At 46.6% G+C, this 144,179-nt stretch overlaps 1 protein-coding gene and 1 pseudogene across 3 annotated transcripts; both read right to left on the bottom strand.

Annotated features, from left to right (window-relative positions):
• Positions 1-40,733: 40,733 nt before the first annotated feature.
• Positions 40,734-138,637, bottom strand: LOC142582753 (uncharacterized). 3 transcript variants are annotated; one of them, XM_075692780.1, is made up of 11 exons: positions 64,690-64,812; positions 64,517-64,591; positions 60,541-60,642; positions 58,677-58,704; positions 57,199-57,323; positions 52,279-52,361; positions 49,093-49,138; positions 45,566-46,598; positions 44,454-44,511; positions 41,899-43,858; positions 40,734-40,963 (listed from the first exon to the last, which is right to left on the bottom strand). In XM_075692780.1, exons 2-10 carry the CDS (start codon positions 64,531-64,533, stop codon positions 43,503-43,505), a joined length of 1,848 nt encoding a protein of 615 aa, XP_075548895.1. In that variant the 5' UTR covers positions 64,534-64,591; positions 64,690-64,812; the 3' UTR covers positions 40,734-40,963; positions 41,899-43,502. The 3 variants fall into 3 exon arrangements, with proteins under 3 accessions (XP_075548895.1, XP_075548889.1, XP_075548901.1); XM_075692774.1 differs by lacking the exons at positions 60,541-60,642; positions 64,517-64,591; positions 64,690-64,812 and adding exons at positions 118,535-118,686; positions 138,206-138,637; XM_075692786.1 differs by lacking the exon at positions 60,541-60,642 and having other exon boundaries at positions 64,690-64,811.
• On the bottom strand, positions 48,487-48,666 carry LOC142568354 (U2 spliceosomal RNA; annotated as a pseudogene).
• Positions 138,638-144,179: the final 5,542 nt, after the last annotated feature.

Below are 144,179 nucleotides of genomic sequence, written 5' to 3'. Positions count from 1 at the left end.
CAGCGTGCGCACCAACTCTTGACGGGTCCCACAATAGGTCCTCACACCGCCCTTTACCTGGCAGCCTAAGCGAAGGCTGAAAACGAGGGAAACAACGTCGACGACCTGAGAGTAGCAGGTTGCTTTCTTGCCACATATTCCAAACTAGTCTCTTTGGAGGCGGAGTTACTGCGAGTTATTGCGAGCATGGGCGTGGTATAGCCACGATGTCGAGGAGTGTGATTTGCGGCTGGACAGTCTTCAGATTCCCTAGTCGACTCGCCTAGGGAAGACGATGCGATTATAAGCGGAGAATTCTCGAGAGTGAGGACAGAGGGTCCTGATGTGGACTTCAACGTTGAACTTGCTCCGGCATGAAGTGGGCTTCCGTACTGAAACCGTGAACGAAGCCAATAAACCCTTTTCCTTAATTTTCTGCAACCTGACGTAGTATTCGATGGGCTTGGTTGATTTCATTGCCCTAGAGCCACCCTAAGCCACCGCAGCAACTTCATCGGCATGCACGTTGCCCATTATGTCTCAGTGGCTTGGAAGCCACTGAAAAGGGAGGTTGAGTCCTTGCTCGGGGAGCCGATGAAGGAGCTTTCGAGTTTCCAGCAATAGTTGCTCATCCACGGTTTACGTTGTAAGATGCATTGCAAACAATGTAGGGCTCCCTTAGAATCACTGAAGAGGCTCCGTTTTTAAGGAGGTGGTAGTGGTGGTGGTGGCGGTGATGTTACAGGCAGGGTTAGCATGACAGACCTGGTTGGCGATTGCTCAGTCTGAGCATCTCTTTCTTTGCCAAATATCTCATCATGGGCCGTATAAAGTAAAGCTGGGCGCTATAAGGTAAAGCTACTCCAAACTTGTCTATTCCAATTCTGCACTCAGCCCTATACGACTGGTCAAAAAAAATTTTGAGCCAACCCCCCCCCCCCCCCCTGCACCTGTCGGTCACACGACGTCCCGGAAACTGCGAAAAGGCCCCATCTTATGTGATATTTATTTATTTATTTGTTTATTTATTTATTTGTAAGACCCTCAAGGTACATATTAGTACATTGCAGAGGGGAGGGGCGAGAATGCAATGCAACAGTAATATCTGTGTGTATATATATATATATATATATATATATATATATATATATATATTTATATATATCGGATTTGTTCTAAGAAATCATAGTACGGGAAACAAAATGAGGCAATAAAGAAGTAGTAATTTTAGTAACAACCGGGAAAAATCACATAATAATTATGAGCAAATAAATACAGAATGACTACACTTTCCCAAACAGGCAATGGCCGCGAATAAGTATATAACTGTACCGTTTGCTACCATACGTTATTTCATGTTAATTAGTGCGTTCTTAAAACGAATGGCTTCACTGATGTTTACTTATTACGCAGCTAGATTATTCCAGTCAACCGAAGTCCTAGGAAGGAATGATTGTGAGCACGCCACGATGTTATGACGGGGTACGTTAACTTTATGTGCGTGATCACGACGAGCTGAATGATCAGGCGCTGGGTGGATCCAAAGGGAGCGAAGACATGCGCTGTGGCAGTAAATTTTATGAAAAGGGAAATGCGTGATTCCTTTCTGCGAAGAGATAATAATGGCATTTGAGGGGTACTCTTCATTTATGTGAAACTAGAAGTGCCATGGTAGTTAGCTAGGATGAAACAAACAGAGCGATTTTGCACTGATTTGATTTCGTCAGGTAATGTGACCTGATGAGGATCCTAGATGGATGAGGTATAGTCCAATTGGTCCCGGATGTAAGTTGTGTACAACAGCCGTTTTAATGAAACAGGCACCGGCGAAAAATTTCTCTTCAAGTATCCTAACGAGCGGCTAGCTTTAGATATTAGGTATCGTACATGCTGCTTCCAAGAAATATCCTTGCTTATATTGCCGCAGGGAGCTCTCCACATGCCAGATACGAGCACTCTCGTGAGGTACCCTTCCAAGCGCCTCATCGCTAAAGTACCCAGGTATTATTCATAGCATCGCCATTAGAAGAGCGCCAGCAACGCCTCGTGCATGGCGATACAGCGCGTGTCGCTCGTGCAGGCGCACACGGCAGCACCCGAGTTTCCCGTCCAATGAGAAGTCACGGCGTGGCTCCTGGCCTTTGGGGACGCGTGAAAGTGTGTTCGGTGTAGAGACGTGGTTGACTGTTGAATAGGCTCCTGTTAAATCTTCTTGTAAATTCTGTGAATGCTTTAGTATTGAGTTTCCGGGCACAAGTTCACCCAAAATAAACCAGTTTGTTTAGTGTGCTTCATTGAAGAGTGCTAAAATATGGACGCCAAGATAACGGTGCAAGGAATTGAAGGGGCCGGTCATTCAGCGCGTAGATATGGCAAGTGGCGTTAGAACGAGAAATGAACATAGATTTACATTTAGTAATGCTGAGCTCCATGCGCAAAGTGAGGCACCAATCATGTATTTTATTTATATCAGATTGAAGTGTTGTTATATCTGAAGCATTAGTTATGTTACGATATAGAGCGCAGTCGTCAGCGAATAAACAAATTTGTGAGGAAATTTTATGCGGAAAATCTTTTACATTTATCAAAAATAAAAGAGGACCATGCAAGCACAGATCCCTGTGAAATACCGGATTCAACTGGGGCCATGTTAGATGTAGAATCATTATTAACAACAAATTGAAAACGAAATGAAAGGAACGATTGTATCTAGCTACCCCGGGTCAATTTTTAGTGTGCTTAATTTGTGTCGGAGCAATACATGGTTAACTTTGTCAAAAGCTTTCGAAAAATCAAAAATTATGCAATCAGTCAATAAACCGCTATCAATATATACATGCAAGTTATTAGTGAAACATACTGAGTTTCACAAGAAAAGAATTTGCGAAAGTCATCTTGACTATTAGAGACGAAATTGTTTTCTTAAAGAAAGTTAATAAGGTAGAAAATATAAGGTGCTCCATTATTACTGACGCATGTACGCATTATTACTGACGCAGCGCATGTACTGACGTGATGTACATGGGCCTGTAGTTAAAGGGATCGTGAGTTCAGCCACATTTGTGGATCGGAATAAGTTTTGCTATTTTCCAGTCATGACGCAAGGATGAAGACAGGTACGACTGTGAAAAAATGCTCTCTAAGATGATAGAGGAGTACTCACAAGTATTCTTGAGAAATTTTGTCGCGATATCATCTGCTCCGCAACAAGACATAAGTTTGAAATTGTCTATTACTTCTTTTATGCAGTAGAGTTAAAAATTGTGGGATCCATAGAGAAAAAATTACTACAGCCCTGTAAATTCGTGATCATGTCTTGTAGGTGTGAAAACATTTATAAACGCATTATTTAGAATCGTAGCAGCGGTTATGCGTGATTACACCGAAAGAAAAAAAAATAATAATTCCTGATTCAACGCATTTTCCGCCATTATAAAGAAAAAGGCGTCGTTTCACCAATAGCCATTGGTCGAACGTTTTCGGTCTGCGCCCACTTAGCCTGTCTGTAACGCAACGTCCGAAAACCGCGAAAACTCACCGCGTGAAAGTGAAGTGTACGCGTTAAAGCCGCATTAATATGCCGAACAAAACTGAAATATCTTCTGAATAGCCGCAGGCTGCCCCGTTCCGAAAGGAATAGAAGAAGGTTGTGCGTCGATTGCTGTGGTACTGACTACTCGGAGCTGCCAGGGAGCACGGATATTTTTTGGCGTATAATTAAAAAAAAAAAGTCTGCGTGGCAGTATAACGTTATCTAGACCTTTCGGCACGTGTATACGACATCACTCTGCCAACTCTTATTTGCTGAGGATCCGTTTCAGCGGCATTTTTAGACTTCCGTTGCACGCCGCCCCGATTTTCGACCAGCAGCTAAGCGAAGTAAGGGGAAGTGGACCAATACCAGGCGCCGGCTTTAGCCGGCACCATGTTCCTCGTCCGGTTATCTACTTTCACTATGTTGGCTCGGCACTATCGAACGCAACGCTCCACTTCAGCGGGCTCCTCGCCTCTCTTCAGCAAATTAGATAAGAAAAATTGCTTAATGTAGACATTGCTATTCGCTTTGAAAGCAGAAGGCAGTGACATCCTACAAACAAGAAGCGCGTTTGATTGGGCTTTTCAAACAAGGCTGCGAGTTACCGCCCGGTGCTTGAGTCGGCGGTTACGTAAATTTTACGTCAAGAGATTGTAATAAAAACAGGTTGGAATAGCTTTAGGTTATAGGGGCGCTATTCTAATCTAATCAACTGGCATCAAATTTACGTTACTACCGACGCAACCATCGGGCGGTGACCCACGGCGTTGTTTGAACCGACGAATGAAACGATCTCCTCGTTTATAGCAAGTCACTTTTGTTTGCTTTCAAAACGAATAGCATTGTCTATTTTGGCAGGTTTCTCTTATTTAATTGGATGACAAGAGGCTAGAAGCACGCAGAAGGGGAGAGGGTGTCAGTAGGGCCGAGCTGGTGCAGTGAAAATAGATAACCGGATGAGGAGGGTGGTGCCGTCGTCTACGATTGGCCCGCTTCTCCTTGCTTAGCTTACGGTGGCTCGTCGAAAAGCGCGTCGGCGTGCAGCGGGACGTTAAAAATGTCGCTAAAATGGATCCTCAGCGAAGAACAGTTGGCCGAGCGATGTCTTATACGTGTCAAAGAGCTCGACATTGCTATACTGACACGTTAAAGTGTTTATTGAACGTAAATAAATTTATTCTCCCTAGCAGCTACGAGCAGCCAGTGTCCAAGTGATCGGTAAGCTGGCATGTTCTATTCCTTCCAGAACGTGGCAGTCTCCAGCTATCCCCCCCCCCCTAAAAAAAAATCTGTTTTGTTCGGCATATTAATGTATATTTAATGCGTGCAAGTCCATTTGGCGTGCTGAGTTCTCGCAGTTTTGTGACGTCGCGCGACAGACAGGTAAAGTGGATGCAACCCGAAAACTTTTTACCAATAGCGGTTGGCTGTTGGCGAAAGAGGTGTGTAATCGAAAATAATTATTTTTATTTTGTTCGGTCTAATCATGCGTGATCAGTATGTACACGTCATTTCAGATAGAGAGTTTGGGCGGTTTTCGTGACGTCTCGTGACAGACAGGTGAAGTGGAAGGGGGGGGGGGGCAACTTTCCAAATTTTTTACCAATCGTGGAGGGCTGATTGCACAAATGGAATAAAAACAGTTTGAAATATCCTGACGTTATAGCGCCCTATGTGTCCACCAGTCCTCTTCTCTCACGGAGATGTGTTTACTCACCAATCAAATCCCAAGAAGTGAGCAACGAAGACCAGCAAGCTCTATGGCACAAGAACTCAACAGCACTGTCGGACGGCCAGTACGGAAAATAGGTTTTCTTCGGTCTATATTTACCGAGGCACTGGTACCTACAAAAGTGACTTGTTAAATTTTGAAACAACCTCAATGGCAAGATGAAATAAAATATTAGCGGCAATGGAAGACTGATAATCGTGACACAATCGTCTCACTTCAAAGAAGAACTCAGAGCGAATGTACGCAACTTTCTTTCTGAGAACTTTTATCTGAAAAGGTGCACCTGGCGCCCTTTATAAGCGCCAACGTTTTTTAGCAGTTATGCAATTAAAAATATGCGATGGGACGAAGAAAATAGCTAACCTATAGAAAAAGAAAAATCTTCAAATGTATGAGGCAGAGTTGAGTACTTAGATGGCAACTCCACCGCTTTCTTTTACCATGTCGAGTAAATGAATTTATAGATGCCAAAACAGCGACAGCGTGCCTTCATGCCAAAAGGCACGCTGTCGCAACAACAAAAAGTTAAGAAAATGATTCTTCTTTTTATTGCATAGATGCTCCTGTCGCACGCAGGGTGGGTTTATTGGCTTAAAAACTAGAACCATAATAATAAATATTCAAAAATAAAGAATAACAATTGAAAATCAACTGGGTCGCTTACAGAGCTGGAGCCTACTTTTCGCGAAGGCTAACAGCGTCGGCAAAATTTTCCTTCAAGAGCATACAGCAGTTCGCATTCGCGAGCTCGAAAGCGTTCATCAATACCAAATATTAAAAAAAAGTTGATAAAATCAATGAAGCCATTCAATATTACGCGCCATTCCATAAAGAGGACTGTGTGCACCTAGGAGTGGACATTACGTACATGTTCAAGTTTTATGTCGTGTATTATTGTTTGATTACGTAGAACACAAGTGTGCTCATTGCCATTACTTGGCAGGCTTTACGGTCACCGTTGTCTGCTCGCGAAATAGGTGCTGGCGTCAGCAAGCACACGGTGGCACAGTAAAAAATTATACAAATCGCGGCAGTGGTTCGGGAGCCTGTGTGAGATTCTTTCAATTCATTTTCAGCGAGACTAAATAACTCTCAGCCGTAGCGTATGAAACAGATTATCGGAAAGTCAAAGAGTAGACGCTGTGATAAAGTTTCTTGAGATCCATCAACGTCGAAAAATCATCGGGGTTGATCATCAAGGGCCCCTCAGCCCGCTTAGCCATTTAAAAAAGACGAGTGCAGCGTATACATCATGCGCAAACTATCGTGTCTGCCAAGTATTACAGCACTGCGTGCCGCCCAAAACAGCTGAAATGTCTAGCCAAACGCCACACGCCCTCCTTCTTGAAGAAGCTTCGCCAAGAGCCAGACAATCGAGATAACACGTAAGACGCCGTGACGTAAATGCATTCCTAGCAACGTCACTCACCATGACTTATTGCTTCGGTAATGCGGAACGCGGAACGCCGCCACTGGAAATGCGCCGTGCATCAATAAAAGAAGTGAAGAAAAAAATGAGGCGGCGCTCGTCATCTAAGCTGGACGCGGTCCGTAAACTCGCGGACGGCTTTCTGCGGCTATGAAGGGGAAAGCTGCGGTGGGCGGAGCTTCCGCACATGTGTTACCGCGCCGAGTGGTCCGCCAGCGCTTGGCAGCACTTTTGGTGGCTCGGAACAGAAGCTGAATCGGCGCAGCATCCACGTGCGACGATTTCGCGTTTGACCAGACGCGGAAGGGAAAAGCTGCAAAACAAGTAAACCTCTACACTCAGTCGTGTGTTCTGTATTATTTAACTGTTGCTAATACGGTGTTTTGTCTTCCCCAGCCTGAACCAACGTGGATTCAAACCCGGGACTCTTTTCAGAAGCGCCCTCACTTGTGCGTGCATTGCCTCCGCAGCTTTCCCGTCATAGCCGCAGAAAGTTTCCGCGAGCATAGGCTGCGGTATGGCAGAAGGAGGGTGAAGTTACATCGCTTGCGGATGCTACTCGAGGCAGAGCGAGAGAGTATCTCTTTTGGCAGTCATGGTCGCCTCCTGGCGGTATGGTAACATACCATTCAATTTCCTACACCTCCTCCAATAATAAACTGATTGAAAAAGTTACTTCAGTAAAACGATGCCCAGACGGAGTGTTACAATTGCCGTGTTACACAAAAATTTCCGACGGCGCGTGGTAAAGCGCCCTTTAAGAATTATTATTGGTAATACCTTAGCACTAGGAGAGCCTCAGTGGAAAAAAAAGTGCATGTGTGTGAAGTGTAGGAAGCCGGTCACGTGGTAGAGGTAGAGAGTAGTTGGGAGAGTTTAGAACAGTGTGTATTATTTATGTATTAATACGCAAGGCGTCCTAATTATCATCGTGCACCAAAATGCCCTGTAGCTGGATAGAACCAAAACAACCCGACTTTCTCCAAGTGACGGCAAACAACATTACTTTGGTTCTGTCCAGCTACGCGGCACTTGCGTGTATTAAAATCTTGGTGCATGATAGTTGGGATGCCATGTATAGTGCAAATGATGCTGGTCTTCTCCGGGACCTCAGAACTGGGCGACGTAACGCTCAGGCATTTCTCTCGCATTTACCGTTCAATCACCGCAGAATTTTATTATTATATTCGGTTTGAAAACATATGTACACCTGAGAGGAAAGGTAACGAACAGGCTGGCAACTGCCACTGGAAGGGGCACAACGCCGGTTCACTCTTCAGAAAGGAGGAGATAAAAACATAGACGTGGAAAATGTTAAGCAGACAAGAAAGAAATAACAAGATGACAGATCTCAGAGATTAAAGCAGAACAATGACAAAAATACTATTGCGGCTTAAACTCATCTAAGTGGAATTATCGTTTTGCGAAGGATTATACGGAGTGGTCATTTTTAAGTTTTACGGAATGTTTAAATATCACCTGTGACAGATAGAATAATTCTTGTCGCTGAGCGGGATTATTCGAAGAGGCGGACATTACTAGAACAAAAAAAAATTGAACGCATATTCAACTGATTAACAAAATTCACTGCTTAACTTCTTAATTAAATACTTTACGGCACATATTGCAATTTATGAATTGTAGCCTGTGAGTTTTCAAGACGAATACACTTGAAATTAATTTCCAGGATGATGCTAATTGCTAGATCTTATTTTCCAAAAATTTATGACAAAATACATGGGCGTTCCAGATACTTTTGTGCTTCAAGATATAAAAGAGCGTATTGTTAGAAACATAAGGGGATCCAGAGTGCATTTTTACGGCGACTTTGATGGCGCATATCTCTAAACTTGTCTTTCTGTAAACTCATTCTTAGTGGATAAGCCTGACGTATCCGATCCGTAAATCGCCTGATACATCCACTTCGGGGCTACAATTCGTAAATTGCAATATTCACCGTAATGTAACAATTAGAAAGTTAAATAATGAAGTTGCGTTAATTAACTGAATATGTGTCTTTATCTTTAGAGCAAATTATGTCCGCCTGTAAGAGCAATATAGCTCAAGGACTAGAATTGTGTTATCTGCAACAGGCGACCTTTAAAAATTCCGAAAACTTAAGAATTACCGCTACAATGTCAAATATTTCTTTCTTTTTTTCTTTCCTGATCTCTATGGGTGTTTGTGTACGTGCGTGTGCGCGAGTGCGTTTTGTTGTGGGGACACTTATTTTTGCTTTTGTAAGTTACTCTTCAAGTGCACTTACCAGGCATGGAAGCGTACTCTGCTGCTCTGTAATCAGATTCCCTCAGCACCTCTGTATTGCCGCAAATTTGCCATCTGTACATTCATGCGACTAGGCAGACTATTCAACCTTCAATTCTTTCAGTACACGCCAGTATAAAAAGAAAGTATCATTCTGGTCGGTTCGCTCATAGCCTATCTTACCAGTTTACCAGGAATCAATGGACAGCAACAACATTAAGCAATTCAAAAGGGCCTGTATCGTCTACAGCAAGATCTGAAAGGTAATGTCATTTGTTGCACCAGTATTGTGCGTAAAGTTGAAGAAAGATAGTAAACCAAAACGCGACAAGCCGAACATTCAGTTTAAAAAAAAAATGGCTTTCGCCATCGAGTTCATCGTTCCGGATGAAAAGGACACAAACCTCCAGAGTGCAGTTATTGGTATTTGGCACCTGAAACTCAACCGAACCGCATCGCACAACACTTGTTAAGTTCATGCTGAACGACTAAAGCTTTTCGCACGTGAGATACGGGGATGTTTCAGAACGCACTTACCAGTCAGGCACTTCGCACAATAAGTGATGGTGCTGCTCGCATAAGTGCACTTTCCCAGGGCGAACCCTGTCGTGTTGTGTGCACACAATATCATATTTTTGTCAGCACTCCTGAACGGACAGCTAATGCGCGCCGCAAATCGAAGAGAGTCGCGGTTTGGAGGAGCATAGCCTGCGGTCTTCGGGCTCCCAGAGTGTAGCGGTGCTACCGATGCTCGCGTAAGATTGGAGGAATTTTGTAATGTTAAGCTCTGCTGCTCTTATTTAACTTTTTTTCATTTGAGAGGTCAATACAAATACTCAAAGATACACCAGCTACACATCGCGCCAACGTTGTGTGGCTTTTTCTGTGCACCAAACCCCACTTAGGGTTGTGAGCGTTGAAGGCGAAAAAAAAATACAACTAGAGGTAAGAGCGCGTAGAAAACGAATACGAGATCAGAGTCTGCCCAAAATGCTGCCTTTTAGAGCCATCCCTTCCTACTTCTATCACATTGCCCGTCTATTCACAGAGGCAGGACCACTCATTTTTAGCCACGAACTTGAGGCGGAATAATGTGATCATTAGGATGATCCGTGCTTTGTCTGGGGCCAGAACATCGCTCTGCCTATGTTGTTACAATTATCTGCCGGTCATAAAGGGTGGGTGATAAGAACAGAATAGAATCAAGTTAAAACAATTCCTAAATTGTACTGGCCTAGCTTCGCTTCGATACTGGTCGTTAAAACGATGCTGCGCACACAAAGCAGCACAATAGGTCCAGAAACACAGGTATCTTTTGTTCTACTTATCTGCTTCGCTAATAGCAGCTATTCACTCTCAATGAGCATACAATTCTCGCCAACTACTCACCACTAAATGTGAAAAGCTAAAAGAAAACAATCAAGGATACTTGGACAAACGTAAGCGGGCTTTGCCACAGAGCAGGTTCGTACTGCAAAGAAAGATTATTTAAAGGGAAACTGACATTTTCGCTTTTTCTTTCTTTCTTCTTTTTTTCTTTCTTTCTTTTTCATAAAGTTGAACGGGAATCGAGTGCTCTTTTGTGAAGGCTATCAACCTAGCTTTGGTTGGAGTCCAACTGAAACGTGGTAGACAGAAGCTAAATATTCTTTGAGACCTTAAAAGCGACGAGGCGGAATGCACTCCCACATCTGGGTCCGTTACTGGCCATCGTGTGGTGTTGATGAGGCAAATGCAGCTGTCCGAACCTTATCAGAGCGTCGTCAATGACCACATTTTAACGTTCGTACAGCCGTTATAATGACCCTCGTGTCTTAATTAAGAGACGAGGACAGGCACTTGCAATCACTTCAGGAAGGCGACTTTGTCCGCGGCCCTGTAGCCAGATCACAGAAGGGCTTTAGCGGCCTAGCTGCCTTCAAAAGCGCGTTGTAAAAAAAAAACGTACGGCTAAAAAAAGAAAATAAAATACTGTTAAAAGCTAGTACTATTCAGTAAATCACAGCGACTATGACACTACTCACAGTGCAGGACAGCGATGTGCACACCAGATTCCAAGGCCACTTCGGTGACGTACTGGCCTTTGAAACGCGTCAAAGGCCTAAATAATGTCGACGCTCAGTATTATGCTTATAAGGGCCTCTTAGGTTACCTTCCCAAAATTTACACTGAATATCTTTATCAGTTATGCTATAAGCTGACCCAGAAAATGGAGTTTTGAATAACGGAGAAGAACGTGATTTTTGTGCGTCGATGCTGATTTCAAGTTCGCGTTGTTTTCTTGCATACTATACGTATGTTTCGTATGGCAACAACAAAAATATTATTTAATGATAACGCCACATTTGTGTCTCACGTTCGTCTCATGTACGCAAATCTGTGGCTTTCAGTCCCCTAGCTGATTGGCCTAGAATTGTGATGGACGGGACGATGAAATACGACTAAACGTCATACGACGACTCGTCGTTGGAATTTCCGGCACGCTCATTTTTGTTCTACCTGCCTCTGAACCGATGCAAACTTTTGTAGAAAAGTAAAAAGAATCACTACCTGCAAGAAAAGCAGTCAGTACCGTATGTATGAAAGATGATTATATATGAATTTGTAATCGGAGATGAACGTCCTCCACCTTCCTGCGAAGTTTCATTTCGTGAAGAGAATATCTCATTGTTACATTATTTCTATATCGAGAGGCTATGTACGTTTTTTGACAACACCTGAACGCACGTAGTCCGTTATTTTTTGACGACACTGGAAGCAACGTTACATATTTGTAACAGTATTTGTGTATGCATATTGCGTTTACAGATATAGGGGCGAATTCAGAAAGCAGTTCGTTCGTCACTATTCTTTGCCCTTGGACGTGTGCTTTCTCTAATGATATGTCCGACACGATGATTGACTGACATCTGCTCTTACGACCAGTTCTAGCGTATTAACTTTTTGCGACTACGGGCCAGGATGAGTCAGGTTGTTACTTGATTTTGCACTTGTCCTTTATACACATAAATGCGGAACAAGTCTATCTTTATGGGTATGTGCTTAGTATAGCTTTAACATGTAGCTCCGGGCCAACTGAAATATTTGAGGAAGAGACATTGTCACGTTGTAATGACTGAAAAACGCAGTATCAAAAACTGTGTACTGCGAAACGAACTCTTTACCTGGCGAACTTGTGCTCAGCAACACAAGTAACTCTCGAGCTCAACGATAGCGGCCAGCAAAGTCGGCGATCGTCGAAAATCTGACCTGCGGTTCAAGTGCGTCGGAATACTTTGTATAGCGCAAAACGACAGGCATAAGAAAAACGACCCCCCCCCCCCCCCCAGGACAAGACGCTACTCTCAACTGACATCATTTTATTGCGTCCCTCCTTTATAGACCGCTCAAACCAGAGGAACATGCGCAGTGAGCACCATGCGGTGGAGCCACCAACATCCGATCCCAAGAGCGCACTCATGCGACAGAATCCAAAAAACCAAATTCAGCGCTGTATAAGGTTAAGGAAGGCACACTAATGCACTGTGACCCCAATGACTGAGTGAAAAATGCTTCCGATAACTCTCGGGCGGTGGTGTCACGGCTCTTTTTCAATATTGTGGTATCACGAAACATGGGTTTGCACTTGCATGTTTTACAATGCTGAGTCAAATGGGAACCTGTGCCTGTTGGCATGGATCGCTCATGTTCTCTAAGGCGCTCGTTGACACAGTGGCCTGACTGCCCTACATACACTTTGCCACATGACAAGGGAATCTTATAAACCACACCGACGCTGCAATCTACAAACTTCACGTGGTTCTTTTCACAATCAGGTTTTTTACTTGTTTTAGAAATACCGCTGCACAACATTGACAGTTTCTGAGGAGCGGAAAAAACTACCGGAATTTTGTATCTAGTGGCGACATTCTTTAGATTGTGAGCCACTCTGTGGCAATACGGCACAACTTCAGGCCTCTTCTTTTGTGTGATGCAGTTACTTTTGTGCCGCTTCCCTTTCAGTTTCTGAAGCAATACCTCCGAGACTGACGTCACCGCCACACTTGGGTAACCAGCAGCCTGCAGCCTATTTAACTGTGCAAAGAAACTCATGTTCGCAGAGTGATGACAAGATTTCATTAAGGAAGATTCTAAACACATCAAAGCAATGGCGCGTTTCACAGTCTTTGAGTGCGCAGACGCGTAAGGTAAATGTTCCTTACGTGCACGTGGCGAGTACATCCAACAGGCGTGGCCTGTTTGTAAGGATAGCTGCAAATCTAAAAATTGGAGTTTACCGTCCCTAGATAGCTCATGTGTGAAAGTTAAACCTTTGCCATTATCATTGAATAGAGTTAAAATATCAGCTACTGTCACGGAGCGTTCGTTGTTAGTCTGTTTTATAACAACAAGAAAATCGTCAACATATCTAAAAATTTGAACCAAGTCATTGTTTAAGGCACTCTTAAGAGCGCGGTCCACAAACGATAAAAATATATTACAAAGAGCAGGCGCCACACATGAACCAATACACACACCAATTTTCTGGATAAAAAGGTTATTTTCGAACCGGATAAAAGTTGCACTTAAATAAAATTCAAGAAGGGACATGAAACTTTCCGAAGACAACCCGGTCGCATTGCGAAAATCTACTTCGCCCCTTTCTTCGATGCACGTCATCACACTGCGAAATAGCTCATCATGCGGTATTGAATAGTAAAGATCTTCGACGTCAACAGAAAAAATGTCGGCTACTGAATGGTTGTCTTCCAGAAAGGAGACAGCATCGAAAGAATCCTTTGGCTTTTTTGTTGAAGACAGCAGACGGAGCTATCACAAAACCGCCCTCTTTGTCACTCAGTAACAGCCGAAGTTCATTGTCTCTAAAGAAAGATACTGTCCTTTTGATCACAGCTGTCGAAGGTGGCGCGCTCCCGGTGACGGTCCTACGAAGGCAGTCCACCCCATCGAGGAGGCACCGCTCCTGGTCCTCTAGTTCTGCTTTCCTTGCGATGCGCCTGTTCAAAGCCAGTAGCTCATGTGCAGGAATTCTTGGTTCCGTGCTATACTTCAGCCCATTCTTTAACAATGCAGCAACTTCGTCAGGAAGCCTGACGTCACCGAGTACCTGGAAACCAGCGGTGACAGGTTGTGTTTTTGCCTTTCTGCGCGGGAGTCTGGACCGGAGGAGTAGCAGCAGCTGTGTCCACCAGAATTATGTAGTCTGAGTTGATAGACGTCTATAGAAACGAAACTTCTTCTCGGCCACAATAGGCGCATCGCGCGAGTAGCACACAGCTCTCAACCAGTCGTACAGAAGTCATACAGAATCCATGAATACAAAGTATTCATGGATTCGCACCAACTAGCCCGCCAACGCATTGTGCCAAGTGCGTCGGCTTTTATACATGACTCGACGGAGCTTCCAGCTTAATGGCTGGTTCCCGCGTGCCTTCCAGAAACTACTACACAATACGTGTCACTACTACACTACACACTACTACACAAACAACGGATAGAACCACCGATAACATTCGAGAAACTTCCCATACATGCAGGCGCGTCCTGCGCCGAACGATAACGTTTAACATTTTTTAGCCGGTATAAAGCGGTCACCGGAGAAATATAAACAAGTTCACGTGTTAATAGCTTCATTATGGAATCACCGAACTCATTTCAATAAAATTTATTACCTACAATGAAAAATTTAAGTTGATAGTGAACGATGGTCACAAATTTTCGATATAGGCGGCTCTAGAGCGTATTAGTTTTCTCAAACATAGGATGTCTTCAAAAGAGATTTAGTTATTTGTTTATTAAATAGCCGAAAGGCCTACCAAAAATCAATATATGCAATGTAATATGTCAACGTGTTGCATATGCCGTCCTACGAGTGTGTTGAAATTGTTTTATGGTTTCAATTTTTACATAATCATGTTGTTGGATTTACATGCCTTAACTGACGGGAGGTCCTCAAACAGCGCTAATAGATTTGTGAAATAAATAAATAACATTAAATATAAAATAAAAGCAACATAGTGTTTACAACTCAATAACTCCACAACCTTAACGTAACATATTTGTATTTGCATAAACTATAAGAAATAGAAGGTAAAAAGTGGACTAATTCGTCTTTAAAACACAGCAGTATTTCGTGAGCGCAACTTCTGAAGAAATTCTAGACCTATACAATAAATACATGCATTGTAACACATGTTACAATTGCTCAATTCAAAGCTACTTTAAGTAGAAATGTTTATTTTTGTGATCAAAATTTCCAAAACTAGCCGTTGAAATTGTTTCAATGCTGCGATTTCTCAGGTCCTACAGAATTATTTTTTTTTACATTTTCGATAAGATAGGGTTACCATGGCTAAGTTAACTTGGACCAAGATTTTTTTTAAATCCCAAGAGCTATAGAGAAATCGTACCGACTGCATAGTAGCGACAGTCGTATGTACTTACAGCCAGTATTTATTTAATCACGAAGTATGAATTCGTTAATTGCTATTAATTAGTACACTTTTTAATTATTGCTTGAATCGCGAACATATTCATTACAATGTTGTAGGGCACCTTAAATAACCTCCGAATCAAGTATTGATTTCGTGCAGAAGTGGTCCTGGTTGTTTTTTCCAAGAAAAAACGAAAGCCCGTGAAATACGAAATAGATGCCCACTCGCACGCCACTGCTCAAGCGCCCACAAGCACCCATTCAAAGATATACAGCTGCATTCTCTCATCGCCGCATCGTACAAGGCTCCGCTACGCTTATCAATGCGCCAGCGGCGTGTTCTCTTGATGCCACGACCATCACATAGTGTGAAGCCCTGTATCGAGCTGCTACCGCTGGTAAAGCCATGTATCCGTGGCTATTCGCTTGGGAGCGCATGAGTAGCGGCGCACAAGCGCGTATCTTTTTCGTATTTTAATATTTTGCGCGCTTTTGTTTTTTCTCGGAAAAACAAACGAGGCAAAGCTGAGCACTAAACAAGTGCTTGATTCGGAGGTTATTTGAGGTGCCCTACAACTTTGTAGTTGATATGTTTGCGAGTTAAGCAATAATTAAAACGTTCACTAATTAAAAGTAATTAATTTAGAAATATTTCATGATGACAAAAATACTGGGCGAAAGTACATACGACTACGACTACTATGCAGTCGGTACGATTTCTCTAGAGCTCTTGGGTATCTTTAAAACCTTGGTCCAAATTAACTGGGACACCCTGTATATATATAAATATATGTATAATATCTGTTGAAAGATACGCTGCCTATATATATATATATATATATAACGCCATCAAAGCAGCCATTGACAACACTTTTCGAAAGCATTTCCTGAATGTCGTAGAAGCAATAGGAACCTATGAGCAGTAGAAGGACGACGACGAAGGGTCTTTTGATACCGCACTGTTCTTTCTAGCTCCAGTTTATTTCTGTGAAAATCGAAGTTCATCCGCTGGTCCTTGCTCCCTGCTCGGTCGTGACGGAAGTGGACGACCCCGCACGTCTGCTAGCGACGGCGGTGTCAGCGGCGGCCGCCTCCAGGAAGCGCATCGGTTTGCAGAGCGACAGTGAGGACGCCCATGTCTACTCTCTCAGCAGTGAGGACACTTCCGATGACGACTTCCAGCCTGTGCAGAGCCGCAGAGCGAAGAGAAGGAACACCAGGACGTCCTCATCGTCAAGCACGCAAGCAGTGAGACAGACGCAGAGTCCGGACGCCAATACCATCATATTTGTGCCCCTGTTTCCCACCGTCAACATGAAGCTACTTAACAGGCCAATCTGTGTCGATGTCACTGGAAGCCCTGGTGCCAAATGAAATATCGGACATTCGAGTGAACACCCGAAAAAATCTACTGGAGGTTGATGTCCAGCATGCGGCTGCTTTGACCACTCTACGCAGCGTAACGGACTTCGATGGCATTCAGGTGCGCTCTTACAAGCCTCTGGGATCTGACGTAGTCACCGGCGATATCTACGACGTAGACTTCACCATCCTTAATAACGATTTGCCGATTCTTATCAAGCCAGCCAATGATGAGGTCATTGTTGATGTTAAGCGGATAGGCAGTTCACGCTGCGTGAAAATAGCATTCAAGGGCAAACATATACCCTCGCATGTTAAAGTGGGACACTTCAGACATGCAGTGCGGCCTTTCATTGCAAAACCTCTCCATTGTCGCAATTGCATGAAACTGGGACATGTGAGCAGCGTGTGCGAAAATCAGGCAGCATGCCCCCGCTGCGGCGAGCCGCACGCTGCAGATAAATGTGGCGCTACTATAATGAAGTGCTCAAACTGCGGAGGATCACATGAAGCTTCATCGAAGAAATGCCCTCATATTAAGAAGGAAATGGCCATCTTGAAAGAGATGGCGAGAGATCATTCATCTTATCGCGAAGCCGCCGATAAAATCAGGAAGCGACGTTCACATCGCCGGCGCTCCTCAAGGAAGGCTGTTGTCTCTGCGACGCGCATGCCACTTCCTACAACACCACCTCCTCCTCTGCCGCCGAAGCCAGACACTGTGGAAAAGACCGCGAAGAACAAGGCCACTGAGAAGACCGCATCTGCAGAATCTTGGCCGGCTCTACCGAAACGACAGCATTCACCAACAGAATCACAGCAAACTTTCGCTGGACAACCCCCGAAGTCTACTGTCAGCGATTTGTGCGACCAAGACAGGCCGGTGGCTGATATGCTGCAATCGCTAATTAATACAATGCGCATTATACTGAACAAGCTGCAAACACCAGCAGCTCGAAGTGCTCTGCAAATACTGGATGCACTAAATCCAGTGCTTACTAGCATCGTTTAAGCATCATGGCTCGACCAATAGTCCCCTTCCGCACTGAAGTTAAACGTGCGTCGATCTTTCAGTGGAATACCAGGGGTCTAAGGACCCGTATAGCAGACTTTCGCCATTTCATTTTTACAAATCGCTTCCCCATACTGGTCATTTGCGAACCAAATACATCAACTCCACTCAGACTGTCCGGTTACGAATCTTTCGTCTCGTCCACATGCGGTGTGAGTACGAAAGTAATCATCTACATCCGCACGGACATAACATATGTCGCTAACGCGGTAGAACCTCATGACGAGTACCAATATGTCTGCCTAAGTGTCCAAAAGAAGAATGTGTCATTTACACTAATTGGAGCCTACATATCCCCAGCGGGTCACTTTGACGGCGAACGACATAAGAAAATATTACTAATGAACAATGGCCCCTGGGTTATCACAGGTAACTTCAACGCGCATCACCAGCTATGGGGAAACACTGACTCCAAAGGCAGGAGTCTTGCCTCCTTTGCTGCCGACCATGATTTGTGCTGTGTGAATGACGGCAGCCCTACATTTCTGCGAGGCACGACCTATAGTAGCTGCTTGGACTTAACTTTGGTGTCACGGCGCTTCGCCTCGAGCGTCCAATGGTTTACGGACATAGAAACACATGGAAACGACCATATTCCAACATACATAAAGATTAGAGGAGTTGAGAAACGCTCCTCTACTGTCTTGCGTACAGTTGCTTGGTCAAAGTTTAAGAAGGTTATGGATGACACGGGGGGGGGGGGGGGCGGGGGGGAACCCGCCGTGGTTGCTCAGTGGCTATGGTGTTGGGCTGCTGAGCACGGGGTCGCGGGATCGAATCCCGGCCACGGCGGCCGCATCTCAATGGGGGCGAAATGCGAAAACACCCGTGTGCTTAGATTTAGGTGCACGTTAAAGAACCCCAGGTGGTCAAAATTTCCGGAGTCCTCCACTACGGCGTGCCTCATAATCAGAAAGTGGTTTTGGCACGTAAAACCCCAAATATTATTATTATTACGGGGGGGGGGGGGGGGGGGGGGGGGGGGGGGGGGGGGGGGGGGGGGGGGGGGGGGGGGGGGGGGGGGGGGGGGGGGGGGGGGGAGTGTGGGCCCGACCAGTGGCACCTGTGACGCCAGTGAGCACGCCACTGCGCACTAGGTTCTAGCCTATCCACACTGCGAAACAGCTGCCTTGCAGGGCTAGGGAGCTCAGTCGTTACTAGAGGGACCTCAGCCCACCGCAAAGCCATCTACGCCAACTTGCTGCTTTAACGTTGGAGGAATAAAACAATAGATTTAATTTAGGCACGCTACTCGAAGCCCAATGGGAATTGCCATTGTTATATTTGTTTTTATTTTTGGGTTTTTTTTTTCAAATAAATGCTTCAATTCTTCTCTCTTCCACTGATCTTTTCGTACAGATACCAGCCGCGGTGGCTTAGCGGCCATGGTGCTGGGCTGCTAAGCACGAAGTCGCGGGATCAAATCCCGGCCGCGGCGGCCGGGGTTTCGATGGGGGCGAAAACGTCCGCGTCCCGGCCGTGCATTGGGGGCACGTTAAACATCCCCTGGTGGTCAAACTTAACTGGAGTCCCCTACTACAGCGTCCCTCGTGATCAGATCCTGGTTTTGGCACGTAAAACCCCCCTTATTAAATTTTCGTACTAGTCTTGTGCATTTACATTCCGCCCGTATAGGATTCAGCTTTAACCATACACCGATGAACCCTGCATGTGATTGTTAGATACGACCCTTTGACACGCATGCGCCAGGCTTCGGAAAGCGGAAATGCTACCTTCATATCTTCTTTATGCTACAATGTCTAGCCGCACTGCGTCGAAATATAATAATAATAATAATATTTGGGGTTTTACGTGCCAAAACCACTTTCTGATTATGAGGCACGCCGTAGTGGAGGACTCCGGAAATTTTGACCACCTGGGGTTCTTTAACGTGCACCTAAATCTAAGCACACGGGTGTTTTCGCATTTCGCCCCCATTGAAATGCGGCCGCCGTGGCCGGGATTCGATCCTGCGACCTCGTGCTCAGCAGCCCAACACCATAGCCACTGAGCAACCACGGCGGGTGCGTCGAAATATTTGCGTAAGCTTGGAAACGCTAGTCATTTGTAATTTCACTTTGCCCGTCGTACATTGACATCTCATATCGCGCCCGTCAGCAGGACTGACAATGATTGCGAATAAGTGCAACAATTTCCGGACTATTATAGATTATGGCTTACACCCAGACCTTTGATCTAAATAAAAGTGTGACCTCGACCTCCTACGACCTCAAATTTATCAACGATAAGACGAAAATCACACATCCGAAACCGATTAATTTTTTTTTCTCTGCAGCACAGACACAACGATTGAATACTCGAGTAGTTGAGTGTGCTCGAGCCCCAGTAATGTGGACATGTCTTGGTATTCCCACGTGGACTTGCGGCGTTACCTTTTTGTTATTGGGTTTCATGCATTTTGGTTTTCTGAATTCCTACAGAAGAAAATAATGAGCTATATTCAGAGTCATGAATCAAGAAGAAATAAATTTTAATCTTGATGTCATTCCGTATTTCGGACATCATTACAATGTTAGGATGATGATGATGAGGAGGTGCAACGATCACCATTTGGAACTGGGTGGTGGCATGCGCCACCCCCACTACAGCATACTACGGAAGTTCTTATAAAACTTCAATGTCAATATATGTTCCATTTTACATTTTGTTCTGTCTATAATAGGCACATGATTACACCATTCTGTGGTCTTGTACCACTCTACTGCGCTAAGCAGTTATGACCTATGTATTGGCGTATCATTTGTACCATCACGATCCCTTGAACATGACACTCGAAGCACCCGGAAAGCAAAATAAAGTAAAAAAATTCGCGAACTTAGGCGAGTTCGAAGTGAGAATTTACGGCTCTGAATTGGGTGCTACGCGAGTAATCTAGAACTGTTCTTGTTACTTCGTGGTATTTATAACGCATATATATATATATGCTCTTGAAGCCTGCTCGTACACCTTGCTACAGCAAAGGAAACGTAACAATTCTGTTCAACTTCCTGTTCCGTTTTAATGCTGTACGCGGTCGGCTGTGTAGCAGTTGTAACCCAACTACTCGAGAAATCTATAGCATTGAAACTCCTTACGTTTTTTCGGGTATGAGAAACCTTCTTGAGCTCTTGAATAGCCGCTAAAGATTCAGTGAAGATGTCTAATTGCTTGATTGTAGTCGGTTTAGATGTGGCATCTTGCACAGCGTCCGTGGATGGCTTGAAGTTCCATTACTAGAGCGCTGGCTTCCGCAGATAAATAACGCGGGTGACCACCGATGAAATTACGCGTAGTAATGAGGAATGATATCCTCCCCGCCGTCTGGTAGGATAGCAGCATCCGTATAGACTTTGCAGGTGCGCATGATGCATCGATGATATTGTGTTCGTCAATAATACCTGTTGTATCACTGCATCGTAACTTCGTTGAATTATTAGTTGTGATGCTGGTGAATTCCCAGGGAGGCATTGGATAGGGCTAATTGTCAATCCGAGAGCCGCGTTGAAAATGAGTATGTAACGCAGCGACAGCCGGAAGAAGTTGCTTTTTGATTTCACGTGCTTTTTCACGTTGCAGAATAAGCTCTGCAATTGTGTTGAGCTGGGTCATTATCATCATCATCATCATCATCGTCATCAACAACAACAACATCATAAGCCTGGTTACGCCCACTGCAGAGCAAAGGCCTCTCCCATACTTCTCCAACTACCCCAGTCATGTACTAATTGTGGCCATGTCGTCCCTGCAAACTTCTTAATCTCATCCACCCGCTTAACTTTCTGCCGCCCCCTGCTACGCTTCCCTTCCCTTGGAATCCAGTCCGTAACCCTTAAGGACCATCGGTTATCTTCCCTCCTTATTACATGTCCTGCCCATGCCCCCCCCCCCCATTTCTTTTTCTTGATTTCAACTAAGATGCCATTAACTCGCGTTTGTTCCCTCACCCAATCTGCTCTTTTCTTATCCCTTAACGTTACACCCATAATTCTTCTTTCCATAGCTCGTTGCGTCGTCCTCAATTTAAGCACAAGCCTTTTCGTAAGCCTCCAGGTTTCTGCACCGTAGGTCGGGGCGGTGGGTTGCGCCCCCGACCTCTTGCTATCATACTGCCTAATGTCCTACCAAGGTTAAACAATAAAAAAAGAAAAAGAAAACTGTGAACTCCCACAACCAAATTTTCTGATTCCCTATTGCGAACTGTGCTTTTGTACGTCTCCATTTTCTGTCGTTTCCCTACTTTTCTTCCACCAATCCTCCAATCCCCTCTTACTAATCCCTATTGCGGACATGTTTACTTTTCCAACTGCTCTCGCTGTACCCAATGGCTTCAAGGAGGCCAGTGGTGCCTAAATCGACCGCTGGGCAGATGCCTTCACATTCTAATAAAACATGCTCCATAGTTTCCCTAACTTTACCGCAGCAAGCACATGCTTCGTCTTCCTTCTTATATCTCGTTTTATAGGTGCGTGTTCTAAGGCACCCCGATCTCGCTTCGAAAAGTAATGAGCTTCCCTTTGAGCTATCATAAATTGTTTCTTTCCTGATTTCGTTTTTTTCCTCTTAAGTAGTTACTCATGGCAGGTTTCTTCTCCATTGCCGCCAGCCATAAGAATACTTCAGCCTCTCTGATTTTCCGCTTGACGTTATTTGTTGCTGTGTTGCCCACCATACAGGCCGCATACTTGCTGGTAAGCTTCCTAGTTATTTTCCTCCTCTGTGAATCAATGTTTTTCCTGTACAGATACCTCAACGCTCTCCCAGCCCATTTACTTTCTTCCATATTCCTCAGTCGTTCTTCATATTCAATTTTACTGCGAGTTTCCCTCCCTCAAAAACTAGTCCAGCTCATATCACCCTGCACAGTTTTATTTGTAGTCTTCCCGTGAGCGCCCAATGCGAAGCGACTCACTGACATTTGGTTCCCATCGAGTCCTGATTGTACCCTTGATTTAAAGCAAACAACCGCATTTCCAAAAGTCAGTCCTGCAACCATTACACTTTTCCACATACTTCGGAGCACCTCGTACCTATTGTATCCCCATAGCGCCCTGCATGTGCTTCATGATGGCTGCATTTGTCTTCCCCTTCACTGTTAGTTTTTCCTGTGTTTCCATATATCTATTGTCTTCGTTTATCCATATACCAAGGTATTTATATTCTGTTACCCGAGGTATTTCCTGGCTCTGTGAGCGGCCAAATTGGGGGCGCCAGCTGGTGGTGCAGAGCTCAACCACCTAAACACAGAACCAATTACTATACTCTTCTTAGCTGGGGTGTAAATTTTCGACAGCCGCCTAATTGTGAACACAATTACGCCACTGCCGAAAATTTGCACCAGCAACGAAGCAGAATAAAGTAGGTTACTGCAATTTTAGCCATGTGTTTGTCTGGTTGAGCTCTACAACACCAGGCGGCTGCACCGCTCCGGCCGGTCACATTTACGGCCCCGACCATCCGGCTATCCGCCCAAACCACCCCCGTTTGCCGGAATAGCGGACGCGCTAAATGTCTCTATTGAACCACCAATCGCAGCTAAGCGTTATTCTTTTTCAGAAAGCTTGCTCAACATCGCGGAGCACATTAAATTTTTTTTTTTAATTTTCACTCTCAGACGTGTCGCAGGCACTTATGAAATGGTGCGCTTTACATTATCGCAAAACTATAGTATAGAACAAAATGAATCGTTTTTGTTATGCTTTAAAGAAATGTGCGAGAAACTGTAAGGTGAACTCCTCTCCCTCTACCTGGCACTGAAAAGTGAAATGACGTTCACTTATAAACAACGGAATATTAAACAAGGCGATACATAAACCCCTATATAAGTCTACATGACAGTTGCCTCTGCAGCGGTGGTACATGCTGCTGGGTTTCGTATTCAATCTGCGCATTGTTTATTATGTCAAATTATTACTTTTGGCCATCACCAGGATTATTCAGAGTCGAAGGATGTGTGCACTAAATAGATGAGGGGGCGTTCCAGCTGAGCTGGAAAAAGAACAGGGAAAAAAAGCCGTAGTATCACGTGGGAACACTGCACGGTTGGCATCGCAAAGAGGCGAGAGGCCCGTCGCAGCTAAAAAATACAGTAGAACGTTCTTGCTTGAATTAAGTAGTAACATGCGTAACCTTTCCGAATTTACTTCATTTATTACTGTTGACAGGTGCTCGTATGGCGTAGGAGGAAAGCAAAAGGGCGACGCCCGTCTCTGCGGCATACACACATTTCCCATAAGCGCTTGCGCGGACGTTGGTGGCGCTCGCATGCCAGCATAAGGTCCCTTATTTCTGAGTCCTCCCTGTCTGCATCTCTTATAGCTCGCAGTGCAAAACTAGGGCATATTACCCCGAAGACTGCTAATTTAGGATCCCCCATAAAATACAAGCGTAGGAAACTAAAAAGCGGCACAGGCGGCTTTTCGGATATGGATGCCGGAAAGCTGCGTCTTTAAATATCTTAATCTCACATCTTTGTATGTGTAGAGCACCCGATACTTCTCGTTCTACTACTCGAAGCATAGTATTTAAAAAAAATTGAGAAGGAATTATGCCGCTGCCACTGTGTAATTAACTCCACCGCGAGCAGCTTTCCTTCCCATTTCACGACAACCATTTATCACACCGAGTTCCACTGACTCGGCGGCGGTTCTGCAGTATTGAAGTCACTACAATAACAAGACCAATCAAAGGTGATGTTCAAAGTGTCGAGTGCTCTTTAAACCCTGTTAGCGTACGTCATTCTTTCCTATGACGTATAGTTGAGAAGCGGTTGTATGCTGAAAGGCTCAGTGATCGTCACCATCGAGCCTCCCCCCCCCCCCCCCCCCCCCCTCACACCTGCAAAATGCAACAGTCAGCTTCATCAGCTGGACATATTAGTGAGCCAAGGTCTTCGCTTTGTAGCCAGGGGACCGTAGCTTCAAGAGACGTCGCGCCTTGAAACCGAAACTTATGTCAAGCCTCCTTTTGAAGCGACATGTCTCTCTGACCTGAGCTAAGTGCCAAGCCTCAATGCAACTCAGCAGAATAGTTAAGTCTGTAACGAAACACGTCGCATATGGGTCACAAATTAGAAGCTGCGGCACTGATTCCCTCTGTCGAAACTAATGTTAAGGCTCCTGGGATCTGCTACAGTTGCCCGAACTGAGACCACGCAGGATAGGCTACCGATGTACACATTACAGAAGACTGAGGTTAAAGGTAATCGGCATGTCGAAAGTCAAAGGCCAGAAATTGATTCTTTGTGCTGTTCTCTTTCGTTGGCCGTAGCATGGTTATGATGTGATAAGCGGGATTAACTTGGTAGTAGACTTGGCCCGGCAATTGCTCCGCATGACCGCATCTTTCCATTAAAACGGGATATTAGCATTTCATGAATATAGGTCATCATACGTTCATCCATCCGGTTTTTCGCAGAAATGTGCGTAGAATGCGCGACACCTCCTTTATCACTTTCCGCGATCGTTCCGGCAGAATTATAGCCGTTCTACACGTTCGTGAGAAAAACCCCTCCTTCTCACGCTGTCGAGAAGTGCCTTCCTTTCAGAACAGAAACACTTGCAGTACCAGATCAACTGCTTTACATCGCTCACTTCGTTCCACTCAGTGCAACATGGAGAAGCAGCCCGGCCGGCCGTAAATGCGCATGCTGGAGTGTAGCCTGATGCTGTTTTTACTCTGTATAGTAGGGACGTTTCCGTGCGGTTGAGTTCCTTTACAACACTGGGCTTATGCGGCGGTTTCCGAACTTTGAAAAAATGGCGACGAATTGTATATTTAGGAAGTTGATGATATACGGGAGCTCTCACAGTTTGTTGCCCTGAAAAGCATTCATTGTCAAGAGATTCTGCTCTTTCATTACCGGCGACACCAGCATGAGAAGATATGCTTTGAATCGTTATTTTAATCCTCTTTTTGCGATTTTTTAAAATGAAGTCAGCTACTGATGGCAGGACTTGTTTGGAGGCATACCACCAGATAGTTGCAGATTTACTGACTTCGTATCTGTGAGTTTGAAAGTGTTCTGTCCAGGTCAGCTCTTCAGTTTGGGAAGAGAAGGAGCAATCTCTTCAATAGCCGAAGAGAACAGGCAGTCCAAACGGCCCCATCATGCAGCGCCGAGTGACGTGATCTAACATGAAGCGGTACAGCTGTTAGAATCCACGCCGACCGATCCGTATCTGTAGGCATGGAGTGGTTGGCGTAGCTTAAGTGCAAGTGTTTCAGCCCCAAGGAACTGGCCTCAGCAAGAGTGAAAGCCGCCGTCCTCCCGCAAAGCAGGTACGCCTGTTGCATCGACATGCTGCATGACTTCTCTCACTTGAATAATGGTTAGGCCTTGCTGCTCAGTACAATTTCAGACTGCCTTGTTGCTTGCCCAAGCCGACCGGCATCTGCGATATGCGGACTTCACAGACGTTCTGGCTGCAAGTGGAGTGCGACTTGTGCGACTCCACAAGCACGCTGCGTCTCGACAACCACAGTGTGAGTCTCGAAAAAAGGCACAAGAACGACAAAGGGACTTTTTGACACAAAGGCATCAGTTCATTATGTCTTTCCGAGACTTGAAGAATGCGCTTTACAAATGAGCAAAAGGCAAATATGGTGCGTGCCTTAGGAGCGGCGGTCGGCAATAGGAGAAAGTCCTCAAAGTTATACCAGTCTTGGTGCTGTGGAGGAAGACCAACTGCATCCACTATATTGAAAACTTACCAGACGCTAAGGCAGACGGGGACGTTCAAGAAGATAATGCATAACACTTGGGCTATAAGTGGAGACGTGGAGACATACACTCTGGCGTTCGTGGATGCGGACCCTCACGTTAGCTTGAAATAGTATCTGGATAGCGCAGCAAAGCACGGGCACAAGAAGAAACGAAGACGAGGACATGCGCCAACTATCAACAAAGAAATTTATTTCCGGGATCGGTCGTACTTCTACGACCTAAAAAGCGCGTACACAGCGATATCAACCTTGAAGATACGTACATGACGGCTTGAAAACTATCTAAAACCGGTACGTCAAGAAAACGCCCAGAAAACCCAACTGATACATTGCAAATGCAGTCAGCTTTCATGATATGCGCGAATAATCTCTCACGCGGACAATGATCGTGACGGTTTGCTGATGCATTGGTCAGTGGACGAGAGGATTCGCTTAGTTTCTATTATTAATCTTACACACTCACGCTTATCCCTCCATGGCTATGATAGCAATGCCTTTAAAGGGAGGGCGACAAGTATACGGTTTGCAATAAACAGCGAGAAACCCGTCACCTGATACACTTTGATACTTATTTCTGTGCTCTCTTAAGCGCTCATTGATGCATCTTCTGGTTTGGTCTATGTAGGATTTACCGCATGACAGTGGAATGCCATAGACGATGCACCCGACGGACTGATCTTTGTTATTCTTATCACACACCAGCTTTCTTTTTCCTCATTGGGTTAGTGGTTTTACGCAAGGTACTTAGCTGATTTGGAGCTGAAAAATCCGCACGTTACTTCGACTTCCCATCTTTTCCAGACTATGCGATACCTGGTGTATGTACGGTATCACGGCGGTTTTCACCTGGTCACGGCCGCTAGCTCTCGCATTCTCACGGGGGCAGTTTTTTTATTGTTCCTGTTTGAGCAGTCTTTCCGCCACCAATATGAAGACATTGTTGGGATAACCAGCCTCCTTAAGACGCTCAGACTGCTGCTGCAAACTAGTTTTTATTATGTGTGGGCATGATTTGTTATGGGCGCCTTTGACATTAGTCTTTTTCCGTGGCAAACGGATCTGAGGGATGCATGGTTCCAGCATGACGGTGCACACCCCATCTACAGCAGCAGTCAAGCTCGGGACTAGCTAACTTGTGTGTTTATGTTTACTAGATCTAGCCCTAGGTGTGTTAGCCAGCGCCACTCAGAACCATGGTGGGCGGATGTGGAGCATCCTTCTTAGGCCGATGGCGTCACGTAACACGTGATCTTAGAAGAGCAGGCACGTGGCTAATAAACCCTCGCATGTTACCTAATAACATAAAGGCTGCCAGATTGGAGACCCTCACAATGATCGAATAAACGAGAGAAGGGGAACCGAACTAGAGGTCTCTATTTTGTTGATCATGATCACATAATGCCAACAGACAATGAAACAAGGAAAGCATCAGGGAAATTAAGTTTAATTTTCATAAGTGCTGGCTAACAGTCCTAAGTTCATAAGAGTGGCTCGTTGGGCTACTTGGTACATGGTTATACTAGGGGAATGCCTGCAACCTTGAGAAAGGGAAAAATCGAGAAACAGACATAGACGAAGTGACAGGAAGATGGTTGGTATAACTGGAGTTTATTCATGAAAACGACGTCCCCCATGTCCGTACTAAACATGCGCAAGGCCCGACATATAATATACACCGTAATCAATTTATCTATACGCTACATTCTTATTTACAGCGCGCACACGGACAAAGAAGTAAGGCGTGCTGTAAGTAATAATGCAGATGTACCGACTCGCCCAGCTAGCTACCGTACTACAGTTCATTATCTATACACGGCGACCCTGATCAAGAAATTTAAGCTCTTTGTTAGTTAGGAACACTGATTGCGCGTTTACACACTTCTCGGGGCCAAGTTTGTAGATGCGATAGGCTTCAATCAACTGTCTTTCCTACTGAGTCTTAGCCTTCCCCATGACTGTTACGTTGCCGAGAGAGAGAGTGAAACATTTATTGTCTTAAACGATTTACGTGCTATGGTCGGAGCCCCTTTAGTCCAAGGCGCCGCTGGCCTCGACCGCCCGCTTGGCCTGTCTTATGAAGGACTGTTGTCCTGCCAGGTCTGAGCTGGTTAGCTGTGCCTCCCATTGCTTCATTGTCTGGTGTGTTTTATCAAACGGGTGTGATTCACAATCCCATGTAATGTGTTGTAGTGTTGGTATGCCACCGCACCACGGTGTTACGTTTCGCCTACGACGCGCGGTTTAGCCGGCGCGACTGCAACAAAGCGGCAGACATTTTGGCCCGTTCGGCGTCGCCGCTACGCTCCCCGCCAAGCGCGTCCAGGCATGTTCCGATGTCACGTGTCTTCATGTGCGTGTGTGAGTGTATGTGCCATTGTGCCCGACCGGAGGCGCTACGAGAGTAGGAGTTACCTTCTCCTCCCAGTCTTTGTGCCCGACCGGCGGCGCTACGACAGTATGCGTCACCTTATCTCATTGTACAATCACGTGCTCGTCTATTGAGGGGTTCCTTCTTGCCCTCAACTGCGAGAGTATAAAAGCAGCTGCCCCCGGACGCCAAAGAGGGCTCCGATTTCTTCTGTTGAGTAACGTGCTCTCCCGTCTCTCTACTTCGGTCAACCTGACCGCCAACTCTTTGCGATGTTAAAATAAACAAGTTGTTTTGTTGTTACCAGTCGACTCATGCTTTGCCGGGACCTTCGGATGCTTCCAGTTGTACCCCAGGCCGCCAGGCAACGCTACCCTTGGGGCTTGCGACCCAGGTGCAACCACGGGCGTCAGCGCCGAGTTCCCAACAGGTCGTACCATCGGTGCGACCACAACAACCGTTGCCATCGGTGGGATTCAAACAACTGTCTGCCAGCGGTGGGATCGCGACAACGGAGGCCAGCAGCGAAGAGATGCAGTTGACTGTATGCTGAGCAGCTCAACAACGATCCGGGAGCAGTGCAACGAGCCCTGTGTGATGACTGGTTGCCTGCAGCGGAACGACTGCGCTGAATTCCTGCCTGCGAGGTTTGGTGAGTGCGGGACTTTCTTCTTCTGAGCTTTGCCAGGCTTTTGTTAGTGTCAGAAACAGAGCTGGTAATTGTGGTTGTCGTTGCTGCCGGGTTAGTTTGCGGCAAGACAATAGTAAGCAGTAGAGAAAGCAGCATTCAGAGCAGCCATGGATTTGAAGTCGTTGCGCAAACCGAAATTGTTGGAGCTTGCAAGAGAGTTGGGTCTGGATGTCTCGGACAAACTCAGAAAACCAGAACTGCTAAAGGCTATTCTTGAGTTAGAGGCTGAGGATGACGAGCTGTCGGAATGCCTTGAGACTATTGAGGAGAGGTCAAAAAGACAGGAGCGCGAACTTAAAGAGCAAAAAGAGAAACAGGAGCGCGAACTTAAAGAGCAGAAAGAAAAAGATGAGCGCGAACACGCTTTGGAAATGAAGCGTCTCGAGGTAGAGATGGAACGCGCTCGTAATGGAAGTCAGGCACACGGTGCAGGAGAACGCGTATTGTTCAAAATGACTGACCTGATGCGGCCGTTTAAGCTTGGAGAGGACATTGGTTTGTTCCTGGTTAACTTTGAGCGAACGTGCGAGAAGCAGGGGTTCTCTCGGGAAACGTGGCCACAGCGCTTGCTCACTTTGTTACCCCGCGAGGCGGCCGACGTAGTCGCTCGCTTGGATAGAGAGGAGGCAGAGGATTTCGACAAAGTAAAATCGAGTCTGCTAAAAAAAGTACCGGCTGTCAGCGGAGGCGTTCCGTCGGAAGTTTCGGGAAAATGAGAAAGGCAAGAGTGAGTCATATACGGAGTTTGCGTACAAGCTAATGTCAAACATGCAGGAGTGGCTCAAAGAAGAGAAAGCGTTTGGTGACCACGATAAAGTTCTGCAGTGTTTCGGGCTGGAACAGTTTTATAGTCGGTTACCTGAGAACGTGAGGTACTGGGTCTTGGATAGGCCAGACGTTTGTACGGTGGCTAAAGCCGCTGAGCTAGCCGAGGAGTTTGTGACGCGTCGGGCTCGCGGAGCTAAGGACGGTCAAAAGGGTGAATTTGGCTCGAAGTTTGAGAGGCCGAGGTTCACGCCCATGAGATTAAAGGGGGACACGCGTAGTGAGGATGCGAGTGAAAGCAGTCCGACCAAACGTAAAGAGACGGCGGCAGCCAAACGCAGAAAGCGGTTCGAGATGAGGCGAGCGCGCGTGTGTTATACGTGCCAGAAGCCGGGTCACTTTTCGGCGCAGTGTCCGGAAACAACACCAAAAGTTGTGTTTTTTTCATTATGCAGCACTGACGAGAACATGAAGCTTCTCGAGCCTTACATGCGAGACCTCCTCGTGAACGGGAAAGAGTGCCGAGTGCTTCGCGATTCCGCAGCTACGATGGATGTAGTTCACCCGTCTTACGTAGAACCCCATATGTTCACGGGCGAGTGCGCATGGATCAAGCAAGCCGTGGAAGCTCATAGCGTGTGTCTGCCGGTAGCAAAAGTGCTTATTGAAGGACCTTTCGGAGCGCTTGAGACGGAGGCGGCAGTGTCATCTATGCTGCCCCCCCAGTACCCGTACCTATTTTCAAACAGGTCCGATCACCTCCTGCGCGAGAAGGGGCTTTTGTTTGGTGAGGCTAGCGTTCAGGCCTTAACCAGGTCGAAGGTTCGGGAGCTCGCTGCAAAGGCGGTAGTTGCGGGGCCGACGTTATCGAACAATGAAAAAGGGTCAGAGGTGCAGCAAGCTGACGAACTGAATAAAATTGAGCCTGTAGCGTTGAAGGCGCCAGATACTGGAGAGGAAAGGCCCGATAAGGGAAAGTTAGAAGAGCTATCTGCAGATTTGCTCATCGCGCCTACGTCAGACGGACTTGATAGGTTGCTAAAAGTCAGCCGGTCGGCTTTGATAGCCGAGCAAAAGAAGGATGGTAGCCTAGAAAACATACGCTGCAATGTCAAGGAAGGTATCGCCAGGAAAAATGCGCGTTTTGTGGAAAGAGGTGGAGTCCTGTACCGGAAGTATCTAGACCGCAGAGGAGTGGAGTTCGATCAGCTGATCGTTCCTCAATGCTATCGTCAGGATCTGTTGCGCTTGTCGCACGGGGGTTCGTGGTCCGGACACCTAGGAGTTAAGAAAACTAAGGACCGTCTCTTGCAAGAGTACTATTGGCCAGGGTGTTTTCGGGACGCAGACCATTTCGTAAGGTCATGTGACACCTGTCAGCGGGTGGGCAAACCAGGGGACAAATCGAGGGCGCCGTTGAGATTGGTACCTATCATTACGGAGCCTTTTAGACGGCTCGTTATTGATACAGTGGGACCTCTGCCGGTAACAGCCACGGGGTACAGACACATTTTGACTGTGATCTGCCCAGCGACAAAGTTCCCTGAAGCAGTGCCGCTTAAAGAACTCAGCTCAGTTGAGATAGTCAATGCACTACTGTCCATATTTGCGCGAGTTGGTTTTCCTGCGGAAATCCAATCAGATCAGGGCACAGTGTTTACTAGCGCTTTGACGACAACTTTTCTCGAAAGGTGTGGGGTAAAGCTGTTACACAGCTCAGTGTACCACCCACAGTCGAATTCCGTTGAGAAGCTCCACTCCGTCATGAAGCGCGTGTTGAGAGCATTGTGTTTTGAACATCAAACTGACTGGGAGCTGTGTCTGCCTGGGGTGATGTTTGCTTTAAGGACCGCGCCGCATGCGGCTACGGGGTTTTCGCCAGCTGAACTGGTGTACGGTCGCTCGCTCCGATCTCCGCTTCGCATGCTTCGAGAATCGTGGGAAGGCAGGGGCGACGACCCAGTCGTGGTGGAGTACGTGCTTAAGCTCCTCGAACGCTTAAGAAGGGCACAGGAGTTGTCAGGTGAAGCAATGGCAAAGGCCCAGCAGAGGGCCAAGGTTTATTATGATCGGACAGCCAGGGCCCGTCGTTTTGAGGTGGGCGATGAGGTCATGATATTGCGCACATCGCTAAACAACAAACTAGACGTGCAGTGAGAGGGCCCAGCACGAATTGTTCAGAAACTGTCGGACGTTAGCTACGTGGTAAGTCTGCCAGGAAAGCGGAAAGCACAGCAAGTTTACCACTGTAATCTGCTCAAACCTTATAGACAAAGGGAAGCAGTGGTGTGCATGATGGTAAACGTTCCTGAAGAGCTTCCGGTCAAGCTTCCGGGACTAGGCTCAGTGACGAACAGGGAAGACACCGGTCAAGTCATTAGTGACCTTATCAGTAAAGCACCGCTGTCGCCTGAGCAGAAAACCGAACTACACCAGCTATTACAAGAGTTTCAAGGTCTGTTCTCTGAGCGGCCTGGTAGGACTTCTGTACTTACTCATGATATAGAACTTACCTCCCCAGAGCCAGTACGATCCAAGGCGTATCGGGTGTCACCCCGCCAGAGCGATATTATGGAGGCTGAGGTAAAGAAAATGCTACAGCTCGGTGTTATTGAGGCAGGTGAGAGTGATTATACCTCCCCTTTGATTTTAGTTGAGGTACCGGGCAAGGAACCTCGTCCTTGCGTCGACTACCGCAGGCTTAATTCCATCACTAAGGATCAAATTTATCCGATCTCTAACATCGAGGAGCGCCTTGAGAAAGTTAGTAGCGCTCAGTTTATTTCCACCCTAGATCTTGTCAGGGGTTATTGGCAGGTTCCACTTACAGAAGAGGCTAGTAGGTATGCGGCGTTCATTTCACCAATGGGAACATTCCGTCCTAAAGTGTTGAGTTTTGGTTTGAAGAACGCGCCATACTGTTTTTCAAGCCTCATGGATAAAGTGTTGCGGGGACAGCAAGAATTCGCTTTACCGTATCTAGACGACGTAGCGATATTCTCCGCATCCTGGTCTGAGCATATGGCACACTTGCGGGCAGTGCTAACCCGCCTGCGCGAAGCGGGCTTGACAGTAAAGGCTCCTAAGTGCCAGTTAGCACAGGCCGAGGTTGTCTACCTCGGTCACGTGATTGGTCAGGGTCGTCGCCGCCCCTCTGAAATAAAGGTGGCCGCTGTGCGAGACTTCCCGCAACCGCGCACGAAGACCGATATTCGGTCGTTCTTAGGTGTCGCCGGCTACTATCAGAGGTACATCCCCAGGTACTCTGATATCGCGGCTCCCCTGACGGATGCTCTACGAAAGACAGAGCCTCAAACAGTCGTCTGGGACGAGACAAAGGAAAGAGCTTTTAGCGCCCTAAAGAGTGCCCTAACAAGCCAGCCTGTGCTACGATCGCCAGACTATACAAAAGGGTTCGTTGTTCAGTGCGATGCTAGTGAGCGAGGCATGGGCGTTGTACTGTGCCAACGGGAAAATGGAGAAGTAGAACACCCCGTCCTGTATGCTAGTCGTAAGCTGACCAGTCGTGAGCAGGCGTATAGCGCCACCGAGAAAGAGTGTGCATGTCTCGTGTGGGCCGTTCAGAAATTGTCATGCTATCTAGCCGGCTCGAGGTTTATCATTGAGACGGATCACTGCCCTCTCCAATGGCTGCAGACCATCTCTCCCAAAAATGGCCGCCTCCTGCGCTGGAGCCTCGCTTTGCAACAATATTCCTTTGAGGTGCGTTACAAAAAGGGGAGTCTCAAGGGTAACGCCGATGGCTTAAGTCGAAGCCCCTAACGTAGGAATCAGCCTCAAAATTGTTTGTTACTGATGTTTTTCTTCCTGAGGCAGGATTTTTTTTAACATATTGTTTTTGTTTAGTGTTTCAAAGTGATGATATGCTTTCTAGTGCAATTTTCCAATTTGTGGACGCGTTCTGAGTGATGCTAGACTACTGTAAGGAACTAGGCAGTGGTATAAAAGGGGAAAGAGCCTGGCAGGGCTTAGTGAGGGTTGTGCCGTGCTTGCTGACTGAGCGGTTGAGTTTCAGCGTAGTTCTAACGCTTGCCGGGAACGAGAACAAGAATGTGAACTCTCCCGAAGTCACTTTGCAGTGTCCTGTGCGAACCTGAACGAGAGAACGAGGCCTTCTCTGTGCGCTGCGCTCAAGAAACGTCGAGGGACGCCCGACTTCGGTTATGAGCATCATCGAGCGACATCCCTCCGGACAGCGGATGCAGTCCCCTGTCCATCGGGATCTCCTTCCCCCGGCGGGGCGGTCTGTTACGTTTCGCCTACGACGCGCGGTTTAGCCGGCGCGACTGCAACAAAGCGGCAGACATTTTGGCCCGTTCGGCGTCGCCGCTACGCTCCCCGCCAAGCGCGTCCAGGCATGTTCCGATGCCACGTGTCTTCATGTGCGTGTGTGAGTGTATGTGCCATTGCGCCCGACCGGAGGCGCTACGAGAGTAGGAGTTACCTTCTCCTCCCAGTCTTTGTGCCCGACCGGCGGCGCTACGACAGTATGCGTCACCTTATCTCATTGTACAATCACGTGCTCGTCTATTGAGGGGTTCCTTCTTGCCCTCAACTGCGAGAGTATAAAAGCAGCTGCCCCCGGACGCCAAAGAGGGCTCCGATTTCTTCTGTTGAGTAACGTGCTCTCCCGTCTCTCTACTTCGGTCAACCTGACCGCCAACTCTTTGCGATGTTAAAATAAACAAGTTGTTTTGTTGTTACCAGTCGACTCATGCTTTGCCGGGACCTTCGGATGCTTCCAGTTGTACCCCAGGCCGCCAGGCCAACGCTACCCTTGGGGCTTGCGACCCAGGTGCAACCACGGGCGTCAGCGCCGAGTTCCCAACAGGTCGTACCATCGGTGCGACCACAACAACCGTTGCCATCGGTGGGATTCAAACAACGGGCAGTCGGGCCTGTAGCGAGTGGGGAGCATGGCATTTTGTAATTTAAGGTGGGGGAATACCCCGGTCTGAATCGTGCGCCAGCTGGTGGCTTCCTCTCCACTGAGTTGTGGCTAAGGGGGAGGGTATTTTTTTCTGGTTGCACGCTGATGAGCGAGAATCTCCCGGGCATTCGTTGGGTTGGGGTTATTACAACGGCTACCTGGGACCGTCCCAGTCGAGTCGGCCCGGTTAATAATACCTCGGGCTAAGTGAATCGGCCAGTTCGTTCCCCTCAAGGAGGTACGCAGTGGCAATCGTCGACACGAAAGCACAGCAACAATTGAGGGCATCCGTCAGAGCAGGTACTCCGGCGTCTGCCGAAACTTTCGCTGTGGCAATGGCCCTCGCTCACGCGGAACGCACGCTAAAGAGCGTCACCACAATAACAGACTCACAAGAAGCCTGTCGCCTACTTCTCAGGGCCACGTGACCAAAGCATGTGACTCAATAATACCGACAAAATTCGCCCATCATCACCGGATTATATGGTGCGTTGTCAAAGAAGGCAGTGCAACCGCACTCTTCACAATGTCGCAGATTACCACCCGTGCCTGTGGGCACCAAACTATCGTGCTCACGCATCCGATCATTCACACAGCGACTGGTTTGCCCTATGTAAACTTTTTTACGCATTTAAAGGGTACTATACACTACACATGGGGTCGCACGTGCAAAACTTGTTAACATGCTTGGTATTGCACGCGTTCCGTCACGAATTGTGCTGCGAGACCCTCTTGCAAAGTTTTGCAAGCTTACAAGGAGCAGAAAAAATCAAATTGACGTCATTTATTGCCTCAACCGTTTTCAATCTGTCTCAAATACCACGCACATACGGCATAACCATCAGGTTCGTTTTTCTTTTGTCGTCCCTGCTGTTTTTCATTTTCGAACATTTGTGCGCAGATTCAGTCATTGCGGTGATCAAAGCATTAGGATAGCCTGCCGCTAACAGTCTCCTCTCCTGCTGGGTGGCACTGTCTTGCACTTGATGCGTACAACTTGTTTCCACCGCATTGGACAAGCACAAGTTGGCTGTACCCCGCTTGACCAGTTTCGAGTGGACGGATCGGTATAGTAGCGGTGTCATTTTAGTTCTAGGACTATAAACCAAGCAAATGTGACCATGAGTATGAAAAGTTAGAGTCAGATCTAAAAACCTGATGTAATTTTCATGTGGTGCTTCGTGGGTGAAACGAAGATGTCGAGAGCAATCTTGAAACACTGATAAGACACTGTGAATGATGTCAGCGAGACAATCGCTTCGTCCGTTATTTAAAAGAACAAGGAAATCATCTACACAGCTAAAAACATGGGCAACACGGTAATCATTAATGGCGTCACAGAGATACTTGTCAAACTTCACTAAGAAAATACCGTACAGCACCGGCGCAACACTGGACCCGATACATACACTAGTCTTCTGTAAAAATACTTTGCCCTCGAATTTAACAAAAGTTGCCGACAGGTAAAAAGATAAGAATTCCACAAAATTCGCAGGTGAGAGGCCGCAACTACCTTAAAAAGAAGTCTCCCCTTAATATTCAATAGCTCCCCGCACTGCTACAAAAAGTTATTCATGTGGGATAGAATAGTACAAAGCTTCAATATCCACGGAAAAGTCCGTGTTCGCTGTCAGCGTTCCCGATTTCAAGGCGTCGATCACTACGTTCGAACTGCCAATGCCTAACGGGTCCTCAGTAGCAAGAGCATTCAAATAACGTTGCAAGAACCTTCCAACAGGCTTCTGCCGCGAACCTTCTTCTGTCACACTTGGCCCTAAGGAAGAGCTTGAATTTCTTTATCAATGTCGCCGTGTATAGATAAAGTGATTATCGTGTATATGATATGTTGTGCCTTGCGCATTTTCAGTAGGGATTTCAGGGACGTCGTTATCACGAATAAACTTCAGTTCTTAGACCAGCCACCTTCCTGTCACTTTGTCCATGTCTGCCTCTCGATTTTTTCCCTTTTTCAAGTTTGCTGGCATTCTCCTAGTATAACACTCCTAGAGCTAGATCTAGTAAAAACAAATACCCAAGTTAGCGGGCGAATTGACAGCCGTCACCGTAGCACAATTGCTAGTGCAACGCACGCGTAATGCGGAGGTTGTGGGTTCGGCGTCAACCGGTGACAAGTTATCTTTTCGTCCACTTTCATTTCTCCCCCCTTCATCATTTTCTACATTCCAATTTCAGCCCCACTTAATTTCTCCGAGGCTTAATTTCCCTGATCATGTTACTGTTTCATGCAGGTTTGGTGTCATCTGTTTTCAGGTCATGCTTACTTTCCACAAGAAGTCGTCAAGAAAGAAAACTTAATTTGTCCCCATCAGGGATTCGAGCTTACCGCTTATAAGGGTAACGGGTGTTGCGTTATAATTTGCGAACAACCAGAATGCTTTTGTTTTAGGTTCACCCAAACTTTATATACGGTAAAGTTCAACTTCACGCGGAATATATTATACTTATTCTTTATCCCATCGCTTCATGCAAGGAAATGAGGGAACTATCAGACTGTCATGTTCACGCTGCCTTGTCGTAGTCTTTTTTTCTCTCTCTCTCTCTCTCTCTCTCTCTTGTTTTTGTGCATGTGTTCCTTAAGGGCCATGATTTTATGAAAGCCTTTATTTCCAATACCTGGCCACGTTCTGCATGGTGCGCCTTTCATCTCTTTCGTGTTGATATGTAGCGCGAACCATATCGAAACCTTCTCACTAGACTACTAAACCGCAGAAAATGCATCGTTGTAGTACTGTAGTTGTTTTCCGCTGCTGCGCACAAGAATCTTGCAAGAAAACTCACTAATCTTAACTTTGTTTTTACCCTTTCGTTACTGAGTACTCTGCAAGAACGATCCAAATATACCGATTGTTTATTCGTTCAAACAAACTGACTCGTAATGAGAGAGCCAGAAGTATACCACTCAAAATATTTATTTAGAGAAAGTCCTTGAAAATATCTTTAAATGAAACATTGCTTAACCGGAGCACTAATATTATCTTCCCTGCGAAGCTTCAAAATGCTAAGGTTAGTTGAAGACGACGTAATCTTTTCGATACTATCATTTTGACGAACGTTAATATAACTTGCCTTCGTCCATTCTAAATGTTGGCCTGTCTGCGGAACACCTGAAAGCAAGGAATAGGGCACCGAGCCATGCCGCAGTCTCAGCACAAGGCCTAGTTTCCTTTCAAGGGATTCCCTTCCGATCCCCTGAGAATTTTTTTGAGCTCAAGAAAGCACCTCCTTGTTGGTTTTTGGAGTTTAGCAGTAGAACATATATGGGAAAGTGGCGATCGGCAAGCCGTGGAATGAGTAGCTGAAAGTCTGCATCCATTCTGTGAGATTGAGAGTTCTTGTCATTCAGAGCCTCTACAAGACAACGACCTCATTTTGGTAAGCTGCAGTAAACAAAACATGCTGCTCTATCATATCACCTGGCGCACATAAAAAAAAAACATTTTTTAATGCATGTAGTTAAGGCAAGCTATCATATGTGCAGTGAAGCCAAGCTCGTGTTTGCAGCTTTTATGTTGGACGGGACCAGCTGGTCCTCAATATGAGCGGCGCAAATATCGATGACGGGTCTCGCGCGTCCTCCGTAGAAAAAGGATTAAAGCGATGTCTTGTCTACAATAACGGACTACCCGTTTCTCATGGCTTTCTCGCCAAATAAAGCAGCTTATATTGCACTTAATGATGAGCAACCAATGTTCCCAGTGCTATTGCCACCGAGCGGGTATCTGTTCTGGGTAAGAAAACTTTAAACCACGACCTAAAACCGACCCAAAGCTTGTGAATGCAGGGTGTTTCACGTAACCTAAAGTTTAAAATTAGACTGGTGCACATTAAACGAATGGGACCAACGGTATATTATTCGTAGTCGTCCAGAGTATTCAGACTAGTTTTTGAAGTGCGATTAGTTTTCTAATTAGGTTAATGGTGCAAATTTTGAAAACAAGGTTGGCCATAACATATCTACGATGACCCTCCAAGCATGCGAATAGCCGAAACGTTTCATGCATGGTATGTGCGTGTGCTGCATCGGGGCTCCTCTCTGGCGCTTAATTCCCTCTGGACACGCCGCGCCTTCTGTCGGCGCCACCGTGAGTGCGTCCATGCTTAGTGGCACACACAAAGCGACTACTAAGCGCCACCTTCTGAGTGGCACATACCCACGTGAACGGTCCGCATTTTAGACTGCATTACCTTCAGGATAGGCACGCTTTTTTGGTGCGGTACCATGGATAGCTAGATAGCCGGAAAGAAAACTATAGTCTGTCATTGTCAAGAATTTTATTCGCGTTACTATTTCTTTTAAGGCACAAGTTGTGTCAGAGAAGTTGTAGAGCGTTCTCAGAAATGCGCAGTTTGTTTCCATGACGTTATGTTTTACGTAGTTCTTTTCTCAAGGCTCTGAAGAAAGCCCGCAAATTATGAAAAAAAAGTGCCATAACTGCGCTCTTGCGTTATCGGATGGCAACGCTCCTCGCCGTACTGTCAAAGAACAAATCAGGGCAAATCAGGACTCGGCGCTCTTGCAGTATAATGTCAAATACACTCGCAATTTTCTTGATGGTTAAAAACCAAACCCACATCTTAGGCCGTTATAGTCACACTAAAGATCAAATGCCCGGAACCGTCGGAACTTGGAACTGCGTAGCGAATTATGATGTTCACTGTTCACCGCCGAATTGCCGGACCGAGTACTTTCATGTGGCAGTCATCCCGAAGCTAGCCGCCAGCTGACTTGTATGGTCAGCAACATATATGAACACTGTTGTTCCACTTCTGTTGCTGCTCCTTCTAGGTGCCACGTGCGCGCGAGCTCTTGCTCTTGCCTTCTGCGGTAACGGTACAGCGTTAACGAGTCTTCCACGGCGTTACAGAGCTTCTTTCCGTTTCACATTAGGGCTTGCCAATTTACTACAGTTAACCCTGAACGCTGGATGGAGGTTCTTTATTCCCCTGTGGTTCTATTCTAATCTCTGTCGTCGTCGTTGTCGACGTTGTTGTTGTTGTAAAAGCTAGCTCAAACCACGCGTGATATTGATTTTTTCTTGCTCATTTTCACTTGGCCGATAAGCTGCTTCGTATTTCGCAAATTTTCTAGGGTATTACAAGAATTAACTTTAATAAGGCACGGACAAATAAAAAGGAAGTACGATGCGCACATGGACGGCGCAGTGCATGTACCAGGTTCCCTCCTATATGTCCGCACCTGGTCCGCAGTAATGTTTACAACAGCGTGGATGGCCTGTTCTCACAAAGTGTCGTCCTTGTAGGCTCCCATGGAAACCCAAGGAAATCGTTCTCTTTCTCCATCGTGAGAAGAGTCACTGTTCTCCTCGGTCCCGCACGAACAACAGGGGAGCTCTTCAAGCTCTCCTACGCGCGCGGCGTTAGCCACACAAGAAGCACACAAGACAATGGTCTCGCCAACAAGGGGTATCCTTTTCTTTATCGTTTATTCAAACATCAACATAAAAAAACAGCACCCAAACAGAAAGTCAGGCGTATAACAAATGTTTAAAAAATGCGTGCTCGCCTAAAGCATTGATGTTCTGAGCGCGTTTTTGCAAGAGCATTGCCTAATAACGTTCGTTCTCTTTTTCCTGACAGAGGTAGCAGGTCACGCATCACGTGCGCATTCGGCGTCCCGACTGTGGAAGAGAGAAAGAGAGAAAAAGAAGAAGAGAGGATAGTGAGAAAGCGGGGGAAGAAGGCAGGAAGAGAGAAGTTGAGAACTAAAATTCCAAAGAGGCTTCTGGAGCTCTTGCGAGATTGTGGCACAAACTGTACGTGCGCAGAGAGCACACCTAGCGAGGTTTCACTTCTTTCTTTTTTTTTCTATGTTCACTGACTAGAAATACCATCCACCGGTTAGTTGAGAAACACACCGAACATATCTAATCACAGCATCAAAAAAAAAGTTATATCAAGTATTAATGAAAGTGGCTCACACATAAGCAGACAAGAAACGAAAGAACTCGCAACAGCATGTATACTTTTACACCCGACAAAAAGGGTATCATAAAAGCGTGAGACATGGATATAAATATCAACGTACTATGTTAGTGAAAATATGTTACCAGAAGATACGCTCAAATCACTCCGCTGTCCGTCAACTCCGTGCGCGGGTCAGGTGTTACTGCTTGTTCCATTGGGGCGCTGTGATCGCTCGCGCTTTCTTACGCTAAATTTCGCGAGGGGAACTTTCACTCGAAGCATTACTTCACATTTTAACAAAAAACTAGAATAGGCACATGAGCACTGGTTTCTTCGTTTGAAAGGATACTTTACCGAATTAAATGTTTACAAAAACAAAGCTGTGGCTCGTAACAAAACCAGTATTCAGTTTTGCAAAGCTATTCTTAGGCCCCTTAAGTAACAGTGACTTGAAAAAAAAAAAATAAAAAACTGAAAAAGAAGCATTACAAATTTTGTACTTCCTCGTACATTAAGTATGGTTTCTTAGACGTTAACGTGTAACAAAGTGAGTTTAAGGATATTAGCTAAATTTTGTGAAACACGGACCACTCACGATAAATCTTTATTTTTTTTTCGTTAATTTCAGAGGGGCACGAATGATATTTACCTTTAACAAGGACAGCACACCGCTTGGTAAAGGCGTGATCTGTGGCCCCGCCGGTCCTGAGTCAGTGTTAGTGTGTTTGGTTTAGTAAAAGTGAGGCAGATTATGTGCAGAGTAAAACCAGCTGCGTTGCTGTATATTTACAGTCACATTCCCCTCTGGTCTGTTAATCCTGGGCAGAAGACGGAGGGCAGAATATGTTAGGTCACCAAGCCACCTTTAAAAAAATGTTATTGGCGCCAGCGGGCGAAATGTAGAAAAATTTCGCCCTTTCATATCGTATCACAGTTTTTCTTTTAAATGTGTGTGCGCGTGTAGTTTGTAAAAGCTTTTTTTTTTCTCGCAATTTGATTTAAAAAAAACATTTATGCCACGAATAACAATGCGTAAGCGATGCTTTGTAAATTGGCTTCGTTTAAGAAGAAAAATAAATAGTACACCAGGCAATGGTGGAGAGCGCATGTACAATCCGCGGAGGGGCGGGCTTATGTAACACAGACAAACTTAAATTAAGCAGTGAAAAACTCCAACGTCTCGCGAACGTCTCTCTAAAAAGAATTGCAACCATTTCCGCGGTGCACTTACACACTAAGTCTGTTCTTAAGGTCACCCGGTAACGAATTTGTCTTTTTCGTTTCTCGGGCTGACAAAATATTGCGAACTCTTCGCAGGCTGTTCAGCTATAGTGTGTGTGTATGTGTGCAGCGCAAGAAGGGCGACGTCCCTGGTGCAAGTTCCAGCCGCACGTGGTCGAGTCTTCTGTTCATGGCCGCGTCACGTGGCGGGTGAGTATTTGCTTTAGGTTGCGCTTGTCTGAACGTCGCGCTAGACATTTACTTTTCTTGTTGCCGGACGTTTGTTGTCTCCTTGCCCGTCACGCTGTCTTTGATAAAAAAATAAAACAACAATAACCATGATCAGAACATGCACCAGGAACATCACGTATCTAACCACTCCCCATATATTTCTAGTCCATCACGCTGGGGTGGTATACTGCCTCCACAGACCACGGCCTCTTAGTATACGGTGAAGCTTAGCACTCGTTTACATTTAACTAAATCCCTGACGCTGAGTTTATAGCGTAGGGCCACGCGAGTGAAGTCGCTCAGAACGAGGGCGGCTTCGTTCGGCGGCGGAGTTGTAGCAAGCACGAGGTACTATCTGTTCTGCGAGTCGCTGACAGATATTTACGAAGGCTAAACACATAAGTGTCGCTCAAAGCGTTCCGATTCAGGTGTGGCCGCACCCAAATGTGGTTGAGTCACAATAGCGTTATCTTGCTGCTTGGGAACAAGCGAGAGCTTAAAGTTTATGCTAGTACGTCAATCGGGAGGCAGAGACCCTGTGCGCTTCGCGGTCTCGCAACAGCAGCGGCCTGGCTTCACGGGTTCCCATCCTAAGAACGGGTCCGGTAGCCCAGCGAAGGCGCCAAAGGGCCGTGGTCTGAGGGGGCGTGCGTGCGCGCGGTGCGAAGGGAAAACGAGGGCAACGGGGGACGGTGTGCGCACGCAGTGTTAGAGCGCGGAGGTGTGGTGGTAGCGTTCCCGCACATCTCCTATGGCGGGGGACGTAAGGGAACCCTACGCGGCTCCGAAGGGAGGGACGGTCTACAGGTACTGGGAGGAGTTTGGCGGCGGCCTGTAGGTGGGCGGCACGCCGCAGCTGGCGTTCTGGTGGATGTACTCGTCGGGCCGGTGCAGGCCGCTGCGGCTCACGGGCCGCGGCACGAACTTGGGCGACGACTCGGCCTGCGGCGGCGGCCAGGCGATGTCGCGCGTGCGGCGGCCCAGTGACGGGGAGCGCGCGAACGGCGGCGTCCGCGTCCCGGACGTGGGCGACTGTGGCGGGTGCCACGCGTTCACGGCCGAGCGGCTCGGAGGCCGAGACGGGAAGCCGCCTTCATCTCCGTTGGCCATGCCGGATTTGGGCGGTGGCCACACGAACTGCTTGGCGCCCTGCGAACCTGCGCACAAGGAGATGATGACGCCGTGGTGTCCGCTGATGCAGCTTCACGTCCGCTTACCGTACGCGAACTACTAGGAGCAAGCAAGAGCCACGCGCTCAAATGTTATCATTGCCATGTAGAGTACAGAAGTTTACTCGCGCTGCGTCTTACGCCAGCTCGCACCACTAGCAATTTTTTTCAAGTATCTCAATATTACAAGACAACCGCGAGATTTTAATGAAATCGCTACAATTGTTCCTTGCATTGCTACCAGTTTAACTTTTCTTTTTGAACTAATCCTTTCTTATCTTCAAGTTTTGAATTCTATGGAAAGCGGCAGGCGTGTCAACTCCGAGCAATAATTTTCTCCACACAGTCGGCTGAATTATTGTGTCTCCAAGGTGCTACAGCGGAATCCGTGCGATAGAAAATAAACCTATCACAGTTTTCTCTTCTTTCTTTCCTATTTTTTTTTGTATGTGTCTATTTCATTGCGCGAACGCAACAGTGTCGGCAGGCTTATCGCTAATACATCTAGTAAAGTACCAATCGTATTACTGTATGCGCGCTGCAAATCGGGCTCATATTGAAGGTTCATGAAGTGTTCACTAACTTTGTCGTGCCAGTTGCGGGGAAAATCCCGTCTTAGGTGTCCATCGCACGCTCGATTCCTGGAAAGAAGAAAAAAAGAGGCATTGGTTATAAATCCGCCAGATTTTTAACATCGTGTTTTTTTAGTAAAACTAAAACAAAAGAAGCACATTTAGCCACGTTACAGTAGTGACGGTTACTCGTTGTATCATGTGAACGTCAATATGTTCGAGTTATAACAACATGAAATGGTAAAGAGACCCTGTAAGAGCAATGTGTGAAATAGAACGGTTTCAGCAGGCGATGTTCTGCAGGAAGGCACGAAAAGAAATTCACAGTACTTGCAAAAATATTTTATTACAGCTGCCTACTTCACTTGCCAGAGTGGCTATTAAACGCAAACACAAGGTAATATTTCTTACAGACGTAAGCGTGACCAAACATAACGCAGCATATTCATGTATAGAGATTAAACCCTGATCAATGTTGCTTCGCATTATAAGTACTATAAGGTGCTCAGATTACTGAAACCAGATTATTTTTCTTTGGTGTCCGGCTGACTATAACTGGCCAAAGTGTTCCCTTGAGTTTAATTATGTGTAGGACCATAAACGCTCGATCCCTTTATCTTGGTAAAATTACACCAACGGCAGTTTCCGGTGTAGGACATAGCGTACACATGAAATTAAGCACTTGAACGTTCACAGCAACGTGCATGTAACGAGCCTGTGCAGTATCACTGGTGTCACGTGCAGACTGCGTGTACAGAAAGACTGAAGGAAATTCCGATCCCCTTGTCCTAGTACTTCTCTGTGCTTTCGGGTTCAAATTGCTGCTCTTTCCCTTACCTGCATCTAGTATGGATGACAGCGCTCTAAAGAAAGACCAGCGCTTAGCGATATTTCGGAGTACCGTCCCACGTTTTAGTCGAATGTAGAAGTCCTGGTACATAGAAGTTGTAGTTAGGTTGTTTGTTTAACTAAATAGGTAACTAAACGAAAACGAAGGGAAGGAAAATTGCTGCTGACTGCAGTAACTGTCTGGCGGAGTCTGCTGAACCCTGAACCACGGTCAGCAGCGGTGAGGGGAGGGGTGGGGTGGAGTACTCGCGTCGGCAGCCGTCCTAGTACCCACCTTTGGTGGCCACACGTTATCGCGCGCCCGGCGCGAAACGGTGGGCGATCCTAACGGCGTGCCGGGCATCCTGGACTGCTGTTCCTCCCAGATCCTATTCTCCCAGCGCTGCGCTTGAGAGCCCACCTGCTCCTGGTGCTGCGGCGAACTGGCGACGGCTGTACTCGGTTGGAAGCGCCTCTGGGCTTCTTGTTGGGCTCGCTGCACGTTCAGTGGCTCCCGCTGGGCGTTCTGGAAGCGCACCTGCTGTTGCTGTTGTTGTTGCTGCTGCTGCAGCTGGGCCCTTCTCTGTTGCTCTTCGAACTGCCGGCGGCGGGCGGCCTCTTGCTGCTGCTGTTGCTGCTGCTCCAGGTTCCTCCGCCTCAGCTCGTCGTCCCTACTCTTCTGCTCCTCAAGGTATCGCTGGTACTGCTGCTGGTGCTGCTGGTACTGCTCGTACTCCTGCTGCTCCTGGCGCCGCTGGCGCTCCTGCTCCTCCTGCTCGAGTCGCCTCTGGCGCTGCACCTCCTCTTGGCGCCGCCTGCTCTCTTCCTCCTGAAGCACGCGTCGGCGGCGCTCCTCTGCTTCGCGGAGTCTCCTCTGCTCGGCGTCGAACTCGACGCGCCGGAAGTCCTGCGGTGGTTGACGGAAGCGGCCTTCTTCGTACTGAGCCTGCTGCAGACGCTCTTCCTCGTACTGGCGCTGCCTTAGCTCGGCTTCCCGAATCTTCTGCTGACGCTCGTCGACTTCCTCGTAGCTGCTCTGCCGCGCGTGCTGAGCCGGATAGCTCGCTGGTTGCTGCTGGTAGCTTGGCTGTTGGTAAGCCGGCTCTTGATAAGCTGGCTGTTGGTAGGTAGGCTGCTGGTAGCTATGCAGCGGCGGGGGAGGCGGTATGTAGGTGTGGTGCGGCTGAACAGGAGGCGTTCCGGGAGTTCCCGGGTTGGAGAAGGTCACGTGGTACCCGGACGAAGAGTACGGCCTCTCTGGCTGCGGCGGTCCACCGCTATAAGATGGAGGCCGCGGTTTTGGTGGAGGTGTTGGAGGCGCAGTAACCCTGCAAACAACAACAGGGGAGTTTGCTACTGTCACAATGGGTGGGCAGCCTTCAACATCACGGGAAGTCAGAGCCCTCGTAAAGAAATGGAAAGGTTTCCTCTGTAAGTGCATGCACACCCGCGATGTCAGCAAAATCATACTGTTTGTTTATGTGTGTGTGCGTTCTCTCTTCGTCTGTACGTTCTGGAAGCGAACGCTTTTTGGTGTCATTAAAAACAGAGATTAAATATTTGTGCAGCTCTCACGCACTGTGGATATCGATGTTATGCGATGCATCTTGAAGGTTCCTGGCTATTCAGCATTGTTTGGGGTTCCGCAAACCATTACCAGATGAGTGCTTGTGTAAATTGAGTAGTGCGTCTGGGTCACGGGAGTACGCGCGTGTGACGACAGCAGACCGACGACAACCATGGCGAACACAATCGTATGGCAGCAAAGGCATGATTTCTGCGCTGGCCATTGGACGCAAGCTTACGACATGAGGATTGTTGGGTTCAACATGAGTAGTAGATAACCGAGAGAAACACGGATTGTGACGTCATCAGCAACTAGGTGTTATACAAGTGCCTATGGCTATGTCACGTGGCGTATGTTTAAATGACGATGGCATGCTGGCGAAAAAGAATGTGAAAACACGATTAACTTGGGCGGTCATGAAGTTGGTACGACGTCGCATATAGTTCTTACCTAGCGTAAACTGCTACGAGGAGAGTGCTTGCGAAAGTGGACCGGTCCCGGAGATTGTGCAGTCTAACACGGCACCGCAAAGCACGAGCTGTCGCAATAAAGACGCGAAAGAATAACAAAAGATCGTGGCATAGTGGTTAGAGCACCAGGCTGCTGTCCTCAGCGGCTGAGGTTCAGTTCGACCATGGGTCACACATTGTTTTCTTTTCAATAACCCTTTAACAGGTAAGATAAGAAACACCTAACCAGTATGTTTTTATTGCTCTATTTCTTCTCGATATCATTCAAATACACACCATATTAAATATTAAACGGCTTCTTTGAAAACTAAGTGAGATACAGCGGGTCGAAAATATTGCTGACCAGCTGATTAGAGGCAAATGTATGGTCCGGAACTTGTGCTTGGTACTTGGTTTCGCAAGGTAAATGTGTGTGCTTGAGATGCACCTCAATGGAGAAAAAAATACTAACTTTCTTAAACAAAGGCAAAATTTCGCATTAGCGATAATATGACCGCCAAGTCCGCTAACACGATACCGACGAGGTCTCCGAGTTTTGTCACCAAAACACCTACTGCTGCTCACGGTCGGCATTTCTGCGACTACCACTGTTGAGCAGGTACACAAATTAAGGTAAATTGAAAGGCACAGACTAATATTTCGTATTGTATAGTGTTTCCAGATATTTTTGTAAGGTCAACAATATTGTTGAGCTGCCAGTTAAAGGGCTAAAGCGACGCGAGACAGGAACCTACCCACCACCCTACCTACCGTAAAGTGCCAAAAATCAGGCAGAGAATGCTTCGCATTAAAATTACTGATGGGAATTAGTCACCTCAAGAATCTTCTTGTAGCATTCGCTTGGAACCACAAATTCCTAAAGTCATTGCTTCATAATCGCCACAACGTATGCCTTCAGCAGCCTTGGGCTGTTTTCAGAGTGAAAAAAAAAAATTTGCTCGATAATGGCTCGGAGATAAAACATCGTTTTATTTTTAGTGTAGTTGCGAATGATTCGCGGGTTTCATTGGAGAATCCGTGTGTCGTCAGCGTGATTTCCTTGTATTTTCTACTGTTTTCTAAACGTTTTATCGTAGTGTAATGAAGAGTGAAAAAAAAAGGAATTTACGGGGCAAACTTCTTCTACAGCGAAGCTGTTTATGGCTAGGGTTCCGTGCATTTTTCTTCGGCGTGTGCAAAAAACCGTGGGCCGATCCCGGAGACAGTGAAATAGCCGGCCAACCCGCGGCGCAGGTGAAGCAGGCTTCAAGCACTCCGCCAACGTGCAAAAATAAGATTAATATCTTGGGTCCAAACAGAACCCGTATCAGATATTAAGTTGATAAGAACAGGTAGTACACTTTGACCCCCGTCGGCCATGTCTACGTTCGTACCGCCCTTTGTCTCTTTGTCGGCGTTCCAAGCGCTTGCGTATCTACCGCTCCTTCCTTCCGCTCTCCTTCCGCTCTCCCGTGGTGGCCGTTCCGTCGAAACGTCCCGCGTGTCTAGTTTCCTCTGAATCCTCGCAGCGGTGGTCCCATCGTCCACACGAATGTGTATAAAAACCACGGTAAATGAGTTCTTACCTTTGTTCAATATTCTCTGTCATCTCTGTGTCGTGTGTTAAATAGATTCGCTGGTCAGCCACCTTCACAGAGTGGAATGCTTCATTATATTTTTTTATTTTACATTGAGATGAAGATGATTAGAGGAGTCGTTGTCTCCGTGTGTTTGCAACGTCTACTCCTTTTCGTTTGGTTGAAATAGTAATTAAAAATGAATACATTAATTTTTGCAGTAACTTACCTCTGGACAGCAGTCGTCCCGTTCGCGGTTCGATATGGGTTTCCACCTGAAAGATACGGCAAACGCTGGCGTCACGGGAAAATCACGAAAACGACCTAATAGTCTGAATTCTCATGCTCACAAACTCTTTGGTATGGAAGTAGGCGTTCTACTTTAGTCATCCATAGTGTCCCCGAACAGCCAAAATGAGACAGGAACGGATCTTAAAGGGCCCCTCACCAGGTCTGGCCATCTTGAGCTGACGAGCGCAGCGCGTATACAATGCGCGCTAACAATCGTGTCTGCCATGTATTACACCTCTACGCTCCGCAGAAAGAGGTTAAATTTCAAAACAAACGTCGTTTGCCCTTCTCCTCACGGGCGCCGCACCCGCAGCTGGAGAGTCGAAGTCTATGGCGCAAGTGCGTCTACGTACATGGCAGTGTTGTGACGTCGCTCATAGTGACACGTGATTTCGAGAATTATTCAAGGCAACATAAGGTATTTGCTTAATCTGTTGCTTCAATATACGAATTAAAGTTTAGAGAAATAATAGAAAAGACAAACCGAATGTCTGCGTGCTTTTGTTTTACATCGTACCGTAGCAAGAGATACGCACTTCCGTTTCGTCTGCTTGTTCCCACGTCGTGCAGCCATGCGCGCAGAGAACGAAACTGTCTCATTTTCTGCCGTGTTCTAGCGCCGCGATAATGCTCTTTCATGCTCTCACGCCTGCCTCAGTGCTCGTGATTGCGGCGCTGACTTATACTGCTAATCAGGTGTTCTCGTACATAGTGCAATATCGTCCGCTGCACGAAACGAGACAAACGCAACAGCTCGCGCGCGAGACCTTCACTGGAAGTGCGCCACTCCGCAAAAACGTGAGAGAGAGAAAAAAAAAAAGGTGGAGCCCGTGGAGTATTCGTCACGCAATCCTCCGGCTCCAGTGTGGGAAAACACAAGGAAGGAATTTCGCTTGCGGAGGCTAGACGGGGGCAAGTGAAAAGAGCGTCTATGGGTTTGTGGCACTTCAAATAGTTCTATCTCTGCTATTAACTAATTGAAAAATTCTTGTGGCAGAACACTCCTTAGAGGCCACGTAACAACTTCCAGCGTATAACGAGAATTTGCTGTGTGGCCTGGTGAGGGGCCACTTAAGTATAAATTACACAGACAGTCCAATATAAGCTCGCCATTAAATGAGCATCCGTCAGCCGTATACCAGGCTCGGCAGGACTGGTCCTTAACGGCTAATTATTATCTTCCCTCGGAATTAAAATAAGAAAGTAGCTATATTTAAATATGCTTCCAAGCTGACAGGAAAGACTTGGAAAATGCACGCACAGACGCCACCGCTCTCAGAGCCTGTATTGGACGCAATACCGTCCCCGAATTACCAAGCGTGAACGTAGCGCAATAGCGTAGCAGTACCGGTTCGAGAACCGCTGCAGCAACCATGTGGCACTGCGTGACGAAGATGGCCGGCCTCTTTACCAAAACAGCGCCCGTTAGAGCGCTATTAGCAGCAGCGAGCGGTCAATTTAAATCGCAGCGCGGCAAGTAAACGGACGGTGAAGGTAAACGAACGATCGCAAGAAAGGAAAGCGGTGCCCGAGGCGCGCTATCGAAAACACTCGGTCTGGAACCCCCAGCGTTGGCGGCGGAGTGGCGGGCTTGCATTCCGGGGCTGGTTTTAGCGCAGTGCGTCGCCGCGTCTCGCCGGGCGTTTCTCCTTGGGCTCGGCCCAAGAGCCGGTTTATTTTGGCGCAGAGACATTCCGTCGCAGGGACGGCGGCTGCTTCGCGGCGCAACGGTGCAAGCGGCGGGAGATGTTGCTCTGGGCTTTCTCATTTCGCAGTTTTCGCTCCTGCGCAGCGCGGTGGCCAGGCGTCCTGCGCTTTGCTTTCCAGTCCTGCAATTCGTTACCAGGTCGCGCTATCCGCAGCCTCAGTTCCTCCGCGTCTTCTCCTCCTTCCTTTTTGACCAGCCAGGTGGCCAAAGGAAACAACTACCAAGAGCGTATCACAACTGCCGTAAGACGGATGAACGTTTCCGGTCTGCTGCGCAAATCCCCGAAACGCATGAAATAAGTCACTGTTAAGTAAATGACCACATCGGCAGCGGCAAAGTTTGCTTGCGCAACGTGACGGGGCCTCGAGGTTTATGAGCACTGCATAGCACCTACTTCATAATCTAACACTCGTAACGGTAACGAACTTCGAGAGCGACCTAACAACAAACCCGCCGTGGTTGCTAAGCTGCTACGGTGTTGGGCTGCTAAGCACAAGGTCGCGGAATCGAATAGCGGCTACGGCAGCCGCATTTCGATGGTGGCGAAATGCGAAAACACCTGTGTACCTAGATTTAGACGCACGTTAAAGAACCCCAGGCAGTCCAATTTCCGGGGTCCCCCACTACGGCGTGCCTCAAAATGAAATCGTGGTTTTGGCGCGCAAAAAGCTCAGAATTTAATTTTAATTTTAACGTAATAACAAATGGTTGCAATTCTATGTCGCAATTAACAGCACTGCTGGCTGTTTCGGAGGGAATACCTTCGATTATTCGGTCTTTCATTAGAGTAGAAGACAGCAATTTAAATGTCTACACATTAACACTGATTAAATCATTGAAGTTCATTGAAACCGTTCTTAAAATGTATATGCTTGTTTACAGAAATTGCCATGTCCCGCTCCAACTACTGGCTTGTGTTGTCAATAACAGCAAGCTCACTAGCTTCATAACATTTTCTTTTATTTTTAATCACACCATATGTAACATATCTACAAAATAAATTCTCACCAGGGTGTGAATAATAAAGGAAACCGATCGAGGTGATCGATATTTAGTGACAACCACCTATTTTTGGCTTCGTTGTCTGTTGGCTTCCTATAGTTGCTACCAACAATGTGTGACGCCGGCGTCACTTCCGCCTATGGAGTGTTGAGCGAGGCTGAAGACGACCAGCGTCGAGCAATCCGCCTGGCCGTTGAGGCCGTGAAGACTCACCGTCCTCAACGCGCGGGGACTGCTTCGTCCTCCCCCCCTACCTACGTGTAGGTTAAGAGGCGGGCACCCTAGCTCGGTGGAACAATAAAGTTTTCAATCAATCAATCAATGTTGCGAGTAAACTGTGGCTTGTACTTTGGTGCCTTGTTGTCGTCGTTTCTCTCAACACAAGCGGCACATACCCACTACGGAAGGGCTTACCAATTTCGTCTTCGCTCAGAGCCTGTAGGACAGCGGAGCGAACGAGGTTCTGGGGCAGCCCCACGGGTTGGATGTCGTTGACCCTGCGGGCAACGTCGTAGGATTGCGCGTAAGCTTCCAGCATGACAGCAGTCGTTATGGAATGAATATTCGCGGGACAGCAACAGTGAAGCCCTAGCTCAACATTCTCGTAAAGAACTGCGTTTGTTTGCAACCCCAATTTCAGATTATGTACCTTTCATCGTCCCATCATGCTTCCCTTTTTCCACCCTTATCACGAAGCCCGCTCCAGTTACAACCAGCACTCGGGCCTTTTCACAAGTCATACTTGCATCCATTGCGCATGCGTGATACTTGTGCGAATGACGAATAACACTTGCGTGACAGCAGTACTACTAAGCATGTGCAAAGTACTGAGGATAACCGTCAACAGCTTCAGCGCGAAAAATTCTATGGAGACAACGAATGGTGCGACGAAAGCTCGTCTGGTCAGATGTGAAGATACAAAAATTATTGCGGTCACTGACGAAGTCAATGTGCAAAAGAAAAGATGTTTCAGAGGAGCCCTTGCGGTTTCCTTGGTCACACGGTGGAAAATCGTGAACCAGGTCTCCGAAATGTCTCCGAAACATCTTTTGATTTACACTTTGACCACGTAACCAAAGAAATTCTTTGCTCCTTTGCACTTTGTGAGCGTTTACAGGCGGCGCATTAGCCAACACCGTTTTGCAGTTTAGAGGTTGCATGTTGGAAGGTCACGCCTTGGCTCCCTTCAGTAGTATCATTGCATGACAACTACAGTCTCAGTGCCGAATCGCCCTTAATTGAAAACACGATTAATATGTGAATTTTAAAAATAAACCTCCTACGAAAGCTGTTCTTTGGGTAACGTACGCTGAGATCTGCCATGCTTAAATAATACATTTCGATGACACACTGGTAATATGAATAGGTTGAGGTTATTATAAAATTTGCCTTGAAAGCTGACGATGTAAGGTCGCGTTTTGCGTCTGCAGATTCGTATATCGAGCGAAATAGCTTATTTTTTTCTTTTCTACCCATGGAGCAAAACAATTTCTTGAACTTCATTTTGCGATAAGTGTCACCATTTTATATATAATTTTGCTACGTTTTTGTTTATTACATCATATATTGTTTAAAAATTATAACGAAGAGTAGCAAGAACTTACGGTATCTCCCGTTGTAGTATTTTCTGCCTTTGATAACTATGTATGCCCTACAGGACAAAGTTCAGGAAACGAATGTCCTTCCCTAATACGTTATTTCTTTTGGTAGGTGCCTATACTAATCATAGACCGTGTCGTACGCGCCAAGAATAGTTTTCGATACTTGATTACCGTTTCCAGACAACGGGTCTATATATGAATGGAAATTTTCCAACTTCTTTCAGGTTTCATATTCACAAAGGTAAAGCGTTGCGAACAATTTTTTTTTTCTGCTTTTCGAACCCTATCCACGTTTTGTGCACAAACGCTCTTTCAACGTTCGCTCGAATAATTTAGCGGTAGTCAGCGAACACTTAAATCAAGTTCAATCTTCTCTGTCTTGTTCGAAATCATTGTGATTTTTGTCGTTCAGTTTTAATAACGACAAATGAAGTAGTCAGAGACATTCGCAAACCATAGACTGTCCAGCGTGTATATATAATCTCTATTGGCAGACAGACGTGGCGGCATGAATGAAAATTTTATAATTGGCGAAGTGATATGTTCGAGTCGTCGCAGAAGCGTCTCACGGAGTGACACGAAATGCGCTCCGGCTTGCGCGCGCAGGAAGCACAATAACACTCGACGTTAACACCGCAATGGTTGTTTGGATCATTTATCACAAGAATATTCCGATAAAGCTGAAGCAGCTCAGCGAATTCAGGAATGCTGTAAAGCGACAAATATGGACAACATGTACTCTCTCGTAACTCTGAGAATAAACACTGGTTGCATAGCTCTTCCTATGTTACCCGAAAAAAATGTAGACCATGTTGCATATATTAACGACTATAGCAATTCTAATGAAGCCCATTTTCCGTGAGTTGTTACAGTCAATGTGGAGCATAAAGCAGGTCGTTTGTTATATGTTCGTGCATTTTACATGCTACGGTGTTTTCCACTGATAAACTAAAACATAGATACCGTCGGCATTATAGATCATACAATTGAAATGACAAATAAACCAGAAGTTCATCCAAATGCGCCTTTCTGTGTGGTGGTATTATCTTAATAGCAGAAGAAGAAAAAAAGCATATTTTTCTCGATCTCATTTCTCTTCGCTCATGAAAGCTAAACGCCAGTCGCAAAGTAAACACGTTATGTTGACGCATCGGTTAGTGGCGCATCCGCGCCCAAGTATTTCGAAGTAGAGAGCGTACGCTGCCTCGTCACACTTTGCTTTTAGTCCCTCCCCCCTTTCCCCTGTGTAGGGTAGCAAACCGCAATTTCTCTTCTGATAAACCTCCTTGCCTCTCTCCTTTCTTTCGTCTTTCTCTATCACTATGCGGTTTCAGGGCCCGTATTCCCAAAAATCATCTTTTGCAAGAGTCGTCTGTAATTGGCTATCGCTGTGGCGAGACGTTTCGTTATCACGCCGATCGCTATCTTGATTGATGGGCTCCGGAATGTTGGCCAGTAATGGCGTACTCTTACGTAAGAGAAATTTGTGAGCACGGGTACAGGTTTGCGATTCCCTTCTCTTGCGATATATACTTTCTTTTTCACTCGCTGTGCAACCAAATCCATCTCCGGTTTCTCTTGGTTGCAGCCACTTCTAAACTGAGCAGGCCGAGACAGCGATGACTCTTTCTGTGCTAGGAAGCGGTCGCGCCTTTTAGCAACGCCATGAGTATAGCGCGCATTTTTCACGCTTGCGTGCGCTGCCATTCTTGACGTCTGGCAAAACGTCAAAATCTCCGCGTCGAGGACATGCCTACCTCGACGTGACACTCCGCGCTATATACAGAGGCTTTTTTCTTTCTTTTGGCTTTCCGATATTCGTGTTTTTGTGCTCGTTTCTGATGCCGCAAGCCGTAGACTAACGCACGCGAAGATGTTCTACATCTGCTCGTCGCTTCGCTCTCACATATTCTTCTTAAATACATTTTTTTCTGCTTATCGAGCGCTCTGCGTCCGTCAATTTCTTTCCCCACCTTCTTTTAGAGCTCATAACTAGCGGCTGGAAAATGATGACGATCATTTGGGATTTTAATGGCGCAGCATCCGTGCAGGCTATCATGCGCCAAGCACAGAGCACCTGTAAAAAAATATTGCACCCTCGCTTGTCACCTGCTTGTCTCGTTGGACTAGTCTTCTTGGTGACTAACTTGTCGTCTTCACGCCAGCTGTTATAGTATGCATATCGTCGTTCTACTTCCTCGTCCGGCTTTAGTTTACAGTTGGTTCGTTAACACCAGTTAAAGGGATGCTACAAAAAACACAAGATCAGTCTAGACTGACAAAGTAGTCGTTGAAAACCATATTCTCAATAATTTTGCAGTAAGTAGTCGATTATTAAAGGAGAAAAATGAAGCCAGTGTGACGTCCCAGATGTCGAAATATTTCTTTTTTGTATTTGGGTCGTTGTGGTGCAGTAAAAGTTATCGAAATTTCCTGTGTTCAGTATTTGGCTCTCGTTAGAATACAATCTAGTTTACCTTTAGCGATTAAAAGAAACAAACTAGGCCTAATCAGACGCCCTCAAAACCTGTGACGTCACGGCGAGCTGATGCGCAAACTTTAAGGCGACGTCGCCACCCGTCTTTCGTTGCTGAGACTTGCCTGGCTTATCAAGCCTCCTGTCGGTCAGAGTGGTTATTTTTGGCATTGTAGAAGGGCAACTTACCAATACAGCTAGGAATGCATATGAGGCTCTCTTTCTAGTTACGTATCAGTGATACGTTTCGTTAAGAGCAGCATTGTCGAAGTGTTATTACCAGAGCAATAATATAGGGTGTCCCAGTTAACGTTAGCTAGGCTGTTGAAAGAAGAAAAAAAATATTTAATAAACACGGGCCAAGATACGATTTTAAGACTTTTTTGGGGATCGTCAGGCCTAGCTTCGACTACCAATCACCGTCTTATAATCGTATTTTGCACCCTGCGTTTTTAATCGTTTATTTTAATTTCAACAGCTTGGGTAAGGTTAGGTGGGACATGCGGTACATGCGAGCGGTGAGCACCTTATCGCAATAGTAATACTGCAACGCTTACTGGAAGCAGTACGATAAATGATGGCGTTCACATTATCTTGCCGCGTACGTCTTGGTCACAAAGTTTGCTCCCTTTTAGCTCTAAACAGCAATCAATTATTGCATTCTACCAGCTGCTGTGTCTATAATAAGCACTTGAAGGTATAAGTGCACTTGACTTATGGCGTTCCAGTAGCAATATGTGTATGCAAGTTATTATCAACTGCGTACTGGCGTAGGTAGGACGTGGTAGAGTGAGGGTATGGTGGAGGTCAGAACACTCCCCCACGCGTCCATGGTCCTTCCCAGGTGTATATTTGTACTATCTTATCCTCAGAATATTCTTTCAGGAACTTGTTCAGGCTTTTATGTTCTTTGAACTCTTCATATTGAAATCATAGTTTCTTCCCGACTGCTGCGCACTCGCTTGACTGTGTAGTGGTCACTCCACAGCCTGAGAGGAGACATGATATCCAAAACACGCGAACCGGCTCTGCTGCACAGCAGGATGTCGCATAGGAGATGACGTCTCGCTAACTCCGGCAGAACTCGTGGTGACACTTTCCCTGTGGTATTTCGCATCTCTAATAATAGTGCCAATTTCAGAGTTTCTAATTGTTCGAGAACCTATAGTTTCGCAAATGTCTGTGAGTTATTCAGAGCGTTATGCGCTCGTCTGCAAATATGAGAGTTATACAACTCATGACCGTGGTAGTGCTCACCCGTCCTCGGCGGTGATGGCCTGGGCGTGATATGCCAAAGTCTCGGCGACCTTTTCCTGCGAGTAGAGCTGCAGGGGCGAGTTGTACTGGTTGTGTACAACTGCCTTCACTGTCGCGGGCTCGCCCTGCACACAGACAGCAGGCACAACTCATCAGTAACGTATAATGCAGAATAACGTTCACAAATCACGAGACATGCTTAAAATGAAAAGGAGACGGCGTTACACAAAATTGCATATTTATCTGCAAATATGTTACATTCACAAGGTCCCACTGCTGTTTCGCAACTAAAGTGCACGGTGATTAATTCGAAAGAAATCATGCGGCTTAACGTCCCAAAGCAACTCCTGACCATGAGAGACACCATGGAAGGGGGGGGGGGGGGGGGTGCTTGGATTAATTTTGACCACCTGGGTTTATATCACCTGCACCTTAATCACCTGTAAGCGAGCGTTCTTGCATTCCGTACAGCAGTACAGCAATCTTTAGAAAGATGTGCCATTATGCTAGCGAGGGAGCGAAAGCCTGTTTTGTTTTTATGTCCCTGGAGAATTGAACATTTGTGCTTTATAAGCTATAGCCTGCTGCCACCACATCTGAAACTGCGAGTGGCGCTGCCTCATGTAAGCAGTGCGAAGTATAGTGTGTCCTGGTTTACGGCATCACTTGGCATATTAAGAAATCGCGCAATACTGTGCGGCGAAATGATCCGAAATTCTTGATAATTAGCCCGCTGCGCTCTACAGTGCAGCGTAGAATCTCGGAGTCATTAGTTCGTCGCGCCTTAACAGATGGCGTCTCTTGGTTTGCCAGTTATGGTGGCACTTAGTGCGGTCACGATTCTTTCTTCCATAAACTATGCACGGTATTCGACAGGTCATCTAATGAGTATGCACAATGAACTAATGAAATAAGAATTTAAAAGAGCTGTCGCGCCTCCTTTCTGAAAGTAGAGAAGACTGATTATTGACTGGAATGCTTCATTATTGCCTCTTGTCGATCTAATTTGCTGAAGTGGCAGAGGTTAAAGCGTGGCTGACACAACAGCGCTTCTGCTTCCATAAAGTTAACCAGATTATCGAACAGCAGAACCCCATTCTCCGATCACTACATTCACTGCTTCCGTCGACGTACAGACTCTCTCAAGTCGGAGGTGAGAGTGCTCATTGACCCTACTCCACCTCTTTCCTTTATTCGTTTGCACCAATTTGACATTGAGCGTCCGCAGCATGCAAGCCCCAAATTCGACCGCAGCCATAGCGAATATTCCCGTGGTACACAGTATGTCTCTAATCTTGCGACCTAGTTTCACAGCCCCTAATACTTTATTATCCCCTAAACCTCTTACTCCTAAGCAGCCCTTATATCCTAACAGCACAACGTCAAAGATAATCCTGTTAAGTGGGTTTAGTTCTAGTAAGCACGCATTTTCTTCGAGAAGCCTGCTTAACGGGGACAAAGAACAAATGTTGGCTTACCTTTCTCGGCTTCTGGAGAAAGTCTTCTCTGTAAAGAAAAAGAAATGAAATGTACGTGTAAATTGATATCCCTCCATATGCACATATCATAGTGGCTTGCTGCCGCCTCGCAGGTTTCGTATTTACATTTGCTCGAGCGACATTTTCACGGCGCTGTTTTTCCCAAGTAATGGCATGGCATCGATAAATGTAGTCTGGTATGTTCAGAAAGTGCATTTCGCGCATGCATCGTTCATAATGCAGAATGCATGCTCTTACAAGTAGTCTCTTTTTTTCTGTCCTTCATGCTGGGGCGCTATAAGGTAAAACTATTCCAAACTTTTCTATTCCAATTCTGCTGTCAGCCATCCACGATTGGTCAAAAGCGTTTTTGGACCACCCCCACTTCACCTGTCTGTCACGTGACGTCACAAAAACCGCGATGCCTCCCCATCTGATATGATGTGTACAACTCATTATGCTTGATTTGACCGAATAAAGAAAAACAGTTATTTCTTATTCGACGCCTTTTAGCCATTAGCCCCCGGCTATTGGTCAAAAATTTTCGGGCTGCATCCACTTCACCTGCCTGTCACGCGACGTCACAAAACCGCGAAACCTCTCCGCGTCAAAGTGACGTGTACGCGTTAAAGATGCATTAATATGCCGAACAAAACTGAATTTTCTTCTGAATAGCCGCAGGCTGCCCCGTTCCGAAAGGAATAAAAGATGGCTGCTACCGATCACTCACGCAGTTGCTACTAGCACCTGCCGGATAGCATGGGTTTATTTGCGTATAATAAAACATTTTGCGTGGCCGTGTAACGTTTTCGAGCATTTTCGGTACGTTTACGACCTCGTTCTGCGAATTCCATTTTGCTGAGGATCCGTTGAGCGTCATTTTTAAGCCTCCGTTGCATGGCGCCGCGAATTTCGACCAGCCACAGCAAGCTGAGTAAGGGAAAGCGGACCAATCGCAGACGCCGGCACCACCCTCTTCATCCGGTTATACATTTTCAGTACAGTGGCCCTGCCTCATCGAATCCCTCTCCACTTGAGCGTTCTCCTCGCCTCTTGTCAGCGAATTAGATACGACAAGCCGCTCAGTGTAGGCAATATTATTCGTTTTTCAAGCAAACAAAAGTGACCTCCTGTGAAAGAATAGAGCGTTTGATTGGTGTGTTCAGACAACCATGCGGGTCACCGCCCGGTGCTTGCGTCGGTGGTCACGCCAATTTAACGTCAGGAGATTGGAATAAAAACATATTGGAATAGTTTTACGTTATAGGGCCCCTGGTATAAATTTCCAATGCAAGTTACAGGTACTACAAGAGTCAGTCTTGGGCAGTAACTACGGGAATAGATGCCAAAGAGCTTTAAACTGTCCCTGTCTGAAAGAACCTTCACCTGTCAGCACAGGGAAGGCGCACAGACTCATTATCTAGTGAAGCTAGGGGCCTTCACTGGAGCCCTATTGAACTAGCCTATACAGAGCAAAACAGCATCGTGTTGCATCATGAGTTAAGGCGATCCGGTTAGTTTCGTCGGCGATCGGGGGATGTGTCGTGCTACTCTTGGTAAATTCTTCATTGGTGGCCCGAGGAATACCCACTGTTCTGTCCTGCCTATGAGATTCGTTAAATTAACCGAATGGTCATCACGCTGTAGTCCGCGATATTGCAGGCAACGCTCGATTTTGATATCCAATCTATCAAATGCGACAGGGACGCTTGCTTTGTGGCTTTCTTACTCTCTCTCTCTCTCTGTCCTTCCCTCTCTGAACTTTTCTTTCCTTTTTTTTCAATTTTGACACTACGCCCAGGACATGCCTGAAAGGAAGGTGGGACTACACATTTTTAAGGCGTGCGAGAAAAGCGACTCTTACGATAAACCAGCGTTCTTGCAGCGCAAATCGGATATTTCGACGAGGAAATCCAGCAACAGAAATAGTAGAACGGTTCCGTACACACTGAGTTCCAGAACGCACCTGCAACTTATTCTGTGTTAGTCACCCGCATGGACAGGTATTTTTGAGGACAAGATTGTTGATGCCGGATACACAAAAGGTAATGAATAACAAGCCGTGGTTACATTCACCTGAAGTGCGAAAGAACGCCTGCGTGCACGTATCTTGTAAATAACCACAGCCGCCTATAAAGTTTGCTCTCTTTAAGGCAGCAAGAACAACGTCATTTATTTTAGGAATGCATTAGCGATTTGTACAGTGCTGCCGCATGCGCACCACACTATACGATGAAGAAAGCAAAAACATCTTTACCCGTCTAAGTTGTACCAGCGTTAAGAGAGACTATTTCCGATCTCGTGATCTCGTGCTTCCAGCTTCAATGAAGAAGCCATTTCATTGGAGAACAGCGAACACGCATTCCTGAATTTGCACTCTCTCCCATTCGCGTGCCCTTGATACCGAAAAAATAAGGCGCAGGTTGTCAGGTACGCACTTTTGACAAGGGATACCTTTGCAATTTAGCTGTTCTCAGCCATTTCTTTGCTCTTTAGTGAAATTCGCGCTGGTCCTCAGCGCATGTGCCGTTTTGTCTGGTATCGTCTTACTAGTTGGCCCTGACAGCTTCACGACTAATGACAATTTAGCTTCCCTCAGGAAGTTCATCGTTTCGTCGTGGCTACTTTCCAGGCCCGCGATGTGCCCCGCATGGCCGTGAGGCTTTTTTCAGTCGCACGCTGCTGTGCGAGGCAGGGATGCCTGTCTAAACCTTCGGCGTGTCCTAAACTTAAAGGCTGCATGTGCCAAAAATCAAGAGATATGTGAGCAGCCCGCAACGTGTGGCTTTTAAAGTGAAACAGCTCAAAATAAGTGCCTCCGCTACTAAGCTTCATACCTTGGAGCACAACTACTTTCTGTATCGCGGTGGTTCCTGCCGTTTGCCCAAATTTTTTTCAAGTATCTTTTTGTTCCTTCTTCGAAGATTGCAGCAGCAGAACTTGTGGAACACAGACACAGAAAGGACCGAATAGACGTAGACGCAACTGCTATGCAGCTTGTTCTATGCAGTGTCCTTCGCTCTATCCCTTCATCAAATGTGTATAAAAAGGATGCATTTCTGTAATTGTTATCTTAGTGCCGCCAAAGCGACGTAGATGTAGTTTAGCAAGTTTTATCGTGAAAGCGCTGGTCAGGAGCCCATTTAGCTGAAGATTCCCGGGTTGCATATAAATATATTTTTTTCTTTTGCACAACGGTGTGTCAATTTGCGCACGCAAGATAAGGCCGGCCATCTTACTTCACTTCTAACCCATATCCAGCAAAGGCGGCGAAGGTGCAGTTAAAGCTGCTAGACGGCTCATTGACTAATCCGGTTCGTACGTCATTTACTGCGTTCTCAACTGTTGTTCTGCATTGTATATATATATATACATATATATATATATATATATATATATATATATATATATATATATATGCAACTATAGGGGATCAGGTGGAGAGTTTGTAAGCACGCGTATCCTGCTATTCATGATTCGCGGAACGAGTCCTTGACATTCAGACCTCTTAAATGACACTGGTATTGGTTGCTTTGTTGGTACCATGGTATGGTTTTTATACCAGCTCATCTATATGCATTGCACAATGACGATGGATAGAAAGATGATGCGTCTCCTCCAGAGAGGCACGAAAGCATCGCACGCGCTAATTCTTTTAAAGAAACGGGCTCCATTATAGCTTGTTTTTTTTATCTCCTTTGTTTCTCATTCTTCTTCTTGAATGTGACTACAAGCGCTGCAGATCTTGGAAGTATCGGACTGACAGCAAAGATGGCAAAATCCCCGCGTATGGAGTGTTAACATTCAGTGGACATCATAGCGTACGGCTGTGAATGTCAGGCCCAAGTAGAGTGGAAATTAAACGGTACACGGCAATACCTCATCGAGAAAACGAGAGATCTAGATAAAACTACGAGGCACGGCATGCACTTGCGCAAGAGTAAGATTAATGCGCCAAGGCACGAGGACAGCTGAAAGCCTGCTGAACTCGGCGACGTCAAACAATTGAGCCTACTTCCATCTCGGCACCGTAATTATGCACAGGACATGCCCGAAGGGGGCGGCCCTCTGATGGAGGCGTTGCCGGCACGCGTATGCGAGGCCAGCTGATATTGTCAGCTACGAACCTTCTCTCTCTGCTGAACTTGTTTTTAGAGCTGGTCAGCCAAGAACACATGAAAAGGGGCACAGGACACACGAAGCGTGTGTGCTGGCCCATTCTTTTTTTTTTTAAGTGTACGTGTCTGCAAGCCCTAAAACGAGCCCACCATAAATAAACAATTCACCCAGATTACCACCCTGACTTCTTTCTTTGTTTCCCACCCTTCCTCACACCTGTTTTCTGTCCGCGTTGGGCTCCGCACGTACGAGCAAAAAATGAGGTTATTGGGCGTGTCTTTCTCCCCAACATTTCCTTTCATCAAACTTTTGGCGCGACGTGCTGAGGAATGTAAAAGGTTACTTCAGACTAGATCAAAACCAGACTGTGCATAAATGCCTCCATGATCAAGGTATGACTGCGATGACCAAGCATAACTTTATTTTATTTTAATTTTTATTCTTTGCCTCTGACTCTAATTTGAAACCTTGCGCCCAAGTCCGTCGCTCTCTCTGCTCTGTCTTCTTATTTGATAAAACACCTAGGAAACTGTGAGGCAAGAGGCATACGTTAGTGGTCCTGGCCTCCGTCTTGCGTTGCACGCTCACAGCAAAATGTGCCACAATTTCAGAGGGACAGGAGTAGGTTTACGAGAACCACAATAGTAGCTGTGCACTGGCTGTCCTTCGGCCATATTGAAGTGTTCGTAAATTAGTGGCGTGAGAACGGTTTGTTTCAGCACACCGGTTCCAGCCGACAAGAACGCATGTGAAGAAGTAAGGCATCCGTCTGTGCTTCGCAGGAAGACGATCCTCGGCATGATGTTTTTCTAGCCAAGTTGTGGCGAAGTTGAAGAGTGAAATGTTTTAGAGCAATTTGGAGCAAAAACATGCAAAACACAATACACACTGCGAGCAGAAAAAGCAAGTAACTTTAAATAACCTCAGCTAGTAACTTCACTTACAGTCTTGTGCGTTTTACTTCATTTTAAGTGCAGCAGATTGTAAAGTTAGGAGAAGCGTGGCTATGACTGGTAACAAAGCCAGTAATAGCCAGGCTTTTCGACATACGCAATCTATACGCCGCACATCATGGCGCACGCTGCAATATTGCCGTTTAAATACTACCTCATATGCTCAGTTTCACAGTTCTCTTGGAGAAGAACAGCTGCAAAATTTCTTGTTGTTCTTAGTTGAAGTACTGGCTTGGTAGGAATGAATGAATACGGATGCCCGAATGAGTTGCGAATAACTAATAAAGCAACAACAAAGAAGCAATATGCCTGAAACGGACACCGATACTCATATGTGCAAGTGCTGAGCCCGTGCACGAAATGTCCATTTCCAGGGCGTTTCTTTTTGCTCAGTACACGTAAACAAAAGAAGGAATAAAGGTAACCTCGATGTCGCAACTTCCCCGTCTTTGCGCGAGAGGCCAACGCCTGACGCCCGGGCCGTCCGCACAGTGTTCTACAAGTGTAGAACGAGAGTGCCAGCGGCCACTCCTACACGGTGACGTGGCGGTCGTTCTCGTTTCGTCGGTGCCAGAGCACGTCTAGTCGAGCACAACGCGACGCCTGCGAGGTTCCTCCTCTCCACGGGTGCTCAAATCCGCCCTCGGCTTTAAGGCCAGAGGTTCCAGCCGGTGAAGTGATATTCCGAGACGAGAACGAGAGCGTCCTTCGCTCCGGCGAAAACGCAAACGCGCTGCCACTCGGCATGACAAGAAAGGTCCCACTTACGGCGGAAGCTCGAACATCCTGTTGAGCGCTTCAGAGCCGAGAAAACCGATATGTCAATGGTGAGGTGGCGACAACCTAAAAAGCGCACGAGACAAGAGACCAGTTAAGCCGTGGCAGCGACCAGTGAGGCAGTGTACCGACGAGAGGAAAGCGACAAGAGCAGTGATGGTCACCTGATGAGTCAGGAGCTGCGGCACGGACGGGGAACCGCGTGTCAACCCTGTTAGTGGAGCTGCCTTCCAAGAGCGCTCGCTGCTTTCTTCCTGCCTGGTGGCCTTCTTCGTGTCTGAGACCCGAGCTCCAGCGCGACTCTAGCACGGCGATGAGGGTGAAGGAAGCCTCACCACTCTTTCCCTCCCTTCTCTTTTTTTTTCAGCAAAATCTGCCCTAGCCAAAGGTGGAGGAACGCGAAATAAAAAAAAAAGGAGAAGAAGAGGGCACCGCGGGAAGGCGAAGAAGACCGCACGTTCTTGGAGCAGCGTGCGAGGAGAGGGAATGAGGCCTTCACAACAGCGTCCTAAAATATATTTTCCCAGCCCCACCAGGGTTGCCCGGGGCAAATTCATCTCTCGCTGCTCTTCCGTCGGGAGCCGTGCACGAACCAAGGCCCGCGAGCGGGGAAGACGGAAAAAGAGCCGCCCGTGTGCACCGGGGGCCGCCAGCCCTCGACAGCCGGCGCGTGATTGCGTCCAACTGGTGTCGCTGATGCACCGGCGTGGCTTGCGCGTACTACTGGAAATCGGAGGCGCTGAGTTTGGCGCACCTCAGGGAAACACGTCTACAGTGCTACATGGCAGCAAAGAAGGCAGCAGCAAAGGCGGCTCTGACTTGCCCAAGAATGACTCATAAGATTGAGTGTAATCTTGAGCAAGCGTCCCTGAGTCGGATTCAGCGGAAGCAGTTTGTCAGCCTGGCTGCTCGCCCGTTTTCGGAGATGTGCATCACCCTTCCAAGCAGCTAATACAACATTGCCCACAAGGCGTAGCGGAGCCCCGAATTGTTTTTTTGGCATGAATTGGACAGGTAGAACATAGAGCAAACAATTTTCATAGTTTGGATATCATTCGTGACGTTAATGCGATTGGCAATCTCTCCTATGATGGTTGTGTTGTTGGTGATGATATATTTTACATGTTATGATGGTTATTATTGTGATTACTGGATCTCCATGTCATATCTCCGTGCCATTCGTGAATCACAAAACATTTTCGGCACATCAGCAGACACACGAATGGTAATCTTGCTGCCAACCACAATGCCGAATGACACTACAGCACCATATGTTTTGTTGCAATTTTGTTGTACGGCAGTTATACCATCACGATCACTAAGCATCCGATACAAGATTTCTCACTTGACAACATCGACCTGTTCGGAGCTTGTTGCCCTCCGAGGTGCCGTTGATTATATTAACAACCAACCGGCTAATCGGTGAGCAATATTCTGTGATTCAAAGGCGGCCTTACAATGTCTTCTGTCATCTCTTCGTCGCGGGTCCTGTGAACAACTCGTATCGGAGATACGAGTAATGCACCATCACATGATTGCGAAAGGGCACGACGTCGTGTTTCAGTGGCTGCCTGGCCATTGCGGTATCTCCGGCAACGACCTCGCTGACGAAGCTGCTAAGAAAGCACACGATGGAGCAACCCTTGTTTCTATACCTTTATCGCGTACTGACGCAGCCCAACACTTAGGCAAGCTAGCGCACCGTATGACATTGGAGAAGTGGCACACACCTGATTTCACTCAACATCGATTGTATTCCCTCGATCCATCTATGCAACTGCGGCTGTTACCAGGGCTTCCGCGTAATGAGGAAACAATGCTGTGCCGCTTACGCTTGGGCGTCGCCTTCACGAATGCATATACGTTTTTAATTGGAATGGCTGATAGCGCCGAGTGCAATGCCTGCGGTGTCGAAGAAACTATAGACCATCTACTGTGCTACTGCCCATCATTTAAAAATGAAAGACAAGATCTCTGCACAGCTCTCAACCAGTTAGATAGAAAACCGTTCACCTTGAACAAGATCTTGGGACCATGGCCTCGAATATCGCAGCTACAAAAGGCCACCAAAGCGCTGCTGCGATATTTGAAAGATACAGGATTGAGTCAGCGTCTGTGATCCGGACTGAGTGACTGAACGATATCCCCGGTGGACTTTCTCTTCTTTCTTTAATCTTTCCGTCCCCGTTTCCCTTTCCCCAGTGTAGGGTAGCCAACCGGGCTCAGTCCTGGTTAACCTCCCTACCTTTCATTTATCATTTGCTCTCTCTCTCTCTCTTGTTGTACGGCACGGTATATTTCGTTGTTTGGCCACGCTCGACACGGCCGCTTGATGGAGGTGTCTGTTATGGATGAGGCGCTACCGCTTTAATATATTTAAGGCTACATACCCACTCGATGGCACCATCGCATAATCATTCCGGGGGATTAGCCAAGAATGGGCACATACAAATATCACATACACAGTGCCGAACTTGTCTACTAGGCGATACAACCGTCATCACATACCTAGTGGCCCAAGCTAGTAGACAACTTGGGTCACTGCGTGTGTGAAAGAGGTTAGATACATGCAGCAAAATGGGTGAAGTACTTAAGTAATGCTAAGCGCATTAAGAACCCACAGAATTCACCAATTTCTCTGTCTCTGAACTCATTTCCTGCGACAGCAGTTATTGACCCAACTGCTCCAAACGCCCCCAACTTTGCGCAAAACACGTTCAATCCTGTTCATAGTGCCCCAACAAATTAAATAAATTATGGGGTTTTACGTATCAAGCTCACGATCTGATTATATAGCACCCCATAGTGGGAGGCTCCGCAAACTTGGACCACCTGGGGCTCTTTAACGTGCACCTAAATCGAAGTACATGGGTGTTTTCGCATTTTGCCCCAATCTAAATGCGGCCGCCGTGGCCGACATTCGATCCAGTGACCTCGTGCTTAGCAGCCCAACACCACAGCCACGAAGCAACCACGGTGGGTTTCCTCAACTACTACGTTCAACAAGGAGGAGGATGACAAAATGACAACGGCGACGACAACGACGATGATGACGACGGCAGCAACATGACGACACTTCGTTGATTGACATCCAAGACAGCGAAGAGCCGTCTTTGCAGAAGGTACGGTGAGAATTTCTGCTGCGCTAAAAGCAGCGCTACGAACGCCTGCTGCATCGCGCAATAGATATACGCGTATGCTGCGCTAGCACTTCGAGACCGTCACCGAAGATTAATGCCTGGAAGTATCTCAAAAACACACTCAGTGTGCGTAGTGCATAACCGCACCGACTACCAAGCGTAAAGGTTAAGTGGTATTGCAGCAATTAGCGCGGCCGGCATCCAACTGCGCGTTCCTCCAGGGGCATTACTTGGGTCCCCGGCAGCGGTTGTGGGCAAAGTTCTGCTTTACTTTGCCATATAATGATGGCGGAAATGAGTATGACGAGCTGGTGAGGTGAGGAAATGGCCTGACGACGATAGCACGATAACGACGACGAGAAGACGACGTAACGGCAAGGACGGACGGGTGCAGCAAACCCAGTTTTGAGCTCTTAATCGCTTTTGAGCTCTTAATCGTTAAAGTGTCCAACACCACGAACAATCGTAAATTTTGGTTTTACGCTAGAGGTTGTAAAAAGCCGTGCAGGAAGCGTTTAATCGCAAGAATTTTTTTAGAAAGGTTCGGCATGGTAGCCTGGATAGAAGCAAAGCAAGGTCGTAAAGCAGTAGTGCGAGGAGACCAGCTACCCTCCCAGCGCGTTGGCCAGTTGCTTCCCACCCGCAAGTGACATTTCTTTGCTGCTCTTCTACGTACAGATCCCACAAAGGCCAGACACAAAGGAAAAAAACGGCTCGCGCACACGGCACTGCGTGTACGTGCGCTATTCTCACTTTTGTGTTTCGTCTTTGTACGCTCTTGTGCACGTAGATTGTGCATCACCGACTCGCCCAAGCCACCACCCTATCTATAGCAAGCTTCCTCTCTTGCCTTCTCTCATATTGGAACCGAGGGCCCACCCCTTTCTCTTTTGCAAAGACGTCCTTTTCATTTTTTTTTTATTTTTACTCCGTTCTTTTCTTGCCGCACGGCGCATTCCCAGAGGCGTTTAGCTGTTCCCACTGCTGCTGGCTATTGGTGCTCTGCGGGTGGCATGCGTTTTACGCGTGATCACCATGCTTGGGACGTTATCTCGCTCGGGGCCGGCATAGCTTCTTCGGGAAGAGCGTGCAGGGTATCGTGCGAAATTTCAGCTGTTTTCGCGGTGTAAATCGGTGTAATTTCATGCAGAAACGATCATCACCACGCGATCTACTCACTGCGAATGACTGATTGCTACGCCAAAACCCCAAAATAGGCGGCCAATATCTTGCTTGTCCATAAAAAAGCGCAAATGGTGTGCTTCGGATTGTGGTGGCGACGTGTGCAGTTGAGGGGCCGAGTTCACGACGCTTTTCGTTCGTAAGCACATTTCTTGTGCTCTTTGTAAAGCACTCTTCGTAAATGCATTTCCTAGGTGCTCTTCGCCTTCTCTAAGAAAACGACCAGCATTAGGCTTGTCTGGAATTTGCTCTTACGGACTATTCTAGCCTAAGTGCGTTTTTGTGAAGATGCGCCCTGACGTTTGCTGCAGTCGTTGGGCAAAAAAAGATTAGAAAAGCTGCCTTAACCTCCTAATCGCTTATTTTCTCATCATTCCCCACCTTCCTAATATATTTTGTGCTGACAATGGCCGGCTGTCAAGTGCGTTATGGATATATACGCTATAGGAAACCAGAGCGCCAATTCGCTTCCTGCGGTCAACGGGCCTGATATGGTGATGGTGACGTGTGCCACTTCAGAATTTTGAGCGCCTATTTCGGTTTCACAACTCATTTTTCTCCCTTCCCATCTTTTTCAATTCATTTTTTCTTTTTTTTTTTCCCGTGCAGGCTAGCAAACAGGACTTTTTTCTCATTAACCTCCCTGACTTTCCTGTGTTTCTCTGTCTCCCTCACTCGCCCCCTTCCGAGAACCATTTCGTCTACATTTGACTCCGAACAAAATTAGCACTTAAATGTAAGAAGCAAATATCAGCACCCTTGATCGATGTATTTTGTCTTTGCCTGTAGCAGTGAGTAGCAAGAAGACAACTTTCTGAGTCGGTGCGATTATAGAACTCGCATGAAAGAAAATGCGCCATCTTTCATTGGCGCATTCATCCCAGCATTTTTATTGGGTAGTCGTGAGTGTCAAACGCGTGAAAGAGTACCACGTACTAAATGCAGCCAAAAGCCATTGTTGCGGTCCGTCAGCAAGACTTGCTGCATGGTAGTGGGAGAGCTTTAGTGGCATATGTTGCCCGAAAACTGCATGGCCAGTTTCGCAGGCTGCTGCGAAGGCCTGTCGATTAGTTATACTGCATAGCAGTGGTTCTTCCCGCCCATTATGACTTAGCCGGCAGCGTCAAAGCTGATCGTGCTCCTGGAAGTGCCCAGAGTGTCCGAGCTCATCTTGACCGCTGTTATAACGACCGACGAATGGCTCTTGTGTACGCTGTTGAATAGCGCTCGCAGCACAGCCTGTAATGTGATGCTGAGGGATAACACAAGTCCTTGCGCCGCCTTGATTTTAGCTGAAACTTCTCCTCGATACGTGAACTCGATGGATCCGAGCTTTTATATATGCCTACGTCCCACTTAATTACACTCTGTCTGCACAAATAATTTCCTGCTTAATCTTTGCTCGCAATTTACGTATTTATGCTACACGCGCAGTGTTATAAGGCGCATATGAACCACGTAATCTGAACGCGCATACGAAAGACCAACTCAGAAACTACTCTGAACGTATATATCATGACATGTGCTTTGAGATGAGATGTGAGGCGCTCTTGAACCACGGTAGTTCGTTGCATCTTCGTCAGGAGCTGCAAGGTCGCTCCTAGGCTTGTGTACGCGAAACTTCTCTTACGCCAGGAGTTTTTTTTTCACTGAACTGCTTCAGAGCGCTTGCCAGCCATAATACCGATCGGATTGACAACGAGACGATCGTCGCGGTGATAGCCAATCGCAGGTGGCACTTGCGTGAGAACTTTTGTGAGTACGGGCCATGATATTTTTTTTGGAAAACAAAGGCCCTCAACCAAGCATGTTAAACTGCCTCGGAACGGTGTGTGCGCGTGTATGTGCTAGGGCGCATTCTATTTACTTTTTTTCTCGTTTTTCATCACTCATCTGGAATAGCATGACAAGCTTGTTGATAAATTAACATCGCAAATTATATTAAACGTAATCTGCATGACCCCACATTCATGTTCACTATATAAACAGCTCAAAGCACATTTTCTAGGAAGAACACATTCTAGTACCGGTTTCACAAAGCTCATTTGTAAACGCTGCTTCGCGTTGGTCGACACGTCCTCTATGACCTTTTTCGTCATCGCGACTGGTCAAGCCGGTCCTTGCAGATGGTAATTGTGTACGAATATCTTTTGAATGTCTTTGTGAGTGTGCATTTCAGCCGCTCTGAAAGAACTGATACCTATGCTTTCAAGGCCGCCTTAAATGTCTAGCACTTGATATAGAACCCACCAGAAATAATACTTCGAAGCTATTTCGACAAATGTAAGAAACTGACCACACAGAATTCTTACGTGCATATGCGTTACAACAAATAGACATACTTTAGTCTACACACATCCAAACGGATATTTAATGCACTTCTATATACGAAGAATGAAGAAAGGAACTATAGCAGTCTGAACACTAGCTTAAGTCCAATAGGTATAAACGTTTACTCTGGACGAATGTTTGTTGATCGTGCAGAAATATTTGTACAAGGCAGGGCTATCACGAGAGGGTCACCGGTAAAAATGGAACATTTCTCGAAAGCTTTTCTTCCATGCTAAATGCCAACGACTGCACGGTAGTATACCTATATACACGACAGATGTTAGAGCCCACAATGTAAAAAAATATGCCGAACGTGAGAACCATCCTTGCACACTTTCAGCATAAGTTACCGGCTTCGCACCGGCAACCAACATCAGCGTCGTGATCTAACAGTTGCCACAGAAGTTAACAAGACAAAGCACTGGAAGCAGTATTCGACACAAAGCCATATGATGGAGTTTATTTGCTTGTGTTTACCAAGGTCTCTGAGTGTAAAAAACTCTGTATCATTATATGAGCGCAGTGCAAATGACTCAAGCGCCGCCATTCGTGTCCCGTTTAACCGTACGAGCCCTTTGGCGTGGAAACTTGAGCGGCATAGCCTATGCACTCTGGGCCTCTGGGCACCAATTCAGTTGACAACTGCGGTTTTCCGCGATAGTAATGAGGTTGCTGTTACGTGGTTTTCTTACTGAAAGAGGAAGACAGAAAAGCGATAAAGCCCGGTTGGAAAGAACTCCCTGCCACTCTGCGCAGCAGCATAGCGAATGCGGCGTTTCTTTCTTTGCAGTGCAAAGAAAAAAAAACGAAGTGTTGTTTTCTTTCCAGCATGTACCCGGGTCACGGTGGCCGCGATTTTATTTACTTTTTTTTTTTGACGTAGAAGTGGAGCAACGCCAACGAGCCGAGATTTCATCCCCACGTTGAAACCAGTCGAATAAGACATCTTTCAAAGCCAGCTTGTTTGTTTCTTTCTTTGCGAGGCAGTAAAGCTGCCGCATACACTTATTTAAAATAGTTGGCATTCCGGACGAAAGCATCGGCGTGCTGCTGCAAACAAAAGAAAGAAGGAAATAACAAAACCCGATATCTGCTCGATAGCAGATGGAGAAAGGATGGAGCGGAAAGGAGTACGGCAGGTGTATTCACTTCCGCTATACGAAGCGGCGATGGTGCCTGAGTCACCGCTTATGAAACCCGATGCTCAGCAGGCATCCTTCCGGCGCGTCCAAAATAGCCGCAGCGACCGGAACGCTCCCCTCGGGGGTGAGCTGCTGCCTATAAGCCGTCTGTCTGTGCGGCCCGGAACGTTCTCTTCGAGAGACCGGGCAAAAGCGGCTGACAGTTTCGTGAAAGATGAATTGTGTACCGTCTCGTTCGGCGGGGGTTACCCGCAGTGCTTGCGCAACCAAGAGCGGCCTCGCTGCTGCAAGCTTGACGCTGCCTCGTCGTAGTTCTTTCTATCCTCTGTTGTTTTGCATAAAGCTAGCATCTTGGCGAACGCATGCCGAAAACTCGCTGCAGAATTTCGTTGTACAAAGTTTCTTCTCACAGTAATTTTGACAGGGGCTTTCTTTTTTTTTCTAATATTCCAGTAGTTTTTTTTTATATTTACAATGGGTCCTGCATTGCGGACTAGCCAAAAGAAGGAGCACCAAGTAGGATACATTTTACACAGCTGTTCTCTGAAGTATCTGTCGATTCATACCAGTAAACTGCCTTGGTAAAAGTACACAGCAGAAAGGGTTTGTCATAAGGCGCTCGAGGCCTCATATTTAATTCGTGCTAAAGAATTTGCGACCACTAAGCTACTCCTAATATATACTCGATCGGGAACGTCCACTTTCCATAGAAGCTTTCGCAACCACATACATGACTTTATCACTGTGGTTGCCTCAGTGCTCAAGTTAGTTTCGTTCCTGAACGAATATTGCCACATTCCTGCTGAAACTGTGTGGCGTGAAACTCAACCAAGGGAAACGTCATCCGTCAGGAGTGGTCTCATCCATGCTCCCCAGGTCAACTCTGCTGATAGAGATGAGCGGTTGCACGCGTTGTTCACCTATATTGCTTCAGTGTTAACACTGGTAGTGCTGGCAACAAGAGAAGCAAACGAAATGAAACAGTAATGGCGAGCAGCCAATTGAAACTCTTGGCGCTGGCACTAAATCCGTCATTGAGAAAGGGAAGTTCTGTGTGACAAAATAAGCGGAATAATATATATATATATATATATATATATATATCCTGATGCATCGAGGCGAGGACGACAACATGGTGGCAGTCTTAAGCGAGGAAAACAATGGTTGGAATGGAGAACAAAAAGGCAAGGACGTCAGCAAGACGTACATCCTGACTACTCTCCAAAGAAGACGAGAGGTACGAGAACACCAAGGTAGAAGGGGATAGTATGGTCAAAGTATCGGTTGCAGTTACGCGTGTGCGGCTAATGACATAAAAAATGTGTACATTATGTATGGTCATTCCTGGTAACAAAAGCAAAGCTACGCTGACATCGCCAGTTGTCAGACAAAGCGCATTATCACAGCGAAGCTGTATATGCCTAGCCGATTCGTCCGTCCGTCCGTCTGTCGCCTGTACGCCGAAAACTCCTCCGGCGCAACCCCATGCGCATGCGCGAAAGCAAAAGAGAGAGAAAGAGAGGCGCGCGATTGGCTGCGCCAGTAGTGACATCGTTGCTCTGAGTCGCAGCCGAGCACGCGCGCAATTTCTCTCCGGCTTCGAAATGGGTAGGCCACGCATCATACGTACTACTGAGGAGCAGGCAGCTTTAGATCAGCAAGGTCGCGAGCAGAACCGGGATCTAGCTCGTCTACGCCGTGCCGATATTATACAGCCCGGGCACAAGAACAGGCTCGTGCAGCCGAGCGCAGGCAGCAACTGCGTACCGAGGATCCGGCATCCTACCAAGCCGTCGTTTAATGAACCGCTGGGGTTAACCCAGTGGTAAACATCCGGGCCGCACGTTTCAGCTTCGCGGGTTAACCATCTGTACGGAGTGCTTGGGCAGTGATTTCTTTAGTTTTTTTTTTTCATTACAGGCACAGTAGTATTCAATGGGACGTTAATACTCTGCACCTCCATCGATGCGATGCAGTTTTGGGAAAAGCTTGTGTCGTGCTAAAAGTGAAGATGTCTTATCTCACAAGATAGACCAAATCGGCGTTCACAGACTTCTGCAGCCCCACGCGACTTACGAATCCTATTTTGTACAGCAAATAAAGAGCATTGAATCCCACTGCGGTGCATGCACCGATGACCGAGTGAACAAACAATTTCCGGCAATACCAGTGGTAGGGAGGGAACCTGCGCAGCCACATGAACATGCTCGATAGGCGACCTTTATACATGGACATGGGGCCAAACTCACGAAGCTTTTCGTTCGCAGGTGATGTTTGCCATTGACCAACCGCCTTCGCTTGTGTTCGACTTCACGATTGGCTAGCATCTGCTCTTACGAACAGCTTTAGCGTAAGAACGCTATCGCTATAGAGACCAAGGTTCTTGGTCAATGGACGCGCTGGGACAAACAGACACGCTGTCACGGCATTTTGTCACTTTACTTTAATAGACAGTAACCTCACGCAGTCTCATTGAAAGACGATCGATGGTAATTGCGTCCATAATCTGAATTCGTTCACGCTCATGAATGCGAACTTGCACCAATCTTTTCTGCTTTATTTAGGGGAATGTATACTACCAACATGTTACGTGTAGTATCTGTAATGATGCGCTTAAGTATTCGCTGCATGCAAGTCGTGTTGCGACTGTACAGTTAATGAGTGTTCCCGTAATGAGCGCTGCGAGTGCTGTGTAAACGTTTGCGGCTCGCCGATATATCGTGCTCTGACAAAGCGTATATTATAACAGGTTATGCCTGAGCTATATGCGATGTTATATCTCTCCTCTAGTGTCTATCTTTGCTTCTACTTTTTGTTTTCTTTTTTTACATTGCTTAGTCACCGAAGCTGATTTTTTGGACAGCCGGCCCTTCGGTGACCTATGTTCCAAGGACATCATAACTTAGTAAACAACATTGACTCAATATTTTCATCATATATGAAGAGTGAAAAGACACGGTGCAATTTTATATGACTAGCCGGCTTACTGAGGCATCGCGGCATCATCAAGAGCTAACAATAACACGTGTGACATTAAAACCGAATGGCGGCATCAGTTTGAGGAGGTGAGGCAGACGAAGCCTCCCGATGTTCCAACAATCGCGGTCGAACTGTTTCAATTCTCGATTTAAGAATGAACGTAACAACAACCCTGGTTCGCTAGATTTTGAGATTACAGTGGCTCATCAGACCTCAAATAATTTCATGACTTTTGTCGTCAAGATTCCCCAATATTCGTGCAATTGCGACTTCCAATAGGCCAGCCATCATTTGAACCCTGCTGCAACGACGCGCATTCGTCTTGCTGTGAGGGGTGCTTTTTACTTCCTCACTTATTTGGCCAACCAGCGAGACAGCTACACCAGTGATTGCTACGATATAGTATTCCTTGTGTACTATGTGCATGATTTCCCTTGTGTAAGGTATGTTAGCTATAATGTCGGGAGTGTGAAATACACTACAGTCAGGGTCCCGCTCTCGTCCAATCTTGCGAAGGTATCGGTGAGTGTACGCCACACCGAGCCGTAATCGGTGGAGGAGTGTTTCCTGACGTTTCCACAACCGAAGTGGAAGCCGGAATCGCAAACCAGCGTCAAGTCTATGCAGGCGCTCTTCTCAGTGTTCGGGGGTTGTCCCATTGTCGCCCCACACAGGTTTTGATTCAGTTATGGTGTAAGGCGTTGATGTCCATACCGGGAAAAAATAAGTATTATAACTTTCCGTCATATAATGACTGCCATCAATGTAATGGCGCTGATAGTTGTGCAATTCACTAACAGTCGTCATGTGTGATGGCTGTATCAGGTGCATCGTGTTAGCAAAGGTGCACTTATATGCAGTTGTAATGATAACAGCAGTAATGTGAAAAGTTATATTCGTGCACAGCCAATATAGATGAGCGTTTCTCTCTACACTGCTTTAATAACGCTCAACGTATAATCTTTCTATAGATGAGCGTACCGCTCAGCTATAGAAAAATTATACGTTGAGCGTTATTAAAGCAGTGTAAGCGCAATCGAATGCGCCTTATTCGATTATTCGATATAGATATAGGGCGTTTGCATGTGTTTCTTTTTTTCAGCTGCACCAATTGCCTAAGGTAGATAGCACAATTCTAACCCTTGATATAAATTACTCACTGAGGCCGTCATTGCTTCTACGAGAAATCAAAATGATTAACTGAATTATTGACACGCTTACGCTGATTAACTTTTAATTAATTACTTTGCGGCACATATTTCGATCTACGAATTATGGCCGGTGAGTTCGCAAGACGTATCCACTTAGAACGAATTCTCTGGATGGCACCAGTTTCAAAATACATATTTTCAACGTGTTCGACGAAATGCGTTGGCGTTCCAATTACTTTTTTTTAAAGAAAACCTTCTCTAATGCACCGAACCACAAAAGTTACTGGAACACTAAGGCATTTCGTCGGACACGTTGAAAATGAATACCTTCAAACTGGTGCAGTCCAGAGAATTCGTTCCAAGTGGATACGCCACGCGAACTCCCTAGCTACAATTCGTAGATTAAAACAAGTGCCGTAAAATAATTAATTGAATAATTAATTAGCATAATTGTGTTATTTATTCAATTAATCATTTTTATTTTGCGTAGAACCAATGGCCGCCTCATCGAGTAATTTAGATCAAGGGTTATAGTTGCCACAGGCAATGTTTAAAATTTTGGTGCAGCGAAGAAAAAACACCTTGTATATCATCAGCATAAGTTTGCATGTACTAAGACGCTTTCTTAGTTATCTTTTTTTTAGTTTCATAATATTAATCGTAACACTACTGTCCTTTCGCTGCCATAAGTTTCGATGGCAAGAACAGAGTCAGCTCCGACAGAATGCCTAAGAAACAGGGGCCGAATTCACAAAGTACTTCGTTCATAAGTGCTCAATGCCACTCAATGCCATTGGCATTGAGCACTTTGCTAATAATATGTCCAGCATTGGGACTGGCTGGAATCTTACGCTAGAATGCGGGCCCAGAGGCTGAATTTACAAAACTTTTCGTTCGTAAGTGTTCCTTGCTATTGGCCAGGCCCCTTCGTTAATGATGCGTTTAGCATCTGGACTAGCTAGATTTTTTTTGTGACGAACAATTAGTATCGTAAGAGCTGTTTGTGAATACGAGCCCAGGCCAAGATCAACACGCAAGACATGAGTTGTGCTCCCTCAAGCTCCAGTGCGGAAGGCTCCGCGTCATGAGAGCACGGCATGCCCCAAGCATCCCAAAACGACTTAAGTGCACCCGAGTCAGGTAGATAGCGGCGGCATCTTCCCCGACCTGCAAATAGAGCATTTTTGGAGAGGCGCCCCCAAGTGGAAGGACGGACGCAGGCATTTAGTTCAACCTTGCCTTGCGAAGGTTTCTGGCATTTTGTTTTGTTGTTGTTGCTGTTGTTGTTGTTCTTTGGACGGAGGCATTTGTGTTTCCAGTTCCGATTTTTCGTTTGATCCTTGTCGTCCCTAGTGCCGACAAAAAGGCATCCGAAAGCAACGTGAGGTAGACAAAACGACGTCCAGCCACCGCAGCGGCAGAATTCAGGAAGTTTTTCGTTCGTAAGAGCTGTTTGTCGTTGGCCGGCTGCATTTGTTAATAATATGCCCAGCATACCATCGCCTGGAATCAGTTATAAAATATAGTTCTAGCGTAAGAACTTTTTTATGAATAAGGACCCTTAGAGAGAGAGTCACTCTTTCATGAATCCTGGAGAGGTTTACCTGGCGAAACGCCTAGCATGCTAGTCCAGAAGAGTATGATAAAAATGAAATGATATGCAACAGTGCACGTCACAGATACACAACGTACAAAAAATACCGCCACAATGCGCCACAAGCTAAAATATGCACAAGCTAAAATATATCGTTGAGATCAGTCTCTGTGAGCAAGCTTAAAAATTTGGAGGACGCTTAAGCTTCGCCTTCAAGAATGGAACGCGATATCCTTCAAAGATCCCTGACTGCTACTCACGCTTCCCGGCAACTGGAGCGTATGTAACCGTAATGTCTAGCGGCAAACGCTGGCTGCTAGTGCTAAGCATGAAGGCGGGCTTTGTGGTAGAAACACGGCTTCTTGCATGGGCCGCGATGTGACGGAGGCGAGCGCCAGCTGGAGGTATTGCAAGGAACCGGGTGACCCGCTCCTTGGCCTCGAAGACACCCGCATGCCGGCGCGCGCAAATGGCGGATGGCGCGGCGGGTCTGTGAACGGTAGAAACGCTAGAAAAGGGGTACTTTCAGTTTTCGCGTAACAGAATTATGTTTTCTCGTATAGTCGAATTAATCCGAGAGCTATTATGTCTGCAGGTTGTGTGTAAGTCGCAGTTTGCGATTGTCCCCAAATTGTAGCTTGAGAAATTCAATTAGCACAGTAAATTCCTTGCGTCACATGGACGGCCCGGGTATGGGTGGTTCGAAAATATGTTTGCCGAATGACGTCCGACGCTGGACGCCGGATTTTCTGCGACGCGGGCTCCTTAGCGCTGCCGCGTTAAAATCGCTTTCATAGCCCGACGCGCAAAGGCAGCGTTAGTCCGTGGGCCACGGATGTGTCTTAGCTCACGGGATGACAGTCTTTGACGAATGATCAGTGCGGACATTAAGGCTGTTCTTTCCAGTGCAAATAGCCTGCAAGCGCAGATTAATGGGTTATGTCTTCCCGTGCGCCTTGCACGCAAGGCACAGTAGCGATCTTTATACTTTGATTTTATAAATAGGACGTATTTAGTATTTGTGACATTTAGCCTAATGCAGTGCAGGCATGCCCGATAGCACCTGTCATGCCACATGGCATGCGAAACTAGCACAAGGGGTCGTAAAGTCACTTCACTATTACAAGTACATGGTTCACTCGTAAAGCATGAAATTGCTCATTACGCACCTATTCTTCATGGCTTGTCGAAAACATTTAAGGGTCGGCTTCAACGTTTACTGGCAAGAGGACTCGGATTGTGTGTCTGCGTGCCCCAAGCAACCTCGAGTCCTCTAGTCATCGCCGAAACTCGTTGTCCGGCCTTTTCAGTTACGCGTACGGTTGAAACTTGTCCACACGCTTACTACATTTTAAAACAACCTGAGAAGCATCCACTAAACCAAAGCCTCAAAGAAAGGGAGAAAAGCAAAATTTACAAGGTTGTTCAGGAACACGAAACATTATTACGTAGCTTTGAATTATACAAAACGGATATTACTTATCCTCCTTGGATGCTAACAACACCCAAATTGAACTATCAGTTGAGATAATAGTAGTTAAGAGAAACATGTTCATGATAGCCGCGCAGCAACTAGCACTATACCAGATTCACACCTTATATATCCTCAGTATATACCCGTGTATACAGACCGATCGTGCCATAATAATTCCTCTGCATTCGTCATAACTCCTTTGGGTATTACCGCAAACATTAAATTATCCCGCGCGACATATCTCCTATCGTGACTCAACTCTGCTATAATATAGGCGTAGCGCTTCATAGCATCAGTACAAAATGCGCTAAAATGGGTAATTTTAGTGATTCTCAAGCCGCACTCGCATCACTAAAAGGCATAGACAAAAATGTGTTTAATGCATATTTACGTACGAAAGGCTAAAGAGCTCATAAAAGCAAATGCGAAGAATCACGTTATAGCGTTTCAGTAGCTACCAGGTAACTGCAATATTCCTGGAAACACTGCATCGGATGCAGCAGCGAATCAGGCGCACAATAATGAAGAAAGATCAAATCTTCCTCTTTCGCGTAGTGAAGTTCGCTTGCTCTTGAGACAGTTATGCGGTCGTCTAAGCGAAAATACCTGGTTTGATCAACAGTCTTAGAGTTCTGAGTTGTTCTTTATAGACCAATACATCAAACTGTCAATTCCGCCCAAACTGAGAAATAACAGAAAATTTGAGAATTACTGCACCGCCTGCGACTTGGTACAGCATATGCGTGGCACTTTTGTGCGGGATGAAACGTTCCCCTATAGTCCGCAGTGCTCGCGTGACCACCCAGACGAAGATGTGCACTCCCTCCTTCTCGAGTGCCAAAGGCATGAAAATGTAAGACGAAATTTGAGGGCAGATTTAATGTGTTAGATCGACAATCATTTAACATAAAGATATATACTTGACCCATGGGCAACAGCGGAGCTTCAGAGAAAAAGCGGTTGCCGCTTTAAAAGTTTTTTTATAAAACACCAGTTTCTTAGGCCTACATTAAATTTTAGTGACCGTAGAAAAGTGATGTATGATGTAAATCTATGCTTGTTAGTTTGTACAATGTTTATGTAATATGTTATGTATGGGTATATTTATGGTCTGCTCTCCTCTGTGAAATTGACCGTCTCTATGTGTTCTCAGACAATACGAAGTACATGTGTTTACATAAGTAGCTGTATACATGTTCACCTTCTGTGGGTCCCTGGACCCATGCACAGAACCTTGTGACATATGGCTGACTCAGTTTGTTTTGTTTTGTTTTTTTTTGTGATACTTATGTGCCACGTTTTTTTTACAAGTTTTGTCACAATATTTTTCTTTGCCAAGTCACGAAAGCTAGCAGGTGCCTCCTAAAGAACCAACTCCTCATAATACATCGTGTCAGTACCACAAAAAAATTTAAGCAGCAGATGGGGAAGGGAGGGGGCATGCTGTTGGCTGGCGACAGGGTTTTCCACTTCAATAAGCAGGTTTAGTATAGGAGAACCCTAGACTAGGGGAGCTATAACGTAAAACTATTCCAAACTTTTCTATTCGAATGCTGTAATCAGTCCTCCGCGATTGGTCAAAAACTTTTTTGGACCACCCCCACTTCACCTGTCTGCCACGCGACGTCACGAAAACCGCGATAGCTCCCCGTCTGACTGACGTGTACACACTGATTATGCATGATTTGACCGAAAAAAGAAAAATAGTTATTTCTGATTCGACGCCTTTTCGCCATTAGCCCTCGGCTACTGGTCAAAAGTTTTCGGGCAGCACCCACTTCCCCTGCCTGTCACGCGATGTCACATAACCGCAAAAACTCACCGCGTCAAAGTGACATGAACGCATTAAAGATGCATTAATATGCCGAACAAAACTGAATTTTCTTCTGAATAGCCGCAGGATGCCCCGTTCCAAAAGGAATAGAAGATGGCTGCCGTCGATCGCTCAGGCGCTGTCTACTCGCACCTGCCGGAGAGCATGGGTGTATTTGCGCATAATAAAACTTCTTGCGTGGCCGTGTAACGTTTTCGAGCACTTTCGGCACGTTTACGACCTCGCTCTGCCAATTCTTCTTTGCTGAGGATACGTTTTAGCAGCATTATTAACATTCCGTTTCATGCCGCCGCGATTTTCGTCCAGCCACGGCAAGATAAGTACCAATCGCAGACGCCGGCACCACCTCCTTCATCCGGTTATCGACTTTCAGTGCACTGGCTCGGCTCTATCGAATCCCTCTCCACTTGAGCGTGTTCCTCGCCTCTTCTCAGCCAATTAGATAAGACAAGCCGCTCAGTGTAGGCAATGTTACTCGTTTTTCAAGCAAACAAAAGTGACCCCCTATGAATGAGGAGAGTGGTTGGTTGGTCTGTTCAGACAACCCTGCGGATGACCGCCCGATGCGTGCGTTGGTGTTTACGTATATTTGACGTCAGGAGATTGGATGAAAACATATTGGAATAGTTTTACGTTATATGGCCCTAGGATTGCAATCCAAGCCTAACGAATAACGTCTCGCCGCTGCTCATGCGCTGAACGGAAACAGTTTCCTTCAGTTTGGGCTCGCACTCAGGTGTCCCTAAGCTTTGACTAAACAAGCATGGTGACACCCATCGAAGCGACAGCTCCCGCCGAACACCATATCTAGTGTGTTCGGTCACAATAATTATTTTTTGTTCGGTCAAATCATGCATAATCAGTGTGTACACATCATATCAGATGGGGAGCTATCGCGATTTTCGTGACGTCGCGCGACAGACAGGTGAAGTGGGGGTGGTTCAAAACTGTCTTTGACCAATTGCGGAGGGCTGATTGCAGAATTGGAATAGAAAAGTTTGGAATAGTTTTACGTTATAGTGCCCCTGACCTCATTCCTCAGTAACTGGTAAAGTTTGTGGCAAACAAACGCTGATAAACGCCAACACTTTCACTCATTACGTAGATGAGAAAAATTGAACAATAAATCGCCGCTTTACGGAATCCTGCCTGGTCCTTTGCTTGACAGAAGTCTATGGTGTTCCTGATTCTATTTGCGATTACCTTAGTAAATAGTTTGTAGGCAACTGACAGTAAGCTGATCGGTCTATAATTTTTCAAGTCTTTGGCGTCCCCTTTCTTATGGATTAGGATTATGTTAGCCTTCTTCCAAGATTCCGGTACGCTCGAGGTCATGAGGCATTGCGTATACAGGGTGGCCAGTTTCTCTAGAACAATCTTCCCACCATCCTTCAACAAATCTGCTGTTACCTGATCCTCCCCAGCTGCCTTCCCCCTTTGCATAGCTCCCAAGGCTCTCTTTTACTTCTTCCGGCGTTACCTGTGCGATTTCGAATTCCTCGAGACTATTCTCTCTTCCATTATCGTCGTGGGCGCCACTGGTACTGTATAAATCTCTATAGAACTCCTCAGCCACTTACTATCTCATCCATATTAGTAATGATATTGCCGGCTTTGTCTCTTAACGCATACATCTGATTCTTGCCAATTCCTAGTTTCTTCTTCACTGCTTTTAGGCTTCCTCCGTTCCTGAGAGCATGTTCAATTCTATCCATATTATACTTCCTTATGTCAGCTGTCTTACGCTTGTTGATTAACTTCGAAAATTCTGCCAGTTCTATACTAGCTGTAGTGTTAGAGGCTTTCATACATAGGCGTTTCTTGATCAGATCTTTTGTCTCCTGCGATAGCTTACTGGTATCCTGTCTAACAGAGTTACCACCGACTTCTACTACACACTCCTTAATGATGTCCACAAGATTGTCGTTCATTGCTTCAATACTAAGGTCCTCTTCCTGAGTTAAAGCCAAATACCTGTTCTGTAGCTTGATCTGGAATTCCTCTATTTTCCCTCTTACCGGTAACTCATTGATCGACTTCTTATGTACAAGTTGCTTCCGTTCCCTCCTCAGGTCTAGGCTAATTCGAGTTCTTACCATCCTGTGGTCACTGCAGCGCACCTTACTGAGCACGTCCACATCTTGTATGATGCCAGGGTTAGCGCAGAGCATGAAGTCTATTTCATTTCTAGTCTCGCCGTTCGGGCTTCTCCACGTCCACTTTCGGCTATCCCGCTTGCGGAAGAAGGTATTCATTATCCGCATATTATTCTGTTCCGCAAACTATACTAATAACTCTCCCCTGCTATTCCTAGTGCCTATGCCATTTTCCCCCACTGCCTTGTCTCCAGCCTGCTTCTTGCCTACCTTGGCATTGAAGTCGTCCATCAGTATAGTTTATTTTGTTTTCACTCTACCCATCGCCGATTCCACGTCTTCATAGAAGCTTTCAACTTCCTGGTCATCATGACTGGATGTCGGGGCGTAGACCTGTACAACCTTCATTTTGTACCTCTTATTAAGTTTCACAACAAGACCTGCCACCATCTCGTTAATGCTATAGAGTGCCTCTATGTTACCAGCTATATTCTTCTTAATCAGGAATCCGACTCCTAGTTCTCGTCTCTCCCCTAAGCACCGGTAGCACAGGACGTGCCCGCTTTTTAGCACTGTATACGCTTCTTTCGGCCTCCTAACTTCACTGAGCCCTATTATATCCCATTTACTGCCCTCTAATTCTTCCAATAGCACTGCTAGACTCGCCTCACTAGATAACGTTTTAGCGTTAAACGTTGCCAGGTTCCTATTCCAATGGCGGCCTGTCCGCGACATCGTTTCGCAGTCGAGAGCTCGTAGGCTTAATGCTTGATGTTTTCGCCATTTCCTTCTTTCCTTCCCTCCTCTCTCTCCCTGTGATCTTTGTTTTCCCCTTTCCTATTGCCCCGGTGTAGGGTAGCCAACCAGACGTTATTCTGGTTAACCTCCCTGCCTTCTACTTTTCTCTTTCCTCCTCCTTTTCGGATGGTGTACGCTAATTTGGATTCCCTTAGCTGCTGGCGGCAGCTACTTTGCATTGCTTCCAACAGAACAACCAAAATAGTCTTGACTGCGAATGTCCCAAAGAAAAATTATTTAGCGAAGCTCTGGCTTATGTGAAATCATTACGTGAAGCAATGACCATAGCGTTGAACAACTACAGCATTAAAATACGTTACTAGTGTATTGTAATCATTTCTTATTTTATTTCGGTAGCACTGTTTCTAGAATTTCTTTCTGAAGCTGTAAGAGTGCTGCAAGTGCGCGACGCTAACGCATTCCGGGAACCCTATACTATAAGGCCTCCGCTCCGGTGTAACATGGGAACACAAAGAGGTCCCTGCTTGGGGCACACTAAGCTCGGGCGCCCTTATTCTAATGCTCCCTAATGTGTATAACGTGGCACGAGAAAATACAGCAATTGATCCATTAGTCGAAGATTCGATGCGTACGCCCCCCCCCCCCCCCCCATTCAACTAAAGTTACCCGTAGGTTCAAGTGAGCACGAGCTGCGCCGTTTCGAAAGTTTGTCCAGCTGTTCGAGCTCTTGGCAGCCCTTCCTCTGACATACAGCAGACTCTGTCCCTTCTCAACGGTGAACCCAGCCTTTGCTTGACGCGCAGACTTGGAAGTCTAAAAAAGGTGCGAGGGGGGGAAAGGGGGGGGGGGGGTTGTGCTGGTAATGCGTTCTCTTGTTGTGAAGAGACGCAGACTGGAGGCTGGTTTTTGATGCATATAAAGTGACAATGTAAAACGTTTCTGCTTCTGAACAAGCTGCACTGACGATTATCTGACTCGAAGGCTGACTCTCTGTCTTACTCTTCCTTTCTGCCCCTTCCCCCCCTCCCAATACACTTTTTTTTTTTGGCCTTGCACGCTCAACTTGCAGCGTGAAATCCTCCAGCACGATGTTCCGCTGTGTCCTCGTTCCAAGCTCTTCCCACAATGTCGGTGCGTCTTGAGAGCCTGCGGGAATTTTCGGCAGGTTGATACGCACGACCAACGCGCAACTACTGAAGCAGCTATATAGGTACATCGCCGTGAATAATCGCAACGAGTGGGCTTTCTTCATCAGCGCGTCCCTCGTGAACGACGCGATGCCCATTAATTTTGCAGTGTGACCATAACCACACCGAAAAGGAAAGGGTCTACATCGGCTATACAGTTTGCCGATCGGGATGGCGTATTCAACCGGCGTTCCCTTAGCAGAAGATATTGTGCAGTTCGTGTGTTCGTGGGCTGCAAGCCTTGACGGAAGCAACTTTCGCCACGCTCTAAGCAACGTCATTGTTATGCAATTACTTCAGTGTTGTAATGGCCTTACGAATGGGTGCTGAAAATCAGCTTTGACACCCTTTATAAAGCCCGTCTGAAATAACAGCAGGATTGCTCAAATTTCAGATATCGGTAATAAATTATTCAGTTTATTCAGTTTACCCTACAGGCTCGGAGGAGCATAGGGTAGGGGGGGGGGGGGGGGGTTACAGAAAAGTGACAAATATGTAAGGCAAAAAAAAAGCAACTACATAGTAGGAGAAACAAATAAGTTTGTACATTGGAAAAAAAGGAGCACTGGTAGACATTAGAAAAAATACATACAAAGTCAGGGGAATGCAATAGAAAACAAAGTCGAAAAACGGTACAAAGGCGAATACAATATAAAGTCGTACAACATTGTCAAGCGAACATATGAAGTTCCAAAAGTTCACGAAATTTGGCAGGATCCTTTAATGAGACAATATTATTTGGAAGGCTATTCCATAGTGCGATGGCGCGCGGTAATGCATAGTTATTGAATGAAGGCCAAAAATGCGCCTGAAACTGAAATTATTATGAAGTCGAGTAGATGTGCGAGAAGGAATTTCAAGCGACAAACGGCTGGACCATGAGTTATAGTAGTATCTATGAAAGACGCATAGAAGAGCAATAGAGCGGCAGGAATCCAAGTCCGGCAGGGGAACATCGCGTTTAATTTGGGTAATGCTAGATTGACGACTGTAGTTAGAAGTTATAAAGCGGGCAGCACGATTTTGGATGGATTCCAATTTATCTATTAGGTATTGTTGATGAGGAGACCAGATCCATGAAGCATATTCAAGTTGAGCGCGTACAGAAGTTTATCGCGTCTTTTCCTCGCGTTACGACCGCTGACTAGTCATAAGCACGCTGCAGTTCATAATAATGCACATTTCGTTGAATGCGTAACTGCACAAATACTTGTTATTTGAACTGGGAATTATTTCTTTAGAATTAGCAAATACCTTTAGACACCTTTCTCTTGAACAAAAACTATCCAAACTATCCCGAGACCGTCACGACGTCGCTTTCTATCGCACGAGATCGTCGACTGTCACTTTTCTCAAAATGCAAAGCATCTCACGCTCATTCAAGCCACAAGTGCTGCATGTTCACCCCTTACAATAGGACGGAACACACATAGCGAAGTAAAAAAAAAAAAAAAAAAGAGACGTTAGAAAATATCTGCATTCACACTGATCATGAATGCGCGTCTCCGCCTGGAGCCGACGATTATTATTTTTACCTATAACGGGAAGACGACGAAGAAGTGAATAATACCATTAGTGCGAATATTCTGCTGCAAAGTTCTGGTACCCGAAATTTTTTTATTATTATTATTTATGCAGTAGTGAAGAAGCGGTTGAAGTAAACCGCTATCGCGTTTAGTTGTCGAATGCAGTCATAAAGGACGGCCTGAAAGTCCCCAACGTTGGAACCTCGCGTAGCGTGTGAATTTGCTGCAAAATGAGTCCAAATTCTACCGCTGTATATTCCTATCTTCCCAATTTCGTCGCGTTACGATCCTCGCGGTGCCACGTGGAAGAAAGCAGTGGCCGGTGCTGTCCTGTTTGACTCCAACGCTCCTTTTTTTATATTATAGGTCTCCAAAATACCTTGGGGTGAAACGCAGAGAACGACAACATCAAAAGACTCGCGCTCGCATGCATTATGATGCTTCCCGACCTCCTTTCGCGCTCCTTCTCCATGTCAACTGCTCATTCGTTCTTTTTTTTTTTTCGGACTCTTCTAAAGTGTAGCCATGGTACTCGCGAGATTGTCTTGACAGCGCAGTCAAGTCGTCGCAAAGTTTACGACTGGCACTTTTCCTACTTTCAGTTCGAGTTCCGTATTATCATCCCTTCCCCAACATCCAACCTTTCTTTATCTCTGGATGTGTTTCTTTCCCATCTGCTTCGCAACGCGGAACACGTGTTTCCCGGGCGCATTGCGCGCGAGCTTCAGTTCAAATCACCTTGCGCTGCCCATTGCTTGTCTTGCCGGCAGCGCCCGCGACGACGGCCTCCCTTCAGTGTTTTTCTTGTACCACTGCCAGAGCGCGTAACAGGCGGCTTTCCATGGTTAAGGGTCGCCCTGTTTGTTGCCGCAGCGTCGAATTTACGGGTCCCTCAGTGATGGTAGTGTACCCGCTCTCAACCGGGCTGTGTAGGCTTCGCGCGCGCGCCGCTGCCACCGCGTTCCACGCAGATTACGCAACGCGCGCTTTCTGCGAAACGGCGTTCGCGAGCTAGTGCGAGAGCACTCATCTCGCAGAATAAACAAGCGCACTTCCCCGAGAAGGAGAGTACTCGAAGATGATGAATAGTGCTCTGTTATAAGGCGGCGGCCGAGCGCGTCGCCGAGCATCAGCAAGGCGGCTATTTCGACGCTGTCGACGGCTCGGCTAACGGAAACGCACGGAAAGCACGCGGGGGAGACCGAGAGAGGTGAGTGTAGTATATGGATGTCGCTCCTCGGACGTGCATGTTTTGAAAAGCGTTCACGCAGTCAAACAGACCCGGTGCTTTTACTCGGTGATGGAAAAAAAAAGCAAACTTTATGGAGAGAAAACTCGAGTAGCGCGGGCCGTCGCACGGACGGCGCGCGGACCGGTATGCGGCGCACGCACGCAATGCCTGCCACGCTGCTCAGAGGACGCCGACCGCCACATGTGGTACGTCAGCAGACCCACTGAGAAAGACGCTGCAGCGCGCAGTTGCACCGCGTTCCTTTGGGCGGACAAACATTTCAGCAGGTAATGATGCCTCGTGATGAAGTGAAATTATCTCACATAGAATGCATCCCGCCAATACATAGGACAGAAGAAGATGGGACAGTACAAGCCTTGTATGTGTCTCTGTTTATGTTTGTTACGCCTTCTTTTTCTTTTGCGCAAACGAATTCTTTCGCGTCAATCGCCATAACGCAGGCTTTTGTCGGTGCTTTTCCGAGCTGTGCAAACATCTGGCTGTGCAATGATTGAGGTTTTGATGCATCCAGAGCCGTTGATATCAAGTTTTCGTCGTGGTAGCCGTAAGGCTCACGTAATTAATCATGAAATAGACAAACTACCATCCTTCCAAAATCATGATAATTCGATCAGCTGAAGGGATTGCGCACGAGGACGGTAATTATGAATATGTAGATTTATATACAACTGGTTTTCATGGCAAAGATCGATCATCGCCTATAGTTGTACTTGCGTGAATGCAGAGAGAAGCACGAAGACTTCCTTCCACAGTCTAACTTTCTAATATATTTTATCAAAAGTATCCACAAAGTAAGTTTCGTTAGATATACAGTACGTATAGCGTATATAAACGGCGCTGCGATGAGAACTGCGGGCCCTCATGCAAGTTTACCTGTCCAGTAGGAGTTTACAAACGCACTTTCTAAATAATTCGGATTTGTAGATGCGAAATTCGCCACAATCATTATTTTCACTCATACAGAGCGGTCCAGCGCCTATGAAATTCTTTGCACGATCCCTTAGCTTCACTTAAAGGAAAGTGAAGCCATCAGGTATACGTGTATATGTATAAAGAAAGCGCGGCGACTCATGCAGAACGGATAGCATGCGGCTTTGGCTATTCAAGAAATTGCGTGGAATCGTTCCAGACAACGCGGCCAACTATCACCTGTAAACGATTGCTTGATTTGTTCGCAAGCATCGGCTGCTCGGAATTCCGTTGCTTTCTATAAACTTCTGCTTACTTCCAAACAATCGTGCGTGTGCAAGCAAGCAAAGCTTCTCCAAAAATGCGCAACAGTGACAGGGACAGGCTGCTCAATATTACGCGCAGTAAGGCTCGTGGCGCTTCTCGCAACGTCGGTTGCGGTAAACAGCTGCAACGACGACTGCACAATTCGTATTTCACTACATCTCTGGATCCGGGCTTTGCACATAACGTGCCCGTCAGTTACGACATTTTGGCCCGGGTCCGTTCCGAGCTCGTGACAAAGAAGACATGGTGGACCGTGCCCGGCCAGCTACAGGCTAGGCCGATCACGGGCTTTCGATTCAGCAACTGAGGATATGATGCCCCAACCACGACGTGTGACTACACGCGAGTGTCTTATGTAAGAGTACACGTCGAAAGACTTATACTCTTACATAATACCGACTTGCAGGGCTGAAAATAATGTGCGCGTTCTCAGGACTGCTGCGTGGTGGATATAAACATGTGTGAATAGCTTACTTTCAACAACTTATAAAGATAGAAGGCTGTAATTAAGCTGCAGCTAAACTTTCCCATGCATATGCGGATTCGCTTGCCACTTTGTGCGCCTAACTCTAGCCATAAATCAACAAAAATAAGTCATTTTAGTTTGTCTATTAGCCAAACGACGCCGAAACAAACATGGTATCGTAATTTCGGCGATTGCTTTCTTCTGTAAGTAATGGCTCTTGCATCAAGCGATATGACTTAACGAGAGTCGATAACTTTGAATCGTATTAGTTCCCCGTGCTAAGAAACATCGCGCAGAAACCATCGACGATGATATCCAGTTTAAGCTTCACTCTAAAAACAGTTACACCCTTTGGGTTGTACATTTGCCACACAACGATAATCGTCATCTGTCTTGTCTGCGTTTCCTTTCTTGAAAACGCTGCGCTCGTTACTTTCCTGTCGAGAATGCTCTGTTACGCTGATAACGCGCATGTCGTTCGTGCCGTGGCAGTACCGGGCTCGCAGCGTTAAAGAAAGGAAATGCGGGCAAAACAGATGACGATTATTCTTGTGTGGCAAATATACACCCCAAAGGGTGCAACTGTGTTTACAGTGTAATAGCCGAACGCTTCTAAAAAGGTACTCATTTAATTAAGGGAAAGATGCGCTTGAAGACGTGTTTTGGTTGCAATGAGAATATTTAGATAATGTTTGTTGCTTCATTGCGCATTTTGCAGAGAACAGAGCCGTTAAGCAGCGCATCTGTAGTGGTAGTGTATAGAACGAGTGCTCCATCACAGCATTCAAACTTCCAGACGCCCTAAAGCTATCGCGCAACAGCACGTGCGTCTCGAGCGGTCGGTGAACCGATGCACTCCGCAACTCAGTTGCGCGAGACCACGTGCTCGTTGTATCAGTGGTGAAAGCCCAAATACTGTCAGCCCCCACTTACCACGAAAGGGGGCGAAGGAACCAAACAAAGATATTGGCTCTAAAAGTATAAAAAACAGCTCCACGTCACTACATTGGTGATCAAAGAACAGTGCATCATAATAATGCAAGCAAAAAATATAATAATGCCGAATAACTAGAGGCAATTATCAACGAATGTTTCAAAGTGACATCAGATGAGAATGAATTTAGTCTTATAGAATTTACGTTTGTTTATATTCGTGTCGGTATGCTATTTTTTTTTTCGCGCGTATTATTACTTAACAGCTGCCGGCAACTCCAGCTGTCACTCGTCCTGCCTCTAAGCGCCCCAGTGACCGACTCTCGGCATGCGTGAATTTTTGCTAGCTGGCACATCTTTAGCCCGTGGGGTATGCCAGGTGTGCATGCACCAAGTGAGCGTTGGTATGACCGCTTCGTTCGTGACGGCGTTACAGCTGGAAGGCCTGAGCGCAGGCGCGCCCGTGGTTGAAGGGTAAATTAAGGACGCCACGCTGCTGCAATGCTGCAGCAGGGCATTAGCGATGGAAGATCAACGCACCCGGAGATGGCAGGAACAATGCGCTTCCCGATTCGGCGTCCCGTAGGCGACGCAAGCTGGACTCGCACACGCACGGGGCTGACTCTCACCTGAACCTCCTTTGCAGGGTAGCACGTAGATATTATTTTTTTCGTTCGCAAGGTGCCCTGAAAGTTTTACGTGGAATAACTTCTGTTGGATTTCAATCACAAAGAAGAAAAAATAAACAAGCTATTCCCCATGGCATTCAGCTCAAGTCACATTGCGCCAGAATTAGACTTGCATCTAAACCACTACACCGCGAAACGCGTGGATTGAAACAATGTGAAATGCGGTGGACATATTTGCTTACCGCCACACTGCAGAAAACTAAAGTAATGTTTAACAGTCTCGGAAGAGAACAGCAGTTTACGATAGGTAGTGAGGCACTGGAAGTGGTAAGGGAATACATCTACTTATGACAGGTAGTGACTGCGGATCCGGATCATGAGACTGAAATAATCAGAAGAATAAGAATGGGCTGGGGTGCGTTTGGCAGGCATTCTCAGATCATGAACGGTTGCCATTATCCCTCAAGAGAAAAGTTTATAATAGCTGTGTCTTACCAGTACACACGTATGGGGCAGAAACCTGGAGGCTTACGAAAAGGGTTCTACTTAAATTGAGGACGACGTAACGAGCTATGGAAAGAAGAATGATGGGTGTAACGTTAAGGGATAAGAAAAGAGCAGATTGGGTGAGGGAACAAACGCGAGTTAATGATACCTTAGTTGAAATTAAGAAAAAGAAATGGGCATGGGCAGGACACGTAATGAGGAGGGAAGATACCCGATAGTCATTAAGAGTTACGGAATGGATTCCAAGGGAAGGGAAGCGTAGCAGAGGGCGGCAGAAAGTTAGGTGGGCAGATGAGGTTAAGAAGTTTGCAGGGACAACATGGCCACAATTAGTACATGACCGGGGTAGTTGGAGAAGTATGGGAGAGGCCTTTGCCCTGCAGTGGGCGTAACCAGGCTGATGATGATGATGATGACACTGCTGTACCTCATGTATAAAACGGAGTCTATGAATACGAGTTCTGCCACAACGATAAACTAAAATCAACGCGTGCCACAAAAAGGGAGAGGGGCAAATATAAGAAAGTTAGCAGTGTACAAAAAATTGTGCCGAAACCATCGACAATGGTTGTCAATGAAAACGAATAGCACGAACGAACAACCGAACGAACGAAGTTTTCATTGCCGAGCACTCCACAAAGATCACGCGCGACAGTTGCCTCACGTCTGACCTTCTCTCCCTACCACTCAGTTGTGCAAGTGCACGTACCCTTTCCTTCGACGCCTTTGTATCCCAAGTCCGACTATTGGCCTCGAGCTCCACCACTGGAAAATCTGGCGCCACCGTCGGCGTGACGTGCTATTAGGGATCACGTGGACATAGCGGCCGCGTCGGCTGCTTCGAGAGCGCCGAAGCGAGCTGAAAACGAGAGTTTAAATTCCCTCGTGCGCTGCGGTCCTCATTTAGTGGCGAGATTTTCCCGCTTCGAGTGTCTCCTTTACAACGCTTGAAAGCACTATATAATAGGTAGTGGCTGCCTTTGAAGGCGCGCAGCATGGTAGGCTACTGCTCGGTGCCGCAGTGCCGGACGTACGCAACGGAGCCCGGTGTCAGCCTTATTCACACGCAGCCGCAGGACAAGCAGAGACAACCAATCTTCCCCTATTGCGTAGTGAAGTCCGTCTGATCCTGAGACAGATTTCTTGTCGTCTCAGCAAAACTACCTGGTTTGACCAGCAAACTAAGAACTCGGAGTTATACTCAATAGACCCATGTATAAACTTATCAATGCCGGAAACTCTTAAGAGACCACAGAAAATTTGAAACTTTGGTACACTGGCTGCGTCTTGGTACTGCATTTACGAGACACTTCTTGTACAGAATAAAACGTGTCTCTAGTCAGCAGTGTTCTTGTGGCCATCCAGACGAAGATGTGCATCATCTTCTTCTCGAGTGCTCGAAATACGATACACAAAGAACGGTACTGCAAGCTAATTTGTTTATATTAGACAGAAGACCATTCACTCTAAAAAAGATACTCGGCCCATGGCCAACTGCGGGCCTTCAAAAAAGAGCGCTTCTTGCTCTGAAAAAGTTTTAAGAGGAGACCAACATTTTGGGGAAATATTAAGTATTGGATGATCCGAATACGCTAAATGAGTTACATAAACGTTGTTCGTGGTGCGTAGTTGGTTTATGTGGGGATCGCAACTTTTACGCAATACGTATAATTCTGTCCTGTACTTGGAGTGTATTACAAGTGTTGTTGTGTGTTTTGGCTGTTCAAAACATCGGACTTCATATATGCGTACGTGGACTGAACTCATGCACAGAACTTTGCGACTCATGTACTGTTGGACTGTATATTTTTTATTGATCCGGTGTTCTACTGAGTGTTATATTTAGTGTCGCTATTCTCCCTTTTTGCGCAAATTTGTTTCGTCAGCCAAGTGACAAGGAGTAGCCGGTGCCACCACATAAAGGCGCCAACCTCTCCTAACATTCACTTCAATAAAAAAAAAAAAGGTGCGTGAAGCTTGGCTCGCGAAACATAAAACCGGCAAACAGTGATCGGCTACAACTCGGGTATGCAGCAAGCACAGACGCGAGGAAGATTTCTGCTACGGCGATTTCTGCCGGGTCTGCGATTTTCGGAAAGCGCGCGCTGAGACGGTCACGCGAGTCCGCTGCCCGACTACGGTTTGGTCTATGAACTTGTCGATGCTATAGATACTGGCAAGTTCACTGGAATGGAAAGGGAGCGGTAAGACGCACATTTAAAAAAGGCATCGCATATGGTCATGTTTGTACGTGTTATGAAATAATGCACTGAATTACAAAAAAGAAGCAGTGGGAATCGCACGCTGAGAACACCGATAAACATACAGTGCGACGCAACTCGAGAAATAATATGGAAACGTCGAAGAATTTAGAAGAAAAAAAAAGATTGAATCGTCGCGACGGCACATCACAGTCCACGTAGGCGTCGAAGTCTCTACAATGAAATTATTTTGAACAGCTCTGATAGCGCCCACGCAACAATAGTTGCTTGTATACTGTCAAATGCTCATATTGGGCGGCCTAAAGCTCATGGCACGGTGCGAAAACGCGCTCACAGCGAAAGCAAAACATTGTGCGCGGACATGCATGCAGACGCGCAGTCGGTCACTGCGAACCCGTGCGATCGCTGCATTGGGGCTTCATTCTGTTATGCCCGATTTGGTTATACAAACAGCCCACTCTAACAACATATTTCACATAGTTTACTCTCAGCGTTTGGCTATCTTTCACGCAAGAAGCCGGTTCGGGAGACTCCGTCGTGGCGACCGCGCGCAGTGGCGTACGTATTCGGTAAAGAGATAGCGTCTGTAAACGATTCTGGGCTTTCAGTTTGCCCAAGATTATTATTTAGACTGTAAAACACTTCTCTCGTTTCGAAAGTACTTACAGGAATGTCCGGGGGAGCTCGCGCGTGGTGTTTTCAGTGAGCGCTGACAGCAAAACCTATGAAGAGCGCGCCGCGTGATCCCTCATACTACACCAGCGAGGCGCTTCCGATAGATGGCGACTCCGTAACTCCTCGCCGCCAATATACCGGCCCTCAACCACCGACCGCCGATCACCGACCGCCGCCAACCACAAAAATGGCCGACAGAAGCAAAGAAAGTTATTCGTTTTAATAGCCACTGGCTACTGTGTGCTGGCTTAATGGAGCAAAGGGAATAAAAGATGATAAAAGCAGTGATGAAATAAAAAGAGAGAGACAGAGAGAAAAGAAAGAGGTGTGCTCAAATAAAACGCGACGCAACGCGCGTACCCCCAATGTCGCCCGAAACAACGACGGCGTTCTTTTGGTTGATGTGCATTGCTTGAATCGCGAGACAAACCAATGCTTTTGTTTAACCACCAACCAGAGCGCACAGGCAAGGGGCGAGGGGGGGGGGGAAGAGAGAGATGGAGAACACAAGATTGCGGCCACACATGCTGAGCATCAATTAGCTCATCCCGCAAGCATGTTGCACCTGCTAATTGCTGCAACTAATGAAGGCCACGCGAATCAGTTCCCGGCGACCACCCTGGGGCACTTCGTTCAATCCACGTCGACCCCGCGCGGAGCGCCCGATATACTCGGCGCAAAGCTATACCGTGTCTCATGGCCCTGGGACCTGGTCGCCTAAGGCCCGCAGGTCTGACGTAGACCTGTAGGGGACGCGCGCGCACGTCTATTCGCCATTGGCGCAATTCCAGTTTTCTTCCGGTGTCGCGGATATATGAACAAGACGTCCCTTTTATCCACACCCCCGGATGGCGCTGCAGAGCCTACTCCGATTTACAGTAGAGCTAACGCGGCTCCGCGTGCTTGCCCCGAATGAAAACAAAGCCCCGCGTCAAATTGGAGAGAGCGAAGCGCAGACGACCAGATATAGCCGCAGTGCTCGTTTGTAAGAGATGAACAGACCACGCGGCCTTGCGCCGGTAGGTCGCGGGGACGCGCAAGCCTCCGCACGATGCGCGGACTGTTAAAGCACTCGCGTAATGAGCCTCCACGGCCCGTCCACTTCCCGTATTCCTGAATGACATGGAGTGATCACCACTGGCAATTTGTCTCGCATAAGCTGTGCGCGCGCCTTGGGTGTTGGAAACCTCGCATAATAGGCAGCGTACTCTTTTCTTACGCTATACACACCACTCGCTTACCTTCCGCTAGCAGGTAGCAGATGATATTGCATATATACATATATATATATATATATATATATATATATATATATATATATATATATATATATATATATATATATATATATATATATATATATATATATGTATATATTCTGATATTATGCATACCGATATTATCGACGGCGCGGTCTATATACTGCTCGCGCGACCAGGAGCATGTGCAGCCCCAGTATATATATACTTGTTTAGATCGTGGAAGCGGAGAGATCAATGTGCGAAGCGTACGTTTGTGCGGTGTATAGTGAAAGTCGCTGGGTCAAAAGAATTTCCTTCTCAGCAAGAAGCAATCCATTGCAATCCATTGGCAATCCATCGCTACCCACGCTGCACCCTGTGCAGCCAAGGCAGCCGCTGCATTGAGCAATTGTTCAGGCGGGGCGATAAAGGCACGCTTTTGCTTTGCATCTTGTCGCCTGCTGCGGCTTGCCTCGGTATTGTTAATGAGCAGTGAAGGGCGGTGAGTCACCTATCGCGACCACAAAACTCCTATGGTCGCGGTGGGCTATCGCATAGCGAGAATCACGAGTAGCGGCGACCAGCCCACCTGGCGGCACATGCTCAAGGCAAGTCGTTTCGAACCAGCGGCCTACAGCAGACGGCGCAAAACGCTCTTCCAAGCACGCCGCACCGCGCTCTAGACAACTGTGGTGACGACTGTTCTTCGCTTTACACCTAACGCTGCTATCGGACATAACCTACAGCGCACAACTCCAGGCAGACGGCCAACATTGATTATACGTTCCTCTCGCGCTGAAACCCTGCAAGCAAGCAGCAGCCGGCGAGAGCGCACTACCTTCGAACATCACGTCCACCTTCCCTCTCAAACTGCCTACATTTACAAGCGTGCTGCGTAGTTATAGCAGCTGTCCTGGCCGGTTGAGTGCGTTCTTTTAGTGCACGGTACAAAATGCGCTAAGGAAAAAACAACGTCATAGCAGGTAACATTTTAATCATTGCGTTTTTTTATTATATTCTTTCCTTTTTCTTGCTTCTATCGTGTTCACATACGCATTGTTCTAAATGGTTTTGCTGTGCTCGAAAGCCACCCCAAATTACCATGCATTTACGAAAGGTGATAAATACGTGCATAAGACCGCTGGTAGATCAAAGTACAGATCAAACTCCGTACTCCGCTTTCGAACGTGGCTTAACGTCAAAGTAAGTTCTCTAAATTTGACAAGCAGAGAGACATTTGCACATCCGCGAATACGTGGCTCCACAACTCAAACGTTAGAAGTTTGCGCGGCTCCGGCTATCTATTTTTTTCTTTTTAGGCGATTATCACTTCCGTAAGCTGTATTTTCCACGTCGGACGCGTGATCTCGTTGGTAAAGTGACATCTTATTTGTTGCAAATATTTTTGTTCACAATAACTAAGTGTCAAACGCGTCAATAAACACCGGCACGTGCTGTGGCACAATAATTCAACGTATATATAGCGCAGTACTCTCAAACTCACTTTAGGCCATCAGGCCGCTTAAAAAGCACGCGGCTCCCCAACCAGTCGCTCTTTGGTGTACTCGTTGGAGAAGTGGGCGGTGCATACATTTAGTTACGGCCGTTACCCGCTTAATGAGTTTAAGCAGGTCCATGAGTACTTTTGTTTGACAGCAATAATCGTCTTTTTGTTTCTACTTCACTTACTGCCAATAACGTTAAGCGTGAACACGTTACTGGTCCTCTTGATAACGCACTGCATACGCAAAGGGTATTATTCTGGCAGGAAATCACCGGCCGTATAGAGAACGTCAGACGGATTAAGCTTGCACGAGAATGACGCCGATTATCGTTGAGCAAAAAATAGTGCATCATGAAAACTGTGAAGTTTTCAAGAGCGCGTTTTAAAAGTGTAGCAAACGAGGCATATGGCTGGTAGTCAACAGAGCCAAGTGGGCCGCATACTAAGCTTCTTGCGTATATGGTCCCGTGCTTGAGACCTATGGTGCTACCTTTTCGTTTACCTTCGAACCACATTTTGCGAAGTCGTGTTTTCATAACCTGAGGCGCAATTCCATATTGCCCTAGTATAGCGCAGAAGCGGGCGAGCGAAATTGTGTATTTCTAAATAAGGTTGTTATGACTGCAGTAGACAACATGCTGTCACGCGCAAGAATATAATGCGGGAGCAACGCTTGGAAGACAGTCGGAAGACAGTCCGCATGCAATGCTGGGCGCTGCTGATTTTCCCCCAACTAGATCCCCTCGTCAGAGAAGAAGCGGCACAAAGGGAACAAAGAGTTGTCATTCCAGGGGAGGCCGAGACGACGCGAAAGATTGGTGGACGTTTCCCGGAAGAAAGCTGCCACGAACTGCCCTCTAATGAGAAGCAACGGAGAAGACCAGTTCCGAGTAAAATATCTCTCCCATTCCCACAGCCAGACCCTCTCTCCGCCTTTGCGCGCGCTCAAACTGCGGGTCCGATAATCCGTCTGCGACAGTGTTGTATTATGTACTTCATCAATGGCTGTCTTCCTTGCAGGTGGTGACCTGTCTGTAGTTCGCTACCGCCAGGAAGGAGCGTTTGAACAGAGGTGTTATAATGACGGTGCAGAGAAAACAAGGACCATGGAGTAGAACTTGTTGCTGGGCGGGTTCGTTGGGATCTAAAGAATACATTGTTGCACCAAAAAAGGAAAATAAAGACTTGGGAAGGAAGAGTACGAAAATTCAGCGCTCAATCTGTCTTTTCGTACTCTTCCTTCCCAAGTCTTTATTTTCCTTTTTTGGCGCAACAATGTATTCTTAAGGACCATGGAAACGAGGCTCCTCCAGACGCTCGTTGCTAAACCCTTTATCTTTTTCTGTTTTTCCTATACATCGATGTAAATAAGTTTTGTTAAAGTGCAAGTAAACCTGTTGATTTTCGTTTTCCCAACTTCCGAGTTTCTGATTTCTTCAACCCGAAGCCTCCGCCGTGCTTATGGAGCCGGGTTCGAGACTTAACCGAGCGCCGCAACAAGACAAGGCCCCTCAGCTTTTCACATAACGTGCCATACAGTATAAGAGCTGCCGCTTGACCTTACTTTTGCATGTATTCTGAGAGTTCATTTGTTAAGGTTAAAATCTAATGGAGCAAGCTGAACATTTGAAATGTAAATGGACTGAATGCCAAACACCAAGGACGTGTGATAGTCGTCTGCAGCATTTGTGCTTCTGGAATCCCTGGAGGGTTTTTTTGTCACATTCTTACATTATTTCTCATTTCTGATGAATGTTGAAGAAATCGCGAAAACAAAATAAAACAAAAAACCTAGCAATACGAGTAGCAAGGCAGGATCACAAAGGTATTCGCATCTTTATGCCTAAGCACACAACAACAGGGCAGGTTAGTGTTTACTTCTTTACTAGCTACCCATTTGAGTTACTTTGGAGTTATTACAAATTGTACAAGTCAGCTTCACACTTCTTCGTGCTCGTGTGGACTTTCAGGTCGGTAGAAGTGCAGCACTCTATTTTTCAGCGTGCCAACTTGTTACACGACTGCTTTTACGAATGCACTTTCTTCAAATTCGTGATCAACATGTTTCTCTACTCGAAGATTTGGCATAGCATTCGCAGACTTTCTAGAAAGCGGTGGCCACATTCCTGCCAAAATAACTGAGCAACAAACCGGCGCCTGCTATTTTGGGTTCATTAGGCGGCGCCGGGCCAGGTCCTTCCGTCTCCTGTGTCATCAACACTGCACAAAGAAGACAGCGAGCATGTTTTCAAGCTCGCTGCCAAAGCGGCCCCAAAAAAGAAGGACGCTTCTGTGCTTCTCTTTTCTATCGCCCATAACAAACAAACAGGCGGCCTTGATGTCAAATCCAGCTGGGAGGCGCATCAATATAGAGTTCAGGCTTCACTGGGACTAACTATACTGCGAGCAACCTGTGCCACCTGTCCTCGTTTGCTTTTCTTCTTTCCCGGCAGCGGCTTGCTTCATTCGTCGCAAACCTACAGGCTTCCTCTGTGACCGTGCTAGAAGTAAGGACTTGTGATTTACAGGAAAAAAATACTAGGACCAGTATGCTATACGGCGCTTCCAGTGATGCCTGCAGTGACATGCCTGAAGTGCAGCGCGTGTGTATACAGTGCTGTCTGTCAAATTTTGGGCGAATATAGGGAATTAGATCCAGGATGCTCATGTACAGCAATTTCTCTCTGTGACCAGTTTAACACAAGGCCTCCGTTCTTCTGGACTCTCTTGATTTTTATCCAAACTTCAGGAGGAATTGCCGGCGCCTTCTACAGGTACCAACATATCCAATGCGAGCATTTAATTTTTAAAAATAATGCCGCTACAGGTGAATTAGAAATACCCGTGTACGCAAGCATGCTGCGCAAGCGACAAAAACGGCGACTTTAATATCCATATGCAAGCAGGAAGAGGAGGAAATAACTTTATTTAAGGCCAACACTAAGGCCCAGTATATATGCGAAGAATACTGGAGCGAAATCTGGTGCCAATGGCTGCTCAGTCAGCATGGAAATGATGGGCGACACATGGACTTGTCTAAATTTTCGCCCATTTGTACTGCAGAGAATTTTGGCGTCCTTATGTTAATAATCTCTAGGTTCGTCTTAAATTTGTTGCGTGCCAACGATCAGACCCGTTTATAATGTCATTTTTACTATTCGGTGGTTTTTAGAGCAATACAAATAAAAGTATAAGCGCTTAGAATATAAAAAAAATGATACGCATGGTGAGCGTTAACAACAGCAACGTACTTGCATGATAGACACGCAAGCTTGAAAGTGCCGTGATTTATTTACTCGCTAAAGATTACGCAATCAAACTTAATTAATTACGAATGCGAAACACGTGACTGCTATAATGAAATACTGTGAGGCTCGAACGCAACATAACTGAACAACAAAGAACAATTAAGCAAGTCGCTGCGCTGATCAATTCGAGACTGGTGCCTGCATCGCTCGCTGCCAGCCAATGAGAACTCGGTGAGAAAGTCACGAGCGCGAGCGAACATGCGTTAAGAGCTGAAAATGGCGTCACATCAAGCAGGTTTCGGCTTCCCCATTCATGCATCGCTCGGCAGAATTTCGAGGCTTCGCTATCGTACCGATGATGCCAGTGGCATGGATGTTCACATAAAAGTGCACGACACACAGTCTCTCTGTAGGAAGAATTTCGCTAGCTCCTGACGTTCAACGACCCAATGGGAACACGGCATAGATATTAGCTTTAAGGCTATTAAATTGCGCCAACTATTCTGTACTGACAGTATACTCAAGCCAGCCGACGCCACTTTATTGGTGTTGGAGTGATTAGTACTGTTTTGTACAGGTTCTGTAATGCCTTGCGGTAAACGCTTAGCCGTGATACAATGAACTAAATGGTACTATACTATATGTATAAGGCTAGGACTTACGTGATACCGAGGGCATGGATAAACGACTAATAGCTGTTATTGGCCGACGCACATGCCATTATCACCGTGCGTATCACGACTGAAGGGCCTGGGGCCAGCGATAACAAAACCTCTCTTTCGTAAAGGCCATCCGCGATTGGCCATTGCCCCTGCGGACGACTCATTATCACGGCAATCGCTAGCGTGAGTGGCCAGCACCCGAGCGCCGGCCAATAAGAAAACACTCTTACAGAAGTTTTGTGATCACAGCACGAGATTTACGAAGCCTTTCGTTTGTGACAATTATTTCCCATTGAACGACGCCGTCGATACCTTTCATTCGCTTAATCATAATTTGCCGTGTCAGTCAGGATATAGAATGTATCCTAGTGTACAGATATACGCGTATCTTTTCTGAAAACACTTATCCAGGTTCAACGCGCCCGAGCAATAAAAAGCGAACCGAACTTCACAACTAACGTTTGTTGCTGCAGTGTTTTGTCACAAGCATGGCAGCCATATTTGAAAACATTGGTCCCCTACGGAACAATAACGCATATCCCTTTACAAGCTTATAAATTAGCTTTGCATTTCTGAATGCACATTATCATTTTGCTCGTATGGCCATTGCCTTTCTGAGGAACTTGTCCTGCTCTTAACATGCAGCGATTAAGTCTGGCACAAAAGAAGCGCAGAATATTTCGTCGCTCTTTCAAGAATATATAACCACCCCTCTTTTTTAATAAAAGTCGTGCCGCCGGCCTTTATTTTACAACCACTGCCGGAAGCACTGGCTTCTTAATTCCCGTGCTTATATAGAGGAGCGCGCTTATAAACCCTCAAGCGAATAGGAGATTCGTTTCAAACTCTAGTCGCTGGCACTAAACTTAATTCAAAAGAAGTTGGTGCTTCAGAGAATCGCCACTACAGAAAAATTATTTTTATTCTGCGCTTTGAAAGTGAGTGCGTCATGGTTATGCGACATTCAAGAGCGGGCGTTAGTAAACCTTCTCGCAGTATCCATTCACACATGCTTTCATTTTATAGCAACTACAGTAAACTCTCACTTGCACGAACGTCGCTTTAACGAATATTTCAGAATAACGAACTTCTAGAAAATGCCCGGCAGTTTGCCACCCTCAGTGGTGCCCTGGAATAGGGGCGTCGACCGTGCGCAGACGGGAAATAAGACCGTGAAGACGGCCGACCACATCTGCCACCGCTAATTTCAATTCAATTAGAGCGAATAAAGTTTTTCCTCCTCCTCCTTTCCGATGCATTCAATGCAAAAATATTTCAGTTAAACGAATTTCTGAATAGCGAATATTTCAGTTGAACGAACATGATCAGTGGACCCGGGCTCATTTTTGAAATCAGCTCAACGAAGTTTTGCGCTGTGCAGCGCTGGCGTAGCCGATGCCCGCCGCCCCCAAATCACCCCTCCAGCTGCGGGTATGTGCACTGTGACACTGTGACAATCTGCGCTCAGCAATCTGATTTGGAAATTGATTCCAGTGCTATAGTCTCGAAGAAGGAGAGTGTGACGAGGAAGATGCACTGTCAGTGGCAGATTCAAATCGTATAATCCTAGCCGAGGCTGTAGGATACCTTGGAATGTTGCGAGACTTCGTGTCTCAGCAACAGGCTCTGCCAGAGGAAGTGCACAAGAACATAGACTCTCCGGACAGTTTTGTTACCTCTTGCGCTTTAAGAGCACCAGTAAAAATTAAAATGATATATATATATATATATATATATATATTCATGGGGGCAAAATAGAAAAATGTCCGTGTGCCATGCATTGAGGGCACGTTAAAGATCCCCTGGTGGTCAGAATTAATCTGTAGTCCCTCCCTACTGCGTGCCTCATAATCAAATCATGGTTTTGGCACGTTAACACCCCCAGGAATAATCATCAGGGGCACGATCGGAGATCGTCGTTCGAAACGCGCGTTCTGTTTACGTTCAATTTTGCCTCATGCGATTGGCCTAGGCCGCGCCGAGTCGTTAACCGTGGCCTAGGCCAATCGCGTGAGCGAGAACTGACCACTAACTGAACCCGCGTTTCGAACGACGATCTCCGATCGCGCGCCTTAAGTGTTCATTGCGAAGAAAAATGTGGAACGTTTGCCTTAAAGGTTTGGCCAGCTATACTCAGTATTGGTGAGTAAAGGGATAAATAGAACAGAAATTTAGAAGATAAAGAAAAATAATTGAAGGCATACCTCTGCTTTAAATGACATTGCTCTCGAAATGATAAACGTAGCTGGTTGCAAATATAGTTATTGTTCCAACATCAAGAAATTATTTTTCATACTCACTTTATCGACCCATTCCCATCGAGAGGGTGACAACATCAAGATGCACTAATCTGCTGCCTCCTTGAAAAGATTGATGGTGCAAATTTCACACACTTATGTGGCATATGAATACTGTAAAATATGTGCTAAAGAGTACGTGCCACAATTTCTTAACTAAATGTGATAGTCGTAACCAATTTGTAGAACAGCACTGTTTTATGATAACTACACCAGCTACAAGTATATAAAAAACTCATTCTAATATCCCTCATATACGGTAATGTCAATTTATACCCCAAATTGTATACAAAAAAATAACTTCAAACGAAATTACTAGATATGTAACAAATTGTCATGTGATACGTTCGTCCCGCTTCTGAATATACTGGTACTTTGATTACTCTCTCCGGCATCTCTTTAACAAACACCTCTCTCCTTTCTCAGCTTCTTGGCACCTAAACCACTCTCGATACTGTCTTAACACATCCTCTTGTCCGACCTTGCTTCTCTTGTCACCGGAGTCAATGTTCATTGCCTTCTTGCCGATAACGTATACTTGTAGTATTTTGACTTAATTAAATCTGCGCAGCAGTTTTACTGTAGATTGACAATATTTGAAGCAATGATCGGCATCTAGAAAGAAATCGATACTGCTTCTTGGTCTCTTTATGGCATAATCGGCAGCACCCTCTGCTATACTTATCACTGCAGGAAGCTTTGCTTTCAAAATATTCCGAGAAAGCGCGGCGGCCGCATACCGATGGAGGCAGAGTGCAAAAACGCTCGTGCACCGTGCATTTGGTGCACGTTAAGGAACCCCAGGTGGTCAGAACTAATCCGTAGCTCCCTCCACCCCTACGACGTGCGTTATAATGAAGTGATTCTGACAGGTAAAACCCAATAACGTAATTTCTTTATTGCTGCACATTCGATCTATTCGTTTTAATAATGTTTAGTATACCAGCTGCCTGGTGAATACGACGAAAAACAAGCATAACCAAAATTAATTTTCATAACTACTGTCTGGGTAAGTGTAACCACCGAACAAAACTGCTTTCTTCTTTGCATGTCATCTGTTCCGAATGTTCATTTCCTTCCAGGTGCGCAGTTATGGCGCTCGTCGTGCTTCACAGACGAAAGCAGATAGATGACAAAGTTCTCTCATTTCTCAAGCGCATTATACGATCAATAAGGTAACGAAGAGCTGTAGAATGAGCGAAAATCCACTTGGCATGTCCACAAGCATTGACTTTATAACAAAGATCCTGCAGCTCTTAAAAAATTGCGAATTCCGCGAAGGAGCTCAAGTGCTGCTCTCCTTGACAGTTTCTGTTCTTGAGCATTGCGCTATTCTAAAAAAAATACACACACACGCAGGATATAAGGAAACCCAGTACTGAATACTGGCGCACTGCAGCATAACCCAGCACGAAGAATAGTATACATTTACAGCAAAAAAAAAAAGTACACAGCGTACAGAAAATACCCAAGATTGCTGCAGTTATACTATGACACACCGCATACAGAAAAATCGCTCTTTCTAACATGCCATAAGATTTCAGCACTTCTGTCGCCGCAACCTCAGCAACATCTCCTGTCTGTAGCTCATTTGTCGCACTTCAAATATGTTCCTCGCTTAATTTTTATTTGGTGTTAAATGCTTGCTAAAAAGTGTTTTTGCTTTCAGAAGCCACCTTCGGACATCATACGTCGATGGGATCGTAACACAAGCGTGGGTAGCGTGCAACTCGGTGGCAGACTGATCCGCGTGAGACGGCGACCGCATACTGCGAGGGAAAACCCTTTTCGAAACCACCGGTAAAACGAGAAAGACGGCGCGAATCTACGACCGCGATACGAAGGGCGCACCGACAGGTTTGAGCCTATTTCTTTTCTCCTCTTTTTTTTTTTTTTTAGACACAACGAAACTTTGCGTATTTAGTCCGTTGCGCGCTAAACTTTTCCAGCCACATTCGCGCACTGGTTGACCAAGCAGTCCAGCCACGAAACCATTGCATGAATCCAAGCTATGTTCCGGTATCAGTCAAGTGCGCTGAGCGCGCGCGTGCGTGGACGGCATGCGACGGCACGAGGTTGCCGCGGACAGCTGACAGAGGCTCTGCCGCGGCAGGGCTCGCGACGCGTGCTTTGCGTGAGCGAAATGCTCAAATCCCGGCGCGTCCGCTCTTTGCGGTGAGGTCGCGCACCAAGAGGACGCGCCGAAAAAGCCCTCGCGAAGCGAAGGCGCAACGCCGGACAGCGTTCGTTCTTCCCCTGCGATGCGAGCTGGAGCGCAGGAGGCGCGGTGCGGGGGAGGAAGAAGAGGCGGGTGGCATGCGTGCAGCGCAAGTGTACTCACATGCGCGCTCTCCCTGGCTTCTCTCGGCGGTGATCGGTCCCAGTGGGTCTCTCGCGTCCTCGTGTTCCGCTCTCGACACCTGGCCCCTAGCGGCGTGTGGTTGTGGACCAGCCTCCCTCCCTGCCTTTCCAGCGTGCCAGCGATCCCCCCCCCCCCCCTCCTCAGTGCGGTGCGCGCGAGCGCGGCTAATTTTGGCACGTGCGCGCACCGGTTACGCCGGTGCAGCGCCGATCCCCTTCCAGGCTCTCCGGTGCATGAGTCAGTGCGAGGCCACTGTAGGATGCCCCGCGCCGTCTCTCGAGACGCATTCCGCCAACTTTTTAGAGATCACCCCCCACGCTCTCCGCTAGGAACCCAAATTTGCGGCTGGACCCGGCGTGTGCCACGTCATTTTGGACATCGGCGATGAAAGAAGCAAAAAAAAGCTGCCAGAATGAGAACGGAAGCGTGACGTGTCGACACGTGTGTAGCGCGACTGGACGTTGCGCCGCGTCCAGAAACGGGCAGCGCAGCAGGGGTATATCTACACGAGCACCGATGGCACCTCTGGCAGGGCGCCACGCGTCGAGCCGATCGTGGCGGTGCTGATTGAGAGCATCGGTGGCGAATGAGTTCAGCTCTCCTGTGCGCATCGACCTTCGCACGCACGCCGCGGGCCCTTGTTGGGAACTCTGTAGAAGGCCTCTGCGCTAGAGATGCAATGCGACTTTAACATAACACAGCTAGTGGACACGCAGCCTGAGCCTCGCAGAGGGTTGTGCATAGGAAGCCCGAAAGTATACAGACACGTCCTCAAAAACGTCTGCATCTTAGCACTTTAGGACACCCAGGGGACGAGAACAGAGAAACAGGCAGACATACGGAGCTGATTTTGTCTTCGTCTCCTACCCTCGTTCCTTCACATGATTACCATCTACTTGAAACATCGATCTTAGTTTGCTTCTACAATGTCATGCGTTCGTATTGCAGTTTCCTACTCAATCGGTTTTTCTTATTTTTTTCATTTTTATTGTGTACAGGTAACATATCTCTTCCACAGGTGAAACATCCTATTCACGAATTATATGACCCTGGCTCACAAAACACTTCTTACAGCCAAGAAGAAGTAGAAAAGTCGTCCGCGTATGGTGATAGCGAAGTAGATGCTATAACTGAAATTGAAGCAAACGAACAATAGCTCCGATGAACGAACACGTTTGAGTGGGGTGCTGCGTGCACAAGCTGGTTTCAGGGATTATGGTGAAGCTTATTGTCTTGTCGTTAAAACTTGTTGGCTCAAATTAGAAGGAGTAAAAGAAAGAAAATGTAGGGACGTTCACTGAGTTGCGACTGGTTTCCTACCCCGCTGTGGAGGACGAGGAAAGGTGAAAGAAATGAAGAGAAAGGGACAAGGCAAACGGTGTATTTGAGCACGCACACACGCATGGTAACAGAGCTCTAAAACTTTTCCCTGATATACGGCCGATACCGGAGTACCAAAGTCTGTTCCGTGTATGGTCGATTGTGTTGGCTTAGATTTGTGCGGAGGGAAACTCTTTTATCGTCAAGGGAAAGACTAGCCGTGACTTAAGATTACCTCTTCTGGCCAACTTACTTTTCTTTAGAGAAAATTTTACATACAAGTAGTTTGTCGCGGTCAATCGGCGCCAGTAAGATTATAGAAAACGTAAATGGATCATAACTGAGAGCGCAAAATAGAGCCCAGGAGCCATATAACATAACAGTTTGCATGCTACATAATGGAACATAGTGGAAGGCTACAGGGCGAGAACCGACGGAGACAAAGGAGGCACACAAAGCACACAGACAAAGCGCTGACTTTCAACAAAAATTATTGTTGAAAGTCGGCGCTGTGTCTGTGTACTTTGTGTGCCTCCCTTGTCTCAGTCGGTTCTCGCGCTGTAGCCTTTCACTATGTTAAACCAATAAGCCCAACTAGTTACTCTGCTCAACTTCATGCGACATAAGTTCGTGATAACAGAGGCCAGCCACTCGTGAGAGAGTTAAAGCTCCATTATCCTCTCCCCCCTTTCCGCTTTCGCCACGCATCTGGCCCTGTGCGCGCCCACTGCATGGTTTTTACACTATTTGGGATCGAAGTGACAAAGTTTTTCGCGCATAATTGTTTCTCATTAGCTGGCCAACCTCGATAATAGCACGTTTGCTATCACGACTCGAAAGCCACACCTGTTTTTTACTAACTACTCTACAATGTAGTAACTTCATAAATTAATGCAATGCTTGTTCGCATTGTTAAGGGCGGGGGCTTCGGGGAAATGCTGCCGTGAGCTCTCGCTTTCTCTGCCAAGTTCTAAAAGCCCATCAGCGCACTCCAAACCTCCACGCAAAAACTTAAAAAAAAAAAGAAGAGAGAGAACATTTTAGCTACGCCACAGTCTCCGCAAACATGCAGGCTCCACAGATAACTGCAGCCGTTTGGCGGAAGCCATCAAGCGAATAATGCGCGCGGACCATCGTATATAGAATGCAGGTGGCTCCAGCCATAAGGTAAGTTTCGATAAGATTCTCGTGATTGCGTCTCTCAGCCTGGCTCAGAGAAAAGGTGTTGAGGAAAGTATAGTCACGCCGAGAACATCCAAACACCTGAAGCAGCATACCGTGGAGTAATTGAAGTTTTCGCAGCAAATTCTTTTTGTCTCGAGGTATTTAAGTCAGAGCTAAGCCTAACAGCTTGGCTGTCTTTGAATATTTCTCATTATGTTAGTTCATTGCTCTGTTTTTTATTGTCAAGATAACTTTCAAATTAGAGGCGTCTCTTTTTCACGCAAAGTGTGCACAACATGTTCTCGGTCATCAATTTGTTGTAATGCTGTTTTATTGTTACAGAAACGCAGAGCGAAAATAGACTCGGTTTAAGCGAGGATCAACTTAATGGCAATTTCAGTGTGCCCGTGCAGACTAGCTAAACGCCAACTCTTTACGCCACCATATTGAGACTGTATTGTTAGTAAACAATAAGTTCAAAGCGTTATAAGTGGATGACACGAGAAATTAAAAAACATATTTATTCCTTGGCTATTCTGTTATACAAGCATGTAATGCATAGACAAAGTCAACGGCGGATACTTTCGAAGTATCTTCGGTATGTATATGACGGCGCACTTGCCGTGCTGAATGGACTCCCATTTAATTTTATCGAAAGAGGCAACCGCATGCAGCACGCCCTATCGTCGATTGTAGCGTAGCGCAGGAAATACGTTCCATGTGGTTGTCGCTTGAAACGCAGCAATGGATGGCCCGCACATCCATCAGCACGCGAACAGTTTATTGTCCGACTACGGTAAAATAAACTTTTGTACGGATAGAAGCGCCCACTCGTACACACAGTCGTCTAGGAGGCCTATACTCCGAGTTGCGATGTCGTTGTCACGTCATTAGAGAAGCTCGTCACAACCAGCGACAATCGTGCGCAGGTGATTAATCATCGCCGCAATAGGGTTGACAGAACGAAGCGGCTCGATTACGCAACAGTGTGTTCCGGGCCGAGAAGACGCTTGCCAGACACCGGCCCGCGCAGCAACCCTGCCTTGCCGGCGCGGCGAAATGCAAAGCGTGCCGCGGCAGGACGAAGTGAGCCGTCTCGCCGGCGGTCGTTTTCCGGGCCCAAGTCGGCGACCCAGGCGCGCGAGATTGATGCGCAGCGCGGCAATGTTATTCTGGCTCGCACTGTGCCCCTTTGGAGCCCGCCGCCGGGGCAGTCGTCTAGCTCCGACGACGTAAGCGCACAGGGAGAGGGCACCGGGCGGAGAATCGCGCGCTTTGCTTCCCGGAGATTGCAAAGCCGCGCTATACCTTCTCCGTCGAAGCGAGGGCTCGTGCGAGGCCGGCGCACCACGCGCTGCCGAGCCTATACAATAGCAAGCTGGCAGCTGTGACTCCGTAAGCCGCTCAAAACACAACACGAATATACTTGCTTCCTTTCACGGCGTGATTGAAAGTCTGAAGCCCGGCGTTACTCGAGACACCATCGACCCCTTTACTCACTCGTGTCGATATTTACTTTCTCGTCGGGCAGTACGGCGTGCGTACAAACTTCTTCCGCGGCTGCGGAGATATATCTCCACTCCGAATGGTATAATGTGGCGCACAACTCACCGCGATACCACCCGTTCTACGAAAAATCGGGGGCAAGAATGAGATGTGACACTTTACGTTGTAGAAATGAATGCGCATGTTGTAGCCCGAATGTTTACAAAATGGATACAGGGTGAACGAAAATGACTGGTCCCACTCGCGTGCAACTTTTGTCTGCACCAAGAGACTGGACAATATACGGACTAGACAATACAGGACCCTCCCACCAAGACGGTATGCGATGTGCTGCTGCCTGTTGCGTCTGCTCAAAGCAACGCTTGTCAGCAGGAAGTCTAATCATAACCTAAATGGAACTGCCCATATTGTTGCGGAGCAGGAACTGAACCCGCGCCGAAATGTGTGCTGCCATTTTGGAGCAGAACCTGAACCGGTATAAAATGATGTAACCGTTGGTTCTGGATTTTTCATAACAAAACAAAAGAACTACTGGTATGCTAACTGATTCATCATAACTCGGAGGCAAAAAAAAAAGAAAAGAAGAAAAAAGAAATGTTTTGAACAGGTTTGACAAGCGGTCCTGTCTGTTAGTCAAAAACTGAACTGAATTGCCGATTTTTGGTTTGGCATACTGAAACTGCCCGACAAATTGAGCCATTTTCTATGTGTAATTCCGAAGATACCAAAAGGTCGCTAGTGCCAAACGCTCAACTATATTCAAAGGAAGTAGTAAGACTTGTGGTCTAGAAACATCCTGCAAAGTACGCTTCCGGACGGAAGATACCTTTACTTACCAGGTTTTGCGATCAAGGGCGACAATGACACGATCATAAAGCGCCGACGCACACTGTTGAAATTCTACTGAGTAGCTCGTTACAAAAAAAAAAAAACAATCTACGCGTTGTTCTGTCGGATATTAAAAGAAACCTTGGAATGATTGCAGGAGCGGAATGTGATCAGAGGAGCCTTTACGCCATCGTTTGGGAGAAGTCTGGCGTCCGCCGAGGCCCTTGATGCGCTATTGGTTTTTTTTTCTCGTTTCACTAGATATAGAGCCCAACCGCAGTAGAACAATAAGGCCGGAAGACCTTTTTCGAACACAACTGGGATACTGAATGTGCCTACACTATAACATGATAGAGCCGGCGTAAGATACGCTTGCATACGTCTCAAGCCGAAAGCGCCGGCGCAGCGTCGGAAGTATTTGATCCCGAAGCATACCGCTGTAGATAGACAGCCGTGTTCACGCCGCGGGGACTCGTGTACATCTTTTTTTTTTATACTGCTTAGGTGGCTCGCTGTTCAAATGATTTTCGTTAACAGTTCAACAGCTATACATACATCATGCACGTTGCATCGTCACACTGAGACGTTTACAATTGTTGGAGTAACTATTAAGTGCGGCGAATCTTCTGATTTCGTGGAAATAAAATGGTCTCTACAGTTCTTTGCCAATCCGCCAGAGTGGGTATGTGCCACTAACATTTATGCTTTACATCTAAACCTACAGCTATGTGAAGTACTCGTACGTGCACTGTATATTAGACAGCATGCGCAAAGAAGGCAACGGTTATTTCACCGCAACAATTGTCGTCGCGGTAAGCGTTTGCCCTCGATACATAGTTTACGAGCAAGCCAATGTTTCAATTCACTGCTATGGGCGCACACTATAACGTATATCATTATTTACAGCCACGGATTTGAGCTTGTACCGTAAGGGTGGCGTAAGGGCGATGTAACTTGCAAGGGCGTCGTCACTTGAACTTGTAGCGTGCGAATATTGGCGGTAGTTGTATGCGGGAAAGAGAGCTCGTACATTTTTGAACGATACAAAATCTTTCTCGGACGATGTCGCACAGGGACGTGCCAAGTAAAACGCATTGCACTAGCGAAGTGGGCGCCCTCATTGCCTTTATTTTGTTACGCCTTTGTCCAGGTAGTGTGGATATCGAAACTGCGTTCAAAAGCGAAACAACGATGCATCGTTTATCAGGCGATTATCGATAGACTCGGAAGATTCGCGAAACCACTCTGCAGGTAGGCCTTGCCAACCTTTGTTAACCTCTAGCGAACTTTTCGATAGCCATGCAGTGCGTGCTAAAGTTGAGGGGCCCATGCTGCCCTTGACGTCGTTTGCTGCACATACATCTTCGACCCTAATTCGTGCACCCGATGTTGCTTGTGAAAGAGGTTGCTCAAATGGTAGAGCGGAATTATTACTCGGCTTCAGCAGGCAGTAGCTTCACCACTCCCTATCCCTTCAGCGTATGAAGAAACCTACACCAGACCAGCATGAAGCGACCAAAATCGCGGCTTGATAGGGACGCTCGATCGATGCTCGCCCAACAGTGAGGCGCAAGCAGTCACGTCACTCATGGGCATCTATTGAAAGCGTGGCAGTTGCGTTCTTCGGGTGTTCCGTATCGCTTAAATGTGTGAAATTGGCCGCAATTCATTACGCTGTAAAAATTAGATGCGTCAAGATTTTGCAATTCTGGGAACAGTTATGAGCTTCAAGTTACGCTTCAAGTCTTCCTTACATCGCAAGGCTTGTTTCTTTAAAAATTAATTCGTCTGATTTGCTTAATTACTTGAGTGAATACTAAATCGAGTCATTTTCGAATGAATGCATCTGTGGTAAAATCAATCAAGAGTAGATCAATCAATTATCTATTCTTTCTTGTTTTTAATCAATTTCGAACGGATTCCGTGAAATACCCGGTATAGCACTGAATGTTCATGGACAAAGTTCTGCCAGCGAGCGCAAATATGTTCTACCTAATAAAACAATAAATTACGATAAAAATACATGTAATGTCGGCTCATACGTATCTCTGAAGTACGCGTACCTCTTAATGAAATAGCGCATTATATTCAACGTCTTCCCTGATTTTCTTAAATTTCTTATAATCGGCCTGCCCCATTCTCGGGCCACTGGTTTTGTTCCGCTGGGTAAGTTCCAGTGGCTATGAGCCCCTCTGACACAATGCATACAGAATCTTTAAATGCACTCAGAAATGAGCCATACTTCTGTGTGCCACGCACATCACATCGCCATTCGTCCCTAAACAACCCGTTATGCGTCATCTTTTTCTTCGTGACATCGCCGCACCGAGGTCTCGCACTTTGCATTCGCCTGATTTAGAGTTGGCATTTTGGGCACAGATCGTGAACGGTGTAGTGCATACGTATAAACAATGCATGGGATTACACGCTGTATAGGGTGAAAATAGACACAATTGTACGTACGGATCGCATTTGGCTGTACAACATTTAATTAGCCGCTTCACTAGAGCTCCACCACTTTACATTTTGTGTGCGTGCGTGTGTGTGTGTGTGTGTGTGTGTGTGTGTGTGTGTGTGTGTGTGTGTGTGTGTGTGTGTGTGTGTGTGTGTGTGTGTGTGTGTGTGTGTGTGTGTGTGTGTGTGTGTGTGTGTGTGTGTGTGTGTGTGTGTGTGTGTGTGTGTGTGTGTGTGTGTGTGTGTGTGTGTGTGTGTGTGTGTGTGTGTGTGTGTGTGTGTGTGTGTGTGTGTGTGTGTTTGTGTTCTACCGCCTCCACTAATGTCACGAGAAGCAACCTTCTGGGCTGCTTAAACATGTTTCGGTTTCGATGAATTGTTCTTTTCCTTAATGAGATTAGCATTCTTGGGATTCGGTGGATTGGTGTCTAACCACATTCCCCGACCTTCCTGCAGAGTTCAACTCACTATGACTCTCGGCGTTAATGCGATTAGCATAGAAGCAATGTAGCTACACACCGTAGTGCCACCGTCGGGCGCGCTAGGTTTCCATATTGCCTGCGTTTTACCGTTGTAATTCGATGATATCTTAAATTAGGTGCGACTGTCAAGATTTTTTTCTTTTTAATTGAGGGTGTATTAAAATGTGGCTGTCTTCAAGTTCCCCATTTAACCTTTCCCTGAGTTACTAATAAAAAAGTTAATTGTGTATTTTGGGGGGTTAATGACCTTAGGAAGCACATATTATTCACGGAAAAGTATGTCCACATCGCCTAGGAACTACTCTGCAAAAAAAAAAAAAAAAACACCACGTTCACTGCGCTTATATAATTTTTATAAAGAATCTGTACAGTCTAACAAAAAAGGCAATCTGTATAGGGTGTCCCGGCTAACATTACCCAAGGTGTTGTACGAAAAAATATATTTAAAAGAACACGGTGCGAAATACGTCTTTCAGACCTACGGTGTTCGGTCGTCAGGCCTCCAACGACCGAACACCGTGATATTTAAAATTGCATCTTGCTCCGTGCCTTTTAAATATTTTTTTATTTTGTTGAACAGGCTTCGCTAATGTTAGCTGGGGCACACAGTATATACGCTATAGAATATAGATATGTGTACGACAGTATTGCGCAGGCTGCTGGAGCACCATTGCGATTGTTTACTGAAACTTCACGATACTGGACGAAACACTGGGCGTCTCCATATGCTTAAATGTTCGCTTGTAGTCGCTTTCACTTCTTCGAGCTTTGGGCAAAACAACGGATTTTTATTGTTATCTTATTCTTCTTTGCTCAATTGAGCAATTCCTTCTGGGACATGAGCCTCTATTAGTGTCAATACATACTACCGTCATCTCTGACTTTTACCCTTTCGATTAACGCATTTAGACTGCCGCGCCATTTCGCAAGGTTTTCGAGAATATATATAGTGCAGGGCTTGCAATTCAAAGCATTTCCTTATACGTGTGTGGGCAAAGTAATGGAGAGGATGGTCCTAGGACGCCTGGAGTGGTACTTGGAGTACCACAACACCTACCCCAACGCCATGGTGGGCTTTCGATGTGGTCGATCGCTCGATAACGTCGTCGACCTGGTCACCTACGTTCACCATGAGAAATGCCGTAAGCGTCTCTGCGTTTCTTTGTTCCTCGACGTCAAAGGGGCGTATGATAACGTTACGCATGAAGCCATCCTCTCTGCTCTCGCAGAGGTAGGAGTGGGTGGTCAGATGTTTCAATGGATACGGAGCTATCTCCCCATACGATCTTTTTTTGTAAGCACCGAGGAAGGCCATACTTCTCTACAATATAGTTACCGCGGCGTCCCCCGGGGCGGTGTACTTAGCCCTGTGTTATTTAAGCTAACCCTGATTGCTCTCCTTGAGCACGTGCCAAGCACAGTCAGGCTGTCAATGTACGCGGATGACATCTGCGTATGGACGTCTGCAGTAACACGCCTACAGTTGCGAGCGAGAATTCAGAGAGCAGCACTCAGACTAGTATCTATCTCCGTAATCGAGGCTTGGAAATTTCCTCCGAGAAATGCGCACTAGTGCCATTAACGCGCAAACCCATGACGAACTACAGCGTAATGATAAATGGCCAAATAATACCACATGTTCGGTCGTACAAGTTTCTGGGTGTCATAATCGACAGGGACTTGTCATGGAGCCCTATCGTATCATAAGTGAAAAAACGGTTGACAGGCATCTGCCACCTGTTCAAGTTTTTCACTGGCAAGACTTGGAGAATGTCGACAAGTGCCATGTTACAACTGTACAGGGTACTTTTTCTAGCGCTTTCTGTGGCACAGCTTGCCAGAAATAACCAACACAAGTAAAACGAATCTACGCACAATACAAAATGTTCAGGCTCAAGCGCTCCAGATCTGTCTAGGCCTACCTCAGAGTGCATCAACAGTGGCTACGATAGCAATCGCTAGAGACCACCTTGTCAAGACCCACATTGAGATTGAAGCGCTCAGGACCCATATAAGGCATCTTGCCAGGACTCCTCGTCACCACTTAGCCTATCTACCAGCGGACAGACCACGCATATCTTTCAGCCAAACGACAACCGCGCATGGTGAATCATTGCGAGCTCGTTTCACTCCGGTTGCGAGACCTTCGACTCCTCCATGGTGCCTCGCTCAACCAAAAATCAACCTCACAATACCTGGCATCCCAAAAAAGCTGATCTATCATCACCAGCCCTTAAACAGCTCACGTTACTACTTTTGTACGAGAACTACCGCGACTCTACGCATATCTACACTGATGGATCTGTCCTGCCAAACAGCTCCGCGGCGTCAATTGTGATGCCAGCGAAAGTTACAACAATCAAATTTAAGACGACTCACGCGACAACATCGACAGCAGCAGAGCTCGCAACGCTCTTTATTGCCCTTCATTACATTGGTGATGAACCGCCACACAAGTGGACGATATTCTGGGATTCAAAGGCGGCACTGCAGTCTCTACTGTCACCTTTACGACGCGGACCGCACGAACAACTAATATTTCAGATTACATTGACGTTACATCAAATAAGTGATGCAGGCCATAAAATAACTTTCCAATGGCTTCCAAGTCACTGCGGGATTATTGGCAATGAACGGGCCGACCAAGCAGCCCGTTCAGCCCATACTGAGGACCACCTCGTACTAATTCCACTTTCTAAAACTGACGCAGCACGGAAGCTCCGCCTGCTTGCTCGGCAGTGCACCACGTCGCAATGGAATGAGCCGCATTTAAGAAATTCTCGACTGTTCTCCCTTGATCCCACATTAAGTCTTCGAGCCCTATCAAAGCTTCGCCGTGGAGACGCCACGTTTTTCTATCGACTGTGGTTGGGCGTTGCCTTTACCAAAGCCTAGGCGTTCCGCATAGGGATGACCGGCCCCGCAACCTTTGACCACTGCATCAATTAAGAATTAATTGGCCATATTTTGTGTGCCTGCCCGCAGTACAGTCCACAGAGGAAGTGTGGACTGTCAAGTTCGTGGCCTTCGCCACGAAGTTGACCAGCTGGACGACCAACCACTATCGGAAAAAAGAATTCTACACCATCGAAAGGACCTAACGTCACAGAAGAAGGCCGTGCAAGCGCTATTGCGCTTTTTTGCAATCTACCGGCCTTTGTGAACGTCTCTAACTGGAATGCCTTTTGTGTGTGTTTAAGTGTGCGCGTGTGTGTTTTTGACGCTTTCCACTCTGTCCTCTTTCTAACCCCTATCTCTCATCCCCAGTGTAGGGTAGCAAACCGGAGTATGATATCTGGTTAACCTCCCTGCCTTTCCTCTTCATCTCTCTCTCTCTCTCTCTCTCTCTTATACGTACGGAGGCACGAAAGCCCCTCCCCCCCCCCGCCCGCCATATTGATATTCTATATCTTTGGTTATCGAACTACAACAGCAGCATACTTGGCATTGTTTTGATGACCATAGCCGAAACTGAAAACAATGTAGGCGATGGTTAGGCACTGAGGCCTAATTCACAAAAAAATTTTTTCGTAAAAACGTTTTGTCCTTAGCTGAGCAGGTCTACATACGGAAGACGTGTGCGTACAAAGAGTTTTGCGAGGCGGGCCCAAGTTAACGGTTTTAGTCAAGCCAGCAGACGCATTAAAGCCAAGGAAATCCCGAGGAAAATGATGTTTAATTATAGTATCAAACAATCGCAGAGCATTGTTAAATTGAGGTTTATCTGAGCATTCGGTGATAAAGGAAAATGACCACAAAAAATGTCACCCGCCACTGGTGGGAACCCACAGCTCCCAGACACTTGACCGACTTGCTGATCATCGTATACTGCAGTAACTATTCACCAAACGATTAGGTACACGGAAAATATGGCATGTTCTGGGACCGCACTATGTAAGTACTCCTTTTTTCCTTTGCTTCTATTCATGTCTTACCACCCGCCGCGGCTAGTGGCCGATACTGGAGGTAATGAAGGCGCCATGCTAGCCAACGACCGAGGACAACAATAACAGAAAATTAAAAGGATATTTACATAATACCGCCTCTTGGGCCGTATAATATAAAGATAAGTCCCGCAGGGTCAAGGCTTCGTGAGAATGAAACTCGCGACAACAGCAGTGACGGATCACGGAAGATGCATCCCTTAAACATCAAGCTTGCAATTTCAGTGAATGACAGCACATTGCTCATTTTTCTTGGCAGCAGATTTGACATTCTTTTTTTTTGTGTGTGCGTGTCTAATAGAGTCATGTATATACGTTCGTCCAGCCGACAAAGAACAGCAGCTGACCATTTTTCTATTAGCAAAATGAGGTGAAAGGCGGGACCTCTGCCCCTATCCCACCCACCTCCGGCCCTTTCGTTTTCTGACTGCCAAATGTACCGATACTGATAACGTCCCCGCAAATCAGAGCACTCAAGATACCAGATAATAGTCTCGCATGTTTACTACTGAGAAGTTGCATTTGTTTTAGTTAATTTAACTGTCCTGTTGAGATGTACAGCAACCCACCAGCTGTAAGAAACAGAACTTGTAGAGCTAATACGTGATTAGGCTTCGGGACAGAAAACTTGGAAACCGTAGACGCACCCTCGCGGCCACGACGACGAATTTCAGGCGCTCACCTGACGATGAAGACTTCGAGCCTCTTGGCGGGCTGTGCGAGGAGGGCGTTGATACGGGCCTCGGTCAGATCCTGCACGTTGTGCTTCCCCACTTGTATGATGAGGTCGCCCTCGTGCATCCCCTGTAGCGCCGCAAGGCCCCCGTCTACCACCTGCGTGGCACGAAGGCAACACAGGTGACAATCAGTAAAGCGAAGAATACATGTTCATCCGTGGTGTGCATAGACATGAACCCACAGATGAGAACGGTTTCCACTTTAGCAGCAGGACGTTAGCATTCAGGTTTGTGCCAAGTTATCCAATGCTTCTAAATACATGATTTAGGAGAAAAGGTTAGGGATGGCCAGTTCGGACTTTCCCCTTAACTTGCGTACGTTGATAAAGCTGTGACATTTGTGTTCACCCGTCATGGTAGCTCAGTGGCTACAAGCCGTTCTGCCGCTAAGCACGATGTCGCGAGGTAGACTCCAGGCCGTGTCGACCACACCTTGGTTGGGAATGAATGCAGAAATGCTTGTGTACAGCTCTTTGTGTACACGAATTGTTTCGCGACCTTCTACTACGGCATCTCTAATAGACTTGTTGTTTTGGGACGTTAAACGCCGTCGGAAACGCTTATGTTACATCCACTACAGGTGTATGCTACCTACCGAATTTTTTTTTTTGTCTGAAACTGACGCAGGAATGTTTATGGTGCAAGTGTGGCAAACCAAATAGTATATCATCTCTCAAACGCGCTGTTACGTAAAAAATGACCTCATCGCTCGCAGCGGAGGCGAAGTACCGCGTCAATCTATGGCGCTAGGAAACATTCGATCATCTTTAGATACTGTTCTTTCGCCATAGGCTTCTTGAGGTCCTGAAAGGAACATTGCGTGCCATGCAATATGCTTTTAGTTTGCATGTGGCACAGCCTCTTAAGAGTACTGACTTAAACTGAACTTCTAAAGCCGTGCCGTTATATTTTATTTACTGGTGGTTGATTGCGACACCACGTTTGGCTATATCATTTCCAGTTTTCCAGTCAAATCATTTGTAACTCCTATGCTGTCACGTTCCTTACTTCCATTCGGTCTTGCAAGCTGCTTGCACACAAAGGTAAGTGGAGATTGTCGCGAGCAAGTTGCTTCTATCCATCCACAAGTGTTTCTTTATTCAATGTGTTCACTCTGGCACCCATACGCTTATGTGGGTCGCTTACTCATCGAATCTCTGCAACGTCAGCAACAGCAAGCGATCTTCTGCAGGCCGTCTCTACCTCATGGATGGACGTCCTTTTTCTATTGCCAACAGTGGTCCGCAACGCAAAGAAGCGGATGATAGGGCTAACAAAGCCAGCGACACTATAGGCAAACAACAAGGTGGACACAATGAGAATGAGTGCGTTGAGAAAATGCTGAAATATTTGCTCGAATCAATGCACGTAATTCTCTGTAGCCTCCGGGCTCCGGCCGCTAAAAGCGACGTGAAAGTGCTCGCATTACTGGAGCCGCTTACAGCAGTTCCTTACGTACCGTAACGCCCTGGTTCTGTGTTTTTTTCCAAAGTTTCATTTAAACTAGTCACCTACGCCAATATTTGGAACCCTGTGGCTTCTTGGGTGACATTCCTGATTGTTTATCAACAGAATATTAAACTTGCATTCACCGTTGTGCATCCCTTTTCTATGCTTTCACCATCCCTCATCTGGCCTTTATACGTCCCTGTTCCCCATTACCTGTGCAGAGTAAAGTGCATCAGGCTAGAGCGGGCTAGTTCAAGCCGAGCTCTCTGCTTTCCTACAAATAATTTCTCTCTCGCTCTCTACTGCCAAAATACGCTATTGGAGCTAACTGTGATCTTCTACTGCTAGTCACTTCATTTCTTCGCTAGTAACTGTATCGTAAAACCTTTAGGATGTTTTTGCACTTTTTTCGGGACTTCAAAACCTCGTCGCGGCGATAGCTTCCTTTTCTTTTTTTAACCCCCAACTTTCCGAACATATGTGTCCAAGATACCTGCGATGCTTGCATGTCTGTGACGCTTGCATACGTAGAGTACACTGACAGTGCTTTTCCCAGCTATGTAGTGCTGCGTCAGTTAAAGAACTATAGGCGTCACTGTTCCAGCGAGGTCGCACAGTCCTTCAGACACTTAGACAAGGTGCTATAGAAGCATTCACCTCGCAGATTACTGTTTTGTCTCCATGTATTTCTAGTTTAACCTCCACCCCCACACCGCCCCCTTTTTTTCCCCGCTTTAACTTTTTGAAGTGTGCATTGTCCGCACCGCGAACAAGGACACGCTGCCTGCTATATGGCGCAAAAGTTCGCAACAGGGCCGCGCGCCGACACATGCTTCAAATTCCATTGCCAGAAATGTCACGGCTTTGAGTAACGTCGTGATCCAGCAGAAGCATCAAATACTTGCCCTCACTCGTGACCTGCGAGCTTTTAGAGCGAGTGAAACTACCGCTGAGAAACGGCACTTGGACAGACACCGCGCTCTTAGAGCGGTATTTTCGCTTCTGCTCGATCAACAAATTGCTACAGCTTTCGACACATACGTTTCCAGATTATCCAAGAAATTTCCTGCGAAAAAAAAATAAATTTCATTTTCCCCACGAGCACACACGCAAGCTAGACGGTGGATTACATAAGTCGCGCTTGACGTATGCTGCGGGAGTGGGCCAAACTGACCCGCTGGGGGGATCCTTTCCTCGTTAACAGCCCGGTTGGCTCTGAAGAATGTGACTGGATGGGAAAAATTCGTTTCCATGCTGTGCCGACAGCCTTCCGTTATATAGAGTACATCTAGAAGTGTCTCAGCGCGGCTTTAAAGCCGTACTGACGTGATATTTCTAACTCTAATTTTGTTTTCTTGTTTAAGTTAATGTCCGGGACCTCGAAAATGATAGAAAATGCTGCCAATGGGGCCTCAGAGCGCCTTAAATAATTTAGTATAAATTTAGTATTTTGCGCGGCCAGTCTCGGTTCTGTTTCCTAGGAGGTCACTGTGCTGTGGCGTCACGGCATAGAAGGTGGTCACGCGGATGCGCAAGACTTGACGTTTTTTTGACACTAGCGCCGGCTTGTTCGGTCGCCTGCTATGCAGCTGCATCAGACGCTGCAACACGCCGCGAGGCACGCTGTGGCGCATGCATCACAATGGCAGACGCTCCGACACAATTTGCCAAAACAAGCGAAATGCGCCGAGCAGACGACAAAGCTTGCACTTTTCTATTCATTTTTGGAAATAAACGTGCAGTGTTAATGCGGGGACTACACTTGAACTTTCTCAACTGGCACTGCACTCTGCTGCACTCGCACGGTACCGCAACGGAACTAGTGCCGAAAGTACAGCCAAATCAAGAGACCTATAGTTACCGTTCGCGCTTTTGAGACGCTTGTTTCATATGTGCAGTCACGTTGGCGCACATGGGCGCGCGGTTCAAGTCGTTGCAAAGCTTTAGCAGTTAGCTCATCACGCTATGTGTGATAAAGTGGTTATATGACGCAGCCAAACATAGCCCGGGCTCTAGCCCCGAGAAAAATGTATGCTAACTGCATGCACTCTGTCTTCACGCTGCCACACTTTAAACTGCCAACTGACCAACTTTAAACTTGCAAAAGACGTCATCGTATAGCGCTTTCTTCACAAAACAGGCGTCCCAAGTTTTTCGGTTTCCGCTCTGCTAACCACGGGCATCAAAACAAAGAGGTGCGAGTGCAAATGTTTGCGCATTGCGCAGGACAAATATTAAATTAAAATTAAATTATGAGGTTTTACGTGCCAAAACCACTTTCTGATTATGAGGCACGCCGTAGTGGAGGACTCCGGAAATTTCGACCACCTGGGGTTCTTTAACGTGCACCTAAATCTAAGTACACGGGTGTTTTCGCATTTCGCTCCCATCGAAATGCGGCCGCCGTGGCCGCAGGACAAATATGATTCGTTTAGGAATACGAGAACATAAGATAGGCGACATAAATCGAAGATTGGTATTTCTGAGCGCACTTAAGAAAACGTCGAAAGTAACGAAGTATATGTATCCGGATGCGGAATCAAGTTTTGTATGAATTGCGTAGCGTTTTACAATGTGCCGTCAGCTAAAGTGCTCGACATGCCGAGGACAAACGATAACCGGTAGCACAACGCAGTGTTCTAAACGCTCTGCGGCGAGCAGCAACTTGAAGACTAAAAGGGAAGCAGCTGCGCCTCAGCATCGACGACGGCCACGACACGTATTTGCCGAACTTCGCAGTGACGACATCGACGAATGTCTCCGTTGAAGTGTGCGAATGCTCACAATTTTCGAATAACGAATCGAACATTGTCCTAGTAATTCGATCCTCGAACCGAATAGTCACCATTCGGAAATCAGAATATTTGTCAAATAGTTTTTGCATATCTCACGTCGCTGATTGTACAACATCAGAAATAAAATTTAAGAGAAGTGCGCTAACTTTCATCCCACGTACGCTGCACTACGTACGTACGCTGCACCAATCAGACATTCATACTTTACCGGCTAAACACGACCGCTGTCATTAACTTGTTCTTAGAGATGGCATTCGGTCGCGGGTATTGTTTAGTACTATATACAGATATTCAGGACTTGTGTCCTCTCATCGCATTAAATCTGAATACGTTTCATTGCAACTGACTTGATACGATAGTGGCACCATCTTGCCGTTACCATTCGAACTAGACAAAAAAAAGGTTGCTTTTTCCTTTCTGCAACTATTTCAGATGACGTGCATTTCTGGTTTGGTCGGGAAAGTACACACATATTTTATATCGGCAGGCAGGATTACGCGTTGTATGATAACTTGTGTGTGATAATACATGACCGTGTATGCTCCGAAGAGTCTTGAGTTTGCGAACAAACTGTTTATTTCTTCCTACATAATACTACATTTGCGCTTTTAATAAGACATGCTTTATGATGTGCAGTGTAATGCTGTGAATACCAGGATGTGAAAATTGTTTGATACACATGGTGAGAAGTCTGTAAATTATTCGTAAAACTATTCTATATATATTCGGCATTCAAAACGTTTCGCTTCTGGCACTACTCAATTCTCATTCAATTTGTTTTCAAAAACTACCATGTGCACACCCCTATTGTCTGGACATCTACAGATATGTAAGTTCCGGAACATGATAAACGTCGCGTTTTATCTTTGCCCATGTTGCAAAAGCATTTTTTTTACCACGAAACCGACATTTGCTGTCTAATCTGAGTTCACCGCCCAGTTGCGTCCTACCTTCACCTCCGGGAGCCATAAGGTCGTTCCGAGGTCGTCAAACAGAAATAATACATCCGCCTCCAACTATATCCCACAAGTCATACACCTCGCACATTGAGAATGTTCGGGTTCTCTGCCGCGGTGAGAATAGAGGCGTGAAGGAGGCTGAAAACGTCCGTCACATCTTATTGCTTCGGCTCCGTTGCGTTCAACGCCTTCGTCATGTAAAACCCGGCCCACTTTTCGCGTTGTTACAGCCATGTGCCAGCGCCTCGACAATCCTCAATACATTTCCCTTCACCGAGATTACAGCGACTATCACCTTCCCAGCGCTGCTGATCTTACTTGTTTATTTTCATACCATCAATCGACCGAAGGCTATACAGAGAGTAAAGGCAAGAATATGATTTAGCAGCTTTATTGAAGTTCTTGAAGCTATAGACTGTATTATGGAAGCGTTTAGGTGCCGCCATCTTGGGCTGTTAACGCTGCTGTTTTCTGTCTTCAACGACAAAGTGTGCGTTACTACAGTAGATTCGCAAGCATGAAAATAGTTGTATAAATGCGTTCAGCATTTCATGACCATGTTGCGTCTGATAAAGCGTGGCCATTATTTGTGCAACACCCCAAGTTGGTGACGGCCATGAAGCCTATATAAAGTCGTCTATAGATAGCAGTGTTGGAAGCAGGGAGGTAGTTCCAGTCCTCTGATACCCTTGGTAGAAATGAGTCCAAGCACGTATTCGTGCGACCAAGGGACACATAAACTATTTGAGAATGATGAATACGAGTTGATACGTACAATGGCCGACGAAAAAACTGGACTTTAATACTCTGACTGCGTATTTTTACGCCGCATCTCCACCACTTGCGAGACAGGCTAACTGAGCTATACACTAAGCGCTTTTTTCTGAACAATGTGCCAGTGCGTAGATGAATAAATGAATGATGATGGGTATTTACACAAAAACAAATAAACTATGTACATATTACTCGCACAACTTTTGGGTATTTTGTATCTTATTGAACATATACATTTTCAGAAAATCCGTCTAGTGCTCGTAAAGAACTATCGGACGCAATTCTCTGCCAGCAAATTACTTCTTGCATAGTCCATTTACAGTTGAAGTTACACGAGGGACAATCTGCGAGGTCCATAACGACGTGGCGTAAGTCGGGCGTAAGTCAGATCATCACGTGCCCTGCTTCAAAAAGAAATAAATTATCATGGCGATTACGGTATTCAAAGGGCAATTTCTCCAATACAGACCGAACTATTAAAATAAGTCGTGCCTCGAATACTATGTCTTCGTGTGCCATATGACGAGGATGCCGGCAATGCCCTCGTCTTGTTGCGACGAATCTTACAACCAAGCCTACCGTTCGCACAAAAAATAGCCAATTTAATTTTCAATGGGCCGCGCCGAAAACATTATTAATGCGATTAGCAAGTGCGTGAAGTACCTTAAGAATAGAGTACTTCAAGTACTTTCCGGAAGCTAACTGCGTATTTCTCTATATCTGTGTTTCTAGATGTCTCATCCTGAGTCACTGGATAGCCCATGGTCGAAGGTTAGAGCATCGAGCTGCTCTGTTGAGGGAACAGGGTAATAAAGTACGCGCTTCTGGGCCCTTGGCTCAAGGGCCCAGGTAAGGTGGTGACGCTACCAGTAGGGACACATTTGATTGTATTATTCCTTTGTAGAATGTACTTTATGGTCATCGGCCATATCACTGGTCATTGTCGTTCTTTTAATACCTATATATTTTACGACCTTTACATCTAATGTTTTAGGCCTCTATACAGCCATGTTACCTTTACCGTTTGTCGTTTACCGCGTCATTGACTTCTTCATACAATTTCTGGCACTCATTGGCCATCCCTGGCCCTCGAGCCCCCCCCCCCCCCCAAAAAAAAAAAAACATACATCATCATCATCCTTATCATGGACCAGGTTTCGAAACGAACCGTTGGACCTACTTGAGTCGGTGGGTATGAGGCATGTATGCTATTGCCACTCTTCAACGAACCTCACGCCTACATAGGTCACTGGGGATGCGGAACAGGGTATGTGCCATCGCGTATGTAAAGCACTCGCCAATGAATCTCCTTGACGCCGGCTTGGAGCCATCATGGGCCATTTGCAAGCTATAGGCGTCACGGGTCATCTCTTGCACTTCATACATGCGTTTCTCAATGAGCGCCGCATCAGAGTTCGTCTTGGCAACACTTTGAGCGATGAAATTGATATATTTCTCGGCGTACCACAGGGGAGTGTTTATCTCCCTTATTATTTAACGTAACTATGGCGACTCTCCTAAGAATACTAAACCATCGAACAATCGCGAGTACGTCCATATATGCCGGTGACATCGGCATATTGGTTTCCGGCTACCAGCATCGTCGCTTCTCACAAATAGCCAAGGAAGCAGTAAACGCCATCCAGGGCCACTTGACAACGCTTGGCGTATTACTATCAGCAGATAAATCATCATTCATACCATTTCCTGGGATCAGAAGAAAATCTACACGCTTGAAGCTGAATTTGAACGGGTACAAAATTCGACAAATCACCAACGTCCGATTTCTTGACATTACGTTGGACCACAAGCTACTCTGGCGCCACGCTGTTGACCACGTTGTGGCGTCATCGTTACAGAGGCTTCATGCGCTCAAGCAAGCTGCTGGCATACGCTGAGGAAACCACACGACGTCGGTGCTACGGCTACATACAGCGTTGATTACAAGTCAGTTAGGTAATGTCGAAAGTTGGGCGAGTTGGTGATTAATCATCATACATTAGTGGTGAAACAGCGCACTGACAAGGACAACGCGAAGACACACAAGAAATTACGACACTCGCTGGAGCACAAAAGGTCACTGGGGGAAAACATTCATTTCCACATTAAAGGACATCGCTCACAACACGGGTGCTGGCCGCTTTACAATGACACTACAGTTTTATCACACCATAAGGATCAGCTGACCAGGGAAATAGTGGAAGCTTTTCACATTTACAAGAGAGGAGAGGGTTGTATCAGTCAACCATCTGTTCTTCTCAGCCATTGTGAGGTTGCCTTTTTGGAAGAACATTAAGAAAAAGAAAGTAGAGAAAAAAAGAAAAGATGCGTAATAAAATAATTTTGTTAGGGGGTGCAAAAAATAGGATATGATTGCAAACAATGATAGATAGGTTGCCTATCTTTGACGCCCGAGTATGTGCAGGCAAATTAAAATGTTTTTAATCTCGCCTCGCTTATGTTTGACGTCTGAGGATGCGCTGGTATATAGATATGGAAAAAAAGCAGCGAGTGTCGTGTTTTCTTGTGTGTCTTCGTGTTGTGCTTGTCAGTGCGCTGCTTCACCCACAATGTATGATGTTACAAGTCGCGTCCTATGCCAGCTACCTCTGATGTCACCCCCAGATAGCCAATACGAGCGTTTAGAAGCCATACATAAAAAAGGTCTTCGGCTGTGCTTGGGAGCCCCTCAGCTGGCATCGAACAAAAAAGCGTTCTACGAAGCTGAGTCACGGCCTTTGCGACTTCAGGCTACGTTTTAGCTACTACGTTTGAGTGAGTCTTCGCCCGGTAAAGCCCTCTTAAAACGTGTAGGTAACCAGCCGCGCTCACATTTTCATGCAGCTCTGAACACGCTTCGAGTCTTGGGATTGCGCTGCTTGAGACAGAGGGAGAAGGTAGACCCACCCTGGACATTCGAGTATATCACATACAACTTAAGTGTGCTACGATAGCAGTCAAAGAACTGCATTCCAGCTGCACAAGCCAAGTCACTAGTTCTGGAACATTTGAGCAAGGCTTACCCGAATCTTACCCTTGCTTACCCGAATCTTCGGGTAAGCCTTGCTTACCCGAAGCCGCGAATACACGCAACATGCTTCGAACGGCCAGTCGCGCGGCAATTTTGCTTGCATTTACGGCCTTCTTTCACGTTCGGAAAAACACTTTTATGTAGCACGTATTGAGCAACAGAAAGCTGTATCGGGAGTTTTTCATGTCGCTCTACAATTTTCTCATTAACACTTTTAATCTAATTATAATATTTGAGAAGTTGATTAACTTATGAAGACTAATGATCTAATTAGGCGGAATAAAAAAATAGTTTGAGTATCTAAAAGCAACGGCAAGCAACATTACCTTGGTTCTGTCCAGCTACGTGGCATTTGCATATTTTTTAAACTCTGGCTAAAGTTAGCTGGGACACCCTGTATATTCAAACTTGTCTGAATGTACATTCACACAAGCGCCACACGCGGCTGCTCGCACGACACGGACATAACGTGTCCCTGCGGCGGCAGTACGGTATGCCGTTACAATGCCTCAACGTATACATCACATTAAAGTCGACATTCATCATGGGATGGGTTCTGCCGGAATTATTTCTAAACCACAAAAAAAATGTGGACGCAGCAGTGAAGTACTTAGAAGATGAATATGAAAAAAATCAAAGCCCCTTTCTTAAAGAAAGATGATTGAAGTGAAGCTTTCCCCCAATGAAAACTGAATCAAAGTCCAAAACCACCGACCACGTAAGGAACCCAATAAATGGTGAGCGACCCGACGCTATGCATATGTGATTTGGTTGCTTGTTTAGGATTGTATTTTTTGAAGGTTGAAGTTGAATGAAGACATTTTGTAAAGTTGCATAGCCTTTATTTTAGATCATGTAGCCGTTGATTACACACACACATAACACTCTCACGAAGGACTCTACGCTTGCACAGTATTTCCTTGTGATCGCTGTGGTAAACAGTCAGAGTCTCTGCCATCGTAACGTGACACAGCCAGTTTGCAAACGTGAGATCAATGCAGGAACGGTGTTGCGTCGTGGGTCTCTGTAGCGTCTTCAGTTTCAACTCTCGATCCATTTGCCGTGCTCTTTCGCCACATCAATGTTAAAGTCACCGCACACGAGGACGGGCGTACTATGTGGCTTGAAGGTCTTCACCGTTTCTGCCAGGAACGTTTCCACGTCACAATGGGGCGTGTTCGGTCTGATGTACACGCTGACGATCACAAGACCAGTAGGCATCTCGACTGCACAAGCGTCTCCCACATGGCTTCTGCATGCCGTTGTCAATACACGGGATCGGCCTTACGGGCACGATCGCGCTCGCGTTCTCGTACAGCAGCCTCTTCTGCCGTGCGCTGCACCCGCGGTCTACCCATGGTGGCGGCCGGGAATGCATTGCGTGACGCGCGTAATGCAATGCAGATATATACAGTTCGTCTGGGTAGCGTGCCGTTCAACGATCTTCTATTAAGAAATAGGCTTTGATTTTTTTAATTAATTTAATATTTGGGGTTTTACGTGCCAAAACCACTTTCTGATTATGAGGCACGCCGTAGTGGAGGACTCCGAAAATTTTGACCACCTGGGGTTCTTTAACGTGCACCTAAATCTAAGCACACGGGTGTTTTCGCATTTCGCCCCCATCGAAATGCGGCCGCCGTGGCCGGGATTCGATCCCACGACCTCGTGCTCAGCAGCCCAACACCATAGCCACTGAGCAACCACGGCGGGTTTTGATTTTTTTCCCCAGATCCTAAAACGAGCCCGTGTTCACGCGCACTTGCTGTCTCCGATAAGCAGGGAAGCTCAGTTAATCGCGACAGGGGTGGTGTCATGCCTAGCAGACGCAACTTAAGCTTCCTATGAATTGTATGCGCATGCGCTAAACTTGCTGAGCACGTCGCTCCGCGCCGATATCAGCCACTGACCGGCCGGCCAGTCGACGCTGGCGCGGTACTGCGAATGTAAACTGTAGTGTTCTACGCAGATGTGTAAGTTGGCTTTCCTGCAGTGCGTTTTCGACGCTCATGGACGAATCAGTGGGACAGAGAGAGCTTCGCCTTAAAAAAAAAAAAAAAAAAAGATGTGGCACGGTGCACCTAGGCTGCCTCGAGACCAGCGACGCGGTGTCGAGGCAACCTAGGCGCACTGTTCCAACAACTTTTTTCAATTCATGAAGTGAGATACGGAAACAAAATCAAACTAACGAAGCCCACATCTTTCCTACAAAACTGTAACAAGCCAGGGCATTCAGGGCTTCCATCGCCAGATGTAATTTCATACAAAGAGTAGTTTTATTCTTTGTCATCCTGTGAGCTCAGATTATGAAATTCGTTTTGTCGATGCAAAGCGCCTCCGGCCGCCACTTGTAAGCGACAGGATAGAAACTAAAGCCGGTTGAGAGCTCGTCATGCGCTTTCTTGTGGCCAGCATTCGAGTGTCGTTCTCTAAAAGCACGCTCTAAAGTGCCTCACTCTAGGCCCGTCACGCGTAGTGAACGCTAATTTTTCTTCCCTCATATTTATGAGTTTCATTCAGGGCCCCGACTGAAGAACCACGAAAGATGTATCCTTTGCAAAGTGCCCGGAACGTTTTTGGCATCGCTTTGCAACTCGTATAGCGTTTGTACACTAGAAAGAAAGCTTTTTAAAATGTTTGACGCATTCACCGTTAGTAATTAGCTAAATAGGCACTTTGCAATATGTATTCCGCGTCGCTCAAAATTGACTGCTAACAGTGTTTCGTTAATCAGTTACGCTTACAACGCATCTCTTTTCTTTAGAAGTTTAGCACTTCCGAAATCCCCTGTAATTTCAATTTGTCTTCGTTTCGTCGCTGCACCATCGCAATCTAGGTTAAATTGAGTAACTAGATTGACATAAGTACAAGCTGCCTTCCTTTCTTTTTTTCTTCTGCTGCGGAAGGGGCCACATTTTCTCTCCTATCCATTTTTACTGGTCTTTCTTCTATTGGTTTCGTTCGGGGGAAATCAGGCAGTACGAACAGCTAGTGACGACACCCTGTAATTCGCCAATAAAAATGGCCGCAGATATATGAAAGAGCCAAGCACTTTTTGCCTGGTTTCTGTCAGTGTTCAATGCTACACCTTCCAGAGAAGGGCGCAGGGAGGGGGGCGATAGTTGTAATGTTTTCCTTTTCTTGGGGAGCGGCCTGGGGGCCGTATGCGGTGGAAGTGCAGAATTGGTGCTTGAAGGAAGCAAAGTCCGCTTTTGTTGTCAATGAGGCAGACTTCCCCTACTGCGCGAGAAGACATTCGTTCCGTGACCCTCGAGGTTTCGCGTGCACACGAGGACCCCGAGTCAACACGGGGAAATTCCTTATTGATAGCTGTCGCTGTTGCTCCTGGAAGGGCGGGGCGCTAGGTGCAACGCGCGCGCTATACGTGTGCCCGGGTGCCAGCCGGTCTGACTGTCACAATCGGCGAGTGGCGCTGCCGGAACGCGCCCCGCAACTGACGAGGACATCTGCGGGGACACCTGACAGTGAGGACCAGCGAACGACAGAAAAAAACCGAGGGTCGCTGTCATTTTTGCAATGCCTGCGACAACCCGAAAACCTTTTTTTTTTTTTTTTTGGTTCACCTACAAAGTTGCCGCATGGTGTCTCGTCACAGCGCCCCACGATGCCGGGCACGAAGGCAAAGCAAAATGAATGAACAAGTGCGGGACGTCCTTTCTTCCGTTCTTCGCTGGGAATTGCAGTGCAACTGTCTCTGCATCGCGATGAAAAGCAACTCCATCGCTTTCTAAAACAGTCACTGTTTTATCGCTGTCTTCTATCAAACGAAGACATGCTTTCAGCACGTATTCGTTTGTTAGCTTGACTGTTGGAAGCTGTCCGCCCGGCACACCATCTCAGCGTTCGTGTTCACAGCCCTCTCTCACTGCTCCACGAAAACAGTTCCCCAAGTTTGTTGTGTTCTTGTGTTTGTTTCAAAGTTCATGACGAAATTTATTCGGCCATTATTTGGGCCACCTAATAAGCTTACATATTATTTGTTCTGAAGGGAACAAATTTTTCATGGCTGATAGGAAAGGGGCGTTTTTTAACAGAAACCGCGAGAGAGTAGGTTGGAGAGAATGCAGGTAGATCTGTCACTTCACTTTTGTCGTTCGTTTCCTAGCAGATGTGCCAGCTGTATGCGGAAGCACAGCCGTCGTCCATCGCAGCCACATTTTGCTCTCAAAGGTAACATTTCAACGCATAAAAAAATAAAATAAACTGTATAAATAACTGTAGCCAGCTGTAAAAACGAATTCTGAGTGCAACCCCTTCAGCTATTATGATCTGTCCGCTTCCGAGAGGCATGGTTTTATCTAGTCTCCTAACCCACCTTTAGTGTATTGTGCCAACCAATCCCACGATGCACGCTGGAGCACCGCACTCGCAAAATTTCAGAGCTCGAATCCGGTGAACTTATTTTTAACTGCGATAAGCTGACTTCATCGTAGCTTTCTTGGCAGTTATTCAATTTCCACACATACAAAAAAGTTGCCGTCGTAGGATAGGTACGTGGTTAAATTAGAGGTTTAGCATAACGTGAACAACTCCACCGAGGTGCAATCTGCGCACGCGCAGATGTCCTGCAGACACAGGCGCACGTGATATCTCGGGGCCGCGTATCGCAGTAGCGCACCACGCATCGCGTTAAGCTGAAATGTCCTAAAGGACTAAGTAACAAGGCTGAGCCCAAAGTTCCGAAACTTATGCAAAGTAGGCGTACCCGGCAAGCGAGCTAGTTTTCTGAGAGTTCATTACTTATGCAGTTCTCATGTAATCCCTCTTTTCCTGAAACATGCACAGCTCTGCAGCGGCGGTACCCGTAAGCGATACCACCGTTGGCCGCTCAGCACACGTTCGGTTGACCCAAGACTCAGTTTAGTTCAATTCGAGAGCTCGAGACTAATTTGGGAAGGCGAATTAAGCCTCGCATTTCGCGAGACGGATGCAATAGGCGCGGTGTATACACCGGCGTGTGCTTTGAAAGTGAAGTTTCGTCAGCTGTTTTCGTGACGCTGTAGTCCTGCTTTCGAAAGCCATGAACCCTCACTCAAGTCAAAGTGCAGTGTTTCGAAACTAAACTGCGATATCTTTTGTTGTTTAAAACAACACTCTACAGACTACGAGAAACAACTCTCCTTTCCTTTGTGTATTCACGCCTTCCCCGCATTCCTTCGAACGGAAGATAGCGACCGGTGTCTGGTTTCTTCCTTTCTTCCTTTCTTTCTTTCTCTCTTTCTTTTCTTTCTTTCTTTCTTTCTTTCTTTCTTTCTTTCTTTCTGTTGGACCCCTCCCTTGATACCACAGCGAAAATTAGATTTAGTTTACCCGTTGCCCGCGTGAGTCTATTGTCGTACTTTATTATGTCTGACATAAAAGTGCTGGACAGTCCTTGACCACTGCTAATCAGCCATCGCGCACGAAGACAGCCTTTATTTATTTATTTTCTTTTTTGTATTGTTCATAAATTACTAAAAATATCAAGCCTTCGCGCCAGCATGCTGAAATGTAAGTATACACGTTAAAATAAAAATAATAAAAAATGAAGAAGGGCCGAGTGGCAGTGGAAGGGGGTTTCTTGTCGATTAAATCAGTTTAGTTAGTTATCAACGAGCCTGTTATATGTTAGGTTCCTCAACACTGCAGTTTACTACGCAGCAAAGTGCTGGGGTGTCGACATAAATGTGACGCGAACGACGCTTGCTTATATTTCTTTTTCCTTCCTTTTTTTCTCTCTTTCAATCGCTAGGTCTGGTAACGCCTTTATTACGTGGCGGTGTACAGCTGTATTACGATCACAAGAAAACTGCAACTTGGCAGAATGACATGCCCACAACACAACGTAGGACTCTGCGCCATAACCAGGGTTCCGTGTTTTTCGTTTAGGTCCGAAAAACTCCGAAAAGCGCTCGCCGGTAAAACATTTTTCCCTATTCGGATGTATCCAGAAAACACGAATTTTGAGGGCCCGTAGCCTCGATATATACACTCGTGGAAGGCTTTTGCTGCTCGGACTTCTTGCCAATACATTTTGCCGCAAGCACCGCAATGCATATGAATTGTTTAGAAAAACCACAAGTGCAACAAACAGCGAGATACAAAAACATAATTAAAACAAGTTTCCTTGCTAAGAAAGTGTTCGATCAGCAAGAAGGAGTACGCGGACAGCGCTACTCGCCGCGCTGCACTCTCTAGCGGCGCCACATGCGCTTTGCTCCTTGTGATAACACACCATAATCACGCGCGGACCTCTCCTGGCGCAGAGTCCACCCTGCACTTGCTGTGCGCCTGAACGCTCTCTTTGCTCAGCGAAGCGATGAGACGTTGGTGAGCTTCGGTGAGGAAGTTGGTTGCATGCTGGGCACTGTTGAGCAGGAAAAGCGATCTGACGCAGTTGACAGCGCCGAGGCGCCATTATGGCCACGCGGTCCCCCTCGTGCGCGGGAGGCACATCATATAATGCACTGTGTGACTACCTCGAGCAGCCGGGCCTCGCCATCCGGCTGCTCTGCGTGGCCTAACAGTGCCGGTGTGCGCGGCTGGGTGAGAATCTCTCTCGGCGAAGTCGCTCTACAAGCGAACTACGGATATTTCTATTTTAACCTAGTCGATATGCTGTTAAATATGTTTTGAATAGTTCTCCTTTACTCTACATACTTTCCCTGTGCATTTAACCCCCCCACCCCTTCCCCTTTCCACTGCTAAACGCGGTTCAGGTGTCAGCAGACTGCGCTAGACAGTTACAGCCATCAGCACTCTTTTCTTTCCTTCTCTTCATTTTCCTTTATTTATCTAGTTATTTAAAATAAGCAACCAATTGCTATCAGTGTGAGCGATTCGTGTGCGTTTTATTTTCCTCATCTGTACATACTCATCATCCCCACTTGGGGCCGCAATGGTGGGTGGCTCATTCGATGAAATAAAAGGAAGACCTGCGGCCTAACCGTTCTCTTATACTACTAGTTTTAAGAAGTACTACTACACAGTGACTGATCCGGCCACGGCGGCCGCATTTTGATGGGGGCGAAATGAAAAAACACCCGTGTACTTCGATTTAGGTGCACGTTAAAAAACCACAGGTGGTAAAAATTAATCCGGAGTCCCCCACTACGGCGTGCATCATAATCAGATCGCAGTTTTGGCACGCAAAACCCCATAATTTAATTTTTTACACAATGGCTTAGGAGTCGAACCGTACTGTCGAAAGGACATCGTCAGTGCACTGCAGTATAACAGCGATTCACTCTGGTACTGGGTGCGAATTGTCAACCCCAATGTCAAGACAGATGTAGCCTCGACATTCGAGACTTACTTGCCATTGTTTACCCTAATTATGCCAGATTACGGCAGATTTCTTGCAGTATCAGGCATGTGATGTGAGAGAAATTGTTGAGCCGATGGTGTTCTGGCGCATGCATACCCACGACTGGCCTCTTCTTTCACGTCGTGCACTGTGCCACTCTAGCCTCCCCAGTAAAGTACAATGCGAACGTTGAAAGGGCGTTCTCTATGTTCTGTGTTGTGCGCAAGAAGTAGCGTGCCACAGTCGCGGATGAAAACATTGGAAAGTATGCCTGCATATATTGCAACACGTTGTAACTAGCGACAATAATTCTGGTACTAGTTGCTTAATAAACCTTTTTTTAGTACTGACGGTGTGTTCTTGTATCAGAAAAAAAATTGCCTAAATTTTGGAAGAAATAAGGAAAAACCCTGAGAACTGATTTTCTGAATCGTACTGATAACTGAATCGATGAGCAAAACGTGAACAAGGCGAATGCAGGGGCCTGCAGGGCCCCTGCATTCGCCTTGTTCACGTTTTGCTCATCGTCTTGAGTTTCCATCTCCCGAATTCCCCGTGTTTTCCCTGATAACTGAATCGTGCGTTAAACTCAAACGCGCCGATAAACTCCGAATTTATTTTTAGAAATAAGCTCCGAAATACACACTCCGACTTTAAACCAAAATGAACTCTGAAAACGCAGAATCCTAGCGATAACTAACTGCGCTCGTGGGCACGAAGTACAGCTTTTTTTTTTTATGAAAACAAAATGAAGAAATTTCGGATTCCACGCGCTGTGAGATCGATGTGAGCTAAGCTGTTCACCTTCATTGACGATAATTGGCGGTTATGCTCACGGCAAATGTTTTAAGTTCTTCAACGTTTAGGGCAATACGAGGGATATGAGTTGATGGTAAACGTTAGCTTGCGCCATTGTTCATAGCCTGCGAAAAGGTTAGCACTGTCATTGCTTCGCACGGCGCATCGCATCGTGGCAGAAGTGTCAAACTTAATTAACTTACGGGGCTTTACACGTGCCAAACCTAAGATCTCATTATGAGGCACGCCGTAGTGGGGATAATAATTTTGACTATCTGGAATTCCTTAACATGTACCTAAATCTAACGACTGAAGTGTTCTTTTTTTTGCATTTCGCCCCTGTGAAAATGCGGTCGCCGCGGTCAGATTCGAATCCGCGGCCTCGATCAACGCTATAGCCACAAAACTACAGCGGCGGGTACAGAAATGTTGATTTGCTTGGTCGCCGTTGGCGTAGTGTCGTATTGACGCTGCGGTGCCATAACGCAGCTCTGCGTCTGCACGCACGCCTGCTTCATTTGTCCGATGGACAAATTTGCAGCACTGCGTTTACTTCTCAGAAACACCAGAAACGTACCATGTCTTGAATTTACATTTATCCAATTTGTCTTCAACTGCAACCCATGTCTAGCAGTAACATTTCCTCTATTTTGAAGAGCCCCGAAACGATGCATGCCTTTTTACGTCGCCTTTCCTGTCTCTCAGATGAGGGCACCTGCGCGGTTGAGGTGCCCTCATCTGAGAGACAGTTACTGCGCTGCACTTTACCCCATGTTCCTACTTCCCAAACAAGAATCTCTCTCTCTTTCCCGCGCTCTCCCGCTTGTATGTTAGCTGCCACGAGCGAAGAAAGCCAAGGTTGTTATTCATTCGATTCGTGACTGCGTTGGTTTTACCCATTCGCTGTTTCCCTTGTCTAGCTCTTCTGCATCATTCTATCAAACTCCCTTCTGAACTGTTGCGCGTGAGTTTCTGAAATGCTTTTGCGTGAAGCTCACTGATAATTACAACATTCTAGGGGTACTGTGGTGACGCGTTGGGAAGGTCTAATAGATCTCAAACAAGTCTCTGACGTCACCTTTCACCTCTGCCACGTTCCCGTCATCTACATACATGCTATTAACTCGCCCCCCCCCCCCCCAACACGACGTGCCAGACAGCAACAGCAGCAGCAGCAGGATGCAGCCGCAGCAACAGTGGAAAAGTAGAAGGAAGTGGTAAAGAAAGTTAAAAACTGGAAAGGCTTTATGACAGCCAGTGACTACATGGCTAAAGAAGGCTATTTACAGCACTGCCAGAATTCTCATAGATAACCAGCGCCTCGAAGTTCGTGCAGCTATTTCACACGTCCTTAGGTCGACGCACAAAACTGCGTTCAAATCACAGATGGCACTTCCTAAGCCGAGCTTCTTTCTCCGATATCTTCAGCTGTGCTGCTTCGCCGCATTATCGCTTGTCACAGGTGTGAAGTCGACGTGTAGGCGACTCATCTCAAAATAGAGCCGGAGGGAACAAGACCCCTGCGAGCTTTTGCAACGCTGGTCTCACCCTCGATTCCTTTGCTCATGCAATACGTTCCGTTGTAGAGGGCAGGTAAAATTAACCGGGGGACCGGACAAAAAATGTGAGAGCAATCTGCTTCCGGCTGCTTGATTTTTCTTATACTTCTTTTGGGGTAGATCTCAGGAAGCTTTTTTTCTAATTATATTCTCCTCATTCTCCAAATGAACACACGTGCACCTAGCTATCTAATGAGGGTTTTGTAGCTGTGCTTGCCAGTGCAGTGAGGCGTTAAAAACGTTGCTTTAAAAGGAATTCACTAGCCCTCCTGTGCACGTATGAAATATCTGGCATGCTCTTACGCCAATAACCGTACCGAGAGTTTTAACACGTGACCCTCACGAGTCCTTAGTGAAATATTTTCGCGTGTACATTGTTTTACTTTTTTTCACACACAGAGACATGCACACCAATATTAAGTAAAACAATGTACGCGTGACAATATGCACACCTATCTGTGGCATAAAATGTGTCTTTCTCGCGATGAACATGCAAGCATTAACCAGTTAGCATTTAAGGTGATCATGTGTCTGGGCTTCATTGCTACAAGCATTCCAAACACCTCAGAAAAAGCAATGCGCGACGCCTAAAAAGTAGCACCCATCGCCTCGAGGCCGTACCGTGAGCACGTAGTGGACTCCCCTATATGCATGAGCTCGCATCTTATCCTGGCTACCTTCAAACTAATACGCCAGAAAACAACATCTAAAAAAAATAATTCTCGTGGTGAAAAAGACATTTCAGCTGCTTTGTTCGACACTAGTACTGTGTAGCTGTCACAGAGAACTCGCAGAAAACAAGAGAAACGAGCATTTTCTGTCTTGGAAAGTGCCCGTCCTTTAATTGCTACGTCCGAACCCAAATTTATAAGCCACCAGTAGCGCGCTCACCGGCGCCGTGGGTGCACGTCTACGTGCTAACCGGCGCGTATGCCGTCACCCTACCTTGTCCACCCTGGGGGGCGCAGCTAGGTCGGCGCCGCCGGAGACCCTGAATCCCCAGGGCTGGCCGGGCTCTTCACGCTTGAGGATGATGAGGAATGGCCGCTGGAACGCCATGGTCACGCTCGGAGATGGACGCGTTGCCAGTCGTTCCTCGGCTGCCTGCTCTTCTCTCGTCTTCGGTGCTGACGCGGCAAACTCTGGCGTGAGGGAGCGAGTCGTGTCTTCTCCCTGAGAAGCTCGGAGCCTCCGCAAGCAGAGAGATCACGAGGCCAGAGCAGTGACCACTGCGTCGTGCCGAAACGTCCCTCGTGCGTCGTCGGAGTGCGTGCGTATTGCTTCGTCGGTCGGCGGCTGTTCGGGTTCGAGCGCGCTATAGCGTCGGCGCGCGTCGGAGTTTTTCGACTTGGGGCCTCGGGTTCGTCTGTCCGTTTTTAGAGGGATGACGCCCCGGCGCAGGCTTTCCCACCCCTCTTCCACCCCCCCTTCCCGCGGCCACGACGGGAGCCTGCCAAAAAGGTGTTGGCGTCTGTTTTGTGCGCGCGCTGCATCCACTCCGCTTCTTTTTCTTTTTTTTTTTCCTAGCTTCCCCCCCCGCTCCCACCCCTCGGCCGTTGGTTGACTGCATAGCCTTGGCTCGCTGATCACCGCGGTGGTGCGCAAGCGCGTGCGGGCGTGGAGTTGTTGCCTTGGGTGCCGGCCACGCGGACGTCTTATTTGTGGAGGGAAAGCTTGGAACGCATGGCCTATAAACAAAACGCGAGTCGCCGCGTGGGGCTGCGCGCTCGTGAGTGTGCGCGTGTGTGTCCAGGGAGATTGCAGCGTTCCGTTCGAAAAAACATTGCTCCCTCATCTCGCAACACCGACCGACCTCCCCGTACGCTGGTTTCGTTGTACTTTTCGTTCTTCGTTGTATTATTCAGATTCGGAGTGCGTGATTGGTCAGTTCACGGGCGCGAGCTGTCCAATGAACGCGCAGCAAGCTTTCTCAACGGCGCAGCTACAGCCTCAATTAACCCCTACAACATGCCCCTCCCCACCCCCCCACCCCTCTTCTCAAACACACTACATTCATTCATTTCAGAAAGCGAAATAAAGGCAACAACGCGAGAAGAAAGAACTTATGCGAAGGTATGCCTCTTGGAAAGCGCGTATGTTGGATATTCTGTTGAACATTTCTTTTTGTCAACGTTGTGATACGTTAGCCAACCGCTTGTAAAATTAAGTGAATGATCAGTTTCAACCACCAAGTCCATATTGCATACCTGACTATCATTCATGCACGAAAGCATTGCACGCTCGGGTGTATAGACCACTTGACAAAAAACAACATCGTCGTCCGACACAGTGGCCAACAAATGGCCACTCGGCTATTTCTTTTTCTTCTTTTGTGCAGACTGCGTCAACAAGCACGCGCACGAGATGCGATAACTTTGAGAGAGCAGCGTGCGAGTACGTCCTTTAAAGCTTCGCATCTTTGGACGGTGCCAGGAGAAAATTTTACGCTTCATTTACTACTACAGAATTGATCCGGCCGTCATACGAATCCTTTCATGCCACCAAACACCGAAAGAATGTCCACACGCTCAAAAAGAAAAGAAATAAGATAACTTTAGCTTACGTGCCCTCTTTGGGCGTGAGGTGACATGTCTGAAACAGTGCTATTGAGGATCTAAAGCTATAGTGACTGGACTTCTTCGTGCCGCCAATGTGTCTACTAGATATTTAGTAGCTTCGGTACGAATCCGATAAGGTTTAAAACAAATCTCTTAAAAAGCAAGGTGGACGTAAGATGAGATCATTCGCTTGTTGGTGTACTCATCACATACAAGCAAACTACTTGTGGACTCCAGTTGACTATTTTTGAAATGATGTCGTCGTGGCACCTCATCATCATTGTCATCATATCACCGAACGCTTCACAAGCGTATGCGGATGCTGCTTCTGTTGCGTTCCCTCCAACATCGCCACTGTGACTATTCCTAAGAACCCGAAAGTATTTGGCGCGCCTTTACACAGGGCCCTGTTTGTGCGCAGAAAAGAAAGGGTCTTGTGCCAGCGCAACCAGGAAACGGGAGAAGACTGGCGGAAGCAGACGCAAGAAACCCGGACGGGAATAATCCGCGGCATCGTGTCTGCCAAGTCTTTTTTTTTTCTTTTGCCAATATTATAGTGCAATTTTAAGATAGGGCGTGGTCCGCGCTATACCCGACATCGGAGTCTCTCACAAGTGCGCGCACTTTGTCAATATGCGCAAATTAAACGCGTCATGGGAGTTTCAATCTGCTGATTTCATTATTTCCACTCATCTAGCGTGAACATTCCCGGCTTCCAACACGTGTCCTTCGGATGTTGCGATTCTCTTCTACGGTTGCTATTTACGGTTATATTAAAGAAGCTACCAAGCGTTTCTTTTCGTGCCCGTGTCTAATCAGCTCCGATACTGTCTTTTTGCAGTCCTGCCGCATACGTACTAACTTACTGTGCGACACTGCTAAAATCAAAAGGCGAAGATATCTTAGCGAATTCTCAATCAGGCGCACTTTCTTTATTTTATTGTTTTCCGTAAAGTATGCTCCCTTGATTCGTAATTGGTAATGAACACGTCTCTATGTGAGTATGGTAGCCAAGATTCTTTTTTTTTCGTCCCTCCTCCTTTGCCCGAGTTGGATCGAGACTGCTACACAAATGAATCACCCAGACCCGGGGCAGAATTCAGATGGGCTGTTCCTTTTTTGATCGCGCCACGTGCGGGGAACTGCACCCAAAAATAACCACCGACAGTGCAGAGAGTTGACGACCTGCGCATTGAAGCATGCACCAAAAAATTCAAGAGAACACGGCAGGTCGGCACGCGCAGACTCAAGCAGCGACCGAGCTTCACGCAAAAGCCCCCCCCGCGCCTTCAAAATTATTGGCCTAAAGAAGTCAAGCGGCCTGTCATTCTAGCCAACGCGGGATAGAAACGTCCGCTCACGCTATTAGCAGAGTTATTCTGAAATCTTTCTCGACTCTACACGCTGCCTCGACTCCAGGAAATTACCAGAGGCAACTGCCCTCGTATGGTGGTCGCCGCGCCCGCTTCAGTAATGGTCCTCAGCGATTTCCGGGTTAGAACTTCGCAAGTAGACACTCTCAGCTTTTAATGGCGATTTCGAGTGGGAGAATTCCGTACTTCACTAACAGTGCCTTTCATTCGCGGTTCGTGCGAAAGAACCGTGCGCGCGACCGTGGCGAAGTGAGCGGCCGCACATCGGCTTCACAGTGCGTCAGCATCTTCGGCGGTGGCACACGGAAAGGAAGCGCCGTCGTCCCTGACAAGCGATAGGCTCGACGCATGGTTGAGAACGCTGCAATACGATAGCGCACGAGCGCAGTCACGTGGTTTTAGTTCATACTTCGCGGGCTTTCTTTAAACGCCGAAAGAAATCGCCACGCAGCATGTACGTAGCCACAAAAAATTGGATCGGTCGTTTCTAAACCCCCTCTACAATGCAAGGAAACGCACATAGCCCTAAAGTGAATATTGAAATCTTGCATAATTCACCTTAGTTAAATAACTAATTAAGCGGAATATAAAAAATGCTCTAAGGAGCGCCACATGACGGCGAGCCATATGCCATTAGTTTCATTCAGCTGCAGCTAACCAATTTTCCTAAACCCTTGGCTGCAGTTACGCGAAACTCCCTGAATAGACAAGGTGGAAACTGCATATACCAGCCTAATTTCACACGCGGACGATAAAAAGAAGAAAGGGGTGGGGGGGGGGGGGGAGGGAGAGAGATTCGAACACCGCAGACTAACAACTATATATGTTCTTTTTATCCAGGAATTCAACGATTTCAGTGTAGGAATTCGATTAATTAAGTTGTTCTTGTCCGCAAAACCAGTTGAGATGCGCAAATCGGCTCAGATTCAAGACGTATCAATGCCAAGAGTGTAGGTCAGTTATACTCCTAAATTCGGAGTAGCGTCGCTGCTTCTGATTGACTGAATGATTTGATCGATCGATCGATTTATTTATTTATTTATTTATAATAATAGTGCGCATATTAGCCAAGCAGAACAAGTATCATGCACGTTGCCATTAGAGTCACCTACTTATCCTCTAGAACCCGTCCACCTGCCTTTCCTTCTTCTACCCCATTTATATCGCTACGATTCCGCCCAACCTTGCTTTAATTTCTTTCAAAATCATACTTAAAGACGTTGTCTCTGGAAGCTGCACGGGCGAGCATGCGAAGCTTTCTTGCTGCATCTCTTCTTGATAGTGGGATACCCGCCTTGGTTGCTTAATGGCTGCGGTGTTGGGCTGCTAAGCACGAGGTCGCGGAATCGAATCCTGGCCAAGGCGGCCGCATCGGGACAAATAAATTCGCTGCTGAAGCAGTTCAACTGAAACCGGATGGTGCGAAATAAGGCGAGAATGACGGCAAGTGTTGAAGAGAGGACAAGTAGGTCCTGTGCCCGACGCCAGCGCCCGGCGGCTACCAGGCGACTGCACGTATAAGCGAGATGCCTGGTCGTCAGTCGTTACAGGGTGATTCGGGTCTCAAATCTTGGGCGCGGACTCGATCACATTAAATACAATGCATTCTAAGGTGTCATTCTTCGGCGGCTCGTATCGATTCTAGCGCAATGAGGATGGAAAAAAAAATTGTCTCACGTGCCGACTGTCACCTTCGTCGAACTGCCAACATTCCTTACCCGCCGTAATTGCTTATTGGCTATGTTGTTCGGTTGCTAAGCACAATGTCGTGGGATCGAATTCCAGCCACGGCAGCCGTATTTCGATGGGTGTAAAATGCGAAAACACTTGTGTATTAGATTTAGGTGCACGTTAAAAAACCCCAGGTCGTCCGAATTTCCGGAGTCTCCCACTACGGCGTGCCTCATAATTAGGTCGTGGTTTTGGCATGTAAGACCCCATAATTCGATAGGAGTACACGCAACTTCACGGCATCTTCGTGAGCCCTCCTAGCAGTCTCAGGGGCATGTTCGTTGTCCATGATGCAGCAGTGGCCTGGGAGCCACTGAAAAGTGATGTCCCTTCTCTGCTATAGTTGGTGATATAACTGCCTCCTTATTTCCAGCAAAAGTTGGTCTTCTGGTCCACGACGTAGAGCGGATAGCAAACATTACAGGGCTGCCTCGGAATCGGTAAATATATACTCCATTACTCGTGGATGGTCTTCATGAATCATGCGAAATGTGCTGCGACGTGCAGCTAGCAACGCAGCATTTGACGTTGCTGAATGGTAACGACTTTTGCAGAGAAGATCAGCTCCTGAAGATGCGTCCACAGTTGTCGAGCCATCAGTGTAAATTTCAAGATGGTCCTTGTAGGTCTCGTACAGCATGAGTCGAGATAGCTGCTTGAGAGCTGGCGACAAGAATACGGTACTAGGCGCGAAAACACACACGACACAAGGAAGGAGACGGGACAGAGCGCCACTTACAACTGCTTTTATTCGGAGGCACACCAAACACTTATATACCCGTCTTAGACGCAAGGACCACAATCACATCAATATTGATATGGAAGCGAACTGGTTAAATATTTCTTTTCAGCCATATATAATGATATTGACGGGTCGCTGACGCACGTGCTTCCTTTCTTTCCGATAAAGAAAGCTTCAATTACTTCCCGAGCTTTTTGATCTTTACTTTTTGCCAGAATTCGCGCCCTTGCAAAACATGGCTCACAAGAGCGTGACGGGCAGGACTTGCTTGGGAATGTTTGGCCCTTCTTTATCTTGCTCTACATTTCTCTCATGTTCCCTAATTCGATCGTTAACGCAGCGCCCAGTTTGCCCTATGTAGGAGCGGCCGCATGAGAGGGAGATTTCGTACACGACGCCTTCGGTGCACTCCATAAACGGTCGCGCATGCTTGGTGCCGCATCCACTTTTATCGTCTCGTATTTTTTCGATACGAGAACAAAGGCTTCCTAGCTTTCGGGGGGCTGCAAACACAA

Source organism: Dermacentor variabilis, chromosome 1 (genome assembly GCF_050947875.1).
Source record: "Dermacentor variabilis isolate Ectoservices chromosome 1, ASM5094787v1, whole genome shotgun sequence".
Classification (NCBI taxonomy): Eukaryota; Metazoa; Arthropoda; class Arachnida; order Ixodida; family Ixodidae; genus Dermacentor; species Dermacentor variabilis.
Note: the sequence above shows the minus strand (reverse complement) of the source record. Positions and strands in the feature narration are given on the sequence as shown.

What these genes read in the sequence shown, in the direction of transcription:
- LOC142582753 (XM_075692774.1), bottom strand. Translation starts at nt 138,319, where the DNA reads ATGGCGTTCCAGCGGCCATTCCTCATCATCCTCAAGCGTGAAGAGCCC. An exon ending in GCCATCACCGCCGAGGACGG is followed by an intron (nt 52,362 to 57,198) that starts GTGAGCACTACC and finishes CGTTGCCCGCAG; the next exon opens with GGTCAACGACATCCAACCCG. An exon ending in GGGACGACTGCTGTCCAGAG is followed by an intron (nt 46,599 to 49,092) that starts GTAAGTTACTGC and finishes TGTTGTTTGCAG; the next exon opens with GGTTACTGCGCCTCCAACAC.